We start from the raw sequence: 121,896 nt of genomic DNA, 5'->3' as shown, positions 1-121,896 counted from the left end.
TAGGGTTTATCAAGGCAAACCTAGCAAAAACACATGGTACCCACGAGAGCCACAAGCGTGTGCGCTGAGCAGTTGTTGATTGAGTGCTGGCACATTTTTGATTCCTATTCAAGCACTGTGGAAGACACGCCTGTTTACAGCTAAGAAGAAAAAGGGCAGAGGAGTGGAGGCAGAGGAGAAATTGAAACAGAATGTTCCAGAGGTGACCGGCAAAGAAGTGTTGCGGCGGGCAAACCACAAAAGAGTGTGTGAGTGGTTCCGGGGATTAGAAACAGAGGACATAGTAGGAGGGAAGGTATGAGGGTACTGCTCATGAAACCGCTGTCCTCCTTGATGCTCATCTTCCTCTTCTTGGGGACTGCCTTCATCGCTCTCATCTGGTATGTGCTCAGTGACAGGTAAGCAAGCTTCACCCAAGTCTTCATGAACACCCTATTCCCACATCGGACCTGGCAGGGAAGGTTTCTTTGCCCAGGGGGGCAGGATAGGGGGCAGTATGATTGATGTCCTGCCTGTGGGGTTGAAGTGAGGCAGACATGCCAGGAATATGCAGAACTACACTACAAAGAGTCACAAGCCCGGGAGACTTCTTTTTTAGAGTATCTAGACTTTTCAAGATTATTTCAGGAAGCTTTTTCAACTTTTATTCTGTATAAAGTAACTTTTTACAACTGGTGCTTTCTTAGGCTTTGTTCACAGCTAACATGTTTGGTGTGGGTGAAACGAACTCTGGTGCATTTGTTTAGTGAGGTTCTTTGGGGCAGGTGTGAACAATGTCATTTGAACTCTGGTACACAGCAAACAACCACACCAATACTGCTTGAAAAGTTGGGTCTCAGTCTGCTTTCAAGTGAACTGAGATATGGTTCATTTGTGGTATAAATCCCTTACAACAATAATAATAACAATAACAATAATTTAATTTTAATTTGTGTATAATTAGTAAGCATATATAAAAATACTGCAGGTACTAAAGACTATATTCATGTGATATATATGCTGTATATATTCATGTTATTTTTATCCTATGAGCTACACTATAATCAATGACATTAATTTTAATTTACTGTGGAAAGAAAATAAAAACATTTGTGCGGAACATTCTGATTAAAAGTAAAAGCTTTAATGACACATTACCATGATCACTTGCAGAAAAACTAAAGTGGAAAGCAACAGACCTCTGTCAGTTTCTCTTGTACACTGACCCAGTAGTCTTAAGAGGTACTTACAACGAGGCACGACTGAAGCTTCCTGAGGTTGTAGACAACACTGACCTAAACACAGATGTTGAGCAAAGCCCAAAGCGAAGAGACAGAGACAGTTAGGTATTTTATTATTATATTAAATAGGCTAGTCAACAGTTTGACATTTTAGGCAAGCACTAATATTTTCTCCTTATGCACTCTTGTTGTCTTGCCTGATCATATCAGCATATTCATAACCATTAACTGAAAGAATGATGGTTTGACTTTCGTGCAATTTAAAAGTGTTCTATATTGAAAAATTCTGACTATTTTACACAACAGGATTTTGTGTTGCTGTAAAGCCCCTTGAGGCAAATGTATAATATGTGATATTGGGCTATACAAATAAAATTGACTTGACTTGACATTAGCACAAGTAACAACAAGGCTAGATTAGTCCCCCCAGGAGTCCCTGGGCACTGAAGCTCATACCCCCCCAACACACACACACACACACACACACACACACACACACACACACACACACACCATGTCCCAGCCATTAAAGCCCACCTTAATTATTTTGAGCTTCCAGTCAAGCTGACATGTCAAATCCAACAGACCATAATCACAAACCTATTGTTCGAAGGGTGAATAACCAGTCCAGCTGAGCAGGCATGCCTATACAGTTCAATAGACCAAGTACTTCAATTTCACTCACAAATCACAAGACAAGGAAACAATGGATTAAATCATCCCAAGGCAGTGTATGACTCTAGGCTCGGGTCGGGTCATGGTGGCAGCAAGCTAAGTAGGGCACTCCAGATGTCCGTCTCCCCAGCAACACCCTTCAGCTCCTCCTGGGGGATCCCAAGACGTTTCCAGGCCAGATTGGACATGTAGTCCCTCCAATGAGTTCTGGGTCTATCCCTGGGTCTCCTCCCTGTTGGACGTGCTAGGAAAACCTCTAAAGGAAGGTGCCCAGGAGGCATCATAATCAGATTCCCGAACAACCTCAACTGGCTCCTTTCGACGCGAAGGAGCAGCAGCTCTACTCCGAGCTCCCACTGGATGTCCAAGTTCCTCACCCTATCTCTAAGGCTGAGCCCAGACACCCTATGGAGAAAACTCATTTCAGCCATTTATATCTGTGATCTCACCCTTTCGGTCACTACCCAAAGCTCATGACCATAATAGGTAAGGGTTGGAACGAAGATTGACTGGTAAATTAAGAGCTTTGCCTTCCGGCTCAGCTCCCTCTTAACCACAATGGTCCAGTACAATGTCCGCATTACTGCTGATGCTGCACCAATCCGCCTGTCAATCTTCCCCTCCGTCTTACCCTTACTCGTGAACAAGACCCTGACATACTTGAACTCCTTCACTTGAGGCAACAATTCATCCCAAACTTGGAGGGAGCAATCCACCATTTCCGGTAGAGAACCATGGCCTCAGACTTGGAGGTGCTGACTCTCATCTCGGCCATTTCACACTCAGCTGCAAACTGCCCCAGTGTGTGCTGGAGGTCACGTTCTGATGAAGCCAACAAAACAACATCATCTGCGAAGAGCAGAGATACAATTATGAGGTTCCCAAAACGGACACACTCCTCGCCTTGGCTGCATCTTAAGATCCTGTCCATGAATATCACAGAGTCGAAGACAAGGGACAACCTTTGCTGAGTCCAACATCCACTGAAAACACGTTTGACTTTGTGCCGAGAATGCGGACACAGCTCTCACTTTGTTTATACAAGGACCGGATGGCTTGGAGCAACTGCCCTGGTACACCATACTCCCACAGTACCCCCCACAGAGTGCCCCAGGGTACATGGTCGTAAGCCTTCTCCAAGTCCACAAAATGCATGTAGACTAGGTGGTCAAACTCCCATGCCTCCCTCAGCACTTCCGCAAGGGTAAAGAGTTGGTTCATTGTTCCATGGCCAGGACAGAATCCGCATTGTTCCTCCTGGATCCGAGCTTTGACAAAGAGTCGGAGCCTCCTTTCCAGCACCCTAGAGTAGACTTTCCCAGGGAGGCTGAACAGTGTGTGTAGTATATAGGTTTGAACATATACACGGAGTATGAGGGTATGCGGGTGACGTCACGGATGCAAACTCACAGCGGTAACGCGGCACTGAGTGGCACAAAGACTGAGTGGCAGCGTTAACATCCAGCTTGAATACAGCAAAAACGCATCTAAAATGGGAAAGAGCTGTTGTGCGATAGACTGCACCAATAGATTTCACAAGAAATCGGAGTCATCTTTTTACAGACTACCGAAAGATAAGGTAAATAGAAACAAATGGATCGCTATCCACAGTCTAACGGGAGGGCAGAACGCACAATAAAGACCCCCCCCCGACTCTGTTGACTTTAAGGAACACTCCTCTGACTGGACTTGGGCTCTCTCCTGCAGAAATGCTGATGGGTCGGGTCCTATGAAGCACATTGCCAGTAGCCAGTGCTGTGCTCAAACTGAAGCATCCGACAAGAGTTAAGCAGAGGTTACTTAAACTGCAACAAAGACAAGGAGAGTACTAAAACCAACATGCAAGACCTCTCTCTGTGCTTGTCAGTATAGAGACTCCACAAGGCTGGAAACCTGCCCTGGTAGAACAGAAGAGACAGGAGCCGAGGTCATATAATCTTGTGATGGCTGCAGGACAAAGGTACAGGAGGAATAGGAGGCACTTCAGAACAATTCAGAATGACATAGGTTTTCCCTATCTTGTTGCAGCATGTCGCTGCTGGAGCTAAAGACTTCCAGGCTAACGTTTTCATTGCAAGCTAGCTGAGGCTGTGTATTGCTGCAAGCAATGGTAGACACTTCCAGGCAATTTTTCCCGCACATTTCTCACTGATACAACCTAACTGACAGTGGGTCAGGTCAAAATGAATTCCACTGTTTTTAACCTTGTCTTGGCTTAAGAAAAACTGATCTTGAATCTGTGCAATGTAAACCACCTGCTCTCTATGCCCACCCACCTTGACCGTTAGACAATCTATATAGTGTATTGCCGCTTGCTCACCAGTCACCACTTGCCCAGCCATCTCACCAATATATAATCAATCATAAGACCTAATTTTCTTGGAAACAACTTTTATTTCATTCTGATTGGATAATTATTATGAGTCAAACTTTGTGTCATATATCTGCGGCGCCCGACATAAAAAAAAAGCATACATTTTTTTTCCCCATTGCAGAGGACCCTTTTACGCTTAGGGGCCCCTGGGCACATGCCCAGGTTGCCCATATGGTAGATCCGGTATAGAGTACAAAATGCACAAACACAACTGTGAGTAAAACATCAAACTACTGGCTTAGCCAGTATCTTTCAGTAGCCAGCCAGTCTGTAACAAAATTTAGCCTACAGCCGGCCCTAAGGCATCAGATTAGCCTTGAAATGTCTTTTTGCCGCTTCTGAGTCGTATGTATTTGGTAGCAAACGTCTGTGATGTGTAGCTGTGTACTTTGGATTAGCAGCCAATCTTGCCTGAAGTGTAGCACACAGGTCGGCGAGCCCCTGGCTGCGAAAGGCTGAAAGCCACACAATCCACCCAGACATCCCCTCAAAGATGCAGTCTTCCTCATCGGACATCGTGATGCCCCTCCATAAGTCCATGTCATCTGCTGTTAGCACAATCTGCCTCGCTTGCTTCCAGCAGCTGTAAAGATAATCAGAAAATCAGTACTGCTCAATGCACCATGTGTTGCCACAATACATTTACTAATATAACTGAAAAATAATGTCACATTGACCAACACTAAATCTTACCCTCTTCCTTCTCCGCCAAATCTGGGCTGAAGTCTTCATGGCTGCTGCCTGAGCCCCAAGGTCTGGTTGGCTATACCGCAAGTTCCTGCATACTGTCCCATAACAGGTTTTACAGGCAGCTGGAAAACAATTATAGACACACAAAAAAAATGGAAATAGCCTAGCTAATTCACTGTAAAAGTAAAAAAATCCCCGTAAAAGAAACTTGGAAATCGGACTTGCAGCCAGAGCTCCCACCAAATAAGAAGTAACTGAATGATTATGAGGCGAGCCCAGTCTGTGAAAACAAAATGAAAATAGTTCACAGAATGCATATATATTTAATTTTGTAAGGGGGCACTTGATAGGTATAAACTGCAAGTGCTTGTTTAAGGTACTTTTCAAAGAGGAGTAGAGGAATGAAAACACCAAAACACCTATTATGTTTTACTCAAACAGCCGGCATTTATTTTACTGTAGCATTAAACATATTATGATCCTGTTTTCTCTTTTAATAGTCTTTAAACAACATGAGTTGAGGAAAAAATAGAAAACGAAAAAGCCTTTCAGAGCTCTGATGAAATAACCCCCCCCCCAAAAAAATAAAAAATAAAATAAAAGTAAACAACGTTCATCTACCCGGGTAGTATGTTTTTGTATTAAGTGTGGTGAGAGCTCAACGCTTACCTGCCCGATGAAATGAAGACATGCGGAGCAGAACAGTTCCGGTTGCTGGCGAGATGTTCCTCTTCACGCCCTCTGCTCGTCTGCCGTGCGTCTGTTGGCGATTTGACCAATGGACTGTCCCAAATCATCTAAAAAAAAAAACACAAAAAAAACAACCTGCATAGCAGGGCAACATTCGATGACTTATCAAACTAAACACGACCAGAACTGACACTAATGTCACTCAAAAATCCATATCCATGAACATATAGCAGCTTACAATTGGTATACATTCGATTCTCTCAATCGCTGCACATGCATATGTGAAACATAGCTTCTAATAACACTTTCGTTAGTTTAACTTGAGATTAACTCGGTTTGGTTTTTTGCTTACGTTAGTACATCTCATCTACTCGTGAAACAAATCCATTATGCTACTGCTGCGTCTGCTAACAACGCACATGGCGAACATTTAGTAAGACACTCACCGGAGAAAAGAATACAATTCTCGAAAATCCCCGTCAGAATGTCAACCCCGTTCTGGTTGTTACTTGCTTAGAGGCGGGTTCTGTGGAGAAAACCCTTTACCTATTTCTTTAATTCCGTTTTTTTCTTTGAGCTCGCGTTTCAACTTCAAGTTACTACTCTCTGCTGTTTTTGACTTTGGTCTTCCTCTCTCTGAGAAACGCTGCAGTAGGTTTCTCTAGCTGCAGCACCACTGCTTCCCTCTGCGGGGCTAAAATAATATGCAGGTGAAACATATAATTAAAATATACCTAGAAATGAGAATTGTAGGTTATTTTTGAGTGGGTTGCACCCCCCCCCCCTTATCTGCATGCATCCTTGCATGTTGCACCCTACACTACCTCAGTTGTTAAAGGTGTTAAATGGTATATGTAGGGGACAGACTCAAAGGTCAGGGTTGGGGAGAAAGCTTGGTCTAATCCAGTTAAAACTGAGTGCATAACAGTGACTAATGGGTTCCCTAAAGTTGGGTAGGTCAGCTTTTTGGGAGCCGTCTTATCCCTGGATGATCTTCTTAATGGCACCTCAATCTCAGGAGAAACCTCAGTGTTCTGTGACTCTATTTGTTCTTTTACATTCCCCCTTTCCTTGGTCATCTCAACGGCTCCATTTTTGGGGCTACAATGCTCACTTAGGTCTGTGGCAGGAACATTAGGAAGGCTTTCCTCAGCTCTTAGAATGTCAGGTACCGATGAGTGTTGAACTTGACTTGCCTTGCTGTTTCCATCATGTCCAATATTCTCAGGTTGGAATACTGGAGCTTCAGGGTTTAGTGTAGACACATCAAAGCTCATGTTGGCTTCCTGACTCTCAGGGACAAAATGATTTTCCATCTGAGCATCCTTGTCATCTAAACCTTCAGTGTGAGACTTTTCCTCAAGTCTGGTTCCCTCTCGTAAAATCCCATTGTCCTGTTCAGCATCAGCTTGGGTGATTTCTGTTTCAGTCAAAGGTTGGTCATACAGGGGGTAATACTCAACGTCATCCTCCATTTCAGACACATCCCCTTCATCTGCAACTCCATCCGCACCAGTAAGTAGTGAGTTATTAGGTTCCTGTCTGGACTTTAACTTTTGAGGATATACTTCTGTGATGGTGGATGAGAGAAATCCACACGGCAAAAGCAGGTCTCTGTGTAAGACCCTTTCAGGTCCACTTGTGTGTTCTGGCACAACGACACAGACAGGGGAGTCTTGGATCTGTTTAACAACTTTGAATATGGTTTCACCCAATCGATCAGCGATTTTATGCTTCCCTCTGATGCCGACGTTCCGCACAAGAACTCTGTCTCCAGCTACCATTGTGGACTCTCTTACTTTGCCGTCAAACCTCCACTTGTTCTGTAAAGCACTCTTCAGACTGTGTTCAGTAGCTAGCCGATAGCTCTCCTTAGACTCTGTCAATTTCTTGACATATTCAGAGTGGGACAGTTTACTACTTCCCTCTGGGTTCAGTCCAAAAGCTATGTTGACTGGAAGTCTCGGTTGCCGACCAAACATCAGCTGATAGCGGGAATAGCCTGTAGCATAATTTTTAGTGCATGGACAAGGGGCTGCACAAAATCTCTCCACCTCACTTTGTGTCCATCTTTAAGTGTTCCCAGCATTTCAAGCAGTCTTCTGTTGAATCGCTCCACGGGATTTCCACGTGGTAGTAAGGCGTTGTCCTCGTCTTTTTTATGCCAAGTAGCGTACACAGGTCTTTGATCAGGGCTGATTCAAAGTCGCGACCTTGGTTGCTGTGCAACCGCTCAGGGAACCCATAGTGAATGAAAAGTTGCTCCATAAAGCTTTCGCCACTGTTCTTGCCTTTTGATCGGCTGTTGGTACCGCCACTGCATATTTATTAAAATAGTCCGTTATGACTAAGATGTTCTTTGTTCCTTTTTCAACTGGCTCCAGTGAAAGATAGTCCATACAGACCAACTCCAAAGGACGGCTTGTCTTTATATTCACCAGGGAGTGCTTCTTTCTGCTCGTGCCTTTCTCTGTGTACATCTCTCACAAGTCCTGATTTTTTCACCCACATCCATGGCCATGTGGGGCCAATAAAACCGGACACGAACCAAATCCAGTGTTCTGTCAGTACCCATGTGTCCAACAGCATCATTGAGGTTCTCTAGTGCTATTCTCCTGTATCTTGTGGGAAGGACAAGTTGATGGAAAGGCTCACCTTGGCTTATGTGCTTTCGATATAGGACCTCATTTGAGAAGACCAACTGCTCCATTACTCTCAACATTAGCTGGACCTCTCTGTCTTCCTGACACCTTACTCGATATCAGAGTTGCTTTCCTGCTTTGACAATATCTATTACTCTACTGATAACCGGATCTTGTCTTTGCTCACGTGCCCAATCTTCAAGCGACATTTGTGGCAGCGTACATGACCCGAGTACATCAGCTTGGTAGAACCCTACAGGGATGGCCAAGGCCTCAATTGCTAAGCACTCAGTTGGTACAGGCAGCTGGAAGTCTGGCTCTGTACCTGCTGCTGAAATGTGCTGGCGTCTCTGACACACCGCCTTCACCGCCTCAGATGGGAAATCTGCTCCTCTGTCGTCCTGTAGGAACTGAGCAATGAACCGCTGAATATGATTATTCTCATCCTGGGGAGTGAAATCAGGTTGGTATCGGTTATGAGGATGTGGACGCCTTGAGAGACCATCTGCATCTTGGTTCTTCTTCCCAGCTCTATACTGGATATTAAAGTCAAAGCTGGGCAGGGCAGCCAGCCAGTGGTGGCCTGCTGCATCCAGCTTGGCAGATGTCAATACATACACTACCGTTCAAAAGTTTGGGATCACCCAAACAATTTCGTGTTTTCCATGAAAAGTCACACTTATTCACCACCATATGTTGTGAAATGAATAGAAAATAGAGTCAAGACATTGACAAGGTTAGAAATAATGATTTGTATTTGAAATAAGATTTTTTTTACATCAAACTTTGCTTTCGTCAAAGAATCCTCCATTTGCAGCAATTACAGCATTGCAGACCTTTGGCATTCTAGCTGTTAATTTGTTGAGGTAATCTGGAGAAATTGCACCCCATGCTTCCAGAAGCAGCTCCCACAAGTTGGATTGGTTGGATGGGCACTTCTTTGAGCAGATTGAGTTTCTGGAGCATCACATTTGTGGGGTCAATTAAACGCTCAAAATGGCCAGAAAAAGAGAACTTTCATCTGAAACTCGACAGTCTATTCTTGTTCTTAGAAATGAAGGCTATTCCATGCGAGAAATTGCTAAGAAATTGAAGATTTCCTACACCGGTGTGTACTACTCCCTTCAGAGGACAGCACAAACAGGCTCTAACAGGTACTATTTAATGAAGATGCCAGTTGGGGACCTGTGAGGCGTCTGTTTCTCAAACTAGAGACTCTAATGTACTTATCTTCTTGCTCAGTTGTGCAACGCGGCCTCCCACTTCTTTTTCTACTCTGGTTAGAGCCTGTTTGTGCTGTCCTCTGAAGGGAGTAGTACACACCGGTGTAGGAAATCTTCAATTTCTTAGCAATTTCTCGCATGGAATAGCCTTCATTTCTAAGAACAAGAATAGACTGTCGAGTTTCAGATGAAAGTTCTCTTTTTCTGGCCATTTTGAGCGTTTAATTGACCCCACAAATGTGATGCTCCAGAAACTCAATCTGCTCAAAGAAGTGCCCATCCAACCAATCCAACTTGTGGGAGCTGCTTCTGGAAGCGTGGGGTGCAATTTCTCCAGATTACCTCAACAAATTAACAGCTAGAATGCCAAAGGTCTGCAATGCTGTAATTGCTGCAAATGGAGGATTCTTTGACGAAAGCAAAGTTTGATGTAAAAAAAATCTTATTTCAAATACAAATCATTATTTCTAACCTTGTCAATGTCTTGACTCTATTTTCTATTCATTTCACAACATATGGTGGTGAATAAGTGTGACTTTTCATGGAAAACACAAAATTGTTTGGGTGATCCCAAACTTTTGAACGGTAGTGTATATCAGTGGGTTGTTGTCGGTCACAACTGTGAATTTCGCTCCATGGAGATAGTCAGAAAACTTCTGTGACCGCCCACTTCAGAGACAGAAATTCAAGCTGATGTGCAGGGTTCACATTGGTTGAGTCCCCTGCTCGCATAGGCTATTACTCTCAATTTGCCTTCCTGCTCTTGATATAGAGCCGCACCAAGGCCATGGGTGCTTGCTTCTGTATGTACAACGGAGGGTTTCTTCGGGTCTGCAAACCCAAGAATCGGAGCTGTTGTTAGCTTTTGGATGAGAGTCTTGAATGCATCTTCGCAGGCTGATGTCATTTGGCATTGAAGGGCTTTTTGAAATCTACACTTGAGGGACATTTTGAGCTGCTGTGTGAGGAGGCCGACTTCCTCTTCGGTGGCAGGTACCCAGCTATTAAAACATTCAGAGGCCTTGCGATTTTGGAGTAGTCCTTTATGAACCTCCTGCAATATCCGGCAAATCCCAGAAAAGACTTAAGCTCCTTGATATTATTAGGCCTGGGCCATGTTGTACGGGCAGCTATCTTGGCCGGGTCCGTCTCTACACCATTAGCAGACACAACATGACCAAGATATTTAACAGATGTTCTGAAGAACTGACATTTCTCAGGTGAAAGCTTTAAACCAAATTCCTTTAATCCCTGGAGAACTCTGAGTAATTGGTCTTCATGTTCTTCAAGTGTAGCTGAGAAAACAATAACATCATCAAGAAAAACCAGGACTTCATGCAAATTCATTCCACCCATGCACTTCTCCATTACCCTCTGAAAAGTACTGGGGGCATTTGTAACTCCCTGTAGCATTCTATTAAACTCCCAGAATCCCATTGGTGTCACAAAAGCTGTTTTGCATTTGTCTGCCTCCTCCATCCCCACTTGATAATAGCCAGACTTAAGATCCATAATAGAGAACCACTTTGACCTGGTCAAAACTGAAAAGGCTTCTTTGATGTTGGGTAAGGCATATGCGTCTTTGATGGTTTGTCTGTTCAGTTTTCGGTAATCAACGCATAACCTTATGTCACCGTTCTTTTTCTTCACCACAACAATTGGAGAGGCAAAGGGGCTTTCTAATTCACATATGATGTTGGCCTCTTGAAGCCCCTTTAGATGAAGTCTGAAAGCTTTGTAGTCAGAAGGATGGATTGGTCTGGGCCTCTGTTTAAATGGAGATGGGTCTGACAGTCGTATTCAGTGTTTAGTTTCAGTGGTATGACCAAAGTCGAGGTCATATAATGCAAAAACCTCCGAGACTGTGTTTAATTTCCTGATGATTCTTTCCTTCCACTCCTCAGACAAGTGAGTCTCAGCAAAGTCAAAAGTGAGCTTACCAGAATCAGATACATGCACGGAGTTGCATGCTGCAAAAGATGGGGTAAGGTGGGGTGGTTCACTCGACGTGACTTTGACATCATAGGCTGGCAGGGATGACACAGCCTTAGGAAAAGAAAGCTTAGCGATGTTATGGCCTTTGGATACTTTGATGTCAGGTGCGGTCTCATTTTTGACCAAAACAGGCACCTTGAAGGATGGAAATGGGGGACTTATCATAATGTAGCTACAAAACAAGAGACCAGCAGGTAGGTTTGATTGAGGAGGCTCCACTAAGAGGGTCATATCGGCTGCTACCGGGATATTCCCCCTGCATATCCATTTAAAGCCAATCTTTCCCCTGCAGGAAAGATGACACCCTTTTTGTTCTGCAACTTCACAGTCCCAACTCTAGTCCAACACAGTCCCAATTTTGTTGTTTTATTTTTTATCTGTGATACAAATGTTTCACAAGTGGAGAACAATAATTGCTCTTGGCAATGTGTCTTACACACTCATCCTGGATACGTGGCACACTTTCCATACAGGGGGTCCAGTGTGTTGGTGCCTATCAACAAGGGGACATCCATGTTTGTTCTATGGTCAGGCACAACAAGCGCAAGGGTGTGAATCTTTACAGGTTTTCCCAAGATGTTCTCTGGAAAATCAACATGGGTTTGGATATAACCTAAATAGGGTACTTCCTGACCACCAGCACCCTCTATGCCTAAACCCCTGTTAAAGGTTTTTTTTTAGGGAGTTGTTCCTTATCCGATGAGAGGGTCTAAGGACAGGATGTTGTGTTGCTGTTAAGCCCACTGACGCAAATTTGTAATTTGTGATATTGGGCTATACAAATAAAATTGATTTGATTTGATTTGATTTGATTTGAATGGGGAAAATGGGCTGATGTGAAAGGTGACTCTCATGGAAAGACTTTGAAATAGTGGTAACCTGGGAACCTGAATCTAGAAGGCTATAACACTGAACCCCCTCAATGATGACAGTTGATGTACATTTTGGCCCTATCAACCCTCTTGGGAGAGCACCATCAAATGACTGAGCTGGAGAATGAGTTTTACAGATGACTGGTTTGATTTCTTGGCCTTGCGTGGGAAGTTTCGGTTTACTTCCGGGTGTACTTAGTCCCTCCACTGTGACCCTGTCCAGTTTAAATGTCCATATTTGGTTTGCCATTCATCTTGTCTTGCTTTCAGTTCCTTATATTTCTGATCCACCAAAAGCTTATTTGGAGGATTTTCACACTGCCTTGCTAGATGGCCATCATTACCACATTTGAAATAGAACCAAGCCTTTGGCCTGGGTTTTGGTGCTGTTTGTTGGGCTTGAATTTCAGCTGCCCTAGCTGAAGGGGTTTCTTGGGATGGATTTGTTTTGTTGGCATGTTTCTGCCTCCTTTGCTCTCTCTTTTTGGTAAGTTGCATTTTTAGTTCAGCAACCTGCTTCCGTAAATCTTCAGTCTCTGTGGTGTAGGTTTGGAGCACATTTGTGCTTGCATTGTAAGAGAAAGACACTTCATGTACGAGTTGCATATTCACAGACGATTTGGGCTTTGTGCTCCCTAAATGACACCGCATGCGATCTTGCTTTGCAGCCCTCCTGTCTTCCTCTGTCCTCAACTGTAGTAAGAAGTCAGAGAAATCGGAAGGCGTTTCTGATTTAAGACCTAACTGCAGTTCCAGGATGAGAGACTGATCCCAGCATCCACACTGAAACTGTCACAATAACTGCTTATTGGCATCTGCTTTTGCAACACCACCCCTCTTTATAGCTGTAGCGAGCAGCACTTGCAATCGCTGCAGGTATTCTGAGGCTTTATCTCCCGTATTTTGATGAGTGCTAAGGAACCTTGCTTAGATCTCTTCCCCATCCTCAACTAAACCATATGCTGAATCAAGAAGTTTCACATAATCGCGAGGAGCTGCATGTGGGGCTAGCTGCCTGATATAATCAGATGCTGGTGGAAGCAGGCTTTCTAGGATTTTACGCCACTGCATGTCGACAGGGTTTTTTTCCTGGATGATAAGCTCCACATGGAGAGACCATGTCTGAAAGTCCGCTTCATTTGGAGGCTTAGGAAGTTTGCCTGAAAAAGGACGATACCATTTGGATCCCTGACTTGATGTGCTAGAGTTATCGATTTTAATGACATGTTCTACAATTATCTTCTGGACCTCAGGTGGATTGAAAATGTCATTATCTGAGGCTCCTCCGTTTACTAGAGCTGAATGTGTTACTGTTGTGGTTTTTTTTTTTTTTTTTGCTTTAGTGGTAAATTTAGGGGAAGCATGCTGAGTTTGATCAATCTTGGTGCGTGGTTTATGGACTAAAGGAGTCCTACTATCATCAGAATCTGGTTCACTATCTGAGTTTGAGAGGTCTGCCCGCACTGTGGATGGGGATTTCTTAAGAGCTGGAGACACGTTATAAGCTCTATCTACACGCCACATAATGTTAGGGTCTCTAGCACTAGGAAGGTAGTGTGGAAGGTCGGGTGCTAGGTTTGTGACTGATTCCTCAGATTCAAACTCCACTAGAGCTTTAACACCATTCTCTTGTCCTGTCTGTCTCACCCTAACAACTTTGCTCACACATCCAAAAGTTGAACAGAGTTCAGTTATCTGTTCATCAGTATCAGCCATGGTAATACCCTCAACATACACAGACTTCTTCAAATTTATACCATAGACTTGTTCAGTGTTCATGGCTGCATAGAATTTCACGCAATTTACAAAAGTAAACTAAAAGTGTTGACAAAAAATAAAAAAATAAAAATACTACAGTGTGAATAAACAGGTTCTCAAATTTTTTTTCACCTACTCCTCCTGGCTGGCTGGCTCGCCAAACTTATGTAAGGGGGCACTTGATAGATATACTATATATACTACTATACTCGGTCAGGGCGCTCCCTGGATCGGCAGAAACGGGGTGGAGCGGCGACCGGGACGGCTGAACGAAGAGCGGGGTAATTGGCTAGATACAAATGGGGAGAAAAGGGGGAGAATATATATATACATATATATATATATATATATATATATATATATATATATATATATATATATATACACTACTGTTCAAAAGTTTGGGATCACCCAAACAATTTTGTGTTTTCCATGAAAAGTCACACTTATTCACCACCATATGTTGTGAAATGAATAGAAAATAGAGTCAAGACATTGACAAGGTTAGAAATAATGATTTGTATTTGAAATAAGATTTTTTTTACATCAAACTTTGCTTTCGTCAAAGAATCCTCCATTTGCAGCAATTACAGCATTGCAGACCTTTGGCATTCTAGCTGTTAATTTGTTGAGGTAATCCGGAGAAATTGCACCCCACGCTTCCAGAAGCAGCTCCCACAAGTTGGATTGGTTGGATGGGCACTTCTTGCGTACCATACGGTCAAGCTGCTCCCACAACAGCTCAATGGGGTTCAGATCTGGTGACTGCGCTGGCCACTCCATTACCGATAGAATACCAGCTGCCTGCTTCTGCTCTAAATAGTTCTTGCACAATTTGGAGGTGTGTTTAGGGTCATTGTCCTGTTGTAGGATGAAATTGGCTCCAATCAAGCGCTGTCCACTGGGTATGGCATGGCGTTGCAAAATGGAGTGATAGCCTTCCTTATTCAGAATCCCTTTTACCCTGTACAAATCTCCCACCTTACCAGCACCAAAGCAACCCCAGACCATCACATTACCTCCACCATGCTTAACAGATGGCGTCAGGCATTCTTCCAGCATCTTTTCATTTGTTCTGCGTCTCACAAACGTTCTTCTTTGTGATCCAAACACCTCAAACTTGGATTCATCAGTCCACAACACTTTTTTCCAGTCTTCCTCTGTCCAATGTCTGTGTTCTTTTGCCCATCTTAATCTTTTTCTTTTATTGGTCAGTCTCAGATATGGCTTTTTCTTTGCCACTCTGCCCTGAAGCCCAGAATCCCGCAGCCGCCTCTTCACTGTAGATGTTGACACTGGTGTTTTGCGGGTACTATTTAATGAAGATGCCAGTTGGGGACCTGTGAGGCGTCTGTTTCTCAAACTAGAGACTCTAATGTACTTATCTTCTTGCTCAGTTGTGCAACGCGGCCTCCCACTTCTTTTTCTACTCTGGTTAGAGCCTGTTTGTGCTGTCCTCTGAAGGGAGTAGTACACACCGGTGTAGGAAATCTTCAATTTCTTAGCAATTTCTCGCATGGAATAGCCTTCATTTCTAAGAACAAGAATAGAATGTCGAGTTTCAGATGAAAGTTCTCTTTTTCTGGCCATTTTGAGCGTTTAATTGACCCCACAAATGTGATGCTCCAGAAACTCAATCTGCTCAAAGGAAGGTCAGTTTTGTAGCTTCTGTAACGAGCTAAACTGTTTTCAGATGTGTGAACATGATTGCACAAGGGTTTTCTAATCATCAATTAGCCTTCTGAGCCAATGAGCAAACACATTGTACCATTAGAACACTGGAGTGATAGTTGCTTGAAATGGGCCTCTACACACCTATGTAGATATTGCACCAAAAACCAGACATTTGCAGCTAGAATAGTCATTTACCACATTAGCAATGTATAGAGTGTATTTCTTTAAAGTTAAGACTAGTTTAAAGTTATCTTCATTGAAAAGTACAGTGCTTTTCCTTCAAAAATATGGACATTTCAATGTGATCCCAAACTTTTGAACGGTAGTGTATATATTAGTGCATTCAAAACACCCTCGAAGTGTTTCAATGGCATCCATGGACAAGGACCTGGCATTTTTTTTTTTGTTTTCTTGATGGATTTAAGCTTTTGTCTGTATAACAATCTAACAAACGTAACAAGGCCTATAAAACGTGAAATAAAAAATTTAAAAAAAGAACTGAAAAAAGTCATTGAAACAGTCCCAAACAATGACTGGAACTGACTGGCAGTTTTTAAACTCTATATTCTGTCCAGAGAAATACCCAATTGAGATATTAATGCGTTACATATTGTGACGTGGTTAAATAATGGACTTCTTAGACACCCTTTCAGAGTTAACAAGTGAGCTTTTAATGACCGCAAGTCAAACAAGTCAGAACAGACACAAGTTTGTATGGGTCTTCGCTCTCTCCTTTTCCGGCCACCGAAGCGACCCCATCTACCTGCCTACTCTTTACCCTCATGGTGGGAAGCAGCATGTTATCTAATCTAGCTTCTCTCATAACGTCCCCATTACCTTCCACAACATCACCGCTATCTGTAACAGATATGTCCATTTTTAACATGTTCCATATCCCACAACATAACCAAAACATCGACCGCTCAGTTGCATTATGGGTAATATGTGATGAACCTCGGGGCAGAACACTAGTAGAATTCGCCACACTGCCCCCTTCCTTGAAAGACCAACGTCCCGTCGGCCTAACCCAAATCCCATGTGGATGGGTCCATCCACCATGAGGGTTTCTTCCGCCAAGCACCTCTCCCGGCTGCGCCTTGTCGCGGGCTGCTGATAGATGACGGGGGCGGCTCTGCATTCGCTGGGTCTGAGCCCCCACCTTCGACGTCATCGCTGTTTCTATTCGTGGCCAGGGAGGTTGGCTCTGATCCAACAGTGTCCTTACCCCCTCCCTGGACCCCGGTAGCCTGGTCTACAGAGGAGGAGGAGTCTGGCACCCCACCTCCTCCCACCACACTTTCAGTCCCAGCTGGGTCACTTTCCCGGCTTAAGTAAGGTGCGAGGCGATCTTGGTGAAGGATAACTATCCGAGGGCGGCTGTGGAGCTTCACTCTATAGGTAACCTCTGAGATCCTCTTCAGGACGAGGCAGGGCCCTTCCCAGTTGCTGTCCAGCTTTGGGGACTGTCCCTTCTTTCGCCGTGGGTTATACACCCATACGTTGTCCCCCTGCTGGTACGCTTTGCGGTGGCAACGTACATCATAGGCTCTCTTCTGCCTTTCCCCTGCAGAGGCCATATTCTCTCGAGCCAGCTGATGAGTAGCCTCCATCCGGTCCTGTAGTGCGTCTACATAGTCCAGGCCTGGCGGCCCTCGTACTGGTGGGTTTGGCGGTTTGCCAAAGACCAGATCCACAGGCGTCCGTAGCTCCCTACCAAACATTAGTGCGGCTGGGGTGCACCCCGTGGACTCCTGAATAGCTGACCGGTATGCCATGAGTACCAGGGGCAGATGGCGGTCCCAGTCCTTTTGATGCCTTGCCGTGAGCATGGCTAGTTGTGTGACCAAGGTCCGATTGAACCGCTCAACCAGGCCATCACTTTGAGGGTGTAGGGGAGTGGTCCTGGTCCTCCGTACCCCAAGGCGCCGACACATCTCCCCAAACACCTGGGACTCAAAATTGCGTCCCTGGTCACTGTGCAACTCTTCTGGCACCCCAAACCGGGTGAACATCCCCTCAATGAGGCAGTCTACCACCGTGGCTGTAGATTGGTCAGGGATGGCATAGGCCTCGGGCCACTTGGTAAAATAATCCATCACTGTGAGAATGTAACGATTACCATCTTCTGTCACGGGTAATGGCCCAACCACATCCACCCCAACTCTTTCCATGGGCGCCCCCACCCTGTATTGCTGCAGGGGGGCATGGGATTGCCCCGCTGGCCCCTTCTTTGCATTGCAGGTGTTGCAGTTATGGCAGAACCGCTCCATGTCTCGCCGGCACCTCCCCCAGTAGAATCTTTCCTGCAGCCGCCGCAGAGTTTTGGTAATGCCGAAGTGTCCCACTCCAGGGGGGCCATGTACTGTGCTTAACACTTCTTGTTGTAGTGCGTGGGGAACAACTAGTTGCCAGGTACTGTCTCCCCTCCTTGGCTCTTCCCACACACGATAAAGGCAGCCCTCATGAAGCATGAGCGAATTCCACTGTCCCAGCAATGCCTTGGTGGTGGGGGAATGGGGACCTGCCATCTCTCTACTTGGGACCTCTTTATGTGCTAGCCAACGTATCACAGGGCTCAGGTGGCTATCCCAACGTTGGAGTTCCCCTATCTTGGTTGGTGACATCTCCTGCAGTGGTGCACTTGGGACCACAAGTGTCCGCACTGTAACCCGATTCACCCGTTGCTGTTCTCGAGTCTCCAACCGGCTACAATGGCGGCAGGCCTGATCCGAACAGGGGCGTCTGGAGAGAGCATCAGCATTGTTATGTCGGCTGCCTCTTCGGTGCTCCGTGATGAAGGTAAATCCCTGCAAGGTCTCTATCCATCTGGCTACCTGCCCTTCTGGTTCTTTGAAGCTAAGCAGCCAGCGGAGTGATGCATGGTCCGTCCTCAGTAAGAAGTCCTTCCCATACAGGTAAGGCTTAAAATGCCTTACGGCCTGTACTACTGCCAGGAATTCTCTCCAAGTCACACAGTAGTTCCTTTCTTCCTTACTCAAGGCTCTACTGTAATAGGCCACCACTCTTTCCCCTTCCCCACTGGGCTGCGACAGGACTGCTCCCACACTTACATCACTGGCGTCAGTGTCAAGTATGAATGGCCGCTGGCTGTCTGGGAGGGCTAGCACTGGTGCTTGGGTCAATGCTTTCCGGAGTATCTGAAAGGAGGTCTCACATGCTTCAGTCCAGTGAAACCGTCATCCCTTCTCGGTGAGCTGGTGAGCGGACGGGCTTTGTCTGCAAAGGCGCGCACGAACCGACGGTAATATGATGCCAGTCCCAGAAAACTCCTCACCTCCTTTCCTGAGGTGGGCGTTGGCCAATCTCTGACTGCAGTGATCTTGTCATTGTCTGTGGACACACCTCCGGGCCCCACCACATGTCCAAGGAACCTTGTCTCTCGCTGAAGTAGATTGCATTTCCTCGGATTGAGTCGTAGGTTGGCTGCCTTGATGCGTTCGAGCACCAGTTGGAGGTTGGAGAGGGCCTCAGTAAACGTAACTGCATGCACCAGGAGGTCATCCAGGTACACCACGCAGGCAGAGTGAGGGATGGGGCCAAGGACACGCTCCATGAGGCGTTCAAATGTGGCCGGGCTATTACATAAGCCAAATGGCATGACTGTGAACTGCCAGAGTCCTCGGCCAATGGTGAACGCAGTCTTTGCCCGGGATTCTTGGGCCATCTCTACCTGCCAGTACCCACTTCTTAAATCCAGGGAGCTGAACCATTGGGAACCTGCCACACAGTCCAGAGCTTCATCGATGCGGGGGAGTGGGTACGAGTCTTTCCGGGTCAGGTTGTTTAGTCACCGATAGTCCACACAAAATCGGAGGGAACCATCCTTCTTGGTAACCAGCACGGCAGGGGACACCCACGGGCTATCGGAATGTTCAATGATCCCTGCAGCTGCCATCTCCTGGATCTTTGCTTCTGCCTCTTGAAATTTAATCAGAGGGAGACAGCAAGCTCTCTGGCGGACTGGGTCCGCATTACCAGTGTCAATGTGGTGCTGTACAAGATTGGTGCGGCCACACTCCAGATCACTCGAAGCGAAGAGGTGTCTGTTCTCTATCAGCAGGTTCCATACCTGCTCCCCCTCTTCTTGGCTCAAACCCTCCATGCACTTTGGGGCCAGTTCTTCCAGTGCAGAGGCCGTTTCTGGTGATGTACCTTCCCATGGCCCTGAAGCCAAGCACAAGATCTGTGGTCCACCTTTATTGCCCCCCGGATTGCTGCGTACGGTAATGGTATTCAGCACTTGGTTGCCCACCTCCAGCTGTGGACCGGCCGCCCGTACCACTGCACCAATGGCTCTCAAAGCATCCAGTCCAAGGATACAGCTCTCTCGTATGTCTGCTAGCCAAAAGTCTTGCTGTACCTCCATTTCTCCCATCGTAAGGGTCAGTTTACTTCTACCCTTCATTCTAGCACACTGACCTGTAACTGTCTCCATCTTTACTTCTGTCGGCATCCACTGTACTTCTTCCCCTAGGACCTCTGGTCTCACCAAGCTAATGGTGGATCCGGTGTCGACCAGGGCAATGCAGGTATTGCCATTCAGCTGACAGGAGACATGGGGGCTGAAGCCAGCGCCAATCCGTCCAACGACTCTGGGATTATTTCTCCGGGGGGAGGTTGTGTGGGCCGGCCAGTCCCCCTCTAGGCCGACCCTTGGTCGTTTCCGGTTCAGAAGAGGCAGCGACTTGGGTGACAGGCCTCCGTACTCGTTGGTAAAAACGTCTGTTTGTCTTCTGACACTGCCTTCTTTGGTGCCCTGGTTTCCCACAGCCCCAGCACAGAAATGTCTCTGCTTGTCGTGTTGCCTGGACGGATGTGCGTGGCCCCCCTTCACTTTCCTGCAGTGCCCGCACATGATGGTGCAGTGTTGGGGCCGCTCCTTTTTCCGCCATAATGGCCTCCACCTCCTCTGCCCTATGCAGCGCCTCTTCAATGGTGAGTGGCTTTGCCAGCCGCACCTGTTACCTGAGGTGAGATGGCTGTAAAGCCCGTAGGAAGGAATCCAGGGCCAGGCATTTGGATGGCAGATTGGGGTATATCAGGATACGCATGGCTCACCAGGCGTTGAATGTCAGCCACCAGGTTACCCAACTTCTCCTGGCCTTGTCTCTGTCTTGAATGGAGTTGATCCCAGAGACTAATCAGCGATTGGGTGTTGCCAAACCGGCGACCCAGGGCAGTGGTTAGCGCCCCCAGTGATATCTCTCCAGCCGCCAGGTCTAGGAGTGCCTGCCTTGCTTCTCCCTCCAGGGCTGCGGCTAGGTTGACTACTTGTTGATTTTCTGTCCATCTAACCCTAGCAATCAGGTTGAACTGAGCAAGGAATCCTTCCCAGCTGGAGCTCCCGTCGTAGCGCCCCAACTTTACCGAGGGAGTGTTGGGGCTTGGCCAAGGGTCGGTACAGTTGGTGAGTCTTGTTCCGGAACCATATCTGCAAGGTGTGTTCCACTATCCAGTAGTGACAAATGGGGCAGTGTGTAACTTGGGTTGAAGTTCCCTCTCAGTAGATCGTGTCCAGCTTGCTGCTGCTGCTGTTGTTTCCCCCTGGTGACATACTCTACAGTCGTGCCCAACTTGCTCCTGATAGCCGCCGCTGGTGGCTCTCTCTCCACGGGTCATGTCCAACTTGCTTCTGGTGGCTTCCCCATGGCTTGAAGCGCCGGCTGTTTTTCGTCGCACAGTCGGGGCAGGCCTCGGCGGGGACTCTTCATCGGACTCGCTCTGAAAGAGAAGAATTTTTCCATTACCTTGGGACTCCACCCCTCGGACATTACCCAGCGCGTCTACCGCACTCAGGGGTGGGCACGGGTCTCCCCCTTCCTGAGGCCACACTGCGCTACTCCTATCTGGCAGACAGAGCAGACCTCTGATTTCCTTTTCGAGAGCAGCGATTTCCATACGCTCACCGGCCGACTTTCAGTTACGCTCTTTGGCTAACATTTGCGGTCTAAAGAAGTCCATCCCACTTCTGACACTAATGTGACGTGGTTAAATAATGGACTTCTTAGACACCCTTTCAGAGTTAACAAGTAAGCTTTTAATGATCGCAAGTCAAACAAGTCAGAACAGACACAAGTTTGTATGGGTCTTCGCTCTCTCCTTTTCCGGCCACCGAAGCGACCCCATCTACCTGCCTACTCTTTACCCTCATGGTGGGAAGCAGCATGTTATCTAATCTAGCTTCTCTCATAACGTCCCCATTACCTTTCACCACATCACCGCTATCTGTAACAGATATGTCCGTTTTTAACATGTTCCATATCCCACAACATAACCAAAACATCGACCACTCAGTTGCATTGTGGGTAATATGTGAATGAACCTCGGGGCAGAACACTAGTAGAATTCGCCACAATATGTTAGTATGTCTGACAAGACACGACTGACACCAAAATTAACATTTTAACACCTTTAATACTATTTTTCAAACAATTTAAAATCGCCGCTATCCAACGCCTGTAAATACTGCAACACCTCGGTGGTAGTCATGGTGTGTCAAAAACGGCGGCTGTACCCAGAAATGTTGGCAACACTCAAAAATCAACTTTGGACTATTATACATACTTTGCTGTACTTCCTCATTCCACCACCAAGTCTCCTTGTCTTCCTTCCTCTGTCCTGATGACACACCAAGTACCTTCCTAGCTGTCTCCCTCACTACTTCTGCAGTGCTTGCCCAGCCATCCGGCAACTCTTCACTACCACCCAGTGCCTGTCTTAACTCCTGCCTGAACTCCACACAACAGTCTTCCTTCTTCAACTTCCACCATTTGATCCTTGGCTCTGCCTTCACTCACTCCCTCTTCTTGGTCTCCAAATTCATCCTACAGACCACCATCCGATGCTGCCTAGCTACGTTCTCCCCTGTCACCACCTTGTAGTCTCCAATCCCTTTTAGATCGCGCCTTCTACCTAAGATATAGTCCACCTGTGTGCACTTTCCTCCACTCTTGTACATCACCCTGTGTTCCTCCCTCTTCTTGAAATATGTATTCACCACAGCCATTTCCATCCTTTTCGCAAAATCTACCACCATCTGTCCTTCCACATTTCTCTCCTTGACACAATACTTACCAATCACCTCCTCATCACCTCTGTTCCCTTCACCAACATGCCAATTGAAGTCCGCTCCAATCACCACACTCTCCTCCTTGGGTAAACTCTCCATCACCTCATCCAACTCACTCCAGAATTATTCTTTCTCTTCCATCTCACACCCACCTTGCGGGGCATATGCGCTAATAAGAGTCAGCAATACACCCTCGATTTCCAGCTTCATACTCATCACTCTGTCTGACACTCTTCACCTCCAGCACACTCTTGACATACTCTTCCTTCAGAATTACCCCTACCCCATTTCACCTCCCATTCGCACCATGGTAGAAGAGTTTGAACCTACCTCCGATGCTGCTGGCCTTACTCCCCTTCCACCTGGTCTCTTGCACACACAGTATGCCTACCTTTCTTTGTTCCATCATATCAGCCAGCTCTCTCCCTTTACCAGTCATAGTGCCAACATTCAAAGTTCCTACTCTCACCTCCACACTCCTACCCTTGCTCCTTTCTCGCTGTCTCTAGACTGCCTTCCCCCTCTCCTTCTCCTTCGCCCACCAGTAGCACAGTTTCCACCGGCACCCTGCTGGCCAACAATACCGGTAACCCGGGACTCGACTGATCCGGTGTGGAAATCTGATTTATGATCCGCATATTTGATTTGGCAAAGTTGTTACGCCAGATGCCCTTCCTGACGCAACCCTCCCGATTTATCCGGGGTTGGGACGGGCACTAGGAATGCACTGGCTTGTGCATCCTCGGTGGCTGGGTTAAAAATGCTCAACTACAACAACTCATTTCAAGAAATCTCAAGTGTATTTCCACTAGTTCCATTGCCAGATTTTTTTTTACTTATTACTAGCAAAAATCCCTTGTATTAATTATTTTATTTCTTGTTTTTAAAGGTCTATTTTTCTGCAGTGTAATAACCTTTGATCATGTCGCTGCCCAACACGAGTCAACCGCAGATGTGAGGCAGACAGACACATTTCTCTCATCATGCTCGCGTTGTTTTGAAGCGGAGGCTAGTGGTCGTATAGTGGACTGCAACTTGTTAATCAAAACCATGTTATTAGAATCAAAAATTAATATATTAAAGTAGCTGGCTGGACTTAAATTAGTAGTTGGCTCTTTGGCCGGCAGCTTATGCAAAGCTCAGGGCATTTATCAACACAGTGGATGCATACATCAGTGACATTGTTTGCTTGTATAGATTGGACAGGGTAACATATTTCATGTAGGAAAGACTTGCCTTTTACATGAATGTTAACAACAGCAAAGGAAAACGGAATACCGGGCTAGATTACCAGTGTTATAACCCCTTTCAGTTTCTGTAGTTAACTCATCTAATCACTGTTTTCTTTGTGATTTGTTTAATAGCAATGTTGGATCTCACCCTCCTTACCACCACGCCCAAAAGAGCATTCCTTCTGACTCATCTGAACTATGTAAAGACTACAGGTGAGCTGAAACGCCATCCCATTGTCTCCTTAAGAATACATTCCATATAAGTTGTCAACTGCTACACGTCTACACGCCTGACTCGGGTTTTGTGTGTGTGTGTGTGTGTGTGTGTGTGTGTGTGTGTGTGTACATTGCAGGGACAATACCATTGACGAAGTTTGCAACAACATCACTGAAGAGGTTGTGAAGCGCTACTCTCACCGCTGGATCAAGCAAGAGAACATTCCAAAAGAATTCAGGTTAAAAAAAAAGCTAAGTAAATGTTTGCTATTACACAAGAAATACCAAGCATCTCTCTTCGTTTTCTAATCGCTTATATAATCTGAAAGAGGAATAGACACGAAATAAGCAGTAAAGAGGTGGAAGTCTACACCAATTCCGAAAAATTGACTGTTGGCATTGACATCATTAAAACCCTGTCCCATCAGTTGGTGGACATGGTGTTGTTCTGCCCTCATTTGCTCAACGTGACCACAGCTAAGCAGACAGATAAACTCCTCGACAAGTGCCAGGTGTATTGTCTTCTTTATGGAGAACAATTGGAAGAAAATAACAAAGCATATTTTTCAGGTACTTGGCTGTGGTATCCGTATATCAATATTACATTTCTATGTTGAATTAACTGAATACCGGGCTCTCAAGTCTCACGCATTGGACGTGAGACACACGCATTTCAACTCGTTCACACGCTCACACGCCACACCTTGTATTTCCACGCAGAGAACCAGGGTAACGCCCACCAAGTTGCGCCGCTATTTTTTTATAACAGTGGAACAGGTAGGAATCAAGTGGATTCCCATAGCGTTGAGAAGGGCATGCCACGCACCAGCCAATCAAATTAAAGAATATAGCTGCCAAACAGCCAATCAAATAATAGCATTGCTGTATCCGGGTAAGATTTAGATATTCCCGCTACAACAACTTGACAGAAGAGGACAGCTATCTATTAACTTAGTCACAAATCCGAAGTAGGACGACAACGACGTGGGAGAAGACCATATCCTATGTGTACAGTAAGTTATCTCATCATTTGATTTCCGTTGCTGGGGAAAATTGTCTCTTTTTACTCTCTATGAATATTGTGTCCAGGCAGTTGGTTCAACCAGAGTGTGTGAACTAGCCTAGCTAGCTTAGGGTGACCAAACGTCCTCTTTTCCCCGGACATGTCCTGGGAGGGGGGGGGGGGTTATAAATTCATGAAAATGTCCGGTTTTCTGTGGTAGGTTTGCGTGTTGCTGAACTGTTATACATTATATTTTTACCGATCTCAAGCAAGCCAGCTGCTTTATCAGCGATGTTAATGGCAAGACACTGCTACGTGTTGCCTAGCAACAGGTGCAAAGGAGTCTGTGAGGTGGAGAATCTGCAGCGGTCAGTATTTAAAGTTTAAACATTTCAAACGTCACAGAATTTAAAACGACTTCCCCTGAAACTAAACTAAGATATGATATTATATTAATTTCTGGCGTTAGGTGATGTTAGCTAATTTGCGATTGTTGCTCAGACATGTTGATAATTAAACAGCTTTAATGTAGGTGAAAATTCCTCTCAAAAGCAAATGAAGACATCTGATACTTTTTAAAGAAGAACCAAAGTGTCAGTAACTGTTTACACATGATTAACTGAGAATGTTCTGTAATTAATCCAAATATTAATCTTTGAAATTAGTGTGAGAATTATTTACTATTTAATGCCAACCCTTCCTTTTCCATTAGTGGCTCAAGAGCAGAGTTATTATAGTATATGTGACATTAATGTGCTGCTACTTGTATTGTAGTAAGACATGAGTATTGTTTATAAGCTAAACTAGTCACAGCTTGTCCAACTGATTTGTTTGACTATCAGGCATCATTTTATTCTGAAAATCCTGTCAGCAGCAGCCTGAGCAGCACAGAGACACACAGACAGGTGAGCTGCAGCCTCTCAGGTGAGCTCTGGTGTCATAGTGAAAGATCTGAGATCTTAGTTCAGGAGTTGAATGAAAGAAAAATAATACAAAGTTTTTGAGATAGGGTGAGCATCACTGTGGGTCTGTGTCATGAAATACACAAACTGAAAGCCAGAATCTCAGGTGAGATTAGAAAAGCTCACAGCAGCTGTTACATAGCAGCAGATTACCTACAGGTTTCTATACATTTATGTTATTATAACATTTCATGTGACAGAAGTTATGTTATTTTTAAATATTAAGTATGGTCTCAGATTTAAGTATTCTATCAAAATAAAATGTAAAAATCAGAGAAAAAACCATCATAATAATTTGATATGCAGGTCAGCACATGCATATTCATTACTGAACATGTTGCAAGTGAGACTCTTTATGTGCCTGGAAGAGAAAAGAGACAGAGAGCAGTTAAGTTAAAACCAAACCTACACCCACAGGACCATTAAGCATGTACTTAATGATGAATTAAATTGATATTTTTATTTGTATGAATTTATGTGTCATTTATCAGATCAGACCCCCGTCCCCACCCCAACCAAACCCCCACCACTGCCGCCGCCAAAATCTCACTCTGAACTCAGTTCAAAACTTGAGAGCCCTGTGAATACATTACAAAATACATGCAAAAGGAAAATTGCAAAATGTATGCAGCCCATACAAACATTAGGTATCTGGGCAAGTGCTGTGTAATAAACACTATGAAACGTGTTTGGATAGTTCGCATAAACAGAATACAGCTGCACATTTAACCTAATCACTATGTAAGAAGCATGCAAAGATTATGTAAATTCTAAAGCTACATATAGCCATCATGCAGCTATGCTGTTGAATGTAGTACTTTTCAATTGACATCGCCAATAGATGGCACTGTTGCACTGCTCTACAGTATACCACCTCTTCTTCTACTCTAGAGTTCCGGTTCGTGCGCACTGTGTGTATCATGCTGTTGACGCTGTGTGTGTAGCTCACGCTACAAGCTAATAAAAAGCTCTGCAAATAACAATAGGTTATGGGCCCAGAACATCGCTGAAAGCTGTTGTACACGGTTGTGTGGAGTAAACAGTATTGTGGGAATTCACAATGGAGAATAAGCTGTTTATTGACAGGCTGAACGGACCAGAGAACTGGGCAACATGGAAGTTTCAAATGGAACACTTGCTAAAGGCTAAAGGACTATGGGGTATGTTAATGGAGACTGAAACACTAGCTGCAGATGCTAATGCAGCAGCACAAGCTGAGTTCACTAGAAGGAGAGAGAAAGCATTCTCTATGTTGGTGCTGAATGTAAGTACACCCCAGTTGTATCTGATAACGAGCTGCCAGACTCCCAAAGAGGCGTGGACCACGCTGAAAGGCCATTTTGAGAGAGATACTTTGGCAAATAAACTGTTCCTGAAGAAAAGATATTTCCGATGTGAAATGAAGGAAGGAGATGCCTTAACTGATCATTTGAAACAAATGAAGGAGCTAACTGATCAGCTAGCAGCAATAGGATCTGTGATTGAAGAGGAAGATCAAATTGTAACACTGTTGGGCAGTTTGCCACCAAGCTATGCTACGATTGTCACTGCACTAGAAACAAAGATTGACAACCTGACACTGAAGTTTGTTCAGCAAGCATTAATAAATGAAGAGCAAAAGCGAGTGAATGCTAATGATTCAAGTGGTGCTACGTCAGGTGGTGCATCAGCTATGTCATCACAATTTAGAGGAAATGTGCCGGATGGCTCCAAGTCAGTGGGAGCAGCAGACAAAAGCACGTGGAGATGTTATAAATGTGGGAAAGAAGGTCACATAAAGCGGGACTGTCCAAGCTTGAAAAATAAAACGAAAAAGAAAATTCACAAGGCCAAAAACATGACCTGTGAGGATGAGGAAGATTCCTCTGAAAGTGTTTTTGTAGTCACAGAGACTAGCACTGACAGACCAAGACAGGTTGAATGGATAATTGATTCTGCAGCATCAAAGCACATGACTTGTGATAAAGAAATTCTCCAAGAATATCAGCAATTCTCAAAAGCACAGTCGGTGAAACTAGGTGATGGCAGGGTGGTTGACACTCTAGGAATTGGAAATGTCAACATGAAAATGACTTTCAAATCAAGTGATGTAAAAAATGCCACAATGTATGATGTACTGTATGTTCCAAAGCTGTCTGGGAATTTGTTCTCAGTGGGAGCTGCTACCAAAAAAGGGAATACAGTGCAGTTAAAAAAGTCTCGCTGCTACCTACGTGGAAAAGATGGAACACTAAAAGGAATGGGAACACAAAGAGTTGATGGACTGTATCAGCTAGACATTGAAGGAAGTGAATCTATCTGTCACAGTGCATCAGTAGCTGCCAGCCTGTGGCACCAGCGCCTTGGTCACACTACCAAGCTGAAGGAGCTAAAAAATCTGGTAAATGGAGTGGACTTCTCCGCAGAGAAAGAGATTCCTTTTTGTGAAGGATGTGTGGAAGGCAGGTTGGCTAAAAAGCCATTCAAGTCGATTGGAGGAATCCGTTCCAAACGCAAGATGCAGCTAATTCATAGTGATGTCTGTGGTCCCATGCAGACTGAGTCAATAAGTGGAGCAAAATACTTTGTGACTTTCATTGATGACTATTCAAGATGCTGCAAGGTATACTTCATGAAACAGAAGAATGAGGTACTAGACAAGTTCAAGGAATTTGAGAGAACATTCTCAAATGAGTGTGGCCTGAACGTTGCAAGGCCGAGAACTGCCAATGGTGGTGAGTACACCTCAAAGGAGTTTCAAGAATATTTGAAGGCTCAAGGCATCCACCATGAAATGACTGTACCTCACACAGCACAGCAAAATGGCGTTGCAGAAAGAAAAAAATAGGACATTGGTCGAAGCAGCTAGAAGCATGCTGTCTCATGCAAAGTTACCGAAGATGTTCTGGGCAGAGGCTATAGCCACAGCAGCTTACATACAGAACAGGCTGCCCACAGTTGTTCTGAAGGAAGAGACACCCTATGAGAGATGGTGTGGAAAGAAACCTAACATGAGTCACATGAAGGTGTTTGGCTGTATTGCTTATAAAACATGTCCCAGATGAAGAAAGATGGAAACTGGACAAAAAGGCTATAAAGCTTCGTTTTGTGGGATATGCAAACAATGCCAAGGGCTATCGCCTGTACGATGAAGAGAAGAGGAGGATTCTAATCCGTCGTGATGTAATCTTTGATGAATCAAACTTCGACTGGAAGCAGGAAGTGAAAGTACCCTGTTCAGAGAACGAGATAAACATGAAAACAGATGACAGTGAAACACAAGATGATGCAGTCACTGCTGATAGCAGCACTGTCAGAACAAGCGGCAGAACCAGAAATGCGCCAAGGAGATATGGATATGATGAGTTCGCTGATATAATGACTGTTGATCATCATGCCAATATGTGTCGTGTGACAGAGCCAATCACACTAAAAGAAGCATTGGAGAGTCCTAATGCAAAAGAATGGCAGGAGGCGGCTGACTTGGAATATGAGTCGCTGCTGGAAAATGAGACTTGGGACTTGGTGGATTTACCAAGAGAAAGAAAAGCAGTAGGATCGAGATGGGTGTTCAGAGTCAAGCATAATAGTGATGGAAGAGTGGAACGATACAAGTGTAGGCTTGTTGCCAAGGGCTACTCTCAGTTGTATGGTGCTGACTACGATGAAACCTTTTCACCAGTTGTACGCTTCAGCTCTGTTCGTACATTACTGTCCTTTGCTATTCAAAACAATCTACATGTACACCAGATGGATGTCGTAACTGCATTCCTTAATGGAGACCTGGAAGAGGAAATCTACATGCAGCAACCAGAGAGCTACATAAAACCAGGACAGGAGCACCTGGTGTGTAAACTGAAAAAATCAATCTATGGACTGAAGCAGTCTCCTCGCTGCTGGAGCAAGGCCTTCACAGAGTTCATGATGGAAATTGGATTCAAACAGAGCACATCAGACCCCTGTGTGTTTATGAGATTAAGACAAGAGCTTGAGATACTTGTGGTTTATGTTGATGATCTCATCCTGATAACAGAGTCAACTGAAAGCATGAACGGGCTAAAAGTGGCTCTCAAGGAGCACTACAAGATGAAGGACATGGGTGAGCTGTCCTATATACTGGGCATCTCTGTGATTCAAGATAAAGAAAAGAACTGTGTCATTCTTCATCAGAAGCAATACATTGAAGCCATACTTCAGAAATATGGAATGGACAATGCAAATCCTGTAGCAACTCCTGCTGATGCCAACGTCAAGTTGAGGAAGAGTGATGGTGTCAGTAAGCCAGTGGACCAACATGCCTATCAGTCAACGGTAGGAAGTCTGCTGTATGCTGCAATGGTTACAAGACCAGACATAGCTCAAGCAGTGAGTGCTGTGTCAAAGTTCAACGCAAATCCAGATGCTTCACATCTGACTGCTGTGAAGAGGATACTTCGTTACTTGAAAGGGACAGTGAACTTTGCTCTCAAGTATGAGCAGTCAGCCTCTGGAGCTTTGATTGGATTCTCAGATGCAGATTGGGCTGGAGATCAGGATGATCGCCGCTCAACAACAGGCAACATCTTTCTACTGAGTGGAGGAGCGGTGAGCTGGCTCAGCAAGAAACAACCAACAGTTGCACTTTCAACAGCAGAAGCTGAGTACATGGCACTCAGTCAAGCCGCTCAGGAAGGAATCTGGCTGAGACGATTACTTAGTGATCTCGGAGTGGAGTCTATGTCCACAGTGATCCTGGAAGACAACCAAGGAGCCATCGCAATCGCAAAGAACCCTGTGAACCACTCCAGGACCAAACACATAGACATTCGCTATCACTACATCTGTGAATGTGTGCAGAATGGACAAATAGAACTGCAATATTGTCCAACAAATGACATGAAAGCGGATATATTGACCAAGCCACTGACCAAACAAAAGTTTGAGTATCTCAGGGGAGAAATTGGACTTTTCCCTGTTTAATTAAAGTGGTTATTTGTGCTTGACAGGTGTACGCCGAACGCTGCCTGATCAAAGCAAGTCTGAAAAATGTGATTCTTGAATCTGAAATGTGAAAAAGAGTTCCAGATAAAAACAATGTAAACAACAGTATTTGAAAAAGGAAGATTTTTTGTTGTTGTTTAAAGTTTGATGACATTATTTTTGTGAAGGATAGCACGGCTCTGTAATATATATATATATATATATATATATATATATATATATATATATATATAATCAAATCAAGCATTTTGTTCAGTCATGCTTTCTCCAGCTCAAGGTAAGCTCCACGTATAGGTAAGTTTTATCAATTGCCCAACAGCAAAACGTTTTACATGCTTTTATCTGTTCTTGACTTGACAATTAAAATGCACTTTACTCAGGTATCAGCAAGGGCTCCCTCCACCATGTGTAGTTGGTACAAAAGCCACTGCTCGGCTCATTACCAAGACAAAGAGGTGTGACCATGTGCTTGCATCCCTATGCTGGCTCCCTATAATATTTCGAATTGACTTTTAAAAATGTATTGCTCACTTTTAAGGCCTTAAAGGGTCTTGCGCCTACATACATTTCGGATTTATTGACCTGGTATACGCCCTCTTGACCATTAAGCTCTGCAGATGGAGCCCTGCTGGTTATTCCCAGGTCTCGGTTTGTCACAAAGAATGATCGTGCTTTTGTTGTTAGGGCCCCCGCACTATGGAACTCTCTTCCCTTTGAACTAAGACAAACCAAGTCTCTAGCTTCTTTTAAATCTTGTCATAAAACCTTTCTTTTTTTGAAAGGTTTTACAATTGTTTTTATTCATTAATACTGTTTTAACTTTTACTTATTTGGTCTTATTCTTATTTTTGCCTTGTCTGGTTTTATTTATTTCTTCATAAAAATCCTCATAACGCATCCGGGTAGCATGGTGGTCTATTCTGTTGCCTACCAACACGGCGATCGCCAGTTCGAATCCCCGTGTTACCTCTGGCTTGGTCGGGCATCCATCAGACACAATTGGCCATGTCTGCGGGTGGGAAGCCGGATGTTTGTATGTGTCCTGGTCGCTGCACTAGCGCCTCCTCTGCGCCAGTAATGACAGACGACATCAATGAATCACACAACGCAGATGGTAACGTGCGGCAGCAGCCATTTAGTTAAAACAGGAAGAACAACAGAGCCTGCCACACAGGCAGACCGGAAGGGAGGCTTGGTAACTATAGAAACCACAACCAATGTGACATGTGCTGTTTTTGGTTGTTGGGAGATCAGACCTACCATCGCGTTCTGGATCATTTGCAGGGGTTTGAAAGTGCATGTAGGGAGACCTGCCAGTAAGGAGTTGCAGTAGTCAATGCATTATATTACAAGAGCCTGTACCAGAAGTTGTGCTGCATGCTCAGACAGGTAGGGTCTAATTTTCCTGATGTTGTACAGGGCAAATTGCCATGACTGAGCAACCGAGGCCATGTGAACCTTAAAGGTTAGTTGGTTATCAATCATGACACCCAGGTTTCGGGCAGACTTTGTGGGCATGAGTTGGGTTGATCTGAACTGGATATTGATCTGCTGTTGTAAGGATGAACTGGCTGAGATGACAAGGAACTCGGTCTTAGATAGGTTAAGCTGAAGGTGGCGTTCTTTCATCCATGCAGAGATATCAGCAAGGCATGATGATATCCATGCTGAGAATGTGAGGTCATCTGGTGGGAATGATAGGAAAAGCTGGGTATCGTCAGCATAGCAATAGTATGAGAAACCATGGGATCGGATGATTGCACCAAGTGAGATGGTGTATATTGAGAAGAGAAGGGGATTCAGCACTGACCCTTGAGGTACCCCTGCGGATAAGCTGTGCAGTTTGGATACTTCTCCACCCCAAGACACATGAAAAGATCTCCCTGAGAGGTAGGACATGAACAAGGGGAGGGCAGATCCTGGGATACCAAACTCAGTGAGTGTGGAGAGGAGGATTTGGTGGTTAACCATGTCAAAGCCAGCTGACAGATCTAACAGCAATAAACCTGAGGACTGACCAGCAGCTCCAGCCAAACAATGATTATATTACCGACAGCAGTACAGTCTCGATAGAGTGACCCTGCTTTAAACCAGACTGATTCGGATCATACAGATTGTTCTCAGAAAGGAATTCAGAGACTCAGTTAAGACAGTGCACACAAATATTTTTGAAAGAAAGGGGTAGGAGTGAAACCAGTCTGTAGTTTTCAACATGGGCTGGGATGAGTGTAGGTTTTTTCAGCTACGGGGTGACCTGAATTTGCTTAAATGCAGTAGGGAACACCAGTCGTAAGCGAGGAGTTGATGATGTGTGTGACTGCGGGGTTAAGTGCAAGAGAAATGGTTGTAGGAAGTTGGATGGTATCTGGTCCAGCGGACAAGTGGGACAAGAGTCCAGCAGAAGCTTGGAGACTTTCTCCTCAGTCAGGTGGGAGAATGAGGTGAGTGAGGCACTGTTAGCTGGCAGTGGCACACATAGTTGGTCAGGCTCAGACACTGGTTACTGATGGCAGAAACCTCATCAGTAAAGTACGAGGTGAACATGTCAGGAATGAGCAGAGTGGAGGTCAGAGGAGGAGGTGGATTGAGGAGTGAGTTAAAAGCAAAAAATATTTTTCGAGCATCAGTGGCGCCACAAATCTTGTTCTGATAGTAAGTGGTCTTAGCTGTTTTTAAGCTGGAGGAGAATGATGCTAGGAAACACTGATAGTCACTAAGGTCAGTGGATTCTCTGGTTTTATGCCATTTTCTCTCTGCTGCTCTGACTCCACCCTTTCCTCTCCGATGACCTCATTGAGCCATGAACTGGGGTGGGGGTAGGGGGGCATTATGAGCAGGTTTGGATGCTAGAGGGCAGAGTTTGTTAAGAGAGGAGGCTAGTGAGGAACAGAGTGTGTCTGTAGCCTCATTGACAGGGAGTGAAGAGAATTCATTATGAGGAGGCATGGAAGCCAAGACCTCATTGGAGAGCTGGGTCGGTGTAAGGGACTGGAAGTTTGTTGAGGAATGTGAGGACGTTCCAGTAAGGAGGCCGTAAATTGAATAATTGAAGTAGTCTGACAGATGTAGGTGGGTGACAGTCAAATTTGCAGTTCTGAGTCAAAATCAGATTAAGAGTATTGCCCGCTTTGTGTGTGGGAGGGGTGGGGACCTGTCTGATGTCAAAAGAGGACAGAAGAGACAGGAAGTCAGTCAGTCGCTTTGGATTTTTCAGTAAAGATATTCACGTCTCCCATGACAATCAGCGATGTGTAATTGTCAGGAATGGCAGAGAATAACATGTCTAGCTCAATTACAAAGTCCCTCAATTGATACCCTGGTGGGCGATATATGACAACCACAAATAGCGTATTATTTCATCCGTCAAAGCAACGAGGACCATCTAGTCATCCTGTTATGGATGACAGATGACTTGCACGATGATTAAAGTGAGGAAGAGTCGCGCATCATCAACCCCACTCTCTCGTCTGAGACCACCTCCTACCAGTGGCAAGACTAGTGAGATGACTGGCAATGGAGACAGATGCAGATTTTTCCTCAGGGTTTCTTCTTGGAGCCTTTCCCGTGGATGAATATACCCGCAAGGCGAACTAGTGCACATAGTGTAGTATGGACAATAACTTTGTGCAACCATTAATCAAAGATATCTGTGACTACTTTGACTGAAAGTGAGTTTGATTTGGGATATGTCAGAGGTGACATGGGTTTACTGTTCGTTTACACTGCCTTTGTGTAACATTGGTTTTAACAATATAGCAGTTGTTTTTAAAGAGTTACTTTAGTATATTTTACAGAAATTCAGAAGAGAGAATTTATGATATATTGGGAAATGTTTTGGCTTTAAGTGTTTGTACTGTGACATTTGTGGTGGTTTTAAAATGGGACTCAGGACTTTTCTTGTGTGTGTCAAGTCGGCAGTATGTTGTCTTTTCATGTTTTTCATTTTATTTTGTTATGATAATGGATTGTTTTGTTTCACTATAAATTGTAACTGGTCTTTGTTTAAAAAGTGCCACTTGGTTTTCTTTTTTCATTATTATTGATATACACACTTGGGTCACAGTTAAATAAAGTATGTAAAATGTGCAAAATTGAGTATTTTGGATTAATTTGAGAATTTAAGATATATAATAATTTTGGCCGAAGAAAACTATTAAATGTATTGGAAAAAAAGATTATATTTTTGATTAGCTTTTTGTAGGTCTGTGAACAGCACTGTTTATTGAACAAACAAATCTGAACTGGCAGAACGAAGGATTAATAATAATGACTATTAACAAAGGAAACAAATATTAGTTGGAACAACAATATTACATTAGATTGGGTAATCACATGGCAAACCATTGAGAAAACTAAAAAAATCTTACTGAATAAGGTTACTTTGAAATTTTCAATATTCTCAACTATTTTTTTTATAGTGTAGCCTTGCAATGGCTAGCAACAGCAACTATGCTGCACATTAACAAATGCATAGCATAGTTGCTGTGGCTATACAAGGGCATGCTTTCTTTCGTAGATTTAACATGATGATCAAAGTTATAGAATAAATACACAACAAGCTTGCAAAAAATCCAGTAAATTTGAGCTGGCCTCTCTCTCTTTCTCTGCAGAATGTGTGAATGTGTGCATCCTCTTCTTGCACATGCTGACTGCTGAGCATGTAAAAGAAGAGTGAACTGGGTTTGGAGGCATAGAGCAAGAAGCGATTGGCATCCACTTAATCACAAATGGTGTCTTTTTTGGACTGATGAAGAAAAATTAAAAACTGTTAAAATCCAACTGTACCTGAGAAGCCACTAATATAACTGAGTGTGTGTGTGTGTGGGGGGGGATATGTGTGGGGGAAAAAAACTTATTTTGAGGAGTCTACATTCTACAAAAACACCCAGCCCAGCTTTCTGCAGGATCTAGGACTGAATAGCCATCTGTGCTGGCCCCAGGTGATGAGAATGGGCAGCTAAAAAACATCCACCACACTGACCCTTAGCACAATTGCTCCACAGGGACATGTGCTCAGCCCCTTACTGTACTCCCTGTATGGCCATGACTGTATTGCAAAGTACAATTCCAGCATCATTTTCAAATTTGCTGATGTCACAACCATTGTAGGCCTAATTTCAGTCTACAGAAAGGAGGTCAGAGACCTATCTAAGTGATGCTATGAAAACAACCTAGTATCTGCAGGTTACTAAATTTTAAGTAGTTCCATCCATCTCAGGTACTGGCAACTTTACTGTTAACTTCTGCCACACTGGCACTTGCCACCTTCACTGTTACAATATTACAACTTTTTTTTAAGCAATATATTTATTGAATTTTGTTTGCAAATTACATCAAAACAAGTAATAGCACAGTGCAGCAAACATTTTCACCCTACCCCCCCCCATAACCCTGTCCCTATAACAAGTAATACAATTCAAAGCAGGGTTAAAGAAGATAATAAAGATAAAAATTCAATTAATAAAAATAATAAAATAAAATAATAATAACAATAATTTCTTTCACAGACTGATTAGAGGGTGTGGTTTTTTTTCAGTTGCTTTTACGCATATAAACAGTCAGATAGAGTTGTTCTACTCCCCCAGAGCTTGTTCTTGATTAAGCAAGTTACCAACATTAGTATTACGTCTTAGGGAGTTCAGAAACAATCCCCAGATTTTATCAAAAACACTTTGTTTACATCTAACAATATACATTATCTTTTCCATTGACATGTTTGAGGCCATTTCTTTAACCCACATACCAATTCTTGGTCCATCAACACTTTTCCAATTAAGAGCAATTACACGTTTTGCTTGTAATATACACATATCTATAAATCTGAACTCATTGCTATGTAAATGTGGGGTGGTAGGATATAAACCAAGAATAAAAAGCTTTGGACTCAATGGTCATTTCTTTGACAAAATTTGATCAATCATATCAACAACATCTTGCCAGAAGGTTTTCACTGCCACACATTCCCATATACAGTGAAACAGCGTCCCCCTTGCCTCACTACACTTAATACAGGTATCAGGAATATTGTCATTAAACTTGTGCAATTTAACAGGAGTTATATATGTACGCATCAGCCATTTATACTGTAGAAGCTTTAGGTTGCTGCTAACTATCTGTCTCTGGGCCTCTTTACATGCCTCACTCCATTCTTCTAAAGATATTTCCTCCTCTATATCTCCCTCCCATAATCTCAGTTTTGTCTCTGATGATTCATCAGATCCAGATACAAATAAGTCATACATAGTTGAAATTAAACCTTTATCATAACAGTGTTTTGTGACTGCAACTTCTAATATAGAAATAGTAGGAATGTCTAATGAATGGCTTTGACAGGATGATATAAAACTCCTTAGCTGAAGATATTTGAAAAAATGATTCCTTGGAATGTCATACTTGGTAGATATTTCCTCAAAGGACATGAATACTTCATCCTCCTCCCTGTACATGTCTTGCACTTTCCTTAACCCCTTTTCAGCCCATAATTTAAATCCCCTATCATTTTGCCCTAGTTTGAAATTGGCATTACCCCAAATAGGACTGAAGCGTGACCGGGACATATTTATATTCAAATACTTACAAGCATCGAACCAAACATCAATCATATTCAATATTATAGGGTTGTCTGTATTTTTCTTCAGATATTTACGGTCTGCTGAATACAAATACAGGTGCAATGGTAAGCCTGGTTTAACAGAGCAGGCTTCCAGATCAATCCAAGCTGGGGGACTTCCAGATGAGAAGTAAAACATAATCGACCTTAATTGTGCTGCCCAGTAATACCATTGGATATTTGGACATTTCAGGCCTCCTCGATCATATGGTAGATAAAGTAAAGATAGACGTAATCTAGGACGTTTATTTTGCCAAATAAAGTTGGTAAACAGTTTCTTGATTTTCGTGAACAAAGATGAAGGAGGGGGTAGGGGGATATTCTGGAACAAATAAAGAAATTTGGGAAGTATATTCATCTTTAGGATATTAATCCTGCCGATCATTGAAATAGGTAAGGATGTCCAACGCTCTATCGAAGCAATACTAGCGTCCAGGATGGGCTCATAATTTGACTGAGCAATCTTATTCACCTCAGGGACAATTTTTATTCCCAGATATGTAAATGTGTCTGTTGGGTTGAAGGTAGAAGCATAAACAAGACCATTCTTCCTCTCTGTTTCATTCAGTAACATTATAGATGATTTGGAGTAATTAACTTTATAACCAGATATTTTCCCAAATGATTCAATAAGGCTTAGGAGCGCTGGGATAGATCTATGCAGATTTTTAAGCATTAATATCACATCATCGGCGAAGAGTGCTACCCTGTGCTCCAGATGTCCCTCTCGAATTCCATAAATATCGCTGTGTGTCCTCACCGCTATAGCAAATGGTTCTATCGCTAGGATAAAAAGTAAAGGCGATAAAGGGCTCCCTTGAGGGCAACTTCTACAAATGTTAAAAGGTTTAGAAACCTTACTATTCGTCAAAACTTCTGCAGTAAGCCCTGTACAAAGCAATCTTACCCATTTGATAAATGTATCCCCAAGGCCAAATCGTGTTAACACTTCAAACAGATAAGGCCATTCAACACGGTCGAGGGCCTTCTCTGCATCAAGTGAAAGTAAGGCCGTGTCAGGCGCCTCCCCCTGACTGTATAAAATATTGAGCACTCGTCTAACGTTATGAAAACCCTGTCTCCCTTGAATGAATCCGTTCTGGTCTTCTCCCACTACTCTAGGTAGAAGATCCTCCAATCTTCTTGCAAGAATTTTACAGAGTATTTTTGTATCAGAATTTAGGAGACTAATTGGACGCATATTTTCACATTTTGTATTTGGTTTCCCCGGTTTTGGGAGTAAAGTGATTAGGGCGCCCCTCATAGATGTAGGGAGAGGACCATTCTCAAAGGATTCCTGAAACATCTCCAAGAGGGGTGGTATTAATTTGGTTTGAAATTTTTTATAAATGTCTATAGGGATGCCATCTGGACCCGCTGATTTTCCAGCCTGCATACACCCAATTGCTTCTGCAATTTCCAATGCAGTTACATCTTGATCTAATACTCTACTTTCCTCTTCCGAAATTTTAGGAATATTAAGATTGTCTAGGAATTGTGTTTGCGTGTCCAGATTAGGAGAGCACTCAGAGCTGTATAATTTCCTGTAGAAGTCTCTAAAGGCTTCATTAATCTCTGTTGGGTCCACTATAGTTCTACCACTTGGGACTTCAATACAATTAATAGACCTTTCTGTTTGTTGTTGTTTAATGCGCCATGCTAGAAGTTTTCCGGGCTTTTCCCCCTGATCATAGTAGGACTGTTTGAGTCTCATTAAATCAGCAGCCGCTTTATTAGCTGCCAGTTCATTGTACTGTGCTCTAAGCAGTAGCAGTCTTGTATGAACATCTGTAGGTGTATTTCTATTATTATATATTTCTGTTTCCAGTTTTTTAATTTCCTCATCTAATGTCTTCATTTCAAGTCGTGTAGCCTTTTTCTTGGAACTAGTGAAGGAAATGATTTGGCCCCTGATAAAGGCTTTGAAAGCCTCCCACCTTGTGCTAGCAGAAGTCTGGGACTTGTTACATTCAAAATACAGGTCAATCTGCTTATCTAAGAAATCTATGAATGTAGGATCCGCAAGCCACCCCGGTTGAAAACGCCATCTCGGGGGGTCGCACACTAAGTTATTATCTTCATAGGTCAAGGATACTGCAGCGTGGTCAGACAGAACTATACTACTATAATGACATTCATCTATTTTGGAGACAAGTAGCGCTGAAACCAAAAAGTAGTCTATGCGTGAGTGAGTTCTATGAGTACCGGAATAGCAGGAATATTCTACTGCGTTCGGTTTACCATGCCTCCAAACATCAAACAAATTTAATTCCTTCATAAAATGGTGTATCGTCTTTCTGGACTTACTGTGGGTATCATCTAAACCAGTTGACCTGTCTTTTGAAGGATCTAACGTACAGTTAAAGTCGCCAGCTATTATGTATTTCCCAGGATGATTTGAAGCAGTCAAAAACAGACTATTATAGAATTTAGAGTCATCTTCATTGGGGCCGTAAACATTTATCAAAGTTAAGGTTTCAGATAATAACCTACCCTGGACTATAATATACCTCCCTGCAGGGTCCTTAACTACATGCTGTACCCGTAATGGAACCGATTTATGAATTAGTATCATAACCCCTCTAGCATGAGTGGTGTAAGGAGCAGACAACACTTGACCCTGCCATCGTCTTGCTATTTTGGGAACGTCCTCATCCACCATGTGTGTTTCTTGTAAAAAAACGATTTTTGATTTCAAGGATTTTATCCTGCTCATTACCTGCTTCACTTTTGTGAGTTTGATCAAACCCCTACAATTCCACGAAGGAAATTTTACCTTGCAACTCTCTGACATTGATTCCGGTATGTTATATTAGGAACCGTAGTGAAGAAGTACTTTGACAAACCACACCCACTGATGAAAGAATAAATAATAAAATGAAACCACAACAACCCACTCTCAACCCCATACGAACCTAAAGTCCATGAACTCTGGACATCCCCTCCCATCCCACGTTTAACTACCGCTAAAACGAGTTTCTCTAACTTTTCTTTTCTTCTCGCTCTAGCTCGCTATCTTACGTTTTCTAAATACTAATCACACATAACATCATTAATGAACTGTTCAACGCCAACAACATGTAGGCATATATAAAATTAACCATCCGAGCACATACACAAACCTGGAACCCGTGCATGCAGACTGGAAGACGAGGAGAGGGAAAAGTCTGTAGCCTGGTCACAAGAGTCCGCGATGCATTGGGCCTTCCTTCCTCCGACAGGCGCATAAACCGATGATGACTCTCTCTGTCCCTTAGGTCTAGGCCTACTTGGATGTGCCCATGTCATTTCGGCTGGTGCTTGGACATTGTCTCTCATTCAGGGTTAAGTGCATTTCACAAAAGCTGAATAGTCTAGCTATAAACCAGACTCCGTCCTGTCCAGGTAGAAAAATAAAGTCTAAACAAAAACAAAATGGCGACAGCCCGAACACGTAGCTACATCTTTCGTGTAAATGGAAATAAAATAAAATAAAGTGAGCTTAATAGCCTACTGCATCAGTCCTTATCCGAGGGATTGAATAAACCGCTCCACTTCTGCCGGGGTTTGAAAGGTGTGGGGTCTCTCGTCGTGTGTTACCAGGAGCCGGGCTGGAAAGATGATTCTTGTTTCAGTAGGCTATCTTATAAAGAATGACACACACACGACTTGCTCAGTGCAGCCAAGTATATTCAAAGTGATGTAACATGTTCCTGAGCGCGGGTCATGTGTATCTAAGGTAAACTAGTGGATAGCCGATGGCATCGATCTATCTAGACCCGTAACATCCTCCTTTTCCAAGTATAAACACATACACATGAAGTTAGTGCAAAATAAAATAACTTTCATATACGAACAACCAATAACAGTGCAACAGCAGTAAATCTCTTCATATCCCATACCAGTGTAATAACCACAGTAGCGTATGATAACATTTCTCCTCTTTTCCCCCTCTCTCCCACATAGCAACCATCAACATTATTCAGATTACATAGTGAGTTTCAGTGGAGTTTTAGACAGCCGTCCAACCCTTGTGTAAGTGTGTCCATCCGAACGCGGAGCGCCAACAGGAGTAGATGGCGCCTTGGGCATGGACCTGATGGGGCTCGGCTCGAACACAGCCTGAGGGGTCTCAACGACAGTTTCTGTAGCTGGATCCCCGTCCGGTGTGTGTGCCGCAGCGGGTTCAACAGGATCGTGCGCGGCTCGTGCAGCTGGCTCAGCCACTCTGAGATCGATCCTGTTACGACGGTACAGGGGGCCATCAATGTCCACAAGATAAGACCTCGGCGAAACTCTGCGGAGACAAGTTCCGACTCTCCAGCGGCCAGTGTTATCACCTGGCAGGGGCTTCATCCGTACGACTTCCCCAATTTCAAGTGCCGGCAATTCACGGGCAGATCTGTCATAGAAGGATTTGGCGAGTTGCTTCCTGTGGCGCAGCTTTTCAGTGACGCCCACGACAACAGCTGGTTCCAGGAGCTTGCTTGCCGCCGGGATGGACGTCTTCAACCGGCGGGACATGAGGCGATGTGCTGGGCTGCTGCCCATGTTTTCCGTAGGTGTATTCCTCCAGTGAAGCACGGCTTTCCAGGGGTCTTCACCATCATGCGCGGCCTTACGCAGAAGATTTTTTACAATCTTCACGGCCGACTCGGCCTTGCCATTCGCTTTCGGGTGTCTGGGAGAGGAGGTCACGTGCTCAAATTCCCACTCAGAAGCGAACCGTGTGAACTGAGCTGTGAACTGAGGGCCGTTGTCTGTAATAACCTTCTCTGGCTGACCATGTCAGGCGAACTGTGCCTTACATCGCTTGATGACTGTCTCTGCAGACATGTCGGGTAGAAGCTCAATCTCCCAAAAATCGGAATAGTGGTCGACTATTAGGAGATAGTCTTTCTGTCTGAAGCTGAATAGGTCCATGCTCAAGACCTGCCATGGCCTGGTTGGTACTTCGTGAGAGAGCATGGTCTCCTTTTGCTGATTGTGGGCGTACACATTGCAGGTCGAGCAGCTGCTTACAAAGTCCTTTATCTCTGACTGCATGTTGGGCCAGTACAATGTCTCTTGAGCGTGTCGGTAGCATGCATCACCCCCTATGTTACTTGAATGTATGCGCGTCAACATTTCTGGGCGGAGTGACTTTGGGATGATGACTTTTTGCCCCCGGAACAGAACTCCGTTCTGCACACTGATTTCATCCCTGAAGGGCCAGTACTCCCTAGCGATGAGGGGCGCTTCCTCCTTTACATCTGGCCAGCCCACGAGAACAGTGTTCTTCAGTGCCTGTAAGCATTCATCTCTGTCGGTGTGTCGTCTGATCTGTTCCAGCCGCTGGTTAGTCACATTCAGGTACTCTGCCTGGTTCACGTGCTGTATGTCTTCCTGCTCTTGTTGCAGAGAGCAGATAGCGTGTCGCTGATATGCAGTCCCTCTGCCGGAGCATCCAGCCGTAGCTCTGCTGAGCGTGTCGCTTATGAACATCTCTGGGCCTGGTTTGTAGATTACCCTCAGGTCGTAGTTCTGCAGAGTCATGAGCATGCTCTGGAGTCTCTTGGGCGCATTGAGAAGTGGCTTGCTGAAAATAGAGATCAGAGGCTTATGGTCCGTCTCTGCTGTGATTGGGTCGCGGCCATATAGGTAATGGTGAAACCTCTGGCAGGCGAAGACGATACTGAGACACTCCTTCTCAATTTGTGCATAGTTTTTTTCGGTGGGGGTAAGAGCCCTCGAGGCAAATGCGATGGGCTGACCTTCCTGCATGAGACAACAACCGAGACCGCTCTGGCTGGCGTCGCTCTGGATTGCGATTGGCTTAGTTACATCATAGTAGCGCAGGACGGGCATGGCTGTCGCCAGCGCCTTAAGCTCATGAACCGCCGCCTCGTGCTTAGGCAGCCAGTGCCAGGGTGTGTCCTTGTCCAACAGGCGTCGCAACGGCTCGCAGACAGTAGATAGATGAGGCATGAACTTGGCTAAATAGTTAGCGAAGCCAATGAGACGCTGCACGCCCTTGGCATCTGTTGGGTTCGGCATGTCAATAATGGCTCTCACCTTCTCTGGATCGGGCTTCAGTCCAGCAGATGAGAGAATGTGGCCATGAAACTGCACCTCAGCCACCTTGAACTGCAACTTCTTCAGGCCGAGGCGAAGCTTGACCTCGCGGCAGCGTTCCATCAACGCCGCAAGCTTGACGTCGTGGTCGTCCCCAGCCTCCTTGTCTGTGTCCCCGCAGCCGACGACCAGGATATCGTCTGCAATGGGCTCAACGCCCTTCAGACCGGCGAGGAGCTCGTGCTGCTTGCGCTGATATACCTCGGGCGCCACCGATACTCCAAATGGTAGCTTGAGCCACCGCTTCCTCCCCCAGGGGGTCCAGAAGGTGGTCATGAGGCTACTCTCATAGTCCAGTTTGCATTGCAGGAATGCATCCCGAGCGTCCACTAACGTGAAGACTCTGGCCTTGGGCAATTTATACAAAATGTCCTCCAAGGTAGGCATGATGTAGTGAGAGCGCTTTAGGGCTTTGTTCAATGGTTTAGGGTCAATGCATATTCTCAGCTTCTCCGGTTTTTTAACAATCACCATGTTGCTGATCCAATCTGTAGGATCTGTGACAGGCGCAAGGTGGCCGTCAGCCTCGTACTTGTCCAGCTGGGCTTTGACTGCTGCTTTCATTGCGATTGGGACATTGCGAGGGGCACTCTGTACTGCAGCAACACTAGGATCAAGGTCAAAATGGACCTCCCCAGGCACGGATTCCACAGGGGAGTTGAACACGTCACTGTATCTGTTGATAAGCTGTTCTTTAGTTAGGGCTCCTGGTTGTGTGTGTTCCATTTTGAGCACATCCTCTGGAATTGTGAAATGCATGAGCCCTAAGCGTTCACAGGTGGAGCCTGACAGAAGAGGATGTTGGCTGGTCCTCACTATTTCGAATGAGAGCTTGTGTGTTTGGCCTCTCACAGTACAGTCAGTCTCAAAGGTGCCCATAGAGCTCAGTGTTTCCCCCGAATACAGCTTCAGTCTGGTGTCACTCGGGCGGAGAGGTGTGTTTGGGGCCAGCCTTTTCTTGTCTTGAAAGCCCATTACATTGCAGGTGGCTCCAGAGTCCAGCTGACATTGTTGTGGCTTGTCGTGGAGTTTCAGAGTCACAAACCACTTCTTTCCTTTGGTGTGCACTGCGCCGATTGACTCAAACATGTACAGATCATCTGCACCATTACTATGCTCTGGGGGTTCTTCTGTGTATTCCACACAGTTTACCTTGCCCTCAACATGCCCCTTTTTGCTCTTTAAGCACACTTTAGAAAAGTGATTAAGTGTCCCACATGACCTACATTGTTTCCCGAAGGCCGGGCAATGCTCTCTGCCCCTTGAATGCGAGCTGCCACAATATTTGCAATTGCCTGCATCTCCTGCTGTTCTGGGTGGATTGCTCTGTTTCCATTGGTTTTGTCTGGGTTGCCTAGCAACGGCATGCACTGCCTCCGGCTGCGGTGTTGTTGCAAACTCCATTGCTCTCATACGGATGTCAGTTTGCTCTGCTGCGCGACACATGTCAATAGCTGTGACCATGTTCAAATCCTTCTCTCTCAACAGCCTGCGCCTAACGGCCTCGCTTGCAACTCCCAGGACTATCTTATCACGGATCATTTCATCTTTCAACTGTCCATACTCACAGGTTGCTGCCCTCTCTCTCAGTCTCGTCACAAAGGTATCAAACGATTCTCCTTCCTCCTGCTTGCCACTCCCGAAAATGTACCTCTCGTATATTGTGTTTTTTGCTGGCTTGAAGTATTTCCCCAACTCTCTCAGTATGGCGTCAGGATCCCCTTGATCATCTTCTGAGAGGTTCAGATTGTGGCGGTAAATATGCCTGCATTCACTTCCCATCACACTTCTTAGAGTAGCCGCTTGTATTTTCTTGTCCTTGCCAAGTATGCCCGTGACGAGGACGTAGTCTTCATATTCGGCCCGAAAAATGTCCCAATTGACACTCCAATCGCCTGTGAAGCTCATCGGGGACGGTGGTGGAATATTCACGTTAGCTGCCATTGTATGTGATGCTATCGGCGCCGGTAATGCTAGCGTTAGCTCCTCTGTGACAACGTCTTCAGCAGAAGTACTTTGCTCTGAATCGGAATCCTCCGACATGTGACCTACTCAGGCCTACAAACTTAAACATGCGAGCTAGTAAAATAAGAAATAAGTTCTCCGACTTCTGGCACCATGTTTCAGTAGGCTATCTTATAAAGAATGACACTCACACGAGTTGCTCAGTGCAGCCAAGTATATTCAAAGTGATGTAACATGTTCCTGAGCGCGGGTCATGTGTATCTAAGGTAAACTAGTGGATAGCCGATGGCATCGATCTATCTAGACCCGTAACAATTCTGTGCTTGTGGATCCCCTGGTCTCTCAGCTTCTTCCGGACCTGGTCATAGTCGCGCTGCATCTTGTGCACCCCAGCAGAGAGGTCGATGTGAAAACGGACCGGCGTGTTCTTGTAAAGGACCTGTCCCTTGGTTTTGGCTGCCTTTAGTACTCGCTCCCTGTCCTTAAAGTTCAGGAACCTCATGATCAATGTCCTTGGACGACCCGTGCGAGAGTCTACCGGAGCGCCGATTCTATGAGCCCGCTCCACCACCAAACCCTCCCGCGGATCCATGTTCAGAGCCTCCGGCAACCACTTCTCCAGAAATGCAGGTGCATCCTGGCCGCCTTCTTTCTCCGGTAGGCCCACCAACCTTACGTTATTTCGCCGACTCCTGCATTCCAAGTCCTCCACTTTGTCAGTAAGGCTTTTGACGGTGTTTTCCAGCGTGCTAACTCGGGGTGTTAGCTGCTTAACGTCGTCCTCCACGTCAGAAATCCGTTGCTCGGCCTGTTCCATGCGGCCCGTGCATTCCTGTATTTGTTTCTTTACATCCGCAATTGTCGCTTGCACTCCATCTATTTTCTTGTAAAGTCCACTTTTCAAAGACTGTATGGCTTTCATGATATCTAGGTTGCTATTCTTATCTGTGTCTAACATTTCGTCATCTTCCTCGTGGTCGTCTCCTTCGTTAGCCATATTTTCAACCTGCATGGCGTCGCTAACCTTCTCGGCCTCTTCCTCGTGTCGCGATTTCCTTTTCTCCTTCTCTTTTTCTCTCTTTGCCTTTTCTTTCGGGTTTTTCCCTGACATCTTAGTTCTGGGTACTCTTATACACGTATTGCGTGACTTTAGACAAGATTCGGATTAGTATTGTAGGATTAATTTACACGGTAGCTGCAGAGCTTGAGATGTGCGACCCCCTAGTCCCTCGCCATAACCGGAAGTCACAATATTACAACTTGCAAAGAATTCTAGTACTTTGAATATTATATACTATTGCATTTTCTCCTATACCTAATCAACTGTATCTATGTATATGTTCTAGTTTCTATATTACTTGTTTAAGAGATATTACTATTTCACATCTGTTGCTCCTGCTGTTCCCTTTTTAATATGGAACTGATTGCAGCATTATTCATAACTTAACTTATTTATAATCTAGTACACTGTCCAACAAAGCAGATTCAAATTTTGCACTGACTCTTTTTCCACATGTATCCTATTCTTGCACTTTGATATCCCTAAGTACTTGCATAACTACTTTTATTTTCCACTTGTTCGCGAGCGAGCAAAACAAGTATGTCATTATTGGAATTCATGTAAACTTGCCTTTCCTATACGACAAATAAACGTGAAACTGAAACTTAAATGCTGCTACTTTGCACACATTCCATACACTTTTAACAGTTACTGTGTTAATAGTTTTTATAGCTTAGGATTGTTTCTGTTTTGCATTATTGTTCTTATTGCCTGTTACTAGAAACAGCCACAATAATTTCTATGCCCAGTTTTACTGTGAGCTGTGCCAATGATAAATAAATACTTTGACTTTCATCTGCTTATGTGGGTTCAACAAAGGCTGTACGCTTGCTCACTCATGGTTAGTAAGTTATATAGTACAGTCATGACCAGTCTGTGTCTGTTTTCCAAGGATGTTATTTAACTGAGGACTTATTTTTCTGCAGATCTCTGCTGAGAAGCACATGCCATGGTTTCAATAAATCCATCATCACACAGGCCAACACTCCACTGGGGTCAACGGTTGTGTATGACGGGGAAAAGAGAAAACCCTTCATAGTGACCCAGAAACTCTTCAGCGTCTTTGCAAAGGTGTTTATCATTTTCTTGCCAACATTATTTTGAATTGTAATTGTTTCATTGTAAAAGTGTTCAGCTTTTTTTGTACTCACATTTTTATTTTACATCATCACCCTGATGATCCTGCAGCATCAAGCAGCCACTCTGTTCCTGTATATTGCACAAAAACGGCATGTCCATTTACATGTTAGTTGTTTTGAAATATAAGATTACATGTTTTGTCTCCAAACAAGTATTGGGACTCTCAAAATATTTTGACTTAAGAACCACCTAAGTCAGTGAAACACCAGTGCTAGATAGCCACAGTATGAGAGATGTTCTATTACCATTGAAACTCCTTCAACAAATGGACAAAATGGATCGATTTTCAATGAACAGTTTCCTTATCCTAGATTTACTGGACGGATTCCTCTCAGGGTTTCAGTCATTCATAATAATAATAATAATAATAATAATAATAATAATCGCTGCAGAACAAAGAAGTTTATTTGATGAATAATCCATCAAATAGACTTCTATCTCATTCTAACCCTAGGCCCAAGGGATGGGCCCAGTTATTATGTTGTATAATTGCATGAAGTTAAAGAAAATTTGTATAATAATAATAATAAATTAACATTACCGTTCATTTGTATTTTATCTTGCACTGAATGCCATGCAATATTGCAATCTCAACCACATTTTTCTGATAGACAAGCTTGTACATATAACATACTACATATACTGTGTATACACAAAAGTTAAGGGGAGAACTTCAAGATATAAATCTACTGTAAAATGTCTCACTGTGCATGTATATATTCCTTCTTTGACACTATAATTATTTTTAGCCTTTGCATAAAACATAATGAACAAAATATTAAAGGTCCACTAAAGTGAGTTATTAGGCAAAAAAGAGGTGTATTTAAAAAATGAGTACATATTTATTAAATACAATTTAAATAATGTACATTTACAGTAAAAGACTGAACATGTTTTGTAGGTTTACAATATGTTAGACTAAACAATTTTTTTCCAACATAGCTCAGGTCCCCGTCATGGAGACCACAATGTTCAGACAAGAGTCACCAGAAGGGCTTAAGCCCAATTTATACTCTAAATGTCGGCTAGCAGACAGATGTCTCTCGACAATTTTGACGTCATGAGAGACACTTTTTGTGTCTGCCAGGGCTGTCGTGTACACGACACATTTTCTTATGTCGCAGACTCGCGCACATTATGTCACTTAGCTGTGATTGGATTGTTGGATTGAAGGGACGAGGCGTTCGAGCGTTGCCATGGTTTTGCTTGAAGGGCGTTGTTTACATTGCGCGCGCTCATTCATAAAAAGAACACTCGCTACTGTTTACAACACAGCGCGCGACGCGAAACGTTTCCATAGATACCAGGAGACAGTCAGAAACATTGCGACAAGCATAAACGCAACAACTCGAGAGACACTTTTTTGTCTGCCGGGAGACATTTGTCTGATAGCCGACATTTGGAGCATAAATTGGGCTTTACTCACCATAGAAAAATAATTTTAATTCTATTTTATTCTAATTTATTTCTTATAAAAAAAATCCACCAAGCATCGGTCCCATGCTGCCACCTGGCTCCTCCCCACCATTTCCTCCTCTCATGATCTCATGACTCCAAATGGAAAGGATTCAATTGTCTATGAATAGAAAAGGGTGAGCCCTGAACTACCTGCTGGGTTCAAGAACAAACTACCATCCATCCGTTAACTTAACTGCTTATCTTGCTTTAAGGGTCGCGGGGATGCTAAGTGCGTGCCTGCTGCAGCAAGGACAGTCAGTGGCATATGCATCCAGAGCCCTAACACAGGCTGAGTGAGTGCAACTATGCGCAGATTGAAAAAGAATTGCTTGCGGTCGTGTTTGCGACATGAAAATTCCACCAATACGTGGTTGGTGTACATATGGTGGTGTAGTCAGACCACAAGCCTCTGGAGGCTATATTCACAAAGCCATTAGGACAGGCACCTGCCAGACTACAACGAATGCTGCTACAGCTTCAGCGTTACGATCTCCACATCAACTACACGCCTGGAAAGGAAATGCCAAAGAATCAGAAGGAGCCACTGAAATGCCACGAGCTGCCAGAGCTACCATAGTAGAAAGTAGGTGTGGACATTTTTGAGCTACAAGGCAAATCTTTCCTCCTCACAGTAGATTATTTCTCAAAATATCCTGAGGTCCACAAATGGGTAACAAAACAGCAAGCACAGTAATAGCAAAGTTGAAGGCTGTGTTTTCAAGACATGGTGTTCCGAAGGAAGTGGTGAGTGACCACATGCCATTCGCTAGTGATGAGATGAGTCAGTTCGCAAGTGACTGGGGCATAACATGGACATTCTCAAGCCCAGGCTATCCACAGTCTAACGGGATGGCAGAACGCACAATAAAGACCATTAAACTCATGCTAAAGAAGGTGAAGCAGACTAAAACAGACCACCACCTGGCTCTGTTGACTTTAAGGAACACTCCTCTGACTGGACTTGGGCTCTCTCCTGCAGAAATGCTGATGGGTCGGGTCCTAAGAAGCACATGCCAGGAGCCAGTGCTGTGCTCAAACCGAGGCATCCGGCAAGAGTCAAGCAAAGGCTACTTAACCTGCAACAAAGAAAAGGAGAGTACTACAACCAACATGCAAGACCTCTCTCTGTGCTTGTCAGTATAGAGACTCCACAAGGCTGGAAACCTGCCCTGGTAGAACAGAAGAGACAGGAGCCGAGGTCATATAATCTTGTGACGGCTGCAGGACAAAGGTACAGGAGGAATAGGAGGCACTTGAGAACAATTCAGAATGACACATACTGAAATAGAGGGCAGTAATGTCAGTGTCACTGAGCATCCACCTCAAAGTGAGCCTGCAGAACCACATGTACATGATACGACAAGAAATGTGGAACAACCAGTCAACTGTTCAGACACACAGGTCCAACACACCAGAAGGGGCAAGCTGGTAAAGCAGCCTACCAAATCCAGTGATTTTCAAATGGGTTAACAGTAAAAGTTATGCTCCAATGGAGGGTGATGTACTAGAAACTTCTGACCCCGGTGACAGTGTACAAAGACTAGGTACAAAGAGTGTACAGAGTTCTTAAGAAAAAGAAAAAAAAGGAAATGTAATGAATGTCTAGTATGAACAATGAATGTATGAAGAATGTAACACTGTACTGATGTCAAAAATAGATATAGTAAGCATTCAAAGCCAGACCTTTAAACAGTTCATAGTGGTCTTGTGGACAGTGTTATATCTCCATTTCGAAGTTTAAGAAAAGACGAACAAAGGCATGTGTTTCTTAATGCAGTAAGTTCAAACTGATAGATAGTGGAACAAACAAGTCTATAATGTGATTGTTTTGTTTTTTTGTTCTGTGGAAAAAGGGGGATGTAGTATATGGGTTTGAACATATACACGGAGTAATACGGTGGTGAGCCTATACTATAGGTAATACGACGAGAGGCCACTAGACGTGCTCTCAGGCGGATGTACGTAAGCAGAACTGAAGTCGGTTAGGATACGCATGCACGGTTGGTGTTCTTTGTTCCTGAATAAAGTTAATAAAAAAGGACTACCCGCCAGTGTCCTCATCAGTATAAATCACAATAACAATTAAGATGCCCAATAATGTGAGCAGATTATGTTTTAACGTTTTAACTACACTTTGTTTACATTAGGCATTCTAATGGCAATTATTATGGAAGTATTTTCCTTTTGCGGTTGCACCCGCAATTAGGCTACAATATTATTGTTTGCATTAAATAAAGAAAGAACAGTGTAATGTTAGTTTGTTGCATCCTCTTGAACACTCTCTTGTAACATTTTATAGGCGAATAATGGGCTACGTTTTACTTATCAACCTACAGTAATTACACAAATAAAAACAAAAGGCCTTCTAAAGCTATTGTAACAATAGGAACTATTGTTAGGAACCATTGTTTAGTTCCTTGTTTACACAGGGGTCGTTTAGGTTGTTGCACCTGGAATAACGGACCGAGCATGATGCATAACCTTACGTGCCGAAGTTATTATTAAAGTTTATAGCCCAGTGGGGTTGAAACGAGTTGTAACGTCTCATTAGTAGAAGGAAACAACACACTTTAACATGGTGGCAGCGGCGGACGACTCGGTTTGAAGTTTGGTGCGGAAAAGTTTCTAGGAGCGGGAGAGTGGTTAGTGTTCCTAAGCAACGTTCAGTATATGTTAGCATTAGCTGCTAGCGTGAGACTGCCGTGTGACATGGATGGGCTAAAACCACCGCAAACGTTATGTCTGGACTCAAGCAACCTTTCGAGGACATGGAAGGCCTGGAGGGACGAGTTTGCTCTGTATGTGGATTTAGCCATGGCTGACGCCGATGACAAACAGAGGGCGAAACTTTTCAGCTATCTTGTCGGGGAGAGCGGCAGGGAACTTATGGACACGTTACTGGGCGACACACCGAAGGATGCATGGAAGTTAGATGATGTTATCAAGAAGTTTGATGATCACTGCGACCCCAGCGTTAACGAGACTGTGGAACGTTATCGTTTTTTTACAAGAAACCAGGGCACCAGTGAAAATATAGACCGTTATGTCATGGAACTGAGAGTGTTGGCAAGAACATGCAACTTTGGGACAGTGAGAGACTCGCTCATTCGGGATCGGATTGTGTGTGGAGGTAACAACACAATCGTAAGAGAAAGACTGCTCCGAGAGAAAAACTTGACACTGGACACATGTTTGCAGCTGTGCAGAGCCGCTGAGCTCTCAAAGGACAATGTGAAAACCATCTCGGGATCGATGGTGGAAGAGGTACATGCAGTGCAAGGAGCACAGTATCGGAAACAGACGAGCAACACTGTGGAGTGCAGATATTGTGGAAAAACGCATGAGAAAAGTAAACAAAAGTACCCAGCGTTTGGGAAGAAGTGCACAAAGTGTGGAAGAGAGAACCACTTTGCAGCAAAATGCAGAGTAAAACCGGAACTAAGGAAAAAGAAATATGTGAGTAAAATAACAACTGAATCTGAGAGTGATGAATATGAAGATATTATCACCTGTGTAAAAGAAACTGAGAAAATGAAGAAAACTCAGCTTCTCTATGCTGGCATGCTTCTAGGCAAGGACATGATCAAATTCCAAATAGACTGTGGGGCCAGTTGCAATATCATCCCAATTAACCTGCTGAATCCAGATGCCAAATTAGAACACACGAAGCGTGTACTAGTAATGTACAATAAAACCAAATTAAAACCACTGGGAAAATGTAAAGTGAAAATAAGAAACCCGAGAAACAACAAGCTATATCGCTTAGAGTTCCAGGTGGTGAATGCAGCTGGTACAGTGCCTCTGCTGGGTAGGAGAGCCAGTGAAGCCATGAAATTGATAAAAGTGCAATATGAAAACATCATGACAATAGACAGTATTGTCACAACAGAAACAACAACAGGACAGTGGATAATGGGACAAATTAAAGATGAGTATGCTGATGTGTTCATTGGCGATGGCTGCCTCGAGGGAAAATACAAAATAGAGGTGGACAGCACAGTGAAACCAGTACAGCTGCCAAAGAGGCGGTTCCCAGTCGCCATGATGAAACCACTGAAGGACGAGCTACAGGACCTACAGCAAAGAGGGATCATAACACCTGTGGAATGCAGTACAGATTGGATCAGTGCAATGGTGGTGGTACAGAAACCAAGTGGGAAACCAAGAGTGTGTATCGATCCCAAGCCTTTGAACAAAGCTCTAAAGCGCAGTCACTTCCCACTGCCAACCATTGAGGACATTTTACCGGACTTGTCAAAAGCAAAAGTGTTCACAGTGTGTGATGTCAAGAGTGGATTCTGGCATGTGCAGCTGGAGGAGGAGTCCAGCTATTTAACAACATTTGCCACTCCATTCGAACGTTACAGGTGGCTGAGGATGCCAATGGGGATAGGTCCGGCCCCAGAAATCTTTCAGAGAAAGCTCACACAAGCGCTGGACGGTGTACCGGGCTTGTACATTATAGCTGACGATGTACTGATCACAGGCCAAGGGGAAACACAGGAGGAAGCTGAGCGTGACCATGATGGAAAACTGAGACTGTTTCTTGAAAGATGCAGACAAAAGAACATCAAGCTGAACAAAGACAAATTCAAGCTGAGACAAAAGGAGACCACATACATTGGACACCGCCTGACGGCTGATGGACTCAGGGCGGATCCAGAGAAAGTGCTTGCCGTTGAGAAGATGCCGGCACCGACTGATGTGAAAGGAGTGCAAAGGCTGCTAGGTATGGTAAATTATCTAGCCAAGTTTTGTCCCCACCTCTCAGACCAGTGCATAGTGTTGAGAGATTTGACACACAAAAACAGGGAGTGGAACTGGACAGCACAGCATGAGGAGGCTTTCCTCAAATTGAAAGAGACTATAGCAAAGGTCCCAGTACTGAAATATTACAACCCAGATGAGGAACTCACAGTGCAGTGTGACGCTTCAGACACAGGTTTAGGTGCAGCGCTCATGCAGATGGGTAAGCCAATAGCATTTGCAAGCAGAGCACTCACTCAAACAGAGCGTGGGTATGCACAAATAGAAAAGGAGTTCTTAGCAATGGTTTTTAGCATGGAAAGATTTCACCAGTACACATACGGCCGAAAAGTGACGGTGCAAAGTGATCACAAGCCGTTGGAAACAATAGTGAGAAAACCTCTACTAAGTGCACCCAAAAGGCTGCAGGGAATGATGCTGTGCATACAAAAGTATGATCTAGATGTAGTATATGTGCCAGGTAGAGACATGCTGCTAGCAGACACTCTGAGCAGAGCTTATCTTCCTGAGAGTGCACCGGATGCAGAACTAGAGACTGTCAACATGGCACAACACTTACCTATCGCAGCAGACAGGCTACATGATATACGATCTGCCACAAAAGAGGATGAAACACTGCAGCTTCTCATCAAAATGATGCAGCAAGGATGGCCTGACGATAAGTCAAAAACACCAAGGGAAATCAAGCCCACTTCTCATTCCAAGAGGAGTTAAGCCACCAAGATGGAATAGTGTTCAGGAGTGAGCGCGCTGTCATCCCTGATGCATTGAGGAAAGACATCACTTGCCGCCTACACGCATCACATCTGGGTGTGGAAGGATGCCTACGGAGGGCTAGGGAGTGTGTTTATTGGCAGGGCATGAACGACCAAATAAAATCATATATAGCAAAGTGTGACATCTGCAGATCAATGGACATTAAACAACAAAAAGAAACACTAATGTCACATGATGTGCCAAGCAGGCCGTGGGCAAAGGTGGGCACGGATCTGTTCATGTTTGAAAACAAAGACTACCTCATAATTGTTGATTTTTTCTCAAATTTTTGGGAAATAGATTACCTGGCAGATACCAAGTCAACCACAGTGATACGGAAGCTGAAAGCTCATTTTGCCCGCCAAGGTATCCCAGATATTGTAATCTCGGACAATGGCCCACAGTATTCGTCACAAGAATTCCAGAATTTCAGTCGACTGTGGGGATTTCAACATAAAACCTCATCACCAGGTTACCCGCAAAGCAACGGCAAAGCTGAGTCAGCTGTTAAGACAGCAAAAAGACTCTTGCTCAAAGCCAAGGCTGCTGGACGGGATCCTTATCTCGCCCTTCTGGACCACCGCAACACACCATCACAGGGTACCGATACCACACCAGCACAGCGGCTGCTCAGTCGCCGTACCAAAATACTACTGCCAACCAAGGCAAGCCTGTTACAGCCGAAAGTTGTGCAGGTGAAACAGGATTTACAAAATAACCAACAACGGCAGAGGGCATACTACGACAGGTCGGCTAAAGACTTGGACACGCTTGCCCCAGGTGAATGTGTGAGAGTTCAGCCTCTCGCACCCCACACTGGCTGGAGAGTGGGCAAGGTGCTGAGGCCGGTCGATAGGAGATCCTATGAGGTCCAGCTGCACACGGGTGGTGTCATCAGGAGAAATCGCAGACACCTCAGGCATGCACCAGGGGCAATCTTCACTGACACTATGGACATGGAAATCAGCAGCCCCAGTCAGCCAGAGAGTGTTGAACCCGGACATTCAGAGAGTGTTCCTTCTCGCAGTGTCTTAGCAGGAAACAAAACCAGGGACACTGGTGACAGGGCCAACCCTGTTACCACCAGATCAGGCCGCTCTGTTGTGCAGCCGCAGCGATACAAAGACTTTGTGACCTCACATAGATGAATGGATCTGTAGCACTAATGGACTTTGGGGGGGGCATGAATGAAAAAGAAAAAAAAGTGAATCACAAATGTTGTGCAAATGTATTAAAGGTTCTAAAAAAAAAGAAGAAATTGAAAAGAGAAAGGATGTAACAATAGGAACTATTGTTAGGAACCATTGTTTAGTTCCTTGTTTAAACAGGGGTCGTTTAGGTTGTTGCACCTGGAATAACGGACCGAGCATGATGCATAACCTTACGTGCCGAAGTTATTATTAAAGTTTATAGGCCAGTGGGGTTGAAACGAGTTGTAACGTCTCATTAGTAGAAGGAAACAACACACTTTAACAGCTATCGAATTAATTGATTATGCGAGTTTCTTAAAATATCGTAAACATAGCTTCCTATCAATATGGAACTGCTGTAGCCTATAATCATAAAGAAATACAAACAAGAAATGTTCAAATAAAACACGGTAATAACGCTCGGTCAAAAGCTATGTTGCCATTTGCAAAGCCCATTCTCCTTCACCAACTAAAATGGTGTAAACTACTAATAAGACACATTAGTCCCTAGCTAACGGGTCTGACCCTTAAGCCGAGCGGTTAGTGATGTCGCCTTGTGGCGCATTACACTCCATATTGAATCCCGCACCGGGCAAGAAAATAACCGGTTACAATGGCTACGTCAATGATAAACAAAATATTATTCTCAGTAATAATATGTATAATTAATACATTATAATAACCAAATTAAAGATGTCCATTTTCAGGATTATGGCTTGCTCTAGGCTGTTTAAAAACTTTCAAGACAACGCAGATACTGTCTACAATCAGTGGCATTGCAAGATGGGGGGAGAGGGGGGCAGCCGCAGTTTCGCTCGCTTGAGTCATTTTTCCAGGACAGGAGAGAAATTCACACATTGGAAATAAAAAAACACAAAGAAACAAAAATTAACGCTTTCTCATCATTTCATTTCATTTTTTATTGGTCCCTTTTTTGGGGGGGAAGCTTGGCTTCTATGAATAATCATCCATTCAATTAGATTCAAAAAACTTGATTTCTCGCTGAGGGTAAACTAACCACTAACAACAAATATGGCACGACTAACAGCCATGATACAATTAGCTTACCACAGTCATTTGGCCTCTTTGAACACAGTTTTGTGTACCTTATGTTTATAACATAATATAAACAAGCACCGGAATACATGAATTGTCAACATTTGGCATTGACACATTTAGAACTTACTTGCGAAAGAGTCAACAAACGTTCAATCTTATACAGAATACGTTTTGGACGAGTTGCAGTTTGCAGCTCCGGATGCTAGGGGGCAGTGATCCCACTTGCCCTAGCCAAACTACGCCCATGATTCCAACATAGACTCATCCAGGCTATGATATCTAGAGCGAAATTCCTGGGTGGGATTACAGACATTAAAGCTTCTAAGAGCATTACATCTTAGGGTTATATCAGAAGTTCTGATGCAAGTATTTGTGCAATATAACTCGATGCATTATAGTTACATATCACTGTATTTTTTCTTGCCACATTTATTCAAATCGGCGAAGAATTATACCTTGCAGAGCGCTCACAAGCTCCATTAAATGGGCCAAAACCACAACGTTTGACCCATACAGCAGTCACATATTGAAATACTTTCAAATTTTTCCTCTGGCGCCGTGCACTGAACCATATCTATGCTATCACAATTTCAGGAGAGTCATCATGCTCATGAAATAATTCAGTTCAATTAATGCATTAAGGGGTAACGGCGACGTCTCAATCTTGTGAAGTCTGGGACTCCACATTTAGGGACTTGACAAGTGCAGGTTCAACAGCCATCAGCATAAGGTAATTTAACCGGACATCAGTCATGGTGGTCCTCAAGTAATCCTTTACTCGCTTCAGCACGGAGAAAACTCTCTCATTGGATGCAGTGGAGATTGGCAATGTTGCACAGCAATCTGGAATAATTTTTTCACCTCCGAGAATGCAATGGGTAATGTGCTCAACTTTGCGAGACCTGGCAAGATGCTTGTGTCATCCTCATTTTCATCTTTCTGCTCAAGTTCTATAAAGGCTTTGGCAGTTTGGCGCTGGGCCTGAAGCAATGTGACATCAATGTGCTTTTCATACATTTTAGCAAACTTTTCCATCTTACCCACATCCATATAATGGGGGGAAGAACGATTAAATACCTGGACTGCATCAATAAGCTCTTCATTCTATGTGAAGCGCCGCTCAAACTCAAAGATGAAGCGGTCAAGTACTTCAAAGTACAGTCTTTTCTCTTGGTCTTGGTGGTCATGTTTGTCTGAGGCCACTGCTAGACCCAACTATAAAACCTGACAGTGCTCTAGACACACTCCGTACTCGTGCAGGTCGTGGGGGAGGTGTATCGCACTGTATGCCCACTTCTCTGGCAACTGCCTTTGCACGGTTTAATGTGTTCTGCCATTCACTATCTGACCTCAACATCTCCAGCTGACATTTCGTGCTCTTAATAAGAGTAGCAGCTGTTGTGATGGAAATGTCTCTTGTCTGAAGCTGCTCAGACAGCCCATAAGTCAGGCTCAAGACTTTCTCTAGCGCATGGAAATGCACAAGAAAAGAGAATGACTGCATCTTCATCCTGAGCCCATCTGCTTCCACCGATCCCTCTGTATTGGTCTCGGAGGTGGTCACCAGCGCAGCTAATATAGCCTCATAGCGTAACTTAATTTTTTGCAATGCCCTATACCAGTACAACTATCGAGTTATACAAGTGCGCTCCAAGTTGAATACTTTCTGCCCTAACTCAGTCTGAGCCTTAATGAAAAGCATATGTCTGGTATTGTGGCGGACACTAGGGGCTATACCTCTCACCCAGCAGGACTGTGAGCTGGGGGCGTGGTTTACGTTCCCGGGCTCGCCGGTGCAGGGTTGTTCCTGCTGCAGTTGGTTTTTGGAGTTGAGGAATAAACATCAAACTCGCCTTGGTCTCCTGTGTTTTTTCTCATTCCTGCCACATTGGTGACCCCGACTTGAACATGTTTGGAGCAGAAGAGGAGTGTGAATCCACTTCGGCCACGCCGCCCCAACTCTCACAGCCGGCCGTTCTCGCCGCGGCTGTGAAACTCCCAGAGTTCTGGCAGAGCGACCCGGCTTCGTGGTTCCAGCATGTCGAGGCGCTGTTCCACCTGCGTGGAATCTCCGCGGACGACTCCAGATACTATTTGGTCGTCGCTGCGCTGGACCAGCAGTCCACACGCCGGGCCATGCAGCTGTTGCGCGCCCCTCCGCAACACCATAAATACGTCGCCCTCAAACATCTTCTGCTCCGGAGGTACAGCCTATCTACCGCAGAGAGGGTAGATAGAATCCTTTCCCTATCCGGTTTGGGCGACGGGGCGGCTGTGGATCTCATGGACAATATGCTGTCGCTGCTAGGCTCAGACGAAGGTGGGTTCCTTTTCCCGCACATTTTACTGCGCCAGCTCCCGTCTCCTGTGCGCGCGGCTTTGGCTAACTCCCCGTGTCTGGCCGCTGGTGACTGCCGAGGTTTGGCTGAGGAGGCCGATCGGGTCCTGCTGGCTACCAGACGGTTCTCTGTGCAGAGTGTGGCATCGGAGCCTCTGCAGCCGACGTCGGAGGACGCGGACCCGGCAGTGGTGGCTGAAGTGACTGCCCGGAGACGGCGCGGGAGAGGCCTCTGTTTCTTCCACCAGCGGTTCGGCGGCAAAGCGAGGCGCTGCGTCCCTCCGTGCACATTTGAGGCGGCGGGAAACTCCAGGGCCAGCGCTCAGTAGCAGCTGTGGGCGCTGGCGGACGTAGTGAGCTGCTCTTCATTAAGGACACGATGTCAGGAAGACGGTTTCTGGTGGACTCAGGCTCGCAAAAGAGCCTACTCCCTCCTGCTAAGACAGACAGGTCGGCCGAAGGCGGCGGCCCACAGTTAAGTGCAGCTAACGGTTCGTCCATTGCGACGTTTGGCACAAGGTTGGTGACTGTTTGCTTCCACGGGCGCCATTTTGAGTGGGACTTTGTAGTGGCCGCCATTACTGTTCCTATTATCGGCGCGGATTTTCTGTGTGCTAATGGTCTGCTGGTTGATGTTGCAAACCGCCGTTTAATAGATGCTGTGTCTTTCGCCACTGTTCCGTGCGAGACAGGGGGAGCCGGGCCGTTAACACACGCTAACTTTTTAGCATTAGGGGATGTTTTTCAACGTTTGCTGGCGGATTTGCCATCGGTGACTACACCTGCCTTTTCCACCATGGTTACTAAACACGGGGTAGAACATTTCATTCCCACTCTGGGACCGCCAGTTTTTGCGCGCGCGCGGCGCCTCGACGCGGTAAAATTGGCTATAGCTAAGGAGGAGTTCGCCATCATGGAGCGTCTGGGTATAGTGAGGCGTTCCAACAGCCCGTGGGCCTCGCCGCTTCACATGTGCCCAGGGCGGATGGGTCGTGGCGGCCTTGCGGCGATTTTCGCCGCCTGAACAACGTCACTGCCAATGGCCGCTATCCCATCCCACACATACAGGACTTTTCCATACGCCTGGCAGGTACCACTATTTTCTCTAAGGTGGACCTGGTGCGCGGCTATCATCAGGTTCCCGTGCGCGCAGAGGACGTGCCCAAGACCGCAGTGATCACCCCGTTTGGGCTTTTTGAGTTCATGCGCATGCTTTCTGGCTTGAAGGGGGCAGCGCAAACCTTTCAGAGGCTGATGGACTCGGTGTTGCGTGACCTTGCTTTCGTGTTCATTTATCTCGACGACATATTAGTGGCCAGTCCGTCAGCTGAAGAGCACCTGGCGCACCTGAAACAGGTTTTCCGTCGTCTGGACGAGCACGGCCTGATAGTCAACCGGCCAAGTGTCAGTTTGGACTACCGGTGATTTACTTCTTGGGTCACCGCATTTCGCCGCAAGGCGCGGTCCCGTTGCCTTCTAAGGTGCAAGCGGTGGCGGAATTTCCCCGCCCAGTCTCTATTAAGGCATTGCAGGAATTCTTGGGCATAGTGAATTTCTATAACCGTTTCCTCCCTCGCGCTGCCCACCTCCTTCAGCCACTTTACGAAGCCCTGCGGCTTAAGAAGGCTAACGACCCTGTCGACTGGACTCCCGAACAGGTCCAGGCCTTTGACGGAGCTAAGTGCGCCCTGGCTAACGCTGCCCTCCTCGCCCATCCCACACCCACGGCGTCCATAGCTTTAACAACCGATGCGTCTGACATAGCCGTGGGGGCTGTGGTTGAACCGCGTGTGGCGAATGCGTGGCAGCCACTCGCATTTTTTAGCCGCAAACTGCGGGATAGCGAGCGCAAGTACAGCCTTTTTAACCGGGAGTTGCTGGCACTGCACCTTGCAACCCGGCATTTCCGCTTCCTGCTGGAGGGTCGCCCATTCACGGCTTATGTGGATCATAAGCCGCTGACGTTTGCCATGTCCAAGGTGACTGAGCCGTGGTCGGCTCGTCAACAGCGCCACCTAGCGGCGATCTCCGAGTTCACAACGGACATTCAGCATGTGGCCGGGAAGTCCAACCCTGTTGCTGATTGTCTGTCGCGTGTGCTTGTGTGTCCTGTGCACCTCGGTGTGGATTTCTCCGCTATGGCTGCCGACCAGCCCAGCGACCCGGACGTCCTTGCCCTTAGGTCAACGCGTACCGGTCTCAAGCTAGAGGACGCTGTGATGCAGGGAGGCAGTCCTGCCCTCCTCTGCGATGTCTCCACCGGCCGTCCCCGCCCCGTTGTTCCAGTGGCCTGGCGCCGTCGAGTTTTCGATTCGATTCACTCCCTCTCGCACCCTGGAGTTCGGGCGTCGGTGAAGTTGGTCGGTTCCAAGTTCGTCTGGCCTGGCCTCCGCAAGGACGTCAAGGGGTGGGCAGCTGCATGTGTAGCGTGCCAGCGCGCTAAGGTCCACCAGCACACTAAATCGCCCCTCGACCCGTTTCCGATCCCGGCCAGACGTTTCGACCACGTGCATGTGGACCTGGTGGGCCTTCTACCTTCTTCACAGGGTTTTACGCACCTGCTCACAATGGTAGATCGGACCACCAGGTGGCCAGAGGCTGTCCCTCTATCCTCCACAACATCCTCGGATGTTGCACGCGCTTTTCTTTCCTCCTGGGTCACCCGTTTCGGCACTCCGTCAGATATCACCTCAGACAGGGGCCCTCAGTTCGTGTCAAAGCTCTGGTCGGCACTTGCGCGATCCTTGGGTGTGCAGGTACACCGCACTACCGCGTATCACCCTCAGGCTAACGGGTTGTGTGAACGTTTTCACCGGTCGCTCAAGGCAGCGCTGTGCGCTGCGCTCTCGGATGGTAACTGGGTGGATCGTTTACCTTGGGTTATGCTCGGGTTGCGTTCGGCTCCTAAGGAGGACCTCGACGCGTCACCCGCTGAGCTGGTGCTCGGTCAGTCGCTCCGCGTCCCTGGGGAATTTTTGCCAGGGAGTTCCGCTCCTCGACCCCGTCCGGCCGTTTATCCTTTTTTGTCCGACAGCACTCGGGTTCCAGGCCCCGTTCACCACTGTTTTCCGCGGTCGTTCGTGCCTGCGGAGCTCATGTCGGCTCGTTTTGTTTTTGTACGGCATGATGCTCACCGCTCGCCCCTCCAACCCCCATACGATGGCCCATTTCGGGTTCTTGAGACGGGTCCTAAGGGTTTTGTGCTAGATATGGGTGGGCGTGGGGAGCGTGTCACGCTTGATAGGCTTAAACCGGCGCACAGGGTGGCAGGTGAAGTTGTGTTTCCGGCCCAGGTTCCCCGTCGGGGTCGTCCTCCTTCCAGGACCCCGGCAGTGTCTTCACGGGTTCAGCGTTCTGCTTCTCAGCCGGCTTTGGACTGTGTTTCACCTAGTGTTTCGGCTCAGGGACGGCGCAGCCGTTATGGCAGGCTGCTTAAGCCTCCAGTGAGACACTAATTTTCTTTCCAGGAGTCCCTTCTGGGTGTTCGGGGGGGGGGGGCTGTGTGGCGGACACTAGGGGCTATGCCTCTCACCCAGCAGGACTGTGAGCTGGGGGCGTGGTTTACGTTACCGGGCTCGCCGGTGCAGGGTTGTTCCTGCTGCAGTTGGTTTTTGGAGTTGAGGAATAAGCATCAAACTCGCCTTGGTCTCCTGTGTTTTTCCTCATTCCTGCCACAGTATTGCTATTTGCAATAAAATTATGAAGTCTCTGCACAACACCGAAAAATTCAGACATTTCAGGTATTTCAGTTACTGAGTTCACAAGCACAAGATTTAATGTGTGCGTGACAGTGGATATAAACGGCGTGTGGCGCTTCTTGACGTATAATAGCCTGTACTGCACGCACGTTGCCCCACATGATGCTTGCGCCATCATAACACTGCCCAACACACAACTGAAGGTCTATGCCTTGACTTGATAGTTCATTATTTATGAACCGGGCCAGGGATTCAGCTGACAGGTCTTGCGTGTGAAAGGTTCCGATGGCACGTTTGTTTATCACCCCCTTGTGGACATACTGGAGCAAGATTGCTAACTGTGCTTCCTTAGACATGTCCTTTGTTTCATCAACTAAAATCGAAAAGTATTCTGCTTCCTTTACTTCGCTGAATATTACGTTCCTAATCTTTTCTCCAATAACCTTAATCATGTCATTCTGAGCATCTGGGGTGCAGTAATCTGCGATCCTGTTTGGTTTTCACATTGTTGTCATTAGTTGATACAAAAGCCAAAAGTTCCAGAAAATGTCCCCCATTATAAGCACTATCTTCCTCGTTGTGACCACGAAAGAAGAGTCCCTGTCGCCCTGAAAATGATGTGATGTTTAATAAGGATTTAACGTGTACTCTGTTTTCTGGCACCTCCGATGATCTATTAGCATCAATTTGACTCGCTATAGAATCTTTACGTCCACTGCCCACAGCCTTGAACTCAATCCATGCCAATGCAGCGTTTCTGTGTCTCTTGCTCTCAGTATGCTCCAGGAGATTCTTTTGCATATTTTTCCAGCATGTGTATCCATGGTCAGTGAAAACACGGCTCTGTTGTCTGTCCCCAGCAGCAGTCGAAACCTCACCGAAATGACGGCAACAATAGATAGCAAAAACAATAGATAGCGTCCTGTGACACTGAATACTCAACCCAATCGTAGTTCTTGTATACATTGGCATTAAACGTCTTGCATTCCTGGTAGGGAATTGGGTTAAACGAGATTGCACAGGCTCGCTAGTTTTACTTGCACTGATGTCGGATTTCATAACGTTGGCGTTGGGGCTGGAAGTAGATTGCTCTGGCTGCTCTGCAGGCTGCGCCTCCCCGTAATCAGTCTCACCCCTAGCAGCAGCACTGGCTTTAGCATTGTCGTCGCCATGGCCACGGTCCTTTTCTTCACCAGTGTCCACTCTTTTAGTTACGAAAGCATCTAAAGATATCTGTTTTCGTTTCATTTTCCCCAAAATAACTCCAAAGCTAGCTAGCCTAACTGCGTACTGTAACTTTAACTACACCGCAGCACCTGCCACATCTCCACTTCTCAACATCGATCATGCCCTACGTGCTACACGTCTGCACACGGGCATGAAACTGAAGCCCGAACCCGGTCCGTACCCGTGACCTTCAGGCCTTACGCGAACCCGACGACTGGTACTGCCAAATTTGAAGCCCGGCCCGACCCGAAACGTTTGGTTAGTTTGTGATAGATGGCTGCTTTGCGGCTCTCTCTCTCTCTCTCTCTCTCTCTCTCTCTCTCTCTCTCTCTCTCTCTCTCTCTCTCTCTCTCTCTCTCTCAGCGACGGAGCATGCACATACACAGATTCTCGCCGTTATACAATGCGTTGCTAGGCTGCTGTGCACGTAAACTGATGGATAGAAATTGTCTTATGCTGTTGAGCTAAATTGGTATATTTGACCAGAATCAGAATGCTTGTTACCAGTATTTGAATACAAGTGAATAAGTTATCAACATAAAAGCCGTAATCGATCTGACTGGAATTAGATTTTATGTGACACTAACGGCACAAGTTCACTTACATCTTCAGACAGGCTTAGCTAATAACACCCACAACCAGTATTCAGAAATGAAAATAAATTACAGAAAACCTGACCAACTAATTAGGCTACTTCTTACGCACAGTTGTCCAAATCAGCAACATATAGGCTCGTAGTAGCCTACACACTGCTAGGCACGGTGACCATCAGAACAACACAGCAGTATAATACTAAACCACTTTTTCATTTTACCTGTTCGTAGCAATTCCAATAAAGCACTGAAACGTCACCCACCAAATAACTTGACATGGCAACAGTTCAAAAATCCAGTCTTTACCAAATGAACATGGCTGAACAGTTCACAAATCGTCCTCGCCAACTGAACTTGATCAAGGCAACAGTTAAAACAAGTTAGACTATTACTGTTGTCACAACGAGGTCATTTTGTTTCCATAACGAAGCATTGCCCGACTCATTTGGGATTATAAGAAGCTCTCCCTTTGAGAGTTTTCGTTTAATTTCAAAGTCATCCATTGCGTATGCTACAGTTATTAGCTAGCTACACAGTACACGCGCTCTTCTTCCTCTCTGTTTCTGGCGCCCGCGTCAGTTAGCAACACGCGTAACACACGCGCAGAGAGAGGGAGAGAGAGAGAGAGCTACTCTCACTATTGAATCAGTGACGACGGAAAGACGGGTTGAGCCGAGTGAGGTGCCGATTCACTCAATTTTATTCCACTTCGTGCAATGAATGATTTTGCTACAGTAATAGGATCATTTAAAATACTGAGAAATGTGTAATTGAAATATATTATTTCACATTGACCAAGCAGCCAAGGTATACCCAATTGACGCACCTGGCCTCAACACGATGTACTTTGGTGCAGAGGTGGAAAAACCCGGTCCAGAAAGTAAAAACCCTAACCGTGTCTTTGCTCCACCCATGTACTAAACCATCAGATTGCACTGACATACGATTGTTTTTTAGAAAAAAAAGAGCCAGGTTCAGGTAAGAGTGTATGATCACATGGTGTGACTTCATAAATATTCTATTAGAATGATGTTGTAAGTTGGATCAATTTATATCACTTATTAGATATAAAAAACATTGTTTGGTTGTTATTTTATATTTGGTTTACAGTACAAAGAGAGAGAGAGAGGACTTTATTTATTAGTATTCTTATTAGTATTTTTTCATATTTATGTAATTTTTCATCTAGTTGAAAACAATATATTTGTGTATGATTGTCAGTGCAAAGAGGGAGAGACAAAAGAGGGGAAAGAGAGGAGAGAGGGCAAGATCAGGAAGAACCAGGTAAGAAAACGGACAGAGAATAATGGCAAGCAAAACAGTAACTGTTAAGCTGAGAAAGAAAAACATTCCATTCACAATTTAATTTTACATATACATAATGGAAGTTGTGTTCACCCCACATTTAATGCTTTCCAGAAGCACACGTACACTGAACACATGTCAGTGGATTTCATTCTAAACAGGACATCTTCATTATATTTTCCTAATTAATTATATATGCTTTACTATTTGCTTAATTTCACTGTACAAGGAGGAGAAGAACAGGGAGATTGATCCATTCTTGCAGAGGTATACACCCCCATCAAACACCACATACCTCTCGTGCAGCAGTCAGAATGAGATGATTGAATGTTGTTCACAAGAGGTAACTGCAACTATTTTTAGTGACATGAGGGAATCAAAGATGTATGCCATTATGGCTGACGAGGCCAGAGATGGAAAGAAGGAACAGTTGGCACTCTGTGTGAGGTATGTGTCTGTGGAGCATGGCGTTAAAGAGAGGTTTCTAGCCCTTACAGAAATGCCACAGTTTGATGCTGCCTCAATAACCACTGCAATTGAGAATCAATTGCAAGAGAAGGGAATTGATTAGTTGAAATGTGTAGCACAGACCTACGATGGGGCAGCTGTCATGAGCGGGGCAGTTGGGGGTGTGCAAGCCCATTTTCAAAAGCAGCACCCTGAGGTGATATATGTGCATTGCTATGCACATGAGTTGAATCTCATCTTATGTCACACATGCAGAGCTGTTTCTGAAGCCACAGAGCTCTTCAACATGCTGGAAAGTCTCCATTCTATCTTTAGTGTTTCACTTGTGAACCATCATAAGTTTGTTGACACTCAAAAGAAGTTAGGATTGGAGCGAAGTGAACTTCTGCAGTTGTCAAACACACACTGGGCATGCCAGCTTCGCTCAGTGACAGCAGTGCTTGACAATTTCCCTGCCATCATTGAGTGTCTCTTCACTATCAACACACCTATGGCAGTGGGATTGAAGGCAAAACTCAGTAAATTCTCCTCAGTGTATTTGCTGATTGTTTTCCAGGATCTCCTGTCTGTAACAGCAGGTTTACACAGATACCTACAGAAGGAGACCATTGATATTGCCCAAGCAGTGACATACAAAGATGCAGTGATTGACACTCTGAAGCAGAAACGCAGTGATGCCACTGCTGCAGATCTTCATGCAAGAACAAAGGCTATATGAGAGGCAAACCAGATACCAGTCTTGGAGCAGTTTTCTGGATAGAGGCGTAGGACAAAGAGAATGGATGGATTTGTTCTTGAGTCACCTTGTAGGGCAGGTAGTGAAGTCTGTGGTTCTTCCGAGTCAGAAGAACTCAAAAGGAAATTGTTGTTTCCTTGTCTGGACAGAATGATCTCTGAACTTGAGAAGCGTTTTTCTGGTGTGAATCAGGACTTGCTTAATGGAATTCAGGCGTGCAGTCCAACCTCAGATCACTTCTTGTCTGAGCCTCATTTGTCAGCACTGGCACTGCATTACCATATTGAACTTAAGTCAGAGGAAGTGATGGTTGCCAAAAACTTTCTGATGCGCAAGAGTGAGGGTGGTGCCATTCAAGACATGCTGACAGTGTACAGTCTCCTGGATTATGACATGTTCCCTTCACTGAAAGCTGTTATTCAGGTTGCCTTGACAATACCAGTTAGCAGCTGTAGCTGTGAGAGGTCTTTTAGTGCCTTGCGTCGGCTCCATACCTGGCTGAGGAGGACCACGGGTCAAAGCGGACTCCAGCACCTGGCTGTGATGTCAATTGAGAAAGAGATGCTTGAGAGAGTCAAACACCAAACAGTAATCGACAGATTTGCTACCCTCAAGGTGAGGCGACACAGATTAAAGTAGAAGGAATCATCTGCAGAGTATCCATACAAAGATGATTACATACATTGTGCCTTAGGCAAGGTTGCCTCTCTTTTACTATTTTATTATTTATTATTATTAGTAGTAGTAGTATCATTATTATTTGGTAGATTTAAAGCACTTTTCTTTTTTTGAGAAGTTGATTTTTATTTATATATTTGTATTATATAATACAGACAAGAAGGAAAAAGGCAGAGACAAACATTGAAAAAGTCAATTTCCGTTAATGTGTTTTACATGTTATGCACTGCATTTCAAATAAAAGTCCAAAAATAAGACTAAGTTCAATTTTTGGTATTTTTGGTACTCACTATAGGGGGCTGTTTTACTCCAGAAACATACATATATACTGTTTATGTGTATGTGTATTTGTATATGTATATGTTGAGGAGCTGCTGTATCAAAATGAGTTGTCTTCCTCCAGAACTTAGTAAATTTGTCCATGCATAGGTTCAGGGATAAAGTCTGCTTTTCTATGTTATATATTTCTTTTATGATTCCAATCCATTCCTCTTTTGCTGTAGCTCAGCATTTAAATAATTTTTCTTAGATTTGTTGGTTTAGTCACAGTGTTTCCTCTACTCAAAATGTGTTATGCTTTTCTTTCACAAATGTGGGACTGATGGTCCAAAATTGCATTAAAATGTACAAAAGTGAAATTTATCTTGCCTGGCCGGCCAGCACTCTGTGTGCTCAGCACCCCTAAAGCTCTGATCCTAGAATCGCCCCTGCTGACTAGTTTCCCCAAATCAGCTGGTTTAACACATGGATAGATTAAAGACATGGTTAGGGTTTTTACTTTCTGGACCGGGTTTTTCCACCTCTGCTTTGGTGTAAAGGTGATGCAGCAGGTCCAGCAGTCAAAGATCGCCCCAGCCACCCTGACAGATTTTTATGTGCGCTGTCAACGTTTTCTTCGGGTTGCGTGCGGACAAATGAAGAAGCTCTTTGACTTTGACGATGCCCTTTTGACACACATTGTGTGCCTCTCCCCTGCCACTGCCACCGACCCTAGGGCACGAGCAGAGCATACCTCTCTGCTTTCACCAATGCAGCAGGTGCCACGGTTAATTGAGATGACAGATGCAGACCGTCTCCAAGCCACTGATGACCAATGGAGGCGACTGCCGTTCGCTGAAGCCAAAAAGGCTATGGACGTGGATGAGTTCTGGCACCATATCTCCACCTTGGTGAACTTTGGTGGGGGGAAAGGTGTTCAGTGACCTGGGAAAGTTTGCCCTCGATACACTGGTGGTTCCGCATTCAAATGAGTCGTGTGAATGGTTTTTTTTCCAAAGTCAACCTGATCAAAACAAAACGCATAGGTATTCCGTCTTGCTCCGACTGACTTTCATTCCTCTTCTCTCCAGTGCATACCTCCACCTCTCCAGGCTCTCCTCAACCTGCACCTTACTCTCGCTACAGATCACAATGTCATCCGTGAACATCATTGTCCATGGAGACTCCTGCCTGATCTTGTCTGTCAAACTGTCCATCACCATTGCAAACAAGAAAGGGTTCAGAGCCGATCCTTGATGTAATCCCACCTCCACCTTGAACCCATCTGCCATTCCAATCGCACACATCACCATTGCCCCACTTCCCTCATACATATCCTGCACCACTCCTACATACTTCTGCAACTCCCGACTTCCTCATACAAACCACACCTCCTCTCTCAGCACCCTGTCATATGCTTTCTCTAAATCTACAAAGGCACAATGTAACTCCTTCTGGCCTTCTCTATACTTCTCAATCAACATTCTCAAAGCAAACATCACCTCTGTGGCGCTCTTTCTTGGAATGAAACACAACTGCTACTCGCTAATCGTCACCTCTCCTCTTAACCTAGCTTCTATTACTCTTTCTCATATCTTCATGCTGTGGCTGATCAACTTTATACCTCTTTAGTTGCTTCAGTTCTGCACATCGCCCTTGTTCCTCAAAACTGGTACCAGTATGCTTCTTCTCCACTCCTCAGGCATCCTCTCACTTTCCAAGATTGTGTTAAACAATCTAGTTAAAAACCCCACTGCCATCTCATCTAAACATCTCTATGCCCCCACACATATGTCATCAGGACCAAGTGCCTGTCCACTCTTCATCCTCTTCATAGCTGCTCTCATGTCCTCCTTGCTAATCCACTGCACTTCCTGATTCACTATCCCCACATCATCCAACCTTCTCTCTCTCTCTTTTTCTTCATTCATCAGCCCCTCAAAGTACTCCTTCCACCTTCTCAGCACACTCTCCTCGCGTGTCAGCACATTTCCATCTCTATCCTTGATCACCCTAACTTGCTGCACATTCTTCGCAGCTCTGCCCCTCTGTCTAGCCAATCAGTACAAGTCCTTTTCTCCTTCCTTAGTGTCTAACCTGTCATACAACTCACCATACGCCTTTTCCTTTGCCTTTGCCACCCTCTCTTCGCTTTATGCTGTGTCTCCTTGTTCTCATGTCTACTTTCTTCATCTCTCTGACTATGCCACTTCTTCTTTGCCAACCTCTTCCTCTGTATATTTTGCTGTACTTCCTCATTCCACCACCAAATCTCCTTGTCTTCCTTCCTCTGTCCTGAAGACACAACTAGTACCTTCCTAGCTGTCTCCCTCACTCTGCCTTCACTCACTTCCTCTTCTTGGTCTCCAAAGTCATCCTACAGACCACCATCCAATGCTGCCTAGCTACGTTCTCCCCTGTCACCACCTTGCAGTCTCCAATCCCTTTTACATCGTGCCTTCTACATAAGATATAGTCCACCTGTGTGCACTTTCCTCCACTCTTGTATGTCACCCTGTGTCCCTCCCTCTTCTTGAAATATGTATTCACCACAGCCATTTCCATCCTTTTCGCAAATCTACCACCATCTGTCCTTCCACATATCTCTCCTTGACACCATACCTACCAATCACCTCCTCATCACCTCTGTCCCCTTAACCAACATGTCCATTGAAGTCCGCTCCAATCACCACTCTTTTCTCCTTGGTTACCTTTGCCACCACGTCATCAAACTCACTCCAGAATTCTTCTTTCTCTTCCATTTCACACCGAACTTGCACACCCAATATGCGCTGATAACATTCAGCAATACACCTTCGATTTCCAGCTTCATACTCATCACTCTGTCTGACACTCTCATTATCTCCAGCACACTCATGACATACTCTTCCTTCAGAATTATCCCTGCCTCATTTCTCCTCCCATTCGCACCATGGTAAAAGAGTCTGAACCTACCTCCGATACTCCTGGCCTTACTCCCCTTCCAGCTGGTCTCTTGCACACACATTATGCCTGCCTTTCTTCTTTCCATCATATCAGCCAGCTCTCTCCCTTTACCAGTCATAGTGCCAACATTCAAAGTTCTGACTCTCACCTCCATACTCCTAACCTTCCTCCTCTCTCACTGCCTCTGGACATGCCTTCCCCCTCTCCTTCTCCTTCACCCGACAGTAGCATACGTAGTTTCCATCGGCACCCTGTGAGGTAACAGTACTGGTGGTGGTCGTTGGTAACCTGGGCCTCAACCGATCCAGTATGGAAATCTTATTTATGATCTGCATATTTGATTTGGCAAAGATTTTACACCGGATGCCCTTCCTGACGCAACCCTCCCCATTTATCCGGGCTTGGGACCAGCAGTAAGAATGCACTGGCGTGTGCATCCTCAGTGGCTGGGTCAAAATAAATAAATAAATACACTGAAACGGCAACGCTACCTTTTCTATCAAACCAGGCAGGACATATCACTCTAGCTACAAGAAATGTACTTTCTAATATTAGTTGCTAGCTTAAAAAAAAAGAAGAAGACATTTTTATTAGCTAGCTAAACATTCCAGGTTTTTTTTATCTGGCTGCCATAACAATATGGCCACTGAGACAGCAGCAGCAGTGGGCACTCAGTTCCCCTGCTTTTTGAGTACCCAGAGGAGATAAAATCAGAGCACAGAAGAATACAGTTCAGACAGAGTCCAAATATAATACCCTGAGACTATATATGCTGATCACTGCAATAATTCCGGTGTTGTTACCACCTTGCTCTTTTTTACTAAGCATGCCACTACATGGCATACAGCCATATCAAAGCACTACAGCTTCATCTCCAAGAGAGGGCTCTGCAAGGGGAGAGAAATTCAGATCCTTGAAGATGAAGACAAGGACCAAGAGAGAAGGCTCCTGACTGTCAACTTTTACTAAAATGGTACAGTCACGGTGCAAGGTAATGAGCTGCTCTTGATTCATTTGGACAGGACTTCCCCACTCTGAAGGAAACGGTAGCATCTAAAAAGAATACAGGAAGCATTCCGAGCTCTCCCATCACCACAGGCAGCCCAATTGCTGACAACCAGGCCCACAGCACAGCTCAAAGCTCCTCCATGCCTGGTCATGATAACCAGCATCCAGACCACCACACTGTCAGCTTCCCGAGAGACAGACCATCTCTACTAGAAGTGGAGCTCATTGAGCTGAGAGAACAGCTACTCCCCACCAGCTCCACGCCACACCCTGACATCCAGGAGCAACTCAGCCAGTGTAAGCACCAGCTGGAGACTGTTACACAAGAACTGAAAGAACAGATCTCCAGCCTGCAGAAGAACAATCAGTTCCTCACCATAGAGCTGAAAGGAACAAAGGACACCATGTGAAGAGAAATAGTGCAGGTGAGAGATGAGATGACAAGGAAACTCTCAGCCATCATGGTAGAGCTTCAGCACAGAAAACAGACTGTAGAGATGTCTACCAATATAGAAAAGCCACAACTCCTTACTCCCTCAACCCTCCCACCACTGAGCCCCCACCAACCAGCAAGGATGCAACAGAGAGAGGCTCTCAAGCCCTCCGTGCCCCCCTGCCCTAGTGTTTCACACCATCAGCCCACCACTCTGAAAAAAGATAGGTTGTTATCCTTATTGATTCGAATGGCAAGTTTATTCAAGAAAATCGATGAGAATACAACAATAAGGCAGAACAGACAAAACCAGCATGGCAACTGTTGCATGGATCAAAACTTGAGATTTGGCAAGGTAAATAGCTGTGAACAGGTCTAAATATGACAAGAGAGCCTTGAGCTAGACATTGCAAGAGAAAGGTGATCTAGACATAACAAGAGGGACTTGACTATCTAGCCCAGAAGCTTCTTCTTCTTTGCATTTTTTTTGTGGATTGCAATATCAACTTTTAGGTGAACACCACCTTCCGTACCGGAGAAGGTAGAACAGGGTCTAGTTTACACGAGTAAAAAAAAACAAAAAAAAAAAACAACCTATATATTCTGTTAAACGATCCAGTATTTATTAAACAAAAATCTAGCACCCCTCTCTGTTTCCCACACTGTATCTCAATTTGTTCCTAATATCCCTTCCAAATCCCATTCTCATACATTCTCTCTTACCTTTTGTTGCAACTTTACCCTTTCTTCATTGTATTTGTCACAGTGCATTGTGTTCTGCATTTTCAGTCTACTACGGTGCGTGCACACTTGTAAATGTACTTTTCCCAAATATAAATATCATTATTTAAACCAGTGTGATCAAACCATAGCCTGGATAAAACTACCTCCTTTCTTCTACTTATCCCTTTAACACTCCGTGCTCTTTCTTTTGTATTTTGTAATATGTTCTGGCTTTAATGTCCTCATCCCACTTTTTCTGCCAAAGTTCCGATATTTTCTTTTTGATTAGTACTTTACCTTCCCCTTTTCCAAATGGTATGTCAATTACTTGTACTTAGTGATTTTTTTTAGCTATCCTGTCTGCAAATTCATTGCCCCTTACTCCCACATGAGCAGGTATCCAACAACATTCTGTATCCATTCTTAACCTTTGAATTCTAAATAGACATTGAACATTTTCAAACACAAGATCTTTCCTGGTTAACTTCATAGTCTTTAAACTTTAAGTACTGCTGCAGAGTCAGTACACAACACCACCCTGTCTGGCCTCACTTCTTCCACCCACTGAAGACCAACAATCCCTGCCATCATCTCAGCTGTGTAAACCGATAACACTGGACAACAATTTATTTTTCAAATGTTTTGCTTCCTGAAAAATAATTAGAGTTTATGATGGGCAAAGTCAAGCTGAACTCAAAAATAATTTCAGATTTGCTGTATCACGTAGGAATTTGGAGAAACATTAAAATAACTTTTATTGAGTTTAATGTGTTTAATCGCATAATGATGCAAACACAATGTCTTAGTTCAACTGAGCTTAAAATGTTTTGCAGTGGATTTTCCTTTGTACTCAGCATCTGGTGCCCCTCGTGTCAGTGTCCACCAATTTATCTGTAATTCTATTCTCTAAATTAATTTTAAATTGTGGGATGTATACTCATGTCCCTACAAGATCATTTTAATCTTTTGAGCCATCAGTAAATATCTGAAAGTCGATTCCTTACATATTGGTTTGCACAGTGTCCTATTTCGCTTTCCACACAATCTTTCCTTAGTTCCGTAATACTAAAATTAACTTTAGCCTTAAGAAACAGCCATGGGGGAATATAACTTATTGGATAAGGGGAATTAAGCCTTGTCTTTATACATGCTCAATAATCCAGGTAAGAAAATCACTGATTCAACCTTCATTGGAATTAAACCTTGTTTCTTTGATGTCACATTTTACTGCTTCATCTTTTACATTCCATCCAAAACAATTTCTCTTAAATCTGTTATACTCCCAGCATTCACTTACGACACTTTTAGTGGTATTTTCATCCCCACATCCTCTAAGAAGAATGTAGTAAGCTAATGCCAGTTGCTCAGGACTGATGGGATATGTCTCATCAACAATACATTTCCACTATTCTCATTAATACACAACAGAGGCAAACTTCTGTGTCTTGGTCAGTTCCCGACCACTGTAACTACAAAGGAAAGACATACTCACTCACAGCCAATGTGGTCTGTGGCGGCACAGTGAGCAACCTACTCAGCCATTCTTTGTCAGTAAAAATTAATCTGGTGAGGGCAGTGGATGAAGCGACATACACAGGCGAACACCAACAGGCATATGGTGAACATGGACCACTAAAAACTGAACCTGTGAAGATAGAACAGAAAGACAATGCTCAGCCATATGCAGTTCATGTTGCACCTCGTGTGTCTTTTCCAATGCTGCAGAAAGTAAAAAAAATGAACTACAGAGAATGGAGAGCAATGGTATCACTGAGTGTATAACACAGCCTACTGAACCCACTGATGGTGCCTGTTTCTTTTTTTGGGGGGGGGGATTTTTCTCCCCAGTTGTATCCGGCCAAACACCCCACTCTTTCGAGCCATCCCGGTTGTTGCTCAACCCCCTCTGCTGATCCGGGGAGAGGTGCAGACTACCACATGCCGCCTCCGATACTTGTGGAGTCACCAGCCGCTTCTTTTCACCTACCAGTGAGGAGTTTTGCCAGGGAGACGTAGTGCATGGGAGGATCACGCTATTTCCCCCAGTCAGCACCGTGTATAGAGAGAGTCTGGCCAACTGATAGCTTGTCAATCTGGTCCGCACTGAACACTTTCCGGACGTTCGTTTCCAGGCAGGTCTTCAGACGTCCCAGTTTTTCTCTCCTTTTGAACTGACGTGACCTTTTGTTCAAGCTCCAGGGCACGGGTTTGCAGGGTCCGAATGGAATCTTCTCCTAGAAAAGCATGAGCTGTTGTGCTACGTTTGTTCCGGAACATCAGCAACAGGGATGTCCTGAAAATCCTCCACCTCATCGTCCGGCTCTGAACTGTTCTGGTTCCGGGCATATGTGTGGTCACTTCGTATCACTTTCGCTGGGGAAGTTTCATCATCGAAAGTTGCAGTTCTCTTTCGAGGTGACCTGCGGTGCTTTTCACCTTTATTGCGACTAAAGGCGAAGACAGTTGGGACAGCGTTTGGCTTAAGTTGCTTTCGACCATCCGGTTTCCTTTCGCATCCAAAAGGTATACAAGATCACTTTGATGAAACACAGTATACTGGGTCTCATCAAAGTGATCCTAAAAAAGATAATCACAAACGTTCCAGACTTTTGACATGGTGGAGTATAGTCATGCTAGAAAAAAATGGGATATGAGCAAAACATCAGTCCACCTTCCCCTGATTCCCTTTGGCGTGGACGGCTATAATTCATGTATGATCCGTCCACATCTCTTTAAAGCCTCTCATTCGAGTTTCAAAATATTAGGAATGAGTGAGACTTAAATCTTGATCACTGAGATTACTTTTTTGGCTATCAGAGTAAGGTCTCCGCTACTTATTCAGAGACAAGTGAAAATAAAAAAGTGAGGTTGCCCCACAAGTAATAAACAGGGAGGGTGGAGAATCCAGATAAACAACGCAAATGGCCTAGGTTAATTAGCCAATGACTGAAGGAATTGCACTCATCCAATTCAACTGCAATGTTGTCTTATAGATGAGTTTTCCCACCCTTACCTAGGGCACCGGGGTGGATGCATTTCTTCAGTAGGGGGATGGGGAGGGGATCAACGGAGCAAGCTGTGGATTTTGATGAGCTGATGAATTCAGAGATAGTGGTAGGGGCAACTGGAACAAACCGGGAGAGGCGGCAATCAGGGGGAGGGGTAGGGAGGTCAAGAGGAATGGGGAGAAGAGGGGCCGGAGTAGGTGCTGCCGAGTCAGATGCAGGGGACAGTGATTTGTTGAATTTGGAAAAAACATTAAAATAACTTTTATTGAGTTTAACACGTTTAATCGCATAATGATGCAAACACAGTGTCTTAGTTCAACTGAGCTTAAAATATTTTGCAGTGGATTTTCATTTGTACTCAGCATCTGGTGCCCCTCATGTCAGTGTCCAACAATTTATCTGTAATTCTATTCTCTAAATTAATTTTAAATTGTGAGATGTATACTCATGTCCCTACACGATCATTTTGATCTTTTGAGCCATCAGTAAATATCTGAAAGTCGATTCCTTACATATTGGTTCGCACAGTGTCCTAATTCGCTTTCCACACAATGTTTCCTTAGTTCCATAATACTAAAATTAACTTTAGCCTTGAGAAACAGCCATGGGGGAATATAATTTATTGGATAAGGGGAATTAAACCTTGTCTTTATATATGCTCAATAATCCAGGAAGAAAATCACTGATTCAGCCTTCTTTGGAATTAAACCTTGTTTCTTTGATGTCACATTTTACTGCTTCATCTTTTACATTCCATCCAAAACAATTTCCCTTAAATCTGTTATACTCCCAGCATTCACTTAAAGGTTTTTTTTTATGGAGTTGTTCCTTATCCGATGAGAGGGTCTAAACACAGGATGTTGTGTTGCTGTTAAGCCCACTGAGGCAAATTTGTAATTTGTGATATTGGGCTATATAAATAAAATTGATTTGATTTAATTGATTTGAATGACAGCCACTGATCAGGTTTTAAAGGTGGGGAATTCAAATGATGAGATGGTGGGGAGTGAGAGCTCAGTGGTCCTGAAATTCCGATTGAATAAAACAGCAAGACCACTGCCACGACGGGAGGGGCGGGGTCTGCAGATGTAGCCAAAACCTGGGGGGGATGCTTCGTTGAGGGAGAAAAAGTCGCCAGGTTGTTGCCAGGTTTCAGTGAGCAGGAGAAAGTCAAATGAATTATCAGTGATTGTTTCATGTAGGATAAGGGCTTTGTTATTTAGTGATCGGGTGTTAAGGAGGGCAACGTTGATGGAATGAGAGGGCAACGTAGTGGGGACATGCTGGAGAGGTCTGAGGTTGCCCAGGTTAGCAGTGCGGGGAGGTGCAGTGGAGGGGGGGGCATAGGGTTTGGATGTGGGATATCGTATCGGGGTCAGTGGAAGATGTAAATGACGGGAGTGTCTGGGGCCGCAATGAAGATAACGGTGGCAGCGGAGGATGCCAGCAGACAGAGCGGAGGTGCGTGCAACAGAGGATAGCTGGTAGTTTTTGTTGAGGGACAGGAGTTCATCATGAGAGTAGTGTAAGGGAGGAGGAGGGAAACTACTCAGGGGAGAAAATAAAAAGGGAAACCAGGGTATTCTATGTAGTCGTAATAAGGGGGTAACGTAAGTAAAAACAGAAGAGGGCAGAGTGTTGGTTCCATGAGACGGGTGGATTAATAACGTTGGAAATGTAAGAGGGATAGCGCAGAACATGGATGGGATGGGGCTAGCTACTCATGAAATGAAGGGGAGTGCCACCAGGGATGGTGATGTCCAGATTACGCTAGTCCCAATTGAAGAGGGATAGTGTCCATAAAATAAATAAAATATAAAATCCAGCGGGGGTTGGCGGACGGAGCCAGATCTGCAAGCTAGCATGCAGAACCAGGAGGTCAGAGCTCACGTAACACTAACATTAGCCGAGTGGTGGTTAGCCAGTTAGCTAGTTAGGCGGCTAGCACGGTGAGCCGGAAAAAAAGGGATGGTGATGTCCAGATTATGCTAGTCCCAGTTGATGATGGTCCAGAGAAGAATAGTGTCCACTGCCGAGGGAAAATAAAATAAGTAACCCAGAGGGTTTGGGGGACGGAGCCAGATCCGCAAGCTAGCGTGCAGAGCCAGGAGGTCAGAGCTCACGTAAGGCTAACGTTAGCCGAGTGGTGGTTAGCCAGTTAGCTAGTTAGGTGGCTAGCATGGAGGGCCGAAAAAACGGAGACAGAGGGGAAAGACAAGACGGTGGGAGAAGCAGCAGCCACACATGATGCCAGCGGTACTCTCCGATTTAAACAACACACATACATACAAAAGGCGATGAAGACAAAAAAGAAAACAACAGCGAATCCAGCCGACAACAGACGAGCAGTGGAAAGAGCGTGTCCTCAGGCTGCCATCTTGAAGAATTAACAAAAATATGCGAGCATAACCTCCTATTCTTTACGCGTATTTCACTCATAGCCATTTTGTTTTATTGTAAAATGGCCATTTGAACGTTTTATGATCTGCTTCAGTGTGTGTATTATTTAGTTAAGAAAGCCTGTAAGTGCGCCACGTGCTGCTGGTGCCGATCATGTGTGTGTGATATTTGCATTACAAAATACGCAACCCCCCCCCCCTTGGAAATTGGGCCGGTCGGGACCAAATGCCAGAGCCTAATTTTTGTCCCAGTCCGTCAATGCTCTCCACCACGCACGGGTGGTCATTTATCATGGAGAGGTTATATTTTGTGCATCACATGATGCTGGGGTGTATGGAGACCAGTCTAGGATGCCATGAAAGGCCATCTAGGAAAGGCACTACTCCTACTATATTTAACCCCTTAACCCCACATTTTTAACCAACTCCAAATGATTTAGAGTAGCTTGGTTGAGACCAGAGTAGAGGGGGTGACAGTAATCTAGATGGGAGAAAATGAAAGCATGAATTGATATTTTGATATCCTTAAAAGACAAAATATTTCCGATGTTTTCAATATTTCTTAGCTGAAGAAAACAGGATTTGACCAGCTTAGTAACATGGTGATCAAAAGGCATTTTGGTCAAAGATGATACCAAGATTTTTAGCGGAAGGTTTGATGTTTGAACGAAGTGGACCAATAAACCACTATAACAGGTCTAGGGCCTCTACAGATGCACCGAATAGAGCTGGTAAACACTATGGAGGCGTAGCTTCAGTTTGAAGATATTTATTCGAAGAATGTGGTTGTATCGGTCATTAACACAAAATATCCTCGACATGGAGGAGAGCCAAACTGTAGCTCACTAGCAGACAGACGGACTGAGACAAACTGGTTAGAACTGGTTGGAAATCCCCTGGTCAGAACCGAAAAGTCCCTGTATCTCTTATTTAAAGGGCCAGTAATCTTACCAGTAAACTCACGTAAGTGCATAATACTACTAATACTAGCTGGAGCCTGTAATAGTGATAAACAATCATATTGCTGTAATATCAATAATTGTATATTGCCAATGAATAATAAATAATAATAAATCTAAAGGGCAGAGACAATTGCCAAACTAAACTCCTCTTCTTAACAAGGGCTTTCCAACACAGCCACCCCCAAAAGTCTACTTAGACCTTTTGAACGAAACAGGAAAGCCTCTCTCTCTCTCTCTCTCTCTCTCTCTCTCTCTCTCTCTCTCTCTCTCTCTCTCTCTCTCTCTCTCTCTCTCTCTCTCTCTCTCTCTCTCTCTCTCTCTCTCTCTCTCTCTCTCTCTCTCTGTCTGTCTCTCTCTCTCTCTGTCTCTCTCAGGAGCTGCACCGGCCGGGACACAGGACGCAGGTAAGTACTGTCCTTCACCTGCAAGGCTGCGGTACGGGCACGCCCGTCAGCTCCAGGGTATGTCTGCATAACCTTCCCAACAGGCCAGAATGCGCGAGGAAGCTGCGGGTCAATGATGAGGGCTGCTGGCCGACTGACAGTTCCTTGCCATCCTTCTTCCACTTCCGCCTCTCTTGCAGACCCAGTAAGTAGTAGCGAATGAAGGTGGACCAGAAATGGTCAGCCAGCACTTGACGGTGTCTCCAGCGATGTTTCCCAAGGAGGTCACTGGAGTCGTGGACTGCTTGAGGTACAGATGAATCATGGCGTCCTATGATGAGGATGTTCAGAGTAATGAGAACCGGATCTGCGACGTCTGAGGAGAGGTAGCCCAATGGCTTCGCGTTCATTATACCCTCCACTTAGATGAGGACTGTGCGGAAGACAGTTCGATCTTTCAAGATGACCTTTAGGGCATTTTTCACCTCCCTCTCCCTAGTGCCACTGAAGTGAGGTGCGCTCAGCAGGTTGAAGCGGAATGTGATCTTCTGCTTGGCCAACTGTTCCTTCAGTCTGGGTGCCATCTCAGCGAAGGCTTCCTGGAGCTGTCTGTCTCCTCCGACAAAGTTTATGCCGTTATCGCTGAGAAGCTCAAAAGGTGTACCACGGCATGAGACGAAACGTCTCAGAGACATCAGGAAGGCATCAGAGTCCAATCTTTCTAGGAGGTCAAGGTGTATGCAGCACATAGTCATGCACTTGAACACAATCCCCCACCTCTTTTTGTTCCGGCGCCCTATCTTGATGTGAAATGGCCCGAAGCAGTCTACTCCTGTAGAATAGAACGGGGGCTTGTAGAGACGCAGGCGAGGGGGCGGAAGATCAGCGATCTTGGGCACGTCAGGCTTTGCTCGCGACAGTGACATACTTGGCAGGAGTTCTGATGCTTGCAGATCACTTCTCTTCCACATAGAACCCAGAATTTATGTCGGAGATCAGCGAGTATCCTCTCAGGCCCAGGATGGCGAAGAGTTTGATCATAGTCTTGGATGAGCAGCTTTGTCACGGGATAGTGCGGATCCAAGACGATTGGGTGAATGGCGTCCATCTCCAAGTTCTTGGCTCTGCGCTGCCTACTGCCTACTCTGAGGAGACCTGTAGTCTTGTCATACTCTGGAGATAGCGAGCTTAAGCGACTGTCCAAGGGAAGCGTCCGGTCAGACTTGAGAGCCTTGATCTCGTCTGGGAATGAGTCCAGCTGGGCTCGTTCAAGGAGGACCTTCTCAGCATTGAGGTAGTCGGCTGCTTCACAAGGCTGATCTGCGGTCTGGGCATCAGCCGTCCCATGAAGGGACCTGACTGTTGCTGGGACAAGCTCTTTCCATGAAGAGAAATCTTTAACGGCAGGGAGCTTAGGACCGGGAGAGATGGTCACATTACAGATTATGGCAGACTTCTTCAGTTCACTGTCGTCAGACTCAGGATGAGCAAAGGGCATAGTACGACACTGATCTTCAGGGTTAGACCCCGAGTGATGTCATCTCCTGGGTTTGTGACAGAGTTCACGTATCTCCAGCTATCGGGCTCAGTCAAGTTCTGGATTTCTACGACACGTGTGCCCATGAAGACTTTGTATCTACAGGACTCTGACTTGAGCCAGTGGAGAACTGTGGTGAAGTCCGTCCACAAGACAACCCAGTGGATGGGCATGGTGAGCTCAGCTTGGAGTATGTTGGCAAACTGAGCACCTGTGAAGGCAGTACTCAACCCAAGTCGGGGCATCGACAGCTGCTTCCTGGGAGCCACCCGAGACCTAGCGAGCACGAAGGGAACGTGGACTTGCTGTTGGTCATCCATGGTCCACATGTAGGCAACAGAGTTTTATTCGCACTCAGACGCATCGTAGGACATGTGGAGGTCCCTTGTTGCTGTAGCGGTGTCCGCGTGTGGTGGAGCGTTGGCTCGGGGAACTCCAGGTGGATGAGGTGAGGAATCTCTTGCTCCCAGGTGCGCCATCTGTCGAGCAGACTTTGAGGTCAGATCGGGTCATCCCAACCAACCTCCTCCTCTTGTATGAGAACCTTAGCCCTTGTGGTGAATGGTACAATGTACCCAAGGGGGTTGTACTGGCAGGCAAGTACTCAGTAGAGGTTCCTCATGGTGGGTGATGAGGTCTCCACAAGGTGATGCTTGTAACCCAGGAAGTCGCTGAGGCAGTTCCAGCGTAGGCCCAGGGTAGGCTCTTGGGGGTTGCTACTGCTCTTGGAGAGTCATAGTTTGCTGCTTTCGAAACGCTTGGTCTCTTCAGCAGAGTGTGTGCTTTGCAAACAGTTGTCGACATAGAAGGGCTGCTCGGCTGTCTCAGTCAAGATGGAATTGCTCTCTATGTGGTTTTGGATGTGTTGCTGGAGGGCATAAATGGCGCAGCAGGGACTACATGTCATCCCGAAGGGGAATACCTGCCACTCATAAATGCTTGGCTCCTGCTCCCTCTCCATGTTCCTCCAGATGAAACATAGCACTGGCTTGTCAGTGGGCAGCAGGCGGATCTGGTGAAACATGCCTTTGATGTCACCACTGACTGCCACAGCAGGTTGGGGGAACCCGATGAGGACACCAAGCAGAGTAGCCCCGAGTGCAGGTCTAGGGAGCAGAAGGTCGTTTAGGGGCAGGCCTTGGTACTGAAATGAACAGTTAAAGACAATCCTGTCCTTACTATTCTGGGTCACCATGTGGTGCAGAATGTACCAGGATTCTGTAGACTGGTCAGCTTCTTCGGGGGTTATCCTTGCCATATAACCAGCCTTCTCCAGTTTCTATATCTCATTACAGTAGACCTCTGCCTGCCTCAGGTCCATGGCAAGTCTTCTCTCTATGCTGCGGAGGCACGGCAGCACATCTTCCTTTGGAGCATGAAGCGGAGTAGCGTTTGCTCGCCGAAGTAGTGGGGTAGCATAGCGCTGGACTCCATCAGCCTCAACCCTGGTGGTGGATGCTTGGAGCATGGCTATGGCTTGCTGGTCCTGCTTGGAGCAGGTGGTTTCCTTCTTACTGGTGTAAGGAAGAGTGTCGACTTGCCAGAGGCGCTCAACATTCCTGAAGAGCTCGGTAGCAGGGGAGACAGTGGATATGCGGAGACACTGTGAAAAAGATGTAGTCTGGGCAAGGCTCGTAGGACCCTGGAGTGACCAACCTAGTCAGGTGCAGATGCCGAGAGGACCACCTGGCAGGCCTGCACGTACAGGCTGTCCTGGGATCGGGAGATGTGGCATATCTGAAACAATCAGAAGCAGCGGCTGGGTGTGGTCGACTGGGGGTAAGGACAGGCCGCGGAGGTGCTTTTAGCATTTCTGTAGTGCAGCCATTGGGTAGGAGTGTTCAGCCAGGCTGAGGCCTTCGGCTGTGAAGGCCTGGTGGATCCGGCACTTCTGGTAAGGCATGCACAGTGGACAAACATCAAAGGAGACGGAGCTACCCTGGAGCTGTTCGACATACTGCTGGACTGTCTGTAGATGGAGAGTCTCAGGCTGTTTGGGAAAGTTCAGGCGCTGCATGGCTTGAGGGAGAAGGATACTTCGTTTGGAGTCATCGTCCAACACGGCATAGGTCTCCAAGGCTTGGTCCCCGTTCCTCAAGATGATCTTGACAACCTTTAATATCACCTGTTGTGGATGGTTGGACCGGGCGAGATAGACCTTGACCCGGTGTAGTAACCATTCGGACTTTGGTTGCACCCTGCTGGATCGAGTCATGCAGAATGGTAAGGTGCTGCTATTTGCATGTGTTACAAGGGTTTCTTCAGAGTACATGTTTCAGCGGAGTGGTTGCAGCCACACTTCCAGCACCATTTCCCCTCTTGGATCCACTTCACAACCTGGCTGGTAGATAACTTCTTGAAGTCATCACAGGCATTCAAGAAGTGTTCCTTGTTGTCACAAAAGGGACAATACAGCTTGGACTTGAAGGTGGTCTTGGCGTGAGCAGGCTCTGGAGTACTAGCAACTTCCCCAGCATTGAGAAGGATGGCCATGGTCTTTTCCTTATAATGAGTGACACGTTGGTCCTTCTTGGCTGGCTTGGGTGCATCACACTGGTAGAGTGTTGAAGCTAGGCTTGAGAGGAGCTTAGCTTGTGACTTCATCTAGAGCCAGGCTGCCAGGTCAGGCAGGGTGTATGTCATGTCTGACCCTGTCCGGAGAATGCCGTGGCTCAGACAGTATTCGATAAATCCATCCCTGAATGACGGAGGCATCTTGCTTAGGAGCCAGTCGACATGGGATCCACATCTAAACTCAGACCCGACTGGCTCTTCAAGTGTCCCAAGCATGCCCACCAGAGACTGGATGGACAGGGCGAAGGAGTCAAAGGCTTCAGTGTCACTAAACTTGATGGTAGGGGAGTTGAGGATGGCACCTACACTGATTGGACGAGCTGTTGGGGTTGACTGTATTTGTCTTGTAAGGCTTGCAATGCAGTGGTATAAGGCCAAGTGTCATACATGTAGGTCTTTGCTTGGTGGAGGGCACTGGGAGCTTCAAGTGGCTGATAAGCACTTGGTATTTATACTGTTCAGTCAGGTGCCCGTGGCCCATCAAGTTATCCAAGGCCATCTTGAGTAAATCAAAGTCACTTTCTTGGTCACACTCAAATACTGGCAGCATCGGCTGGGGTTTCCATAAGGAGAGGCAATCAGCGTCTCCGAACCCTGGATGCTGGGGATACCCTGAAGTAATCTGTGGCGGTATAGGAGCCATGTGGGTTGCAGTGAAACTCATGTGCTGGTATGGTTGAGCTGTGGTAGAGGTGGTCACATGGTAGGTAGGAGTCTGCAGTGCAGTGGGTCCTGTGGCATGATACTGCTGGGTCTGGATGCCAGGTGTAGCTACAGAAACTTCGTGTGACCTCGCGGGAAGCTCGGTGGGAGCAGACACAATGGGAGCAGGGTACAATGACACAGGGGCTGCAGCGGAGGTCGACATCGCCTGTGCTGGAGGTTGCATCACTGAGGTGATGAAGGCAGAGTGAGCCGGTGGGGGATGCATGCTCTCTGGTACAGTAGGAAGCGCTAGAGGAATGGGTGCCACTGCATGGTGCTGCAACCCAGTGGGAGGATAAGTCAGTTTAGATACTGCTGGCAGCAAGGGAGGGGGTGCAAAGTGTAGATGAGTGATGGATTGATGCAGTAAGCCTGCAGGAGCATTGGCAGATGGAGCATTCGTAACTGGTAGAGAGTAGAAGTTCATTGAAGATGATGCATTTCTATGTGGTCCCTCCATCTCTGGTTTTTGGACAAGTGAGGTGACCAGCTTGGCTATGTGAAGTTCCTTCTCCTTCTTCTTCAGTCACCTCTGCCTGTCAAATTGTTTGGCGAAAGCTTCCCATGTGTCTTGTGCCTCCTGCTGTAGGCGTTGCGCTTCTTCTTGTGCCACCTGCTGTTGGCACTCTGCTTCCCGGGCCTGGGCGTTGAGGTGCTGACACTCCAAATCAGTGTTGTAGTCTTCTAGGACCTGACACTAACTCCTCCAGCTCCAGGCAGTGGATACTCTCCTGAAGGATAGCTTCCTGGACTGGTGACAGAGCATGTTGGGGGTATACACCCACAGATGAATGAAGGGAGCCAACACCGGACCTGATGGTGGTCCTAGGAATTGACTGACGTGAAGACCTACTACCCTCAGGTGGAGCCCTTGCCTCACTTGCCAGGCATCTGGATGGCATCAACTGATGTGGGTGCTCGCTCCTCATAGATGGGGCCCTCGTCTCGCTAGCTCAGCGCTGTGATGTATGAGATAGAGCCTTTGGAGGTTCCTCTTGTGGTTGAGGTTCATAGCCCACCTCGAAGTCGCTTAGGTGGCACTCTCTGTGGGGATGAGCCGATACTCTGTGGTGTCTTGGTCTGCCATAGTATCTTGAAGGAGGTCCATCCGGCTCAGAGGACCAATATAACAGAGGTCTATGGCCTCTACAGATGTGCTGAATAGAGCTGGCGAACACTATGGCGGTGTGACTCCGATTAGGGAATCACGGAAGTTGAGCTTCAGTTTGAGGAGATTTATTCGAAGAAGAATGTGGTTGTATCTGTCATTTACACACAATTTCCTCGAAATGTAAGAAAGGCAAACTGTAGCTCACTAGCAGACAGACGGACCGAGACAAACTAGTTAGAACTGGTTGAAAATCCCCTAGTCAGTAAGAAATCGAAAATCAAGTCTGAGGGAAGTAATTAAGTCATTGAAATTAAAGATTTATTTGACATGGATTGGGTGGTTAAAAGTGCAAAATCAATTGGGATTATAGGGGGATTAGTTGGACTGGAATCACTATAGCAAACTGTAATCAAATTTGCTTACAGTCTAGCCTGACAGTTAAAGACACATAATGCAAAGGGTAGTGAGTATTAAATTGTGGCCTGCTCCTAACAGGAATATTGTAAGAACCATGAGATGAGAGAGAACTCACCTTTAGAAGAACTGGATTACACAGGGCAACATGTAATAACGAACTGGATACGTCATGTTTTATGTAACAAATTATTTTTTTATAACTACACCTATGGAAGTAACTGGGGGGACTGCATGGAGAGTAAATAGTCATTAATGAATACAGGGCCGCACGGTGTAATGACAATTAGCCGCTAACATGCGGCTACCCATCTTGTTGGGGTAGACACTGCCTCTTTTAAAAAAGGAAAAGTGGGGCATCTGGGTAGTGTAGCAGTCTATTCCGTTGCCTACCAACATGGGGGTCGCCGGTTCGAATCCCCGTCTTACCTCCGGCTTGGTCAGGCATCTCTACAGACACAATTGGCCATGTCTGCGGGTGGGAAGCCGGATGTGGGTATGTGTCCTGGTCACTGCACTAGCGCCTCCTCTAGTCGGTCAGTTGAGTCAGTCGCCTGTACATGCCCTTTAAAGCAAGACCTCATTAATAGTCTTTCCTGAAGGAAGTAACGGGGTGCTCATCATACTTTTATCCCCGAGTTGTGTGTTGAGCCAGCAAAAAAAAAGCATTTCATCGTGAGAATAAGTATAAATTTGCTTTTCATTTATGACAAATTTGAAAATATATGGCTTATAATGATTCCTTTTTTGCTTGTTTTGTGTGTGTCTGTCTGTCTGTCTGTCTGTCTGTCTGTCTGTCTGTCTGTCTGTCTGTCTGTCTGTCTGTCTGTCTGTCTGTCTGTGTGTGTATCTGTGCATTTGAGAGACTGGCTCTGAGTTTGAGTGTGTACATTCAAGAGTATGACTGAAGAGGTCACTTAGATGAGTGATGAAACATTTCTGCCAGTCAACGTTGTCGAGATGAACTTACTCAACTTTCTTTAATTGAAGAATATGATGATACAACAGTGTTGTGTTTTGTTTGTTTGTTTGTTTGTTTGTTTGTTTCAGGATCCGTTTTTAAATGAAACACGGGACACATGTGCTGTTGTTGGGAATGGAGGTATACTGACTAACAGCAGCTGTGGAGAAAAGATAAATTCTGCCCAGTTTGTTATCAGGTGGGAAAATCTCTCCAATACACTAAAACCAATGGGCTGTGAAATATTGATTACAGTTAAACAGCAGTTTCATAGCTATTGAACAACAGTTTGATAGCTATGAATTACTTTCTTTTAAAAGTGATTGTTAAATCCCAGTATGTTACTGGGTTGTCTACCGACCACCCAAACCTAATAATTGTTTTTTAAATGAACTCTGAACTGTTAACTTTGGTAGTTCTCAAATATCCATCCATCCATCCATCCATTAGCCAAACCGCTTATCCTGCTCTCAGGGTCGCGGGGATGCTGGAGCCTATCCCAGCAGTCATTGGGCGGCAGGCAGGGAGACACCCGGACAGGCCGCCAGGCCATCACAGGGCCCAGGGAAAAACAACTGGAGTCTAATTGGATTTCCATATCACTGGCAATTTTAATGTACACATTAACAACCTTTCAGATTCTCTTGCAACCAACTTTTAAATATTACCAACTCCTTTAACTTCGTCCAATGTGTCCAGCTCTACGCATAACCATGGTTACACTCTTGACCTTGTTTTCACCCTCGCTCTGACCTTGAATTTGTTTTCCATGTTTGATATATGCATTATTTTTGACACCATGCTTCAGTCTTCGGCTCAACCGCAGAAACACAGAGTACATTCTCATTTCTTCAATGCTAACTCTGCAGCTACTTTTTCATCCTGATTCTCTGATTCCTATACCCCCCCCACCACTACCACCACCACCTGATTCCTCCAATGTTAGTGATCTTGTAACATGGTTCAGTGTTCAGTGTCCTTCTGCGCTAGATACCACAGCTCCTTCCACTACCAGGTTGTTTTCATCAACTAACTCTTGCCCCTGCATTAATGACAACATTCATCATCTAAAAAGGGAAGTCAGAAGAATGGTGCATAGGTGGAAGAAATCCAAACTCAGGGCCCAACTCCTCCATGTGAAAGAACTACTGTCCATGCTCAACCAAAGCATCAAAGAGGCGAGAGTTGCCTACTTTGCAGGCCTACTTAGGGACAATAAACAAAATCTGAGGTTCCTGTTTACAACCATTGACCAGCTTGTAAACTCTGTCCATCCTGATGTATCTGCCTCCTCCCCAGTAGACTGTGAAAACGTTTTGACAAAATCCATAACATTCATTCGAATTTTAACCTTGCTAATATTTCCTGTTTCATCAATTAACTGTCCTACACTCTTGTCTGATTTCTCCCCCATCTCTCTGCACAACCTTATTGACAATGTATCCCATATGCGCTTTGTCCTCTTGTCCTTTAGATATAACCTCACCCCGCCCCCCCGAATTCCCTATATAGGTCCTGCTTACCATAGCCCTAGCCTGATCTTCATGATTAAGCTTCCTCTCACCTCAGGTTGTGTTCCTGATGGTTTTAAGATGGCAAGTGTCCAACCTGTTATAAAAAAAAAAAAACAGAACAAAGAAACCTGCCCTAGATCCAACTTTACCAAATAACTACAGACCTATTTCAAAACTACCACTCATCTCCAAATGTCTTGAAAAAAATCGATGCACAACAGCTCCTTGGGGTCATATATTTTTCATATCATATATTTTTTAATAAATTCCAATCCAGCTTTCACCAACAACATAGCACAGAAACATTACTACTAAGAGAGACAAATGACACCCTCATGCAAGCTGACAATGGCGAACATTCTATCATGGTCCTGCTTGACTTAACTACTGTTTTTGATACTATTGATCACTCCAACTTGGTTGAATGTTTAATTAAGTGGGTTGGAATCTTGGGCTCTGCTCTCAGTTAGCTTTCATTGTATCTGTCTAACAGGACGTTTTAGGTTGCCATAGACAACTTTGTGCCCTCAACTGCCCCTACACTCTGTGGAGTTCCGCAGGGTTCAATCTTTGGTCCCATCCTTTTCTCAATCTACATGTTATCTCTTGGCAATCTGGTTAGCCAGTTCGATTGCATCTCTCACCATTGCTATGCTGATGACATGCAGCTGTATTTATTAGTTAAGCCAAATGATATGGGTTATATTGGTATCCTTCATGACTGCCTGGCTGCTATTAAGGAATGGATGTCAGTCAATTTCCTTCAGCTCATTTCAGACAAAACTAAGGTTCTCCTTATTGGTCCTAATAAGTTTGTGTCAGAAGTGAAGCCCTGTATCGACCCTCTGGCCACTTATGGTTAACCCTCTCCAAGAAATCTGGGTGTACTCTATGACCAAAATCGGAATTTCGACCTACACATAAACAATCTTGTGCAAACCTGCTATTCACAACTCTGGAACATCACAAAAATCAAACCAATGCTATCAACCAGACATCTTGAATTACTAATCCATACCCTAATTTTTTCACACCTTGCTCTTTTCTCCTGTCTAAGCCGAGCAGCCATCTCATCTGCAACTCGTGTAAAACCCTGCAGCCAGGCTGCCAATCTTTGATCCCAATGAGTTCATATGACTCCTCAATCAATGCTATCAACCAGAGATGAGTTTAAATACTTGTGGTCAACTGTCCAAAGTAACGGGAAGTGCAGGAGAGAGGTGACGAAGAGAGTGCGGGCAGGGTGGAGTGGGTGGAGAAGAGTGTCAGGAGTGATTTGCGACAGAAGGGTACCAGCAAGAGCTAAAGGGAAGGTTTACAAGATGGTTGTGAGACCAGCTATGTTATATGGTTTGGAGACAGTGGCACTGACGAAAAGACAGGAGGCGGAGCTGGAGGTGGCAGAGTTGAAAATGCTAAGATTTTCACTGGGAGTGATGAAGGACAGGATTCGGAATGATTATATTAGAGGGACCGTTCAAGTTGGACTGTTTGGAGACAAAGCAAGAGAGGCAAGATTGAGATGGCTTGGACATGTGTGGAGGAGAGATACAGGGTATATTGGGAGAAGGATGCTGAATATGGAGCTGCCAGGGAAGAGGAAAAGATGAAGGCCAAAGAGGAGGTTTATGGATGTGGTGAGGGAAGACATGCAGGTGGCTGGTGTGACAGAGGAAGATGCAGAAGACAGGAAGAAATGGAAATGGATGATCCGCTGTGGTGACCCCTAACGGGAGCAGCCGAAAGTAGTAGTAGTAGTAGTAGTAGTAGTAGTAGTAGTTCATATGACTCCTCTCCTTAAGCGAGCACTCCTTCAGGTAGGGACACGAATGGGGGCACTGTGAGCCATGTTGTGCTAGCTAGCTCAGCTGCAGGTACAGATTGAGTAGCATGATCTGCCGGATTCTGAGTGGTGCAGATGTAGTGCCACTGCTCAGGTTTGGTGGACTTCCTGATTTGATGAACTCAGTTGGAAACATACACGTAAAACCGTCTGGTGTGGTTATTTATGTATCCCAAGACGACCTTGCTGTCCATGTAGAACTGCAATATGTCTGCATTGATGTCCAACTCACTCTCTATCACCTCCGCCATTTCCACTGCCAACACAGCCGCACCCAGCTCCAATATTGGGATAGTGTGGGCAGCGAGGGCACTAGATTCGCCTTTCCCATGACGAATACATGACAGTCTCCATTACTGTCGATCACCCTGAGGTAAGCTACAGCAGCGATGGCCTTCACTGAGGCATCTGAGAAGATGTGGAGCTCTTTCCTTTGAGCAGTAGTAAGAATGGTAGATGTGTAAGCTCTTGGAATCTTAAACCCACTTAAGTCTTGTAAGGAGTCTTTCCACATCCTCCATTTAGCTTACTTTTCATCCGGAAGAGGGCTATCGCAGTCGAGGACCTCAATGCTCGTGAGTTCTCTCAGCAGGAATTTCCCCTGAATAATGATCAGTGTGACAAGTCTGAGAGGGTCGAACAGGCTGTTCACTGTGGCTAGAACGCCTCCACAGGTGAAGGGTTTCTCTGTGGCCACCACTCTGAAGGTGAAGATGTCATGTTTCAGATCCCAGCTCAGCTCTAAGCTGCGTTGGATGAGGGCCGAATCGCCATCGAGGTCCAAGTTCTGCAGACCCTTCACATGATCTTCTGGCGGGAAGGCCTCCAAGACATCAGAGTGGTTTGACGCTATCTTATGGAGGCGTAAGTTGGAGGTAGCACGCATCTCTTGTGTCCTTTTCAGCAGGTTGATGGCTTCAGCAGCTGATGGTAGTGACTTGAGGCCATCGTCAGCATAGAAGTCACACTCAAGAAAGTGTTTGGCCTCCATGCCATACTCACTTGCTCCATGTTGTGCCGCGCGACGAAGACCATAGACAGCTACTGCAGGTAACGGGATGTTGCCAAATACATGGACTTCCATCCTGCACTCAACAATCTCCTTGCTGGGCTCGTTGTCCTTGAACCATAGGAACCAAAGAAAGTTTCGGTGGTTTTCTCTGACAGTGAAGCTGTGAAACATCTGCTCGATGTCCGCTATCACAGCCACTGACTCTCTTCTAAAGCACAGCAAGACTCAGAGTAAATTATTGTTCAGATCCGGGCCAGTAAGCAGCACACTGTTCAGGGAGATGCCATGATACTGAGCACTGGAGTCAAAGACGACTCTGATCTGATTTGGCTTTTGAGGGTGATACATGCCAAAGACGGGTAAGCACCACCGTTTCTCTCACTCTTGCAGCAGTGGAGCTAATTCCGCCTGGTTGTGATCGAAGACCTTTTGTATGAAGTTCTCAAAGATTGTGCTGCTGAGGCTGCAGTCATCGAGGACTCGGATGTTGTGTGCAAGGCTGTGAAGAGAGGTGCAGTGTTGTGCTTCAGTGCTAAACCTCTCCTTGACTTGAAGATGATTGGGGCACAGAGTGAGGAGAAATTAACGTCCATTTTCAAGCACATTGGTCTGAAAGGAAGTCACAGCCACTGGCTTGTGGGCTGAGCCCAAGCAGACGTCACCTATAACAACCCAGCCAAGGTCTAGTATTTGATCATAGGGTGCACTGGGAGGACAATTGCGTTGCTCTCTGACTTTGTGAACCTCACGTATGTCACCTCCCAGAAGCAGGCATATCTGGGACTCTGTATCTAAATGTGGTATCCTGTGAGTTTTGGACTTCAGGTGAGTGTGATGCTGTGCAGGAGCTGGAGTTGGAATCTCTGACCGGTCATCTGGTATGTGATTGCACTCAATGAGCGTGGGAAGCATCACACTTGTTGTTCCATCCAATGACTCTGCCATGAACCGTGTGGCCCTTCTCCCAGATGTTTCAGTGACTCCTGAACATGTGCCGGAGAGTGTATGGCAAGTCTGACCCTTTAATTTGGAAGAGGTTGAAGAACTCGGACCTGGCCAGTGACCTGTTGCTCTGATCGTCCAGAATGGCATAGACTTTTGTGGCGTTGTCTGGGCGTGCCTTAGGATACACCTTCACTAGGCAGATCTTAGAACAGGATCTAGGTTCTCTACCTTTGTCACAGACCTCTGTGCACCTGGAGGTGACTGCTGGCTGAGGTGTCTCTCCTTCGTCCTCCCCGCCATTCTCTGAGGAGGGGTCTCGCATGTCCCATGGAAGGGGTCCAGGATGAAGCGCTGCAATGTGGCGGTTGCTCTCACTCCCTGCACTTCAAAGCTGCCTCACAGTTCTTCGCCAGGTGAGTAGTAGAAGAGCAACATCTAAAGCAGATACCATTCTCTTTAAGAAAAGCATTGCGCTCTTTAAGTGGCTTGCTCTGAAAACCTTTACACATTTTTAGAGGAAGGGTTTTTTTGCGGATATGGCATTGTCAGTCAGTGTCACCCCGCTTGCTGCTTGAACTGTTTGACTGAGGAGCTGATTGATACGATGCGGCTTCAGTCTTGTGAGTAGAGACGTGACTTTTGATGTATCCTGAACCCCTTTCCACTTCTTCAGACTTCAACGGGCCCATAGAGAACCTGCTGGAACTGTTCGATGAGGATGTAGGGACTGTTGAAAAAGTGAAGCTAGGGTCGTTTCTTCTGCGTGCTTCAGTACATGTGAAGTATGTGAAGTATGCAAATGGAGGAAAAGAGATATTGTGCTGCTCCTTGTATTTAGAGCCTTGAGCTAACCACTTCTCTTGCAGACCGAGTGGCAACTTCTCAATGACAGGGTTGTCTTCGTGATTGATTTTAGGAAAGTTCTCTATTCTCTCAAAGAGAGCTCTCTCGATAACCTCAGGGGAGCCATAGCACTCCTCTAGGCAATCCCAAGCCATTCTTAAGCCTATGTCAGGGCTGGCAACATGCACAGAACGGATCCTTATGACATGCTTCGAAGACTGATTTCCTAACCACTTTGTTAAGAGGTCAGGCTCCTCGCTGGCATTTAAGTTTAGTCCTCCAGTGGCATTGTGGAATGAAGACTTCCACACCCAATTTTCTGGGCGATCGTTGAATTTGCTGAGGCCAGAATTCACAAGCTCTCTACATACCAAGTACCTTGCGATGTCACTCATACCAGTCATGTCATACGTATGCACAGTATGTGGCTCTAATGAGGCTCTGTTGAAAGAGGAAGAGTGCGCCTGAGCAGAGAGGCAGTGATCGAGGGGGTGGTGATGAGCTGCTGGCGTTGGCCTTTTGGGTTGCTTTGCTGCAGGAATATCATTCTTGGGTAAGAGATGATAAGCACTGCTGAGGACCAGGGGCGCACTCCTGTATATCTGATTTGACATCCGGTTTGATGAGTGGCAACAATGATGGCATTTATGGGTCAAGTACTGGGGACCTGTCATCAATAAGATGTAGCTGGGAGTGATGTTCAACATATTCACGGGTGCGCTGAATGGCGAGATGAACTGAATCATGGTGACTCCTACGGCCCTCTCTACAATTGATCTCTGCTGCTGCCTCGAGAACTTCAGCTTCTGCTAAGGCTACTGCTACCTCCCTCTTGTGCTCCAAAGCTGATAACTCAGCTGCTATGTGTGCCTCTTTGACCTTCAACTCAGCGGCAAGACAAGCCTCTTCTATCTTTAATTCAGCTTCTCACTGAAAGAAGGTGGCACGTACACGTGCAGTTTCAACTTTAGCGCGGGCCCTGGCTGCGGCCCTGCTAGCTGAAGAAGATTTAGACAAGGTGGATGAGGTGGAATGTTGTGATCTTGCTTCATGTGCAGTGTCCTGTTCTTTGACACCATCATCAGTCATGGACAATTTCTCCAGTCCAGCTTCACTAGTATGTGACATCGTGAACTGCGGTCCTCCAAAAATATATGAGAAGAGGTGAATATGGAGGCCTTTGCATGCGTGGGAAGGTGTACTTGCATAGTACCTTATTTTCATGATGCTGTGATGCCGCGAAGACACTTTTTTACTATTCTGTCCTCAGTGTGTATGTGACTGTACACAAATCGACAGATAGCTAACAGGCTTCAAAAGAAAGTCAGAGGCTGGCGTAAAGTTGAATGCTCTTTACTGTTGTTGTCATTCTCATGAAACGATTTTTATAAAACTGAAATGATACAGAAGGACAGCACAAATTACCAAATACTATTTAAACATTGTCATACATCCACAGACATGAAATAATGTTAACGACAGCCACAGTTATAAAATACACATACTACATTCAAATGATACTACTACAATAGGATACACCATAGCTACTCGTAGCTAGTTTAACACTGGCAGTATTCACATGCAGATAAACTAAATATTAAAGTAACATAACAGAACACATTGTGTACCATTATAATTAACTGTAAATGTAAATATAACTTACAAGTGATGCTTTCCCTAGGCACAAACAGAGACAGGAAAGGATAAGGTAGCTGGAGCTGCAAGCTGGCCACATCGCAATTAACAACTAAAGCATTTCCTGATAAGACTGTGTCATGTAACTAAATCAACCAATGAAAACGGTAGTAGGAATTAAACAAGAAAATGATGAATTACTCCCGAATGACCACTAGGGGGGAAAGGATTAAACTAGATGCAAAGTTCTTACAGAACATGACAAGGTCCACTTTGGAAAAGATGACTTTTCCAGCCAAGTGGGCGTAAAAATCCTGGATGTGTGGGACTGGGTCGCAATCCGGTGTCGTTATATTGTTGAGTCGGCGGTAATCACCACACGGGCGCCATCCGCCGCCAGGCTTTGGGACGATGTGGAGTGGTGAAGCCCAGGGGCTGTTGGAGCGGTGAATGATGTCGATACGCTCCATATTCTCGAACTCCTCTCTGGCGGCGGTGAGCTTGGCCGGGTCGAGGCGCCGAGCCCGAGCATAGACTGGTGGGCCAGTAGTGGCGATGTGGTGCTCAACTCCGTGCTTGGTGGTGGAAGACGAGAAGGTGGGCTGCATGAGGACCGGGAACTCAGCGAGAAGCCGGAGGAAATCGTCTGTGGCGGAGAGCGTTTTAGACAGTCAGATGGAGTCTGCTCCGATGAGAGTACACACATACGAACTGAAAGTGACAGTATCGATCAAGCAGCGGTTTTTGACATCAAAGGAAATCAACGCCGAGGAGGGGGACGGCCACTTTTGCGGTGACCAAGTCCCAACTGAACCGCTGTCATCCAAAACACAGATCCACATACGCTATGTGGACAAAAGTATTGGGACATGCCTCTTAATCACTGAATTCAGATGTTTCATTCAGACCCATTGCCACAGGTGTATAAAATCAAGCAGGTAGCCATGTAGTCTGCATTTACAAACAGTTGTGAATGAATGGGTCGTTCTGAAGAGCTCAGTGAATTCAAGCATTGTACTGTCATAGGATGCCACCTTTGCAATAAGTCAGTTCATGAAATTTCTTCCCTACTAGATATTCCAAGGTCAACTGTAAATGGTATTATTGAAAAGTGGAAGCGATTGGGAACAACAGCAACTCAGCCACGAAGTGGCAGACCACATAAAGTCACACAGCGGGGTCAACGAGTGCCGAGGCGCATAGTGCGTAAAAGTTGCCAACGCTCTGTTGACTCAATAACTGCAGAGTTCCAAACTTCCTCTGGCATTAACATCAGCACAAAAACTGTGCAGCGGGAGTTTCATGGAATAGGTTTCCATGGTCGAGCAACTGCATGCATGCCTTAAATCACCAAGCATAATGCCAAGCGTCGGACGGAGTGGTGTAAAGCACGCTGACACGGGACTCTGTAGCAGTGGAAATGTGTTCTGTGGAGTGACAAATCACACTTCTTTGTCTGGCAGTCTGATGGACAATTCTGTGTTTGGCGGATGCCAGGAGAATGTTACCTGCCTGACTGTATTGTGCCAACTGTAAAGTTTGGTGGAGGAGGGACAATGGTATGGGGTTGATTTTCAGGGGTTGGGCTAGGCCCCTTAGTTCCAGTGAAGAGAAATCTTAATGCTTCAACATACCAAGACATTTTGGACAATTCTATGCTTCCAACTTTGTGGGAACAGTTTGGGAGGGCCGTTTTCTGTTCCAGCATGACTGTGCCCCAGTGCACAAAGCAAGGTCCATTAAGACATGGTTGGGTGAGTTTGGTGTGGAAGAACTTGACGGGCTCCACAGAGCCCTGACCTCAATCCCATAACACACCTTTGGGATGAGCTAGAACGGAGATTGTGAGCCAGGACTTCTTGTCCAACATCAGTGCCTGACCTCACAAATGCTCTTCTGGATGAATGGGCAAAAATTCCCACAGACACACTCCAAAATCTTGTGGAAAGCCTTCCCAGAAGAGTGGAAGCTGTTATAGCGGCAAAAGGGGGACCAACTCCATATTAATACCTATGGCTTTAGAATGGGATGTCATAAAGCTCCTGTAGGTGTAATGGCCAGGGGTCCCAATACTTTTGTCCACATAGTGTAAGTGCAGATGGGGTTGCCGTTGGCAGCTTCTATGGGGGGGCATATCCGCAGGACAGGGTGTCTATGCTCGATGCAGGCATAGTGCTCCTTTGCGCGCCCGTGTTGCACAGGAACCGCCGTCCAGAAATGGTGCCCTGGCGTTTCCCGCCGCGCTAAAACTGCATAAAGATCGGCCTTGGGTTTGGCCTTGGGTCCAAACTTTACATGGTAAAATCACAGGCCGTGGTCCTGCCGCCGTTGAGAAGATGCTACTGTGGCGGCGAGTGTTGTGTCTCCAGGGAGTTATGAAAATGTTTGGGCAGGAAAAAACCCGGCCGCGCAGTGCTGTTGACTAGCCAGGAAAAAATTATCAGTCTCCTCGGCCAGAGCAGTGATGGCGGTGTTGGCTAAAGCAGCCCGTACCTGAGAAGGCAGCTGTCGCAGAAACAGTTGGATGAAGATGAAGTCGGGCTTGTGCTCTCCCAGGAGATCTAGTATCCTGTCCATAAATTCAGACGGCTTACTGTCACCGAGCCCTTGTAGAGAAAAAAGCCGGCTGGCCCACTCAGCGTCAGAAAGTTCAAACCTTTTCAACAGGTCACTGTCTCGCATTTATCCTGCTGCGGGGGATTTTTGAGAAGGCTCACCACTCTGGTTGCTGTTGAACTGTTGAACACATAATAGTATTTTGTGGCGTCCGCAGTGATTTCCCGCAACGCAAACTTTGCTTCTGTCTGGGCGAACCAAGCCAAGGCTGACGACTCCCAGAACTCCGGCAGCTTGAGAGGAACTGCATCAGTCTGGATTAAGACAGGATGAAGACATCAGTCTGGACAAGACAACTGATCAGTTCGTGAAGAATTGTCTCTGGAAACATCCGACAAATGTCGGGGTCACCAGTGTAGAAATTGCAAGAAAGTAGAGACGGACAATTTCTCTCATTGACAACGTGAACGCATGTATCTTTTGTTTCTTTTTACAAAACCATCAGCCTGAGCAACATGGCACTGCTGCACCCAATCATCGTCGTAGCTCACCCTGTCAACCCGGAAACACTTTCTTAAAGTGACCAGAACCGATTATGGTGAACTATGTCCATAGAGTCCGCTACACTATGTAAATAAACTCTTACTTACGGGTTGTTATTTCCGTCTTTTAAGTACTGTCAAAATTCCACACTGATTTTTCTCTGAATTGTTCTCTTTCTGATTCAGATGCAACTTAGCCCCTGTAGAAAATGACTATGAGAGAGATGTAGGTAAAAGGTCTAACCTTGTGACAATAAATCCAAGCATCTTCTTCCAGAGGTGAGTGTTGAAATATAAAGACTGGATGAATTTTATTGCTGCCACAGAATTTTGTTTGTTATGTTCCTTCACATCCTGTCTTTCAGGTTTGGGAGTCTGCTGGAGCGCCGCCGTCCCTTTGTGGAGAAACTACATAGCTATGGGGACTCTTTGATACTCCTGCCGGCCTTCTCCTATGGTCTTAATACAGCTGTATCCCTCCGAGCTCTGTACACCATCCAGGACTTTGAAAGCCCCACAAAGCCTGTCTTCCTCAACCCAGAGTATGTCCAGAGTCTGGCCCGCTTTTGGCGCTCTCAGGGCCTTAAAGCAGTTCGGCTCAGCACAGGCTTTATAATGGTTAGCCTGGCACTAGAGCTCTGTACCAATGTAGAGCTGTATGGGTTCTGGCCCTTCAACGAGCACCCACATGGACACCAGCCCCTTACCAACCATTACTATGATGACATGCAGAGTAAAAAGAATGTTCATGCCATACCTGCTGAGTTTGAACATTTGCTGAGGCTGCACAGCCAGGGTGTGCTCACAATGCATCTAGGAGAATGCCCGACAACCACCAGGTAAGCAGCAACGCAGAAACAAGCCCGCAATTACCCCAGGCATGACAAGAACATAGTATGTTATCTTCAGTCTCACCGTCAAACTGTAGACTGACAGTTCCCGGCATCAGGAGGGTAACATTAGAAAATGCCTACTGGGAAAGTGATGAAATCTGCACTAAAATAGACTGAGAATCTTACCTGCTGGACACTGGGGCAGAACTATCAATGAACCATCTGTAGCATGTTGAGCTCAAAATCCCAGTGAATGCGTGAATTTGGAAGAGTGAGACAATTAATTTGTGATTGTGATTTAGATCAAAGATATTGGGCACCACCTCCTATGCAAGACTAACTATATCTCACTCAGGCATGTAGATCAGTCAAATAATCTGAAGTTTCAGGTCTCTAATCAGTCACTTCAATTCTAAATCATGTGATATGCTGGGAGAGTGAATGGATTAATATAACAACTGAATAGAGGGGAACAGATGAAATGGGAATTTATGAAAAAGCAGACTAATGGTATTTGTATGATGCACAAGATTTATCAGTCACTAGCAGTTGATAAGGTAGAATTTGAGTGCAACTATGGAAAAAAAACTGGTTACAGTCAACTGGAAGGACTGTGATAATATCTGTAAATTATCACTTACACAACAGTGCCAGTCAGATTTAGCAGAGATGGGTTTTTAATAAGCTGTTTAATAAGACAATCTCCATGAATGGAGGTTGTCTTATTATTAAACAGCTGGGCACTGGCTTGATGTTTGTCATCAGGAGTTGAGCTGAGAATAATTGGTGCAGGTTGCCAGGAGGGGCATTGCAGAAGTTTCATTGGATTCTGGCAATGATGGCTGAGTTGAGATGAAGTTGCGCTTGGATTCGTCAACTCATTTTAATCAGCTGAGCATGGGGGGGGGGGCGGCAAGAAGTAGATACTGAGGTCTTGAATTGGTTGTTCAACAAGAGCATGCATTCGGCATGTGCCTTGTGAACAGTGGTCCTTACTTACGTACAGTGAGATAACTTTAATAGGTGTTCAGTTTTGAAACCTGTTATACTCGTCACATGGTTATCCATTGCTGACTGGAGAGCATCACCATTTCAAGTCTTTGTCTGAAGGTTTTGGGCACTGGCCAAGTGTCACAGTGGCCACATCTTCTGTTACCAACCACCATCATCTGATCTGATCTCAAAATCCCACCTTTAAAGAAAGTACTTTGATGGTGTAGAAAAAAAGGTGTTTCTAGTGTGGCCCATTATTGTATATATGTGGGAAAATCCTGAACAATTTTTGCCAGGGTTTCATAGTCCAACAGTAGCTAACCATGTGCCATGGAGAGCCACGTGTATGCAGGTTTTCATTCCAACCCGACTCCACATCAGGTGATTTCACTGATGCATTCTTCCTCTTTGGATGAAGGGTTGCTTATCAGTGAAATCACCTGCTCTAGTCAGTGACTAGCTTCACTTAAGAGTCTAAACATGACCTTTGTATCATTTGAAATGACTAATTAACACAAAAAACTTGATATTTAATTTAACGTGGGTCATATAATTATGAAAAGATGACATTATAGAATACATCATACAGTACAAATTCCATATTTTGACATTGCAAATTATGTAGATTACATATTTTTGGTCAACAATATGACAACTCTCAAAATTCCTTTGTCTCTGAAAGGAAGGAATCTTTGCACAGTGAAATTTACAACTTTGAGATAAAGTGAGGAGAGTTGTTAGTTTAGTCCTGTTGGAATCTAATAATGGCCTGTTGAAATCTGAGAACACGCTGTTTGTTGGCCTGGTCCTTAACCAAGGCTGATCAGCCTTATTTTAAGATTTCATTTGGTCTTGTGTGTAGAAGTTACTGCCACACACCCATGCTTAAAGTCCAAAGCCACTCCACTGTTCTACTGGGTGATGGGAAAACAGTACCAATGCCTAGGTCTCCACATGCTTCAAGCGACCTAGTTCGTATACCACTTCATCCACTCACATTGGACAGAAAAGACATTCATACTTTTCTGAACAGCTAAATTCGAGGGTGGGGTGAGAAGCTGTTAATTTTATATGGGAGGATGGGATTATAAAACCAGAAGTAGTCGTTGCCACAAGCGATCAGTTTGTGGCACAAACACACTATTACTTTGTTTGCCAGCTGCACCTCTTTGCTTGTGAAAAGCAGTAGCATACCATGGGGTTTCAGTCAGGGCCTTCAGTAAGAACTGCCCCCCCCACACACACACACATTTCTCATATGGATGCCGATGCAGCCAATACAGCCACTAACAAAATACATAGTATATGCACTATTGGATCAACACCAACAAGACAGCTGATCTTCAACAACCACTACACACACCACTGTGCACTATACCAGCTATGCAGCATCACCATCAGATATTCCTTTATGTCACTCAGCAACCAGACTGCACACACATATGGCACAAAAACAACATAAGAGGGCACTCAGTAGAGTGCAGATCTCCGCTGGGCATATCGCCTCTTCTCTGGTGCTCACACTTACATGCAATTTTTTTTGTTATTGGTATTACGATTATTATCATCACCATTCTTCTTCTTCTTCTTCTTCTTCTTCTTCTTCTTCTTCTTCTTCGTAGTAGTAGTAGTAGTAGTAGTAGTAGTAGTAGTAGTGGTGGTGGTGGTAATAATTTACGCCTGGGATGTATTGAGGGTCACACAAGGAAAAAAAAGCACTCTTGAAACAAAATAAGTCCAAAACCAACCATTTAATTATGGACAAAAATAAATGGATGTTCATTCACCAATCAGTGAGAGAAGTGAAAGTGAGGGGATGATGTGGCAAGCCTGAGGCACTGGTCAAAATGTGCATTGGAAAGTCTGTTTCTTTCCTGGTTCTTGATCAAGTTCATTGAAGAAAACGACGATCACATATTACGTGGAGGGGAACATTGTGAGTAGACTACTCACAGTGTTCCCCTCCACATGCTCAGGAGCATTGCGATAGCTCTCATGTTTTTGAATCGAGCTTGGGGAACCATGTTCATCCAAACGTCACTCACCTCAACGTCCTTGTGTTGTGCTTTGAGCAAATCAGATGTTCCCATCTCCAAAACCTCCATCTGAAGCGCTGCCTCATCTATAGAAAGTAACAGCCTTTGGCTTCTGCAGTCCACTGGCCGTCAACCAAAATGGAGAACGTCTGTTTCAGGAAGAGGAGGATGTCACCGGAGAGTTTAGGGGAGCTTTCAAATTGTTCCTTGAAGTTTTCTGCCAGGCTCGTCACGAAATCCTTCACAGCTGGATCCTCCCGCATTTCGTTCTTCTCACAGTGCTCCCGCAGACGTGGAAAGTGCAACTTTCTCCAATGAATATCTCCCTCCAAAAGGTTCAATTTTGACCGAAAAGCTTCAACCGCCTCGTACATGTCTGCAACAGTGTGGTTCCTGCCTTGTAATTGCAGATTGATTAAGGTGATTTAGATGAGATATGATGTCCAGAGTGACGTATTTAAGATTAAGTTTTTAGCCTCCCAATCTACTCACAAGCCAGTTGGGGCCGCCCCGATTAATATCAAACATGTTTGACTTTAAATGATGGCCGAGCGGAATAAACCGCCGTTCTTGCAACCCGCTCGTCATGTGGCTGGGAGGTTCGTATCCCAGACTCACAGTAACCGGTCACGACCAGCGCGTCCACGGGGTAAGGTATTCTTTAGGCCACTCTTACACGAGGGATGGTGGGTGTAGATCGGTGTAGTGTTCGGGGACTCGTCGTTCTCCAGCGACCCCTCTGGCCCATCCGGGCGCCTGCAGCCGAGCAACCGAAAGCATTCTCCCTACGTCTCCCTCGCGGCCTGAAGACAATGCAATCCATGCGAGGCTTCAAAAAAAGGGGGGGGTCCAAAAAAAAAAGCTCCCAAAATAGGTAAGCGAGGCGATTATGAGTAACTTCAATGGGAAATAAGAATGACAGAGAAGATAACAATAAATATTTCAACAAAAAAAATAAATAATTATATATATATATATATATATATATATATATATATATATATATATATATATATATATATATATATATATATGCCGGGCGGCACGGTGGCGCAGCGGCTAGCGTGGTCGCCTCACAGCAAGAAGGTCCAGGGTTCGAGCCCCGGGGTAGTCCAACCTTGGGGGTCGTCCTCTGTGTGGAGTCCCTGTGTCTGCGTGGGTTTCCTCCGGATGCTGCGGTTTCCCCCCACAGTCCAAAGCCATGTAGGTCAGGTGAATCGGCCGTACTAAATTGTCTCTAGATATGTGTGTGTGGTGGTGCAGTGGTTAGCTCGGTCGCCTCACAGCAAGAAGGTCCTGGGTTCAAGCCCCGGGGTAGTCCAACCTTGGTGGGTCGTCCCGGGTCGTCCTCTGTGTTGAGTTTCCATGTTCTCCCCGTGTCTGCGTGGGTTTCCTCTGGGGGCTCTGGTTTCCTCCCGCAGTCCAAAGACATGTAAATGGTGAATTGGTTGTACTAAATTGTCCCTAGGAGTGTGTGTGTGTGTGTGTGTGTGTGTGTGTGTGTGTGTGTGTGTGTGTGTGTGTGTGTGTGTGTGTGTGTGTGTGTGTGTGTGTGTGTGTGTGTGTGTGTGTGTGTCGGCCGACCCTGTGATGGACTGGTGGCCTGTCCAGTGTGTCTCCCCGCCTGCCACCCAATGACTGCTGGAATAGGCTCCCGCGACCCTGAGTAAGGATAAGCAGTTTGGATAATGGATGGATGGATGTTTGGCTTTTATACCTGGAGATGCTTTAGTGTGAATGAACAGCGCGCATTCTGGAGCAGAAACCAACAACAATGACTGGGAAACGGACATTTCTGCAGCCAGCGGTTAATAAAAAATTTGGAATTCAAATAAACAAAACAGCTATGTTGTTGTTGTGGGGGTTTATTTATTTATTCATTTATTTCGCAAAACAATGCACACAACACCTGACAGGTTATATGTCAACCTCCATGTTTGTTTTGTTAGCCCTTGAAATATTGAGTCGATAAATTGATTAGTCAGCGGATAGAACATAAGTCGATTATTAATTTTGGTCATCAGTGAATCATTTTAGAAACTTATCAAGTAAAAATGCCAAACATTTTCTGGCAACAGCTTCACAAACGCTGAGATTTCCTTGCCTTAAGACACCACTTTCGGCTCTGGGAACTTGGACGGGGCATCTGTCATTTTTGACATTTTATAGATCTATAATAATTAAAATATTAATCAATGAGGAAAATAATTGTCAGTTGAAGTCTTATTCTAAAGTCGCTTTGGATCACAAGAATGTCTGTATCTTTCTTGGTCTTGTGGTGACCCACATCTATATAACTAGAGAAATTCACCTAAGAGGACGGTGTACATTTAAGGGAAGAGGCGAGGGGTCAGATAATGCACTTCCGCTTCCGGTACACAGTTCAGTGTCGTTGTCGAATGTATGACATGCAAAGTTGGAGCTAGTAAACTACCTCGACTACGTCTACTCTCACGTCTCCTGTCTCGTTGTTTTCTAACTCCACATTGGTGACCCCGACGTGATCGAACTACTAATACGAGTATGTCTGACAACGACGACGCCGGTGCTAACAACATGGCTATTGCTAACGCTAGCATTTACACCGCTACTGTGAAGCTACCCGACTTTTGGCAGCATAATCCACGGCCGTGGTTTCAACATGTGGAAGCCCAGTTCCAGCTGAGAGGGATAACGCAGGATGCAACGCAGTACTTCCACGTAGTGGCGGCGTTAAACGCATCGACAACGGCGCGAGCAATGACACTGTTGGAAGCTCCGCCAGCTGCTGGCAAGTACGATGCTATAAAGACATTCCCCCTGAAACTATTTGAACTGTCGGAGCTGGAGAAGGCAGACCGTTTACTGTCCCCGAATGGCCTCGGCGACGGCAAACCGTCTGAGTTAATGGAAAAAATGCTGTCTGTGCTGGGATCGGCTGATCCGGCCTTTCTTTTCACACACATTTTTCTGAGGCAGCTCCCCGCACCTGTACGCACAGCACTGGCCAGTTCTCCTCTCGCCGCCTCCAAGGACTACCGTTCTCTGGCTGCTGAAGCAGACAGGGTTTTCCTGGCCAACCGGCAACAGTTTGTGCATGCCCTGCTACCCCACCAGACCGCCCCACCACCACCTGTGTACGACTATATGGACACCGCGGCTGCGGTGACAGCCCGCCGCCAACCTGACGACGGGCTCTGTTATTACCATGCCAGGTTTGGGGCAAAAGCAAAACAGTGTCGCAAACCCTGCAGTTACAGGGTTCAGGGAAACGCCAAGGCCGGCGCTCGTTAACGGCTATGGGCGCCGGCCGTGACTGCAAGCTGTTGTTCATCAGAAACTCCTTGTCGGGCCGGCGGCTGCTGGTTGACTCTGGCGCTCAACGCAGCATACTACCAGCACAAGCTGTGGACACGATGACCGACAGTCACGGCCCCCAGATGGACGCCGCCAACGGCACGTCCATTCGGACGTACGGTATCAGACATGTGGACGTGTGTTTTGGCGGCCGACGTTTCGGCTGGGACTTTGTGATGGCTGCTGTATCCACCCCGCTCCTAGGTGCGGATTTCCTCTGTGCTTTCAACCTGCTGGTGGATGTTAAAAACTGTCGCGTGATTGATGCCGTCTCTTTTGCGTCATACCCCTGCACGCTTGGGGGGGCTGGAGCGCTGTGCCTCGCTAACACACTCTCCACCGGGGATCCATACCAACGCCTGCTCGCCAATTTCCCCGAGCTCACCACACCCACCTTCTCCTCGGCGGTGGCCAAGCACGGCGTGGAACATCATATCACCACAGTGGGCCCCCCAGTTTACGCCCGGGCCCGACGCCTCGACTCGGCCAAGCTCGCAATAGGCAGGGAGGAGTTTTCGATTATGGAGCGCCTCGGCATTGTCCGCCGTTCTGACAGCCCGTGGGCTTCCCCTCTTCACATGGTTACTAAGGCCGACGGGGGTTGGCGCCCGTGCGGGGACTACCGTCGCCTAAACAATGCCACGACCCCCGACCGGTACCCCATACCGCACATACAAGATTTCTCTACCCACCTGGTGGGCGCTGCCATCTATTCCAAAATCGACTTAATGCGGGGGTATCACCAAGTGCCGGTCCACCCACTGGAGGTCCCAAAAATGGCTGTCATCACACCCTTTGGGCTCTTTGAGTTTTTACGTATGCCTTTCGGCCTTAAAGGGGCGGCGCAGACGTTTCAGCGCCTTATGGATTCTGTGCTCCGCGACATGCCATTTTTGTTTGTGTACTTAGACGACATCCTCGTGGCCAGCGCGTTGGCGGAGGAACACATGACGCACCTCAGACAGCTGTTCGACAGGCTCAGCGAACACGGCCTCATCATCAACCCAGCTAAGTGTCAGTTCGGGGAGTCGTCCATCACCTTCCTCGGGCACCACATCACTCCACAGGGGGCCGTACCCCTCCCTGCCAGGGTTGAGGCTGTCACCATGTTCCCCCGCCCCCGCACTGTACAGTCGCTGCAGGAATTCCTGGGCATGGTGAACTTTTATAACCGTTTCCTGCCCCGTGCCGCCCACATCATGCGTCCCCTGTATGAGGCCCTGCGAGGTAAGAAGTCTAAGGACGAGCTGGACTGGTCTTCGGGGATGGACGAGGCTTTTGTGGCCGCCAAGACCGCGCTGGCCAACGCTGCGCTGCTAGCTCACCCGTCGCCTGCCGCCCCCATAGCCCTTACAACGGATGCCTCCGACTACGCCGTGGGGGCCGTGTGTGAGCAGTGGGTGGGGGGGGGGCTGGCAGCCGTTGGCGTTCTTCAGTAAACAACTCCGTGAGAGCAAGCGCAAATACAGCACCTTTGATAGGGAACTACTGGGTCTCTTCCTCGCAACCAGACACTTTAGGTTCCTAGGGCCGACAGTTCACCGCTTTCGTGGACCACAAACCGCTGACGTTCTGTATGGCCAAAACCTCAGAACCGTGGTCTGGGCGTCAGCAGCGCCATCTGGCGGCGGTTTCCGAGTTTACCACGGACATACAACACGTGTCGGGCAAGGATAACTTCGTCGCCGACTGCCTTTCACGGGCGGTTGTTAACGCCGTTCACTTGGGACTCGACTACGCCGCTATGGCAGCGGACCAAGCCAAGGACGCGACCGTTCAAGACTACCGGTCGACCCCTACGGCGCTACGGCTGGAGGACGTGACGTTCGACGCGGCCAACACCACCCTCCTCTGTGACATCTCCACCGGTCAACCGCGCCCCCTGGTGCCTACTTCCTGGCGGCGCCGAGTCTTTGACACCGTCCATGGCCTTTCCCACCCGGGAGTGAAGGCCTCGACCAAGCTGGTGAGCGTCAAGTTCGTTTGGCCTGGGCTCCGTAAGGATGTTAGAGCCTGGGCCGGCTCGTGTGTGGCGTGCCAACGCGCCAAGGTGCACCGCCTTACCAAGGCCCCTTTGGCGCCGTTTGTTGTTCCAGAGAGGCGGTTTGACCACGTCAATGTTGACCTGGTGGGTCCCCTGCCCCCCTCCCGTGGTTATACGTTCCTCCTCACTATTGTTGACAGGGCCACCAGGTGGCCAGAGGCTATTCCCTTGTCCTCCACGACGGCAGCAGAGGTAGCACGGGCGTTCATCGGCTGCTGGGTGGCCCGTTTCGGCACGCCGGGTGACATCACGAGCGACCGGGGCTCCCAGTTTACCTCGGAGCTCTGGACGGCGGTCGCTGAGCACCTGGGGGTGAAGATCCACCGCACTACGGCGTACAACCCGCAGAGCAACGGACTTTGTGACATGAAAGCCGCTCTGCGGGCAAGCCTCACTGGCTGCGACTGGATGGACCGGCTCCCGTGGGTCATGCTCGGCCTGCGTTCGGCCCCGAAGGAAGACCTCCAGACCTCCGCTGAGCTGGTGTATGGCCAGCCCCTGCGGGTTCCGGGGGAGTTTCTTCCGGATGCTACGGCTCCCTGGTCGGCCGCCTCTCACCTCAGTGCGTCCCGGAGCGCTGCCGGTGCCTTCGCTCCCGTTCCGATGTCTCAACACTGCCTCTCCCGGCCCTACCCCCGCGGCGGGGACGCCCTCCTAGGTCGGCCCCGGCACCTGCCTCTGTTCCTGCTTCGGCCCCGCCTATGGCCCGGGTTTCAGCCCCATCTGTTTCCCCTCCTGTGAAGCGCAGCCGTTATGGCCGCAGGGTCCGCCCCCCGACTCGTCACCTGTTTTCCCCGTGACTTTGCACTATGTCATTGACTGTTATGTTGTAGAGTCTATTTTTATGTTCATGACTTGCGCTTTTGCTGTTTTGCATTGTTTTGTGTAGGTGAATTCTGGGGGGGCCTGTGTGGTGACCCACATCTATATAACTAGAGACATTCACCTAAGAGGACGGTGTACCTTCAAGGGAAGAGGCGAGGGGTCAGATAATGCACTTCCGCTTCCGGTACACAGTTCAGTGTCGTTGTCGAATGTATGACATGCAAAGTTGGAGCTAGTAAACTACCTCGACTACGTCTACTCTCACGTCTCCTGTCTCGTTGTTTTCTAACTCCACAGTCTTTGATTTTTAGTGCCAGTTGGTATCCAAAGTGTTCCATCACCGCCACCTGCTGGTCTAAAATGAAACCGTTCTAAGAGTGATTTGTGTGTGATGTGCCGCCCTTGTGTATAATTCATTCTAGCCCTTCTGTTGTCTGCCGGTCAAAAAATGACCCATAACAGTGTTTAACAGCAGAGAAAATACTCTAAACGATCTTTTTTTCCAACCTTAAATTTGACGACTTTTCCTAGAAAAAGTGAAACATTGTTTTTGTTCATATTTCCATGAAAGCTGTACAGCACTAGGGTACTAAGATTGTCTTCGAGTCATGTTTGACCCTAAGACAAAGACTACTTTCTGCACATTTCAGCTACTTTCTTAGACTATACAAGTGCTATCTCTTGCTAAAAAGTTAAATTTTACACCTATGCAGTACCTAAGCAATAATGATAATAATAATAATAAACCTCTACTTTAGTAAAGAAAACAAGTGTTACAGGTGTGTTGTAATAAAAACGAGTGGTGTCCACTGATTAAATGCAGTCTTTCTGCACTGTGAAGAGGGAAACCCCAGATAGTCACAAGGTTTGTGATGAATGACAGGTTGTTTCTCCATGCAAAACAGATTTGGGTTTTAAAATTGAATTAGGTTGCTTTAATTTAGAGGTTTAATGAAAGTGGGTCATAAATGACCGTTAAGACAAGGGCAGTATGCAGAATGTGGACAACACATGGGCTAGTGTGTGCATTCTGATGACCGTAAGACAACGCTGTTAAATCTGTCCTCGTGTGCGGTCTCCCCCGTATTCAGTATCTGGTAGGATTTGTAAAGTCCCCAGGTGTGCACCCAGTTTCAGAAAGATTATTTGTTTTTTGTTTTTGACGGATGTCTGCAGTGAGGCCGCACCCCCAACCTCACTGCTTATGTTGGTTTGTGGTTGTAGTTGTGAACACTCAGAGAATTGGTGGTTGTGATATACTTTGATATGCTTCTATTTAAGCTGCTCGGTAGCTTTGGAAAGGTGAGCAATTTTGACACATAACCTGAACCTAACCATCCCAGTCCTGAGTCCAGTTCAGTCTTCCTCGGTTACCATTTGCCCCAAAGCTGTTGCTGATTTTTCAGTTCTGTTTCTGTGTATTGAAGTTCGGCTGTTTGGTTTGTTGGTTGTCAGCGTGTACTTTCATGTGTGTGTTCCTGATACCCTCATGTTTCCTTTCATCAAACCTTTTGTTTCACCTGGTGCCACATTTGCATTTGGGTCCTCAATTCCTGCAACCACCATGACACTTAGATGATATTTGCAGTAACTGTTGGCTCTTCAATTTCAGGTGTTGCTGAAGAAGTGGGTAAACTAATCCTCCATCTGTATATGTGATGTAAGACACTAAGCCCTGAAAGGTCCTTATCCTGGTTGCTAAAGAAGAGGAAGGCCCACCTGTATGAGTCCCTCCTCCATGATGATGATGTCCAGGATTCTGACCCTCATATTTCTTAAATATTAATTATATTATCAGTTTATTTTATTGCTTCATATCTAGAATAATTAGCTTGATAGTCAGTATGACCAGTTTTTGATTACATTAATTTATCTGAATTGTTTGTGTTATGTCTGCACATATCGACAGTGCTGCATTTGATTTGGTGCTGTGCTATTGTGCTGGGATCGATTGGTGATGCCTGCGGGCTCTGGGTTGTTTTATCGGGTCTGCCTGTGATGCTGTGTGAGTCTAAATAAAGAATGCAACGTAGAGGTTATGTCGAGCGACGTGATTTCTAAATACAATATTGGCGACGAGGATGGCTGATATCTCTCTCCCACCACCTGCCCCCTTCCTGGCATTACCTGGTGAGCCTCCGGTACCATGAACTCGCTGGCTACATAGTGTAGCGAATTCGGGGGGCAACGCAACCACAGGAACAGCCGCGGCCGGAACGCGAACCTGTATCGCCCGCACCGCAGGAGACATCGCTAACCGCTCGACTAAAGGGCTAGACCCGCGAGCCAGCGGCCAGCGTGTCTTCTTATCCATGCACATTACACTACCCCCCCTCCTTCGGGAAGCGCGTCCCCGCGCTTAAGCATATCAGCTCCTTCACGCCTCAGGGCGCATACGCTTCCGATGGCCTTACGGTCGCTCCATCCTACTTCTGACACCAATGTAGCGAATTCGGGGGGCAGTCTGGGAGACCGTCGCCATGGCCGGGTCGGACCCTTTAGTCGACTGGTTAACGTTGTCGCTTGCGGAGCGGGAGACAGGTTCGCGTCCCGGCCATGGCGACGGTCTCCCAGACTGCCCCCCGAATTCGCTTCAATAGTTTTGAAAATTACATCATCGCCTCAGGGCTCGACGACGTGTGCCAGGCTAGGAAGACGTCTCTGTTGCTACACTGCTTGGGAGCAGAGGGTCATCGTGTGCCGTCAGCGACACCAACTGCCTGAGTCTGTGCAGCAGTATGTAGCTAATTTGCGAGGGCTAGCTAGCTCATGCAAGTTTGGCGCGCTTCAGGACGAGATGGTTCGCGACCAGCTTATCGAACACACCAACAACGCAAAGGTGCGTGAGACTCTCCTGCTGGAAAAAGACGATCTGCTGCTGTTCAGAGCAATTACCATCGCACTACAAGTTGAGAGAGCAGCTGAGTGTGCTGCTATTCTAAATACACAGCAAGTGGCCACCTCCAGTCAAGCTGCCAACGACTTCTCCCTCTACTCACGGCTGCCCCTCGGGACGCAACCCAGCCAGAGCGAGGCGGGCGCCGACTCCACTGAGGACGTCTTGCAACTGCAACGACAGCTTTCTCGGCCCCGCCCTCAACAGTCCTGTGGTAACTGTGGATCTCGGTCTCATGTTTCAAGGGCTCAGAACTGCCCTGCCCGTGGCCAGACATGCCGTAGCTGCGGTAAGCAAAATCACTTTGCCAACGTCTGTCGATCTTCCCCGGCTGGGTCAGAGGGCCACACCCCCCAGTCTTCAACCGCCATCATTCACAAGGTGAGCTCTGGGCCAGTGTCATTCAAATCATGCACAGTCAACATTAATGATGTGTGCATTCCCCTGCTGTTGGACCCCGGTGCAGGTGTGTCTCTCCTGAATGTTGATACCTACAGTCAATTTTTCAGTTCACTGCCACTGTCCGCACCCTCAGCTGTCCTCTGTAGGTATGGTGACTCCAAAATCGATCTGGTTGGCTCTCTCCAAGTGACTGTCCGCTATGGAACCAAGCTGGTGCCCAATGCAGTTTTTCATGTGGCACACCGTGGGGCCAACCTGATGGGACTGGACCTGTTCTCCGCTCTGGGGTTCTCCCTCTTAGACAGAAGGGGGGCAGCAATCCTGACTGTTGCCACGCCTTGGCAGCAGAAGTGGCCATCGCTGTTTATGGGGCTGGGCTGCCTCTCCGCCTTCGCCCATCAACCTCTCCTTAACCCTGCTGTGAAATCTGTCATCCAACCACTGCGCTGCATCCCATTGGCTCTCCATGATGGGGTCTCCGCCGAGCTGCAACAACTGCTGGAAGCTGGCATCACTGAACCGGTGGACGCGTCACCTTGGGTCTCAAACCTAGTGGTGGCTAAGAAGAAGTCGGGGGGCCTGCGTGTTTGCGTCGATCTACGTGCAGTAAATAAGGCAGTGGTCCCTGATAAGTATCCACTGCCCACCTCAGAAGAACTCACTGCTCAGTTCTGTGGCTCTGAGGTGTTCTCCAAGCTCGACCTCAGACAGGGGTACTTACAGGTGCCCCTCTACCCCAGCAGCCGAAACCTCACAGCCTTTGTGACACATGCAGGAGTGTTTCGCTACACCAGGATGCCTTTCGGTCTCAGCTCCGCCCCTAGCTGCTTCCAGAAAATCATGGTCTCCGTGCTGGCTAGCATACTGAGCGTGGCCATTTATCTGGACGATATAGTGCTACACGGGCCCACCAGTGAAATCCACGACAAGCGCCTCAACATGGTCTTCGCAGCCCTGTCCAAGCACAAGCTAACTCTCAATGCTGAGAAATGTGTCCTCTCTGTGCCAGCCATCGAGTTCATGGGGTTCTGGCTGTCAGCGAGCGGTGTAACTCCACTACAATCCAACGTGGACGCCATTCAGGCCATCCCTGAGCCCAGCTCGGCCGCCCAGGTCGCCTCCTTCCTGGGTATGACAAGTTACTACCTGAGGTTTCTTCCCCAGTACTCTGCGACCACAGCCCCCCTGTGCCAGCTGCTGCGTAAGGATGAGCCATGGGTGTGGTCAAAGGCATGCAGTGACGCTGTGCGTGATCTCAAGACTCAACTGACTTCACCACCAGTGTTGGCTCACTTCGACATCTCCAGCTCCACCTTTGTGACCTGTGATGCGTCAGCCACAGCGATAGGGGCTGTGCTGTCTCAAACCAGAACAGTGTGGAGAAGCCCATCGCATTCGCCTCCAGTGCCCTCAACATGACCGAGCAGCGGTACTCCGTGGGTGAGCGTGAGGCATTAGCCTGTATCTGGGCTTGTGAAAGGTGGCACCTCTACCTCTATGGCTGCTCCTTCACCCTCAGGACAGATCACCAGGCCCTGACAGCGCTGCTGTCCACATCTGGGACAGGCCACAAACCCCTGAGGCTGCACCGCTGGTCTGACCGCCTCCGCCAGTACAACTTCAACCTGCAGTTCACCCCAGGCAGAGACAATGTTGTCGCCGACCTGCTCTCGCTCTGTCTCCACCCCAGCTCCACAGACGGACACTGACTGTGTGGAAAAGGACATTGTCCAAATGCTACACACACCCCTTCAGGCCACTGTCTCTCTGCAGAAGCTGAGGGCAGCCTCCGAACAGGACCCTGTCCTCTCCCAGCTCCGCACCTACATCCAGAACGGCTGGCCTCACAAGGTCCCAGAGGAGCTGGCTGCGTTCGCCCAAGTCAGACAGGAGCTCTCCTGCTGGAACGACACCTGCGTGGTACGTGGGTTTTGTACAGTGGTCCCAGCTGCTCTCCGTGCGCGTGTTTTGAATATGGTGCATGAAGGCCACCTGGGCATTGTGAAACTGAAACAGCGCTGCCAAGCCCTGGTGTGGTGGCCGGGGATAGACAGAGATATTGAGGCTCTAGTGAAGGACTGTTCTGCCTGCCTTGTGAGTGGCAAGACTGGCCACCAGGCTCCCCCACCCCTGCAACCTCTCGCCTGGCCCTCTCAGCCCTGGGAACACGTGCAGTTGGACATTTGTGGTGAGATCCATGGAGTTCCCCACCACCAACGCTTCATGGTGGTCGCCTACGATCTACATTCAAAATGGCCTGAACTCACCACTTCCGGCACTGTGACCTCACAGATCATCATCGACTTCCTGGACTCTCTCTTCTCTCGCTGGGGCCTCCCAAAGACCATCACCACTGACAATGGCCCTCAGCTGGTCTCTGCTGAGTTCACTGCTTATCTCGAAAGCAAGGGCATCCGTCATATACACACTGCGTACTACCACCCCCAGGCCAATGGCGGCGTTGAACGTTTTCATCAGTCACTGAAGAACGGCCTCAGAGCACACATGGCCCAAGGGTGCTCTTTCACGCAGGCCATCCGTCACACTCTGCTGCACTATCGGGCCACACAGCACTCGACCACAGGCGTCTCCCCAGCCTCTCTCATGCTAGGCCGGGAACTGTGCATGCCCCTTGACAGGCTCCGCCCCTCCACACCCCAGGCACCTTCCTCTGGGGTCAGAGCCTCAGTCACTCATCAGCAGACGCGGATGAAGCAACGGTTTGACCAGTCAAAACGAACCAGGGTGCCAGACATCAATGTGTCAGACTGGGTCAGGGTCCGCAGGCCCCACAGGGACAATAAAATGGCTTCATACTGGTCCTTTCCTCTCCAAGTCACCCGTCAGCTGGGCCCAGCCACCTACCTCCTCAGCGATGGCACTCGGTGGCACTCCAGTCGTCTACGGAAGGTGTCAGCTCCACCACACACAGCTGGTGACACAACCTTAGCCATTCCCTCAGCATGGCGAGATGCCCCGGGGCTTCATGCAGCTCCTACATGGGCCCCAGACATTCCTGGGCCTCAGCTTCCCCTGCCTTCTCCCTCCCCACCTCGGTCTGCCCAGCCTCAGGTCGCCTTGCGGCCTGTTCGCACGTTTACGCCTTGGCCACCTAGAGGACTTTGTGTCAACCTTTCATGTTTGAAATCCTGCCGGGGGGGGGGGTGTTATGTCTGCACACATCGACAGTGCTGCATTTGATTTGGTGCTGTTCTATTGTGCTGGGATCGATTGGTGATGCCTGCGGGCTCTGGGTTGTTTGATCGGGTCTGCCTGTGATGCTGTGTGAGTCTAAATAAAGAATGCAACGTAGAGGTTGTGTCGAGCGACAGCGCTGTGTCCTGATGTGATTTCTAAATACAATAGTTTGGTTACATTATATTTTATCATGTCGATGTCTTTCAGATGTTCAGCCTTTAGGAAGGCTGAAAGGGGGGGGGGTGTGACCATATTCAAGAATTCATAACCTGTTACCTGCTGACCCACCCACCAATAGTTGGTCAGCAGGTGAAACCTCAGAATCAGAATAAGAAATACTTTATTTATCCCCGAGGGGAAATTGGGTCCTATTACAGACACTCACGCTCTAGTAAAGAAAAAACTAAAAACTAACATGATACAAGAAAATAGCAACACATAGAAACAAGAAAACAGAACCAAATAGAAATAAAAGATAAAATAAGAAATAGAAATAAGAACAAAATATATAAACATATATGCGCCATGAGGCGGCACAGTGGGACAGTGGTTAACGCGGTTGCCTCACAGCAAGAAGGTCCTGGGTTTGAGCCCCGGAGTAGTCCAACCTTGGGGGTCGTCCCAGGTCGTCCTCTGTTTGGAGTTTGCATGTTCTCCCTGTGTCTGCGTGCGTTTCCTCTGGCTGCTCCAGTTTCCTCCCACAGTCCAAAGACATGCAGGTTGGGTGAATTGGCTGTACTAAATTGACCCTAGATGTGAATGTATGGGTGTGTCAGCCCTGTGATGACCTGGCGGCCTGTCCAGGGTGTCTCCCCGCCTGCCGCCCAAAGAATGCTGGGATAGGCTCCAGCATCCTCACGACCCTGAGAATAGGATAAGTTGTTTGCATAATGGATGGATGGATGTGCACCATGCTCCAGCATAGAACATCCTATTTTTATTGCACTACCACAGCACAAAACAAACAGCACAAACAAAACCCGACGGGGTAAAAAGTCGAAGGGCCAGTCCAGTGACCATTAACTCCGAATGTCTGGCACTCTGAGGGAGGAGTTGTAAAGTTTGATGGCCACAGGCAGGAATGACCTCCTGTGGTGCTCTGTAGTGCATTTCGGCAGAATGAGTTTATCACTAAAAGTACTCATGTGCCCAACCAACATGTCATGGAGTGGGTGGGAGACGTTGTCCATGATGGCACATAACTTCAACAGTGTCTTCCTCTCAGAAACCACTGCCAGAGTCCAGCTCCACCCCCACAACATCACCGGCCTTGTGGATCAGTTTATTGAGCTTGTTTGCATCTGCTACCCTGAACCTGCTGCCCCAACACACAACAGCAGACAGGAGAGCACTGGCCACCACAGATTTATATCACATCCTGAGCATCAGGTTCTCAGGTTCTCATATTTCATCTGCTTGTCAGTGTGGATGAATTATTTCCTTGCATCACTCACAAGAAAGCAAAACAGATATTTTTGTATTTACAGGTTCAGCAACCAGTCCTCTGTTGGTATTCCTAGAACTAGTACATAGCATCCAAAAATAGATAGGTGTGAATATGACTTATAAAACTGGCGGATTAGTCATAAAGAAGGGAAGTAAAACTGAGCGTCTTAAGTATGAAACCGATAGGCTTATCTGCACACAATCTCTGAAGAAATTCACATGTACAATCACATAGCTGTCTTAGTTTCGGATATAATAAAAAAAACAGTAACATCTGCAACCTTGGGGTTTTTTCTCTATCTCACAGAAGACACTTTTTGCCTTGAGGTGGAGCACAGACTTTATTATATAGCCTTTATTTCCCTACTCGCTATCTGGGCACAGATTTTAATGTGTCTTCTATATTTTTGTAATTGTCATTTGACCACAGATTTCATTTTTTTATATCCTCTTGTCATTCATTCAGTCACAGACTATATTGTATTAATTAGTATTTATGAGTAAAATGCATGCATACTCATTTGGTTTTGCTTGTTTGATTATTTTCATGTTATTAGCATCTGAGTGCTTTTAGTTTGACTCTGTTTCAGTGATAACTTCTGCTTGATATTTTCCTTCACTGACAATTTTTACATTTACACATTATGGAACTTTCTATTCAATTTTAACAGATCCCAAAAGTTGATTGCATGCGTGCTTCATTCATTCTCTCCCATTAGGAATGTTCTAATGGAAAGATTATCAATAGTTAAGTTGTTAAAATATTTATGAAATTGTTAAAATGGTATTAAATAGCAGTGGGATGCTTGAATTCATTGATATTACAACAAATTCAAGCATTTTACTGATATACAGAAACTCCCTAACTGTTATGGATATGTTTTGGGGTCTTTATTTCCCCTTCCGTTCTATTTTTTTGGTGCACAGCTGATTGTAAACATGAGATGCCACAGCTATGCTTATTATTTGTGTTGTATGCTGTGTGACGCCTGGGACATTAAGAACAGGGAGAGAAAAAAATACAAATCCCAGTGCAGCAGGTTTACTGAGTGTGACGTCACGTCCTGCCCATTCGTTTGGCGGAAAGGACTGATTGATAATTGGTCACCGTCGGCGGGCACAAGAAAAGACAAGCAGTTAGGGAACTGAATGGCACACGCTCGGTGGAAGCAACAGCGTTTCTCTACACAACTCTCTCTCCACCAAAAACAAAAGACTTGAACATCATCTAAAACGAACAGGGCTGGCCGCTCACGGGAGCTGGGATTGCATTATTCGGACCACTGAGAGGAGACGTCCTCGCGGGGGTCCCGAACCGGCTCACGGCTGCAGTGACGGTAAGCATAGCTGCGAGTTTACTCGCCTCTGTTTTCATATCAGCTCTGTGTTTTGTTTTCTCAAATCTTTTCACGTTGTGCTACTGCAGTGACAAGTTCCCGTTGTTGGCTTGTCGCGGCTGTACCATAATAATTGGGGGCTCGTCCGGGATCTGACAGACAGCGTAGCCTGACTACGCTGTCTGTCAGATCCCAGGAAGCTAACGTGATTAGCATGCCTTATTAGCCGACCAGTTATGTATCTACTCATAAGCAGAAGGTTCAGGTGGGGTTAACTTTATGTCGGCCTGGCAGTAGGAAACTTTGGTTTCCACCTGCAACGATAACTCGATCTAACATTCTGCTTGTGTGAATAAATAGTGATAGCTCAGGTAAACATCTAATCACCAAGACAGGTCTATCACCAATACCCTTTCTGGGCTTTATTCTATTAGGAGCTGTATTAATGCGGAGAAATAGGTATGGTGTTTATATTGTAGGAGCCAGTGATATAATTAGCTTCGGAGTGTGGTTAGGTACAGGCTAGTGCTTGAGTGACCATGGCTAGAGGAGGCTGGTTCGAAAACCGTTATAGTACGGTGTAATTTGCGCTGTCTCCTGTTTGTTGTGTTGCGTTGCTGTGGTTTGCAACAGACGACATTGGTAAAAGCGGGTTGCTTTGTTTGTTGTTAGCAGCTAACTTGGCTAGCTACACATTGTGTCAACAGATAAGCTATATATTATTAGTTATTTTGAATTAATCTGTATACACGTCGGAAAGATAGCATCCGAGGACGGAGCTGTTTGTTGCGTTGTGCTGTGTTGGACAACATTGAGAGTGATTCCTGTAATAGAGGGTCGCCGTATTTGCCTTGTGTATTTCAGTTAATCGTTGTGGCACTATTGTTAATTGACAGTATTTGCTATACAGCTAATCTGTGTATGTGTTGATCTCATTTGTGTATTTGAAAACGCTTTGCAAAATGAACACCTTTGATGTGGAAGAATACTGCAGTAGGCTTACTAGCCGTGGTGAGCTCTTCAGGTTGAAGAAGGAACAGTTGGGGGCTGTAGCCCAATATTATGAGATAGCCACTGGGTCTAGAATAAAAGTGAGTGAGACTGTGCAGCTTATTGGGGATCGCCTTAATCTACCTGATCCAGAGAAGGAAGAGGCAGCCAGGCAGCCAAGCTCCAGCGGGAAGAGGAGAATATGAAGAATTGTGCTAGAAAAAGAGAAGCTCGGATTAAATTAAAAGAGGAGCAAAAGACTGAGCAAGCCCACCTGGCACTAGAAAGAGATAAAGTGCTGTCTCAGGACCCTGCTTTGCGGCAGGTCCCAGAAAGTCGCTTTGATCCCACTAGTTGTCTGAGGCTAATGCCCAAGTTCAATTCCCCCGAAGTGGGGGTTTTCTTTGAAGCGTTTCAGAGGATTGCTGAGGAGATGAAATGGCCACGGAACAAGTGGACATTGCTGATTCAGAGGAGTTCGGAAGGGAGAGCTCAGGAAGCATATGCCGCTTTAGATGCCACGCGAAGTAAGATTATGGTGTGGTAAAGAAAACTGTGCTAGCCGCGTATGAGTTAGTTCCAGAAGTGTGCCGCCAGCAGTTCCGGTCCCTAAAAAGGAAAAGTGATTAATATTTTCCGGAGTCAGCTAAAAGACTGGAGTTGGTGTTTGGCAGGTGCTGGCCTCTACTGGGACCTCAACTTTTGAAGGCGTCTGTGCACTTGTGCTAATGGAACAGTTTAAAAAGTGTGTGCCCCAGCCCATAGAAATTATCTTAATGAGCAGGACGAGAAAGATCTCAGAAAAGCAGCCACATTAGCCGACCAGTATGAGCTAACTCACCATGACATGTCTGATGGAGGACGATCTTTCAGACAAGCTAGGGAAGCTGAACGAGATCCTGACGCGGCAGGGGAAAATGCTTCTGGCTTTAAGAAAATTTCTGACCGACCCCAACAGGTCCAGGTTAAGTCTGAACGTATCTCTCCTCCTCGTGAGTCAAGAAGAGTTGAGCAACCTCCTCGAACTGAGGTTTATTGCTTTTATTGTAAAAAAAAAAAAACCCGGTCACACAAAGTCTGTTTGCCGGAGGCTGCAGCACAAGGAAGCTTGTAAGCCCGTAGCCTGTGTAGGTGTTTTGCCTTAAGTACTAGAAACTAGTGAGTTTGTGGATCCCTCGAGGGGGAAGTACTAAGAGATTACATAGGTTTTGTATCTCAAGGTATAGTTGCAGTGTCTGGGGATGGCCTAGAGGTCCCAGTTTGGTGGGACCATTCACTACTTCTGAAAGGACTGTTGGATTTACCACCGTCCACCGCGACTGGGGTGTCGGTTGTGGTCAAGGGGTTGGTGACCGTTACGTTCCCGCTCCCAAGCACAGATTTTTTTGTAAAAACTGAGCTTGTGACTAAGGTAGTGGCCGTGGGGGTTATAGACACTCTCCCAGAGAAAGGTATTACCTTCCTTTTAGGTAATGACCTGGCAGGCACTCGGGTGCGCCCAAGTGACCCCAAAGACACTGTGGCAGAGGTAGTTCAGAGTGAAAGTGTTACCCCTATTGTGCAGGAACAGCCATGTGAAGAACCAAAAACTGTAGCCTTAGAGAAAGAGCACACTGAAGTTGTCACGGTACCAGGAGCTGTGTGAGGTTCAGGTTGACGAACCTCCTGTCGACCTGTCTGACACATATTTGGCTCAGTTGGCTGGAATAGACGATGCAGTTAGTTTACTCGAGACACTGGTTAAAGCTCAGTGTAAGGAGCCCTCTGAAGTGGCCGTCAGGAAAACAGCTATGTCTTTAGAAGAAAGCCAAGAGGTAGCCGCAGGGTACCATTTACATCATGATGTTCTAATGCGAAAGTGGTGCCCATTGCGCCGCCCAGATGATGAACATTGGACAATACTCTCAACAGGTGGTGTTACCCAGTAGCTTCAGGAGAGAGGCAATGCGCTTGGCTCATGAGAGCGCTTGGGCTGGCCATCTTGGTGTCCGGAAGACACAAGATAGGGTTATGCGCCATTTTTATTGGCCAGATGTATGCAAGGATGTGATGAATTACTGTAGATCCTGCCACACGTGTCAGCTAGTGGGCAAACCCAACCAAAATATTCCAGTTGCACAATTAAGTCCGCCTCCGGTCATGGAGGAGCCGTTTTCCAGGGTAATGATTGATTATGTAGGCCTCCTCCCTAGAACTAAGAAAGGCAACGAGTACCTACTCACTATCATGGATGTGGATACCCGATTTCGAGAGGCAGTACCATTACGCAGCATCAGAACCAGACCTGTAGTAGAAGCCCTCTTACAGTTTTTCTCTCGGGTAGGGCTGCTGAAGGAAATTCAGCATGATCGAGGCACCAATTTCACATCAAATCTGTTTCAGGAAGTTGCCTGCCAGTTAGGCATTAAGCAGGTGATGTCGTCTGCCTATCACCCACAATCCCAGGGTGCAATAGAGTAGTGCCATCAAATATTCAAGACTATCCTAAAAGCTTATTGCATGGAGTGCCCTGAGGACTGGGATATGGCTATATGCCTTTTCTGTTATTCGCTATTAGGGATGCCACTAAGGAGTCTACAGGTTTCAGTCCATTTGAGTTAGTGTACGGACATGAGGTCTGAGGACCACTCAAGATGATGAAGGAGAGGTTGCTTTAGTCAACTCATCAGAATGACACACTGCAGTATGTAGCCAAATTAAAAGATAGACTACAGTCAGCTTGTGCAGTGGCTAGGCAGAATCTGCAGGCAACGGAGGGCAAAATGAAACAGCAGTATGACAAGAAAGCAGTACAGCGCACCTTTGCAGCGATAGAGTGCCGGTATTGTTTCC

The 121,896-nt window shown here is 46.2% G+C and overlaps 1 protein-coding gene across 2 annotated transcripts; it reads left to right on the top strand.

Moving 5' to 3' along the window:
- The first annotated feature begins 213 nt into the window (after positions 1-213).
- Positions 214-110,800, top strand: LOC130119653 (alpha-2,8-sialyltransferase 8F-like). Of its 2 annotated transcripts, none has more exons than XM_056288230.1 (8): positions 214-380; positions 24,268-24,348; positions 24,489-24,590; positions 47,930-48,074; positions 87,928-88,037; positions 98,915-99,007; positions 99,094-99,567; positions 110,408-110,800. In XM_056288230.1, the coding sequence occupies exons 1-8, from the start codon at positions 298-300 to the stop codon at positions 110,415-110,417; spliced, it is 1,098 nt and encodes a 365-aa protein (XP_056144205.1). In that variant the 5' UTR covers positions 214-297; the 3' UTR covers positions 110,418-110,800. The 2 variants fall into 2 exon arrangements, with proteins under 2 accessions (XP_056144205.1, XP_056144204.1); XM_056288229.1 differs by having other exon boundaries at positions 214-398.
- The last annotated feature ends 11,096 nt before the right edge of the window (positions 110,801-121,896 follow it).

Source organism: Lampris incognitus, chromosome 10 (genome assembly GCF_029633865.1).
Source record: "Lampris incognitus isolate fLamInc1 chromosome 10, fLamInc1.hap2, whole genome shotgun sequence".
NCBI classification, from domain to species: Eukaryota; Metazoa; Chordata; class Actinopteri; order Lampriformes; family Lampridae; genus Lampris; species Lampris incognitus.
Note: the sequence above shows the minus strand (reverse complement) of the source record. Positions and strands in the feature narration are given on the sequence as shown.

Coding starts and splice junctions, on each gene's coding strand:
- LOC130119653 (XM_056288229.1), top strand. CDS start 298: ATGAGGGTACTGCTCATGAAACCGCTGTCCTCCTTGATGCTCATCTTC. Junction 48,075..87,927: donor TCTTCAGCGTCTTTGCAAAG/GTGTTTATCATT, acceptor TGTTTGTTTCAG/GATCCGTTTTTAAATGAAAC. Junction 99,008..99,093: donor CCAAGCATCTTCTTCCAGAG/GTGAGTGTTGAA, acceptor CCTGTCTTTCAG/GTTTGGGAGTCTGCTGGAGC.